Consider the following 139,438-nt stretch of genomic DNA (forward strand, 5'->3'; position numbering starts at 1 on the left):
CACAACACCCACTGAGATCCACACCAATGCGCCCCTCCCACGAGAACCCAGGTCACTCCCACTTGGTGACTGCGGACGAACTTTCCGGGTGTCACATTGGTCCAGTCCCAGGTATAGCCCAGGCCCTGTGTCTGAGAGTCAGTGGGCTTCACAGGCACCCACCACGGGGTGCACACCCCAAACCGCCACAGCTTGTCACCAGTTGGGGGGACCCTGGGGTCTCCTCTCTCTCTCTTCCCCACTCCCCAGGCTGTCCTTCTCTCAACTAGGGGGCTTCCATCTGGATTCCAGCCCACCCCCATGCACCGGACACAGGAGCCCTGGGTGCCAGCCACTCCATGAAGGCGATCGTGGTGCTGTATTTGACCTTGTGACAGCAATTTAATGAAATCTGGAAATCTAGGCAGGCACCTGGTTCGGGACTCATCCCCTGTTGCTAGGAAACCAGGTCCTGTAGATCCCACCCTGCTCCACCTGGAGACAGTGGGACAGACCCTCTTGCAGCTGAAGCCAGGGCTGGGGACGGCTGGAGACTGATGGGGACAGCAGTGGCCTTTGCACTGGCTGACTTCACAGTAGAGTTCCCACGGGTGCCGGGAAACAGCGTGGGTGGGGGGGCGCTGCCCTCCCTACGAGGCCTCCCAGGCGCTGCAGGTCCACCCCCAGCCCTCCCTCCAACTCCCCCTCCACTTCTCATACCCCGTCTACCCACCCTTTCCCTCCCCCTCCTCCACCAACTTCCACAGACTCCAGTCTGTCTCTCCTGCTCCAGGTCACTTAGAAGCTTATGGCACATCCCTCGGTACCTCTCTCTGCCTGCGCACCGTAAGCTCCCAGACTGCAGGGCCATACCTGTCCCCTCCTGGTCTCCCCAGCACCCTGCAGATTAGTGGCCCTTCAGACACCTTGCACCCCAGTGGAGGGTGCGGAGGTTGGTGGAAAGTGCGCCCTGTGGTTCCCGGAGAAATGGCAAGCATCGGGCAGTGTTTCACAAGGGTCCCCCCACCCAGCTGATCTCGCCAAGCCATTAATGCAAGAATGTGGGGCCAATGGGTTTCTGCCAGGCGTGCCAGGGCTGAGAGCACCCCTGGGTCCTCACAGCCCCCACTGTCCAGGGACAACAGAGTCCTCCTACCCTTTGCCATTTCCATGTTTCTCATTTCAATAATTCTTGCAGCCCATGTTGTGTAAAAAAATTATTCTTCCCAAAAAAATCATTAGCAGGGCCCGACATTAATTCCCCTGCAATCTGTGTAATTAATTGCATGTAACATAGGGCATTGAAGGACCGGTTTGCTAATCACCACTCCTCCGCTCCACGCACCTAATTAAATCTCCTTCCTGTTTATCCACTTACAGGATCCTCTGCAAAGATACCAGGCACCGGGAACACTGCTGTAATAAATCTTTGTGTAATTTTAGAGGGTGCAGTCCCACTCCGTGTGTTTGCGTTTCATTCCCACTGCTGAGCCGCTCCTCCCTGCAGCCACGTCTCCCCGTGAGTCGGCTGAGCCGTGGCTCTGTGGAAAGCACTCTGTGGCCCCCTCTGGGGTGGGAGGGCGGGATGCTGTAGCACTGGGCGAGGTGGGCTCGGGAAGGGGCGATCACAGGAGCCCAGCTCTAGCACCCTGCGGCAGCACAGCCCTCTTGGGTTCCGGCACCTTCCCCACTGCAACCACTTATACTAAAGCCTTTCACACTGTCCCATTCCCACGCCTGCCTTCATGAGCGGGGCTGGGTCCCTGGGCCATTCCTCAGACTCCTGGCTGTCCAGTCCCATTACACGGGGGCCGGCGAGGACACAGGGAATGATGGTGCCCTGCCACTAACGGGCCGGCCGGGAGCCCCATATGCCATTACAGGTGTCCTTAGAAGAGGGGAAGCGGGAGCTTTGACACGAAAGAGACCATGTGGAGACAGAGCAGAGCCTGAAGGGGCACCTGCAGCTGCCAGGAGCCGGAAAAGGCAGGAAAGATCCTCCCACAGAGTCCTCGAGGGGGAGGGTGTCCCGCCACACCTTGATTTGGGACTTCTGGCTGGCAGAATGGGGAGAGCATGGATTTCTGCTATTTTGAGCCTCCAGTCTGTGGCATTTTGTAACTGCAGCCCCAGGACACAAATATAGCTATTAAATCAGAATCTGAATTGGGACGAGACCCCCAGATAATGCGACGCGTGACGTTTGGGAAGCTCTGGACTCAGTGCTGTCTGGAGTCTGAGTCATCTCTTGGCCCAGCAAGACCTGACTCTGAACTGAATACTAATGAGCACGCAGACCCCTTCATGTTAAACTGGCCGTGTGGTTGATCCTCTCCCTGCATCGGTCCTTTCAATCCTCCCACCCCACGGGAGCGGTCATACCATCACCCAGGATGGGAAACTGAGGCTGAAAATGAAGTTACTTGTCCAAGAGCACCTCTTTAGCCAGTAGCTGAGTTGGGATTAGAGCCTGGGGACTCTGGTTTATGGAATCTCTTAGCTGTTGGGCCAAGCCTGCTCTCCCATCTGGGGCCTCTTGTTCACGGCTTTGAGGATGATGATGCCACCCATCTCTGCACCGTGCTGTCTGCTCCAAGCATGCAGGTGGGGTGGGGAAGCTGAACTTGGACGGCCAGGCTGAACTTGCTAGAAGAGACTGGGGTTCACTGTGAGAGCACGGGTGGACCTGGGTGGACCAGAGGCCATCTTTGCACCATGATCATTGGATGGGATGCAGGTGGCCTGAGCACCAGAGGTGGCCAAGGGGAGGCAGCAGCATCACAGATACCCATGGCCTGGACCTGTTTGGGGCCCTGGGAACATGTGGTCTGAGCTGGCGCTGGGGTCCTCAGCTCTCCCCACCTCTGCTTCCCTCAGCTGCCTCCTGCAGCACTGCCCAGACACCTGCCCACCTGAGGCCCAGGAGGGCTTGATTCCCGTGCTGAGGGTCAGTTCCCCTGAAGCCATGCCAGAGACAGAAACAGTTGTGCAGGGGGTCTCCCAGGAGCCCTCTCAAATAGACCCATGTGAAAGAGCACAGGAAGCTGGGCTGGACGGGGGAGAAGCTGAGCTCTGGTGCAGTCGAGAGTCCTCGGCTCATCTCCCAAGTGCGCAGAGCTACCCTGCGTCAGGGTGAGGGGCCCAAGACTTCCCAAGCCACACATCCTCCAGTCATGAGTCAACTTGGGCCAGGCTATTCTCTCCAGCCAAGGGCAGGTCTGGAGAGGGTTGGCCTGAGAGCCACTGTTGGCTGCCAGCACTCCCAGCACCGGGAAAACGCGTGCTTCGGTACTGCATGGGGAATCTGGGCACTGTGGCCCCAGGCCCACCCCACACCCAGCCCTGCTGCCGGCCCCACTGGGATACCCCCACCCCACACTCCCTCCTTCGTCTCTGAGCCCCTCTCCCCAGCCTCCTCCCTTCTAGCTGCTGCTGATCTGCCCACGTGCTGGGAGATCCCGGTTCCTGGTCAGCAGAGAGGGCCTCGAATCCCCAGGTCAGAGTCTCAGGGTCACAGCTACTTCTCTGCCTGGATTTGGGGGTCACTTAATCACCACCGGCCCCCAAGGCCCTCCACATGCGTGTCTAACTGGGCGTCTTTCCAAGCCTGTCTCTGGCAATTTCCTCCTGTTAATAACACTTCCATTCACCCCGTGCAGCAAATCTGTCACCACCAGCCCCCTTCTGGCCCATATTTTTTACTTTTAATTATGATCACATGTGGAATATTGAGTAGTTTGATGCATTTTAGATGTCTACAGAGATTTCTTTTTAATATGCAATTGCAGGGCTCTGATGGCTCGTAGCTGGAGTCATTACTTAAATATGTGTGCAGCCGGGGCTCCCGAGTTGGACGCTTACCCCCAGCAAGGGGTGCTGCGTGGGGATGGAGGGGTTGGAGGTGGCACGGGAGTAATTACAAAGTGGAAAGTGTTCTCAGATCCCAGGGGTGAGCTCTGTCCTCCACTAGCATGAGAAGACTGGAGGTGGGCACTTTCTGGCACATTGCACCTGGATATGAAGCGACCCGCAGAGGCCACTGTGCATCCCCACCCTCACCAGAGGGTCTCTTCCCAGGAAGCAGTGACTGGCAGCACACAGCTCCATAAACTCACCTTCTCTGACCAGGACACAGCCAGGGCGGAGGGCACTCAGGGTCAGGTGCGGGTCTGAGCCTCACCCTGTCCTCCCTGAGATGAGGCGTCCTGTGGTCGGTGAGAGGTTGAACTGCATAGGCCCCACATTGGCGGCAGTCTTCAGCCCGCCGGCTGCAGGTGCACTGTTCTGATGACCAGGACAAGGGGGTTTGTCCAGAACATGGACTGGGATGGTTAATCTGGGGTTGGGGGTCTTTCTAGCTCTGGAGGAGACTCTTGGGGGATACAGAAGTCAGAAGGTAATGTGGGGGTGTGAGGGGGCGAGGGTGTGACCTGTGAGAGCGTCACCTCTGCTGAGATGACCCAGCCTCAGTAGGTCCCTTGTTCAGTCCATGGACGTGGCGCGGCCATGGGAGAGGCGGGTTCCTGCAGCTGAGGGGAATCCTGATGGACTGGGAGCCCTCGTCCTCCCTCAAGGGGGTCTCCAAGCTTCCCACGGACCACCCGTCACTCACTGGGATCCAGTCCAAGAGCAGCACTCCAGGATCCCCAAGGGCCTCCTCTGGGAAGCTTACGAGGATGCTGGGGGCCTCCATGGCCCCTGCCCACATCTGCCCTTAGGGTCTCCCCGTCCACCCTCCAGGCTCCATTCCCCCACCCCTCTGCTGATGGGTGGCTCAGACCCTCATCCCTGAGGGACCTTCTGGGTGGGGGTTACTGTCCCTATCCAGTTATGGTCACAGTCAGGCAAGGGAGCTGCAGGAGGTGCCCAAGGGGGTCAACTGGCTCTGCATGCAAGTCCCGCCCCCATGTGTGCCAGCAGCACCCTCCGATGGCTAGCGTCGATCTCCCCAGCAGATGCCAGCCCCTTTCTTGCCTGCTGGTGTCCAGAAAAAGGAGCCCAAAGGGTCCCAGCGACAACCATGGCTCAAAGCTGAGCAGGTCACTGGCTGTGTCCCTGTGAGAGCTCAGCCGATCTGGAGACCAGGATTCAACTCTGTCGAACCCGAGCCGTGGGGGATGGAAGCACAGGCCCCACAGCGGGTCACTGGGAGTGAAGGGAGGTGCAGCCAGCCATTCCTGACTCCATCCATTGAATCCAAGCCCACGTGTCCTTCCCACTGGGGACACGGCACCACATCAAAGTCTTTGTGGGGAGGCACCACCTCTCACGGGGCATTGGCGTGCCCACCACTCTCCCAGGCAGTGAGCTCCAATAGGCCATGTGTGATGGGAGCATTGGCCCTGGGCAAGTGGTACCCAGTCCAGGTCTGACGTGGCATTACACGGGGTCCCACGCCAAGCGAGCCAGCCACTCTGCATGGCCCCAGATGGCACTGCTGGCAGAGGCCCAGCAGCAGGAAAGGCAAACCCAGGCGTGGGATCTGCACCTGTCCCGGGAGAACACACCTCTGTCCTTCCAGGAGGAGAGCCCAATGTAGTCATACAGGAGCCAAGCAGCAGCGAGGCTTTGCCTGGCAGGCTTCCCAGAGGCGGCCTCCTACGGACCTGTGGCTGCATCTCTGGACAGAGCTGCAGAGTTTCACAGACTCGGGGACTGGCCAGCCAAGACTTCACGCAGTCCACACATCCTTAGCCCAGGAGCCCCCACTCAGAGGCCTCTTTACCTCCTTTGGGGGAGGCAGAGGGAGGGGAGCTGAGGACACTCAGCACCCAGGGCTTTTGCACCGCTAGCCCTTGTCCCTCTCTGTCCCCCATCCCAAGTTCATACAGTGGCAGGAGCCTTTAGCTTGTGGCTCCCTTGGAAGCGAGGCAACCCCCACATCTGTGCTGATCCTCTGAATGTGGGCTATTCCAGGTAGGAAAGTGGAATGGGGGAGGAGAGGTCCAGGCTTTCTTTGCTGTGGCCTCTTGCTTATCCAATCACAGTCAAAGAGTGCTATGGGCTAAACTGTGTTCTCTTAAATTCATAGGTTGATGCACCGCCCCATATGACTATTTGGGGATAAGACCTTTAGAGGGGTACTTAAGGTGAAACAAAGTCCTAAGGGTGGGCCCTAATCCAATAGGACTGGGGTCCCCATGCAAAGAGGGTTAGACATCTCAGATACACAGGAGAAAGGCCATGTGACGACACAGCAAGAAGGCAGCTGTCTGCAAGCCAGACAGAGAGCCCTCACCAGAAACCACATCAGCGGACGCCTTGACCTTGGACTTCCAGCCTTGAGAACTGTGAGAAAGTAAATGTCTGTTGCTTATACCACCAGCCTGTGGTCTTGTGTCACCGCAGCCCCAGCTTACACCTGCAGTGATTAAAGCCTGGGCCATGACTTTCACCAGGGCCTGGTGCCTTCATTATCTACTCCAGTGAGCTGGCCCTCTCCAGTTCAGCCCAGCTTCTGGCAGTTCACTTGCCACCAAGTGGGCAGTTGTTCCCCCAAGGAATGGAGCCATTTCCCGGGCTCAGTGTGGTCTTTTTTGCTGGCAGGTTGGACACCTGCTGGCCACAGAAGCTGGGTCAGCCTGGCAGGTGGGAGCCCTCCTGTGGGGACGTGTGTAGACTCCAACTCAGCCACCATGGCCCCTCCATCCTCATGCTCACGTGTCAGTGCTGGGTGGCAGGTGACCGAAGCTGATGACGTCAACCAGCTGAGTCAGTTTGTCTCTGGCCGTTCAGTGGCCCCCTGTGGCTTCAACATGTGATAAAGGATCTTCACTGCCTACGTCTGCCCACGCGTCTCTGTGCCAGACTCCTAAACTCCTCAGGGTGCTCCAGAGAAACACAATGAATAGGCAGTATAGACAGAGAGAGATTTATTATGAGGAATTGGCTCACGCGATTATGGAGACTGAGAAGCGCAGCCATCAGCCATCGGCAAACTGGAGGCCTGGAAGAGCCCACGGTGCAGTCCCAGCCCCAGTGCAAAGGTCAAGAACCAGGGAAGTGGATGCTGTGGGCTCCCGTCAGAGTCAGAGTCCAAAGGCAGGAGAAGACCAGAGTCCCAGCTGGAAGGCGTCAGGCCCCGGCCCTCCCTGGTGCTGCCTTTTGTTCTATTCCAGCTCTCCATGGTCTCGGTGAGGCCACCCACGTTGGGGAGGTGTCTTCATCTGTTTGGAACGCTATGACAAAAACACCACAAACTGGATGGCTTCTAGAAAACAAACAATTGTCACTGATAGTCCTGCAGGCTGGGGAGCCAAGCCCCAAAGCCCCCGTAGCCCCCAGGCCCTGGCCTCTCCCCACTGAGCTTTTGCCCTCCGTGCTGTCTTCCAAGGTGTCTGTGTCTCCTAGAGCCTGCTGGCATAGTAGGAGTTCTTTTCAGAGGCATTTATTTCCCTGCAGTTGTAGAATGAGAACCCACATGTTCTCCCCCCAGGCCTGGCTGTAAACTCCACCCTGCATCCTTTCCCACTGCTGACACCTCCAACTCCACAGCGTCCGAGTGATCCCAGGGTCTCAGCAGCAGCGCTCCTGGCACTACAGAGTTTGACATGGTTTGGCCATATCCCCACCCAAATCTCATCTCGAATTACACAAATCTCATCTCAAATTATAGCCCCCATAATTCCCACATGTCGTGGGAGGGACCCGGTGGGAGGTAACTGAATCATGGGGGCGGATCTTTCCCATGCTGTTCTCGTGATAGTGAATAAATCTCATGAGATCTGATGGTTTGATAATGGGGAGTTCCCCTGCACACGCTCTCTCTTGCCTGCCACCGTGGAAGATGTGACTTTGCTTCTCCTTGCCTTCTGCTATGATTGTGGGGTCTCCCCAGCCATGTGGAGCTGTGAGTCCATTAAACCTCTTTCCCTTATAAATTACCCAGTCTTGGGAATGTCTTTATTAGCAACATGAGAACGGACTAACACAGAGCCATTTCCTGCCCCGTTCAAATCTGACAGCGTCTGTGTCGTCCCCTCCATGGACGGAAGCTCCGTCCCTGCCCGTTGAATTTGCTGCTTCCAGAACCTGAAAATGCCCACCACACACTGTGCTTCTTTTGCGGCAGGAGGTGCCGATGCAATCATTTATCTGTGACTTTGGAGGACAAATCCCAGCACACATTTGACCACCAGACCCCTAAACATTTTCTAGAGGTGGTGGGTTCCCCTTTCTAGAAAGGGGCATCTCCCACCCTTGGGGGTGCGACCAGACCCCTAAACATTGTCTAGTTGTGGCAGGTTCCCGACCTGCAAAGGGGCGTCCTCCACCCTTGGGAGCCCATATGTCACACCAGGGCCTCCACCACGCATGCTGCCTCCTGCTCGTCTGACCCAATTGACATGATGTCAGCCGTGTTCCGGATCAATATGACACTCTGTAGGATGTGTATTATGTCAGAGGGCAGGAGAGTTAACAGAGCCCTAGGAGAAAATGTAAATCTATACTGTTGTCTGCTCCTGTGGAAGTGAACTTGCATCTGAGAGTGCCTCAGCTGGGGGTGCTGGCGTGCAGGCTCTGCTGGGCACCTGTCCTCCTCCATTTGCCACAGGGGCCTCTCTCCATGGTCCCTACAGCAGTGCAGTTAGGCTTCTTGCAGGACTTCAAGAGCAAGAATTCCAAGAGGCCCAGGCAGAAGCACCGGGTTCCAGTAGACCTGGCCTCAGAAGCCAGGTAGCCACACTTCCACCATATTGTACTCATATGCTCATGGCAAGGAAGCCATGAGCGTGAAGCCGAGGAAGGCAGGTGGGGCTGAGTCCACCTCTCCATGGGAAGACAGAGAATGTGCAGCCCTCACTAGATGACCGCAGGTAGCACAGTCAGGCCAGGGTCAGTGCATCTGTCCAGGTCATTGCTGAATTAGGAAACCCCTCCCCAATCACAAGAGGCAGCCTGGCCGGTGGGCCTCCAGGCTGAGCCCCCTCTCCACCCTGGCTGCCTCGACGAGGGCTTGTGGCCCTCTCTTCCTGCAGGTTCATCAGTGTCTACACATGGCTGGGTGCCTCAGGGGTCTAAAGAGCAGTCAGTCTGTGTGGAGGGTCTCAGGGTGGGTCAGAGGGTGGCTCTGTGGACATCTCTGGGTCTGAGCTCCATGAAGAGGCAGGAGGCCCCCCAGCCACTCTGCAGCAACTGTGCGGAGTTCCTTCTTTCCTTTAAGGCTTGTGCTCAGGGCTACACACATTCCTGCTGGCGTCAGCAGCGCCATGGCCCGGCCTCAGCTCTCAGCACCCACATGTCTACTAGCACAGCAAGTTACGCACTAACAGCCCTAAACTACGCCTCTGATTGATGGCTCTTTCCTTGCACAAAATCTGCCAGGTTCCCTGAAGACTCCTAACTTCCCTCTGCAGATCCAGCCGTCACCCCCTGCTAAGCACAGCATGGGGGGGTGAGGGGGGTGCCAAGCCCACTTCTTGATCAGGGCTGGCAGCAGAAGGTCCCAAGCCCCTCCCACTCTTGAGTGCCCCCCGCTGTCCGACAACTTTAAAAAATAGGCTACTGACACCACATGCAGAGCCCCAGGCAGGGTCCTCGTGGCCACAGCCACGGGCGATTCGTGGACCCTGGAGAGGTCGGGCCTTTGCTGTCCCTGAAATGTTCACCATGGTTCACCTTCCTCTTCTGGCAGATTGCTCTCCGGCCCTCACTGTCTCCTAAACTTGGCGGTCCCCTGACCCCCAGGAGAGCTGCCCATTCTTTGGTCTCATGTCCCTTTTTTTTTTTTTTTTTTTTTTTTTTGAGACAGTCTCACTCTGTCGCCCAGGCTGGAGTGCAGTGGCGCCATCTTGGCTCACTGCAACCTCCGCCTCCCAATTTCAAGCAATTCTCCAGCCTCAGCCTCCCAAGTAGCTGGGATAACAGGTGCCCGCCACCACACCCAGCTAATTTTTGTATTTTTAGTAGAGACAGAGTTTCGCCATGTTGGCCAGGCTGGTCTCGAACTCTTGACCTCAAGTCATCTGCTTGCCTCAGCCTCCCAAAGTGCTGGAATTGCAGGCATGAACCACCGTGCCCAGGCCCATGTCCTTCGTCTGCACCAGACATGACCTCTTTGAGGCCAGTGGCTCCATGTGCCCCTGGAGATGGGAATCTCCATTTCAGTGTTTCCTCTGAGACCCACCAAGGGTACTTTCCACGTGACCTGCACATCTAGAGCCAGGATAGCCCACCCGATGGCCCACCTGTGTGGGGCTGCCTGGGGCAGGGATACTGGCCCTACCCACACCTGCCCCCTGCACCTCCACACCTTGGCAGAGGACTTGTAGAGTCTGCTGGGAGTTTGGGAAAGCAGCATGAGTTTTCCCTGAAGAAAAAGTCGCCCCCACCGCCAAGAGCAAGGAAGCAGTGCACCTCCTGCCGCTGCAGGCCAAGTGAGGGGACCTCAGGGCTGGGGGCTCCCACCAGAGAGAGGGCAACCCAAGGCAAGGGGCTGAGGCGGGAAGGTTTAGGACAGGGACACAAGCCAGCTCCTCCAGAGGGGGGCTGGGCTCTGGTCATCTTGAAAGAGATGCCTCCCATGAGGTCCACTTGGAGTGACCAGGTGATCCATGAGAAGGGATCAGCCAGGAGGCTTCCCCCCATCCAGGAAGCCACAGGGTGAGAGAGCCTCAAGACGGGGTCTCCCACACCTGCATGAGGAGCCTGCCTCAGTCCTTCTGTGCGGCTCTAACACAATGCCTGAGGCCGGGTAATTTACAAAGCAGAGGCGTGTTTCTCCCAGTTCTGGGGGCTGGGAAGCCAAAGTCCAGCCACCAGGAGGCTCGGCATGCAGGGAGGGTGCTATCCCTCTGCACACTTGCCCTGGGGATGATGTTTCCAGCACACGGATGTAGGGGGACACACTTGGGCATAGCAACCCCCCCAGGAGCCGGCCATGCCCAGCAGCACCCGCACAGATGCCTAGTCTCCCTCCCCGGGGCCCCTTCTGCCCCTGCCTCTCCCTGAATCTACTGGGGTGGGGGCAGGGTGGACATGGTGAGGGGGACTGGAGAACAAGCTGACCAGGCCCACCAGCCCCTCTTCACCTGAAGGGGCCTCCTGCGGAAAGGCAGGACTTGACCTGGGCGAGTATGTGCAGATGGCCCCAGGGTTGGGAGGAGGACAGGGAGTGTGTGTTGAATGGGAACAGAGCATCCGTTTGGGAAGGTGGAGAAGTTCTGGAGAAGGAGGGCGGTCGTGGCTGCAGAGCCATGTGAATGTGCTTCTGAGCCATGCACTTAGAAATGGTTAGGTATGCCTGTGGTCCCAGCTGCTCAGGAGGCCAAGGCAGGGGGATCACGTGAGCCCAGGAGGTCAAGGCCGCAGTGAGCCGAGATCCTGCCACTGCACTCCAGCCTGGGGGGCAGAGTGAGACCTTGCCTCAAAAAAAAAAAGAAATGGTTAGGATGCTGAATTACGTTGTGCCTTTTGCCACAGTAACGTGTTTATTTTTATCAAAACTTCTCTGCAGAGTGTACAGTCAGTGAGAGCAGTGTTCCTCTGCACACGCCAGCGCTGGCCACCGTGCACCCTCGTTCCATTTGTTTGCTCCCACGGTTTCCACATGAACTGGAGCCACAGGCGTTATAAACCAACAGAGGCACGTTGGCCAGGGCATTTCATGGAACGGGAAGGGGTACAGGTGACCGGATGGCTCGATGGACTCAGAGCTGGACATTGGGAGCGGGGTGGGGGCTGACCCCACTCTGGCTCACAGGTCAGCATCAGGCCGGGGTCAAGTCTACCGTATGCGACCCAGTGTGTGACTAAGCACTTGGAGAAGAAGCCGAAAAGATGATTACTGGGGTCAGAGGGGATGGCAAGGGGCAATGAACAGGCAGAGTCCCAAGCTCTGCGTGTGGCCCTCCACCCTCACCGTGCCCACCCTGCGCCTGTGGGCTGAGCTGCAGTTCGGTGCAGCAGAACCAGCAAATCACTCCTGATTGGTTGAGCCAGTGGGCTCCCAGGCCATTCATAAATGATGAGTGGTTGCCACAGCAACAGCCCCGGCCCATATTTCATTTCCTGGTAAGCTCTAGCAACTCTGCAGAAAACCAGGCTGAAAAGGAAGGGGCCTCAGCCTCCCCACTCCACGGTGGCAAGACCCACAGGGCTCTGAGTGTGGGGCCCACATGGCCCCAGTGAGACCAGGGTTTGGTGGGAAGAGAGAGCTGGTTTGGGACAAGAAGAGTGGCTGCCAGCACAGTTTGGGGACTGAAGGTGGCCAAATTCCACTCTGGGCTTTGACCTCGTACATGGGTTCCATTGTCCGTGTCCTGTGACCCCCTCCAAGTCTCAGTTTCTTCATCTATAAAATGGACAGAGAATTGTACCTGCCCCAATGGGCTTTTTGAAAATGGAAAGTGATTAAGGCTGGACACGGTGGTTCATGCCTGTAATCCCAGCACTTTGGGGGGCTGAGGCGGGCAGATCACGGGGTCAGGAGATTGAGACCTCCCGGGCCAACACGGTAAAACCCTGTCTCTACTAAAAATACAAAAAATTAGCTGGGTGTGGTGGCGGGCGCCTGTAGTCCCAGCTACTCAGGAGGCTGAGGCAGGAGGATGGTGTGAACCCGGGAGGCAAAGCTTGCAGTGAGCCGAGATCACGCCACCGCACTCCAGCCTGGGTGATAGAGCAAGACTCCATCTCAAAAAAAGGAAGGGAGGGAGGGAGGGAGGGAGGGAGGGAGGGAGGGAGGGAGGCAGGCAGGCAGGCAGGCAGGCAGGCAGGCAGGCAGGCAGGCAGGAAGGAAGGAAGGAAGGAAGGAAGGAAGGAAGGAAGGAAGGAAGGAAGGAAGGAAGGAAAAGAGAAAGAGATGGAATAACAGGTGTGAGGCCACTGCGCTCAGCCAAGAATAGGGCTTAAATATAAGAATACAAGAATATTTTCCACCTTCTTGAACAACATCATTTAATATTTCTTGCCATTCGTGTGGCTGGCGATTAATAGTTTCAGCTTCGAATGTCTGAGAAGTCTATTTCTCCTTCAGTTTTGAAAGGTGTTTGGGGCCAGGTGCGGTGGCTCACGCCTGTAATGCCAGCTTTTTGGGAGGCAAAGGCGGGTGAATCACCTGAGGTCAGGAGTTCTAGACCAGCCTGGCCAACATGGTGAAACCCTATCTCTACTAAAAATACAAAAGTTAGCTGGGAGTGGTGGTGCGCACCTGTAATCCCAGCTGCTCGGGAGGATGAGACAGGAGAATCGCTTGAACACGAGAGGCAGAGGTTGCAGTGAGTCAAGATCGGCCTCTGCACTCCAGCCTGGGCAACAGAGTGAGACTCCACCTCAAACAATAATAATAATAATAATTTTTAAAAGAAAGGCGTCTTGATGGGGCATGGACTCTAGATTGGCAGTTCTGTTTTGTGTGTCTTTTTGTGTGTTGAAGATCTTGTCCCTCGGTCCCCTCGCTTGTCTTGGCTGGGAAACTGCTGCTGTCCTTGTTCCTCGGAATGTCATGTGTCCTTTTTCTCTGACTCTTCTTAAAGCTTTCTCTGTATCATTGGTTTTGGCAATTTGATGATCACATCTTTTTGCAGATTTTTTTCATGCTTCTTGTGCTTGGGGTTTGCTGAGCTTCCCAGATCCCTGGATCTGTGGTTTTTATCAAACTGGAAATTCATCAGCCATTGTTTCTGCAGATGTTTTATGTGCTCCTCTCTTCCCTCACAGGGAACGCAGTGGAGCAGATCTTCAGCTGCTCCAACTCTGACGCACCATTCAAATGTTTGAGGGTTTCTTTTCTCTCCACGTTTCATTTGTAAGCCAAAAATAAAATTATAAGGCCCCCCAACCGTCTGAATGGACTGCCTCCTCGGCCAGGACACTCTGAAATTCAACCTGAAAGACTGGTTCAGGCCTTGACCCTGGACAGGAAGTAGTGGTCGGGCTTGCCTCATTACAACCTCCAGCACAATCAACACAGACATTAAGTCTGATAAAAAGCATTTAGGAGGCCAGGTGAGGTGGCTCACACCTGTTATCCCAGCACTTTGGGAGGCCGAGGCGTGTGGATCACCTGAGGTCAGGAGTTCAAGTCCAGCCTGGGCAACATGGTGAAACCCCATCTCTACTAAAAAAAAATACAAAAATTAGCTGGGCATGGTGGTGCGCCCCTGTAATCCCAGCTACTTGGGAGGCTGAGGCAGGAGAATCACTTGAACGCAGGAGGCAGAGGTTGTAGTGAGCCAAGATCATACCATTGCACTCCAGCCTGGGCAACAAGAGTGAAACTCAATCTCAAAAAAAAAAAAAAAAAGCCTTTCTTTTTTAGGATCTATTCCCTCTGAAGCCTGCTGCCTGGAGACCTCATCTGCAAGATCAAACTTTGGTCCCTGCAACCTCTTATCATAGCCCAGATAGCCCAGATATTCCTCTCTATAGACAATAACTCTTCCAGCCAATTGCCAGTCAGAAAATGTTTTAATCTACCTATCACTTGTAAGCGCCGCCCTTTGAGTTGTCCCACCTTTCTGGACCGAACCAATGTGTTACCTCAGGACCTCCTGAGGCCTGTGTCATGGGACATGGTCACTCACATTTGGCTCAGAATAAATATCTTCAAATATTTTTCAGAGTTTGACTCTATTCATCAACACATTTCAGGTGTCTTTTTGACACAGGGATATTTTCTCGGTCACTTTGCAAGCTGGGGACCTCCGGTTGGTGATGCCCCACCCAGGCGTCACTCAGCCACACTACCTGCTATAGGAGGTAGCCCACTCACTCAGTCCACCCAGGCCAGGTTTGGCTTGAGCGCCAGTTCCCAGGTTCTTGTCCCACACCCAAGAAGAATGAGGATGCGCTGACAGTTGAAGGGTGAGCAAGGCAGGGAGTTTCACTGAGAGATGAAACAGCTTTCAGCAGAAAGGGGACGCAGGGGTGGTCTCCCTACCTGAAGGCGGGAAAGTCCTCCGTGTGTCTGGGTCCAGGGCCGTTTACGGATTCAGAATGGGGAGTGCATGCAGATTGGTTTGTGAGTATGCAAAAAGGGTTAAAGCAAGGACACCACTCAAAGGTGGGCACAATAGCGTAGAAAACCAATTGGGAAAGAGTAAGTATATGTAAAATAAGAGAAGGGTGGGGACCAATCAGAAGAAAGCACATCAAATGGGAAAACAAGCTCTTAATCCAGTCCGAGGGTTTAATTCGTACATAGCTTGGCTTTCAGGCTCTAAACTGTCTTTGACTTGGAGGTGGGGCTTCACCAGGACCCGCCCCATCTGCCTGGGCAATTAGCTGCCTCCTGTCATTATCACTTTTTGCTATCTTCAAGTTCACTCATCTTTTCTTCTGCAACATTTAATATCACCCATTGTGTTTTTCATCTCTGACACTGTAATTCTCATCTCAGACACTGTAATTCTCATCTCAGACACTGTAGTTCTCATCTCAGACACTGTAGTTCTCATCTCTAGAAGCTTGATTTTGGTGTCTTTTATACTTTCCATACCTCTACTTAATGTGTTTGGCCCTTCCTCCAGCTCTCCAGACAAACAGAATACAGTTCTAACAACTGTTTCAATATCTTTGCTGATTTTAACGTCTGTGTTAGTTCTGAACTGGTTGATTTCTCTTCTCCTTGTGTGTTACATTTTCCTGGTTTTTTGTTGAAGTTTTTAATCAAATGCCCAACACTGTAAAGTCCAGGAGTGCTGAATATGTTTGTATTCATGTAAATATACTTGAGATCAGAGATGAGTTTATTTTGAAAGAGTTTAATCCTCTCAGGTCTTGCTTTTAAGCTTTATCACGAGGGACCAGAATCATGTTTAATCTAGGTTTCACGACTCCTTGGCACTGAGGCAAGATCCTCCTGAGAACTCCAGAGATTCATGAGTCATAGGGTTTTCCCATCTGGCCAGAGGGAATAAGCACTGCTCCCAGCTTGATCAGCCCTGAGCACGTGAGCACAGCTTCACCTACCACCCTCAGAGGATCCCTTCCTCCCTCCCTAAGCCTCCCCCGTGTAGATGTCTCCTCTTGCCTGCAGCCCTCTCCCCTCCAGCACTCTGCCTTATGAACTCCCGATGTCCTGACCTCCCCAGACCTCAGGTCCACTTACTTGTTGACGAAAAGAGTCAAGCTTTGTAAGATATTTTAAGAGATTGATTCTGGCCATGGCCCATGACATAGCCCTCAGGAGGTCCTGAGAAGGTGTGCCCAAGGTGGTCGGGGCACAGCGTTTGTTTTCATACATTTTAGGGAGACACAAGACATCAATCAAATACATTTAAGATATACATTGGTTGGGTCCAGAAAGGTGGGACAACTCAAAGGGGGAACATGGGGGTTCGGGGGGCGCTTTCAGGTAACAGGTAGATTTCAAATTTTTCTAATTGGCAATTGGTTGAAAAACTTATCAATAAAAAGGAATGTCTGGGTTGCGATAAGTGGCTGTGGAGACCAGGCCTCCAGGCAGCAGGCTTGGGAGAGAATAGATTGTAAATGCTTCTTATCAGACTAGAGGTCTGCATTGATGTAATGATGTGGAATGAGGCGTGTCGGACTCCCGCTTCCCATCATGGCCTGAGCCAGTCTTTCAGGTTAAACTATAGAGCACCCTGGCCGAGGAGGAAGTCCATGCAGATGCTCGGGGGACGCCTTCGCATTTCATTTTCGGTTGACATCCTCAACTCAGGGCATCTGCAGGCCCTTCCTCGGTTTCCCCTCTCTGTGCCACTGCCTGGAAACTCCCCCCGAAGCAGCCCTCCGGAGTCCCTGTCCTCTGTGGCCCAGTGTCGGTGTCTTTAAGAGCTGTGTCTCATATATTGAGTCTGGATTTGGGAGACGAGGGGGTCACGGAGACTTTGGGGCAGGTTCCCACCGAGACCATCACGGCTCTGAGTTCGACCTATGGGAACACGTAGCCACCAGAGCCAGCCCAAGCCCACGTGACCCCAGCAGCATCCCCGTCTCCATTCTAAGGGGAGATGAGGACAACATGAAAACAGGATGCGTCTCATGTCTCACACCCACCGGGTCTCGCTTTTCAGCCTCGGTCTTGTTGCTCACCGCAGGACGGGCTGGTCTTCGCCTCCTGGTGCTCCTCAGAGTGTGGTGCTGCAGGCCTGCAGAGGCTCTTTGTGAGCTGGGGAAGGAGCAGTGGCCAGGCAAGCCCAGAGCTTGGGGGTTCCGGACCCATCAGAAGGATGGAGCCCCACAGGGGAGCTGGAAGCACCTCCTGAGCTCCAGCCGCCCTGCCAATCAGGGGCCAGGAGGCAGGTGTGGAAGCCCCAGAAAGAAGGAAGGAGAAAGTCTCCCCAGGCCCCGGGGCTTTGCAATTTGACCTACTTCCTTCTCACTGTCATTACTGTGTGCAGACAGGGACTGGAGACCTGGAAGGATTAGGCCCAGCCTGGACTCTCCCCGGGTCCCAGCTGGCTCTACCTTCCTGCTAGGCCCGTGGCACTGGGCACCATGGTGCCATTTCTGGACAAGGGGCCTGGCAGCCTCTCCCCAGTTCTGACCCTGTCTTGTCTCCTAGGCTTCCCTGAGACCCAGGAGAGACAAACCAAGCCACCGATCCACGCCAATGGGCCTCTGTAATAAAAAAGGTACCAAGAGTCCATGAAATGTTTAACACCGCGTTTTACTGCTAACGAGTGAGGCAGAAGCCAGCACCTTCTGAGAAAGGATTTTCCAGGCATTTTACAGATCAAAGTCATAGAATAAAATAAATATGACCAGAGAGGGTTGTGAGGAGCAAGGAGTTCTGTCAAAGAAAGAGCTCATACGAAGAAGGAGGGGGGAAGTACTGAAGGGGCTGCTGGGAGCACGGCCCTCCCTGTGCCATTTGCAGACTCTCCCCATAGCCCATGCAATTTTGAAGGGCGGAGAGGCCTCTGGAGGCCTCTTCTCCCCCACAGCTGGTCATAACCGTGTCCCGCTACTGACAGACAGGTCTGTTCACGTCTTCAATGCCCAAATAAAAACACTGAGGCCCTGAGAGCTGCAATGATGTGTCCGAGGTCCCACAGGGTGGTGGAGATAGGCCTGAGCCTGTGTGACTCCCAGCCCTGCTCCCCGCTCAACCCTGGAGGTCTCCAGGGCAGTGGCCTCATCCTCCCTCAGTGGGTTCAGCCAAACACTGTCACCTCCGTCGGTCCAAATTCGTGGCCCCTGGGTTTCTAGAAAAGCAGAGCACACAGTCAGTCTGACGCTGACCCCCTTCTCCAGGAAGAAGCCCCAGAGGTGAGCTACAGACAGCCATTCCCTGGAATCATGGCTCCCAGGCAGGGCTAGTGTCCTGGCTGCTGCCTCCAGCCCTGGCAGCCACACGGCCTGCTGTCACCTTCCTGAAGTTCTTAGCCTTTGGATAACGGGCCCACCCCACACCCAACGAGGTGTCTCGTGGAAGGTTTTTTGCATCCTATTCTCACCACAAAGGCAGGACAAGAAATGAGGGAGGAGGTGGGCAGAGAGGTGGTGGCCCATGGAGGGATTCGGTCGGGGAGAAATGAGGCAGTGCCTTGCTCTAGGGAAGGAGGGGGAGCCACCAGTCTGGGGGGCAGGAGATACAGAAGATGGGTCCAGACCACAGCTTCTGCAGGGGGTCCTCTCCACTCCCACCCCTGGGACCCCTAAGGTCCTCCCAGCTTCTACCCTGGACAGCTCAACCTCCAGACTGGGACTGGAGTCACGTCCCCAGCCCAGAGGGCAGGGGTCTCCCAGGACTGCCCCCTGCTTTGGGGATGGTCCCAGGCCTGCTCGGGAGGCCTGCCTGCTCTCTGCAGAGGCTCTGACCAACCCGGATAGCACTAGGGCCTCTGGGACTGAGCTCAGTGGTAGGGACCAGAGGACAGCATGCAGGTGCCCCTAACTAAGCTAGCGTGCACCAGATGTGGTGCTGGGTGCTGAGTGCAGGAGATGTGGAGAGGAGCCAAAGGAGGGGGCAGCCATGGGGACAGGGTGGGGGTTCTCCAGGCAGGTGGACCCGGCTGTGCCCTAAAGGAAGGCAGGTGAGGGCACTAGGGCACAGCATGGCCAGAGGCGGCCGCACCCAGCGTGCTCCATGGATGGTGTAGCCGGAGCAGGTGTGTTGGGGGCTGGGGGTCCCAAGAGGCAAGATCAAAAGCCCAGGGTCTCAAATACCAGCCTGAGCCATGGGGAATGTTCCAGCTTTGTGGCCACCATCGGTAGCTTTAGGCTAGAGAGGATGAAGGCGGGGTGCTAGGGGCTTCAGTGAGGCAGTTAGGAGGGTGGGAATGTGGGGATAGAGCCAGGGGTCCTGCAGAGTGTCAGGATCTCATGCAGAGGGTGAAGGAGAAGGTGGCAGCCCCAGGGGCACATCGGACTCACCCACTCTCCAGCACTGTAGCGTGAACAAGTAACTTCCTCCTGGATGCCATGAAGCGCTCTGCCCAGTGTGGTGTGATCCAGAGGTAAGGGGACCCCTGCCCCTCAAAGAACCCTGTCAAAGTGGCTCAACCTCGATTCTGAGTTCCCAGGAAGCCTCAAGCCTTGTGGGTGTCTGAGCCCCACTTCTGTATGTGCCACGGGCGCTGTACACAACATCGCACCCCAAGAGACAGACATCCACGAGACGCCCACTCCACACCACGAAGAGCATCGCCATGGACACCTGCGCCAGCTCCTCTCCTCCGGGCAGCTGCACCGAGGCTTCCAAAGCAGGCACGCCTGCCTCGGGGCGCCGGGGCAGATCGTGGGATGCCCATGCTCTCCTTTCCCCAAGACTTCTATCCCAGGGTCTGCCAAGGTCCAGTTCAAAGACCCACAGTCCAACCACCGAAATGCACTAATAAAAAAATTCTGGTCTTTATTTAGGCTTCTTTAAAAAGATAGAATCCACTTGATTCATGGAGCACAGAGACTCCACAGAGTCCTTGGATTTTGTTTCTTCTGTCACACCCCACATATGTTCCAGAGCCCCCTGCCCTCTGAAGCCCCCAAAATCTCCTTCCCCGAGCCCGAGTCCCTGCCACCTGCTCTCTCAGCCCCTTGGGCATTCAGCCTTGTGTGGTTTCATGGCCTCTGTGCCCACACCCAGGTGCTTCGTGACACCAGGAGTCCGGGAGACCAGCCCCACGCCAGCCTCTGGCCTCCTGCCTCCTCCCCACCTCTCCTGCCCTCTCCCCATACCCCCTCACCCACCAGCAGCCAGACTGCCAAGCTCCAAACTCCCCACAGAGGGCAGAGCCCATGGGCCATCCTGGGAGAGAAGGCTGTCTGTGCATGTGTTAGGAAATCTTGTCTCCAACACACTGGAGGGTGTTGATTTTCTGTTGTCCCCCAGGGTCCCACTGTTAATGGCCAGTTCTCCGGCCCTGCCCTATCTCCTCTCAGGCAGCCCCTAGAAATGGGATGATTCCATCCTGGAACAGCAGGACCGCATGGGCCAGGAGTTCCAGCCTGGAAACAACAGGAGAAAGCGGAGGGGCCAGGAAGTGTCCCTCAGGGAGGACCTGCAGCCAACACAGCCTCCCTCCAGGTCCCTCCACAAGGAAGGGGAGAGCAGGACGCCGCCTCCACTCCACGAGCTCTTCAGTAGGAAGGAGGGTGGCGTCAATGTGTTGGTGAGGCCTGGCTGGCCCCACTGCCCCAGCCCCAGTGGGGTGAGCCTGCCCCACCGCCAGCCCACAGAGGCAGCATCCACAAGTTGGAGCCAGATGACACAGCCAGGTCCTTGCCCAGGTCAACCAGACCCGGCCAGGGCAGTCAGGCCGGTGACTAATGGCCTTCCCTGCTGAGGCCCTTTGGGCTTCCTAGCTTTTCTAATGCAGCTGTGAGCCTGAGCCTCTAATTATCGCCTTCAGGGATCTGCCAGGTCAGGCTGCCCTCCACGGAAGCTCCCGACTGCTCTGCTCTCGTCCTGCCAGAGGCCAGAGCAGGTGCTTCCAAGAGCACAGACCTCAAGCGGTCAGGGGAAGTGAGGAAAAGAAGTGAGATAGCTGAGTCAGGGGTCACCAGGTGCCCTGGACATGGCCTGCCTTGCCTGACACCCTAGCTCCCCAGCTGGGCAAAGGACCCTTCTCCTCCCACATGCCCGAGACCCTGTCTCCTGGCCCCCCTTCCCACCCAGTCCCTCATCAGCCAGAACAGGGGCCAGACCACAAAGGGGCCTCCCATGGCCCCTCCTGCCCACTGCTCTGGGAATGGTTGGGCCCCCTCCCGGCCCCCACACCCAACCCGGCCCCCGGCTGGTGCCTACCTCGCCTGCCTCTAGGCCTTGGGATGCCTGCTCCCCTGTCTCTTCATCTGAATGTCTCCTGTGGAGCCTCTGATTTCAGCTGAGAAGCCGCCTCCCCCCATAACTCGCCTGTACCCCAAGGGTACCCCACAGCCTCCAGGGCTCCCCCGTCTTTGAAGGGATCACCCAGGAGTGCAACTGTCCCATTTCTTCTCTGTCCCCCACCCGCTGTGAGCACCAGGAGGGCAGCAGAGGGTCTGCTATGTTCATGGCTATAGAGGGGCCCCTCTACAGCCCCCAATACCTGGGACACTTGGGTTGCCACAGCTGACGGGGAGCTGCTGCATCGAGTGGGCAGAGGGTGGGGATGCTGCTCAACCCCCAACAACGCACAGGCCGGCCCCTCGCAACCAAGGATAGCCCAGCCCCAAAAGGCAAGAGTGCCTCCAAGGACAGCCCCGAGACTGACTCCCCACAGGCACAGGGCCCGGCCCACGGTGGGAGCTCAAGGGTGTGTACAGTGACCAACTGAGCCTCCAGCTCATTAGCAGGTGCTCGGCTCAATGCCTTCCCAAGGCCTGGAGGGATGATATGTATTTTAAGAACACACACACATACACACACACACACACACACACACACACACACAAAAGCACTGTTTGCCAAAGTAAACAGCCTGGCAGGAGACACCATCGCTGCGTCCAGGGCACTGACCTCCACCATTCTGCCCATGCCCACACCCCATGTGCTTAACCTGGCCCACTGTGGGTGAAAACCACACCCATGGGACACCAGTGCTTTCAACTCTGGAGCCCTGTGCCCTCCCACTGCACCGTCCCTGCTCCCCCGCCTGTGCCCTCCCACTGCACCACCCCTGCTCCTTCGGAGGAGGAGTTGAAGCACACAGAACTCGAGGCCCCGTCCCAGCCCTGCCCCTGAAGGCTCTGCCATGCACGCTCACTGACACCTGGACCCCAGTCTTCACTTCTAGGAGGCAGCAAGGGGCCCTGCCTTGCCCCTCCCAGGATGGACAGTCACAGGAACTGAACAAAACACTGAAGACAGAAGCACCTCCCGAACTGTAAGGTGCTGTGCCCCCGGGAGGAGCATCCCAGGTCTCACTGACCTCACCAGGCTGCCCCTTCATAAGGATTCCAGCCCGCTGGGCACCTTGTGGGGCAGGAGCCCAAGGCCCACATGTGCATCTGCCCACTATGCAGGGAGCAAGGCAGCCCACAGGCTCCAGCGTGCTCAGGGAAGCGAAGGAACCAGGCAGATGGCTCGTGGGCAGGTTGGCAGCACCACCCCCATGTGGGCGGTCAACACGGACACTTGTGCTGTCTCCTCCTCATCATATCAAAAGACACCATGGGCAGAGTTAGTTTTGCCCAGGAGACGAGGCCTCCAGTATCTTGGCTTTGTTCTCCAGGAAGCCCCACCCCTCCACATGACACAACCTCCCTGACCCTCTTAGCACTCAGTGCTGCTGGCAGCCAACCCTTCTCCACCTGGACGGGTGCAGCCACTTTGCTTGTCTGTCACCCCAGCAGACTGTGGCTCTGTGAGGGCAGAGACTGGACCTGGCTCTTTCCCTTGAGTCTTTTCCTCCCAACCCCCAGCTCTAGACTGGCGTGTTTGAGTTATTCAAGGAAAACTTGTAGAATGAGGGGATGCAAGTGTGGATGGGTGGGTGGATGGATGGATGGATGGAAGGGTGGATGGATGACTGGGTAGATGGGTGGTGGATGGGTGGATGGAAGGGTGGATGGGTGGTGGATGGAAGGGTGGATGGATGGATGGGTGGGTGGATGGATGGATGAGTGGATGGGTGGATGGATGGATGGATGGATGGAAGGGTGGATGGATGAGTGGGTAGATGAGTGGTAGATGGGTGGATGGAAGGGTGGATGGATGAGTGGGTAGATGGGTGGTGGATGGGTGGATGGAAGGGTGGATGGGTGGTGGATGGAAGGGTGGATGGATGGATGGGTGGGTGGATGGATGGATGAGTGGATGGGTGGATGGATGGATGGATGGATGGAAGGGTGGATGGATGAGTGGGTAGATGGGTGGTGGATGGGTGGATGGAAGGGTGGATGGGTGGTGGATGGAAGGGTGGATGGATGGATGGGTGGGTGGATGGATGGATGAGTGGATGAGTGGATGGATGGATGGATGGATGGAAGGGTGGATGGATGAGTGGGTAGATGGGTGGTGGATGGGTGGATGGAAGGGTGGATGGGTGGTGGATGGAAGGGTGGATGGATGGATGGGTGGGTGGATGGATGGATGAGTGGATGAGTGGATGGATGGATGGATGGATGGAAGGGTGGATGGATGAGTGGGTAGATGGGTGGTGGATGGGTGGATGGAAGGGTGGATGGGTGGTGGATGGAAGGGTGGATGGATGGATGGGTGGGTGGATGGATGGATGAGTGGATGGGTGGATGGATGGATGGATGGATGGAAGGGTGGATGGATGACTGGGTAGATGGGTGGTGGATGGGTGGATGGAAGGGTGGATGGGTGGTGGATGGAAGGGTGGATGGATGGATGGGTGGGTGGATGGATGGATGAGTGGATGAGTGGATGGATGGATGGATGGATGGAAGGGTGGATGGATGAGTGGGTAGATGGGTGGTGGATGGGTGGATGGAAGGGTGGATGGGTGGTGGATGGAAGGGTGGATGGATGGATGGGTGGGTGGATGGATGGATGAGTGGATGGGTGGATGGATGGATGGATGGATGGAAGGGTGGATGGATGACTGGGTAGATGGGTGGTGGATGGGTGGATGGAAGGGTGGATGGGTGGTGGATGGAAGGGTGGATGGATGGATGGGTGGGTGGATGGATGGATGAGTGGATGAGTGGATGGATGGATGGATGGATGGAAGGGTGGATGGATGAGTGGGTAGATGGGTGGTGGATGGGTGGATGGAAGGGTGGATGGGTGGTGGATGGAAGGGTGGATGGATGGATGGGTGGGTGGATGGATGGATGAGTGGATGAGTGGATGGATGGATGGATGGATGGAAGGGTGGATGGATGAGTGGGTAGATGGGTGGTGGATGGGTGGATGGAAGGGTGGATGGGTGGTGGATGGAAGGGTGGATGGATGAGTGGTGGATGGATGGATAGAAAGGTGGGTGGATGCGTGTATGCATGCACAAGTGAATGGATGGATGCAAGGACAGGTGTGTGGATGGATGGAGGCATGCATGCATGGATGGATGGATGGATGGATGGCATGGAGAAAGAGTGAATGGACAGGCGGATGGTTTCTCAGCACATAAGCAGAGGGACTGTGTACTATGCAGAGGAGCAGGAGGTACACAGAGGCAAGACCTGGGCCTGGAGCCAAGACAGGAGGCCTAAGGACAACGAGCCCAGACAAGCAAACATGTGCCAAGCAGAGCCAAGAGCCAGGAGTAATTAAGCCTGCATGCACAGCCCTGGAGCCCCAGCAGCCCTGTGTTCATTAAGGTGCTGACCAGGGAAATCTCATCAGAGATAGAAATTCTGGCTTGGGCTGCTTCCAGCCCTGACCCTGTCACCTTCCCCATAGAGTGTCTCCTAATTTGGCCAGAGCCCTGGGGCAACCCTGCCTGCAGAAAATCTCCAGGGTTGAAAAAACCCCTGAGCCCAGAGCAGGGTGGTATCCCTGCCTGGGGTGACTCACTTGACCCTCTGAGGCCTCCACTTGTCCTCTCCCTTCACCAAGTAAAATTCAAGGACCCAAATGCCATTAATTCCAAAAACGTCCATCTCAGGGCTGCTCAGAGCCGCCCTTGGCAGGCTTGGCCATCACCATAGCCCTGGCCTCCTGGAGTTGGCAGGTTCCGGGACGCTTCACGTGCCCCCACAAACCCCACTCACTGAGCCCCACACAGGGCTGTTTGTTAGGCCTCCATCTCCTCAGCTAAATGGATGGAGAAACTGAGACTCAATGAGATAAAGGAAACCGCCTTGGCCAAGAGTGCACGGCCCAGAGTGGCTGAGCCGACCCCAGACTCGGGCCTGCTGCAGGCAGCTGGGCAAGGTCCCTTTCACAAACGCAGTGACCTTGGGGTTACCTGCAGAGGCTTGACACGCTGACCTGGGGGGACTTGAGTGTCCACCTATTGCAACTGGACATTCCCAGTCTTGAACCCTGAGTGCACCTGGGATCTGGGAGGTGGGAGAGAATCTGGGAGGTGGGAGAGAGTCTGGGAGGTGGGAGAAAATCTGGGAGGTGGGAGAGAACACTGAGGACCTGCCAGCACTCTGAGCCCACCCCCAGAAGCCTGTGGACACCTGGGACACATAGACTCCCCTAACACAGGGGTCCCTAAACTCCAGGCCACAGACAGGTACTGCTCCACGGCCTGTTAGGAACCGGGCCACACAGCAGGAGGTGAGCGGCGGCCGAACGAGCGTGACTGCCTGAGCTCCACCTCCTGTCAGATCAGTGGCGGCATTAGATTCTTGTAGGAGCAAGAACCCTATTGCGAACTGCACATACGAGGGATCTAGGCTGCACGCTCCTGATGAGAATCTCATGCCTGATGATCTGAGGTAAAACAGGTTCATCCCGACACCACCCTCACCCTCTCTATGGAAAAATTGTCTTCCACGAAACCCGTCCCTGGTGCCATAAAGGTTGGGGGCAGCCGCCTTAACAGGCACACACCTGGAAAGCAGGTGTGATCATCACATTTTACAGGAAGGGTGCCACCAGAGACGTGTCAGCAGCTGGCAGAGAGTGAGACGGAGACAGTGTCCGCAGGACTGAGGCTGGGGCACGAGCCACCCCTTCCAACGCTCACCGCACTAGGAGTCCGAGGGGCTTCACACCTGTCTCAGCTTGGACGCACTGTGTGACCCTAGGCAAGTCCCTTCCCTTCTCTGGACCACATCCTCACCTTCTCAAAGCAGGTGGAGTGGAGATCAGCCTCCCCAAGGCCCCTCAGAGCTCCAAGGGTGCAGAATTCTGTTCCTGGGCTGCCCTGTATCTCCCCAAGGCCCATCCACTTCTGGAACCCTGAGCATCGGCCTGGGGTCCACAGGGACCTCCGCCAGGGCCCCGGTGTGGTCAGGAAGAACCAGGGCCTGTTGAGGGGAAAGGACTGAGAGGTGCAGCCAGCTGATGATTTCTGTGCTTGGTGACCCAGTTTCTCCAGGGGGATTTCTGTGACAAGTTGGAACAAATTAAAATTCATTTGTCTTCCTTTCAGGAGGAGTACAGCCCAGCAGGGAAGCGCGGCACGACCTCTCCCAGTGCGCCCGGTGCCAAGGCAGTCCGCAGGAAGTGGCACACTGCTGGCGCAGGGACAGGGCAGACGCACAGGGTGGAGGCCATGCCCATCCCAAGCCTGTGCCCTGAGCCAGATCCCTGGTCCCAGCCCCTCCCAGGGAGGATCGTCCTCACTCAGTCCACGGCAATGATGCCCCTGCATGAAAGAAGCTCCCTGTTCCCTCAGAGTGCCTCACCTGGGAGCCTCCTCTGGGCCTGGTGGAGGCCACAACCCAGCAAGGACCTGGCACAGTTGGCAATGTGAGTGGTAGCCCATGACGCACCTTGTGGTTGTGGTTGTGGTGGAATAACAACTCCAGGCCCACACCCGCCTGTTGAATCCTGCAGGCCAGGCACTGGGTTACACTCTTCACCTGGATTATCTCATGTGATTCTCACAGCAAATACACTATCATCCACATTCAGATGGGATACTGAGGCACGGCACAGCAGACCACACCAGGAGCTGTAGAGGCGTTTTCATTCATTTGTTCAACAAATATTTTTGTGCACCTGCTACAAACCGTGTCCTGGGCTGGGGGCTGTAGTCGGTTGGACAAGGCAGATGGTCCCCTGGGACCAGGCTGCGTTGGGGGGACGGGCAACTCAGGGTGTGTACAAATAGCTCCATGACTACAGTGGGGCCACAGGGGGAAATCCCGGGCGCTGGCAAAGCAGACAAGCCAGGGTCAAAGACAAGATCCCTGCCCCCCATTCTGGACAGGCCAGGCTGTCCCATCACCCTCCATCATGGATAGTGCCCCCCCAGAGGGTGGGGTTCTGGAGCTAGTCCTCAAAGGCAGGAGGGTGGACGTCGAGAGAAGGGAAGTCCACGGAGGGCAAGTGCAGCTGCAGGCCGGGGGAGGAGCTGGAGGTGGGAGGCGCCTGCACGGAGGGACAGACCCAAAGGCTCCCATCTACAGCAGCTATGACTCTCACAGCTTAGGACCAGGGGCACCCAGGGTCATCTTTACGAACTTACTCAGCTCACATTTCACAGAGGCCAACCTTGTGCCAGGCATCCCACCAGGCAGGAAGGAGCTGCAGGACATTGCTCAGAGCCCGCGGCGGCCACCCAGGCAGAGGAATGCATGGGGATCTTAGGGAACCCCGAGGAAGGGTGAGTCCTGCCCACACCAAGGCCATAGGGTGGGGCTGGGAAGGGAAGCCACACTGGGCAGCTCTGGGGATGCAGGAGCCAGCCAGGCCAGGTGAGCAGGGACCACACTGGGGCACCCGGGCCCAGGGAGCTGTGGGCTCTGGTGGAGACAGATGTGGTAAGAGTGAGGAATTAGGGAGAGGACCTGCTGCCTGAGGGAGCCAGAAGGGGGCCATTCCAGGGTCCAGGCTAGAGTTGGGGGCAACACTGAGCACTGAGGGTGGGAAGAGGAGGTGGGGCATACAGAGGGAGCAGCCAGGCCACCAGCTGTGGACGTGAGGGGCACCGGGGCCCCCAGGCCAGGGTAGGGCCTCTGGGAGGAGAGATTTCCAGAGGAAGATGGGAGTTGAGTTTCGGCCCCGATGTGTGTGGAAGTCACTCGGTGGCTCTGCAGGGGCAGGGCAAGATGCTGGGGTCTGAGGGTGGGTCTGGGAGAACAGTGGGCCTGGCAGACCCATGGGCGACAAGGAGGGGCCTGTACAGCCTCGAAGTGCCAGCACCTGAAGCCCAAGGCAATGGCCAGGGGGAACTGAGGTTGGCCTTGGGCCTGTGTGGGCCCCGTGCCTTGCCCAGCCCCCAGCTCAGCCATGCAGCGAATGCTAGCAGTGCATGTGTCCAGGCTTGGTGTGCAGGTGTCCAGGGCACCCTGAGGGGGGCCCCAAGGTGCAGCAGGAGGCATAGATAGCACACGGCCATGCATGCGGGGTAGAGACGGTACGGGCATGTCCCCCCCCCACAGACCAGGAAGCCACTAGGAGCAGGGCACAGGTCTATGCAGGCACAATGTGTGTCCTCGTCCCCAGCAGCATAGAGCTGGGCTCTGGCACAGAGCTGGGCACATTGGCCTGCTCAGGAGCATATGGCCAGTGGGGGCCTTGCCAGAGCTGAGTCCAGACAATGGGGCTGGAAGGACTTGCAGCCAGCAGGCTGGGGCCCCAAAGCAAGGATGGCCTGTGCCCCTGTGGGCTGGGAACGGGGCACTCCGGAAGCTCAGGGAGGGAATGGTGGGGGGTTCAGAGGAGGGGTGGGATCTTCCCTGTCATTGCCTGGACGTGACAGAGCAGGAGGTTGAGCAGCTGAGGAAGGGAACAGGATGGGGTGGGTGGGGTCTGAGAGGGAGGAGGAGGCCCCAGGTGCCTGCAGACAGGGATGGAAGAGAGGGCGGGATGAGACAAGCTCAGCTCCCCAGGGCATCAAGCTGGTGCAGGAGAAAGACCCCCAGGAAAGAGCCCTCAATGCCAGCTCCCCAGGCCCCGGTCCTCCAGCCTCCCCTCGTCCACCCATCCACCCACTCACGACTCCCACTTTCATGGTGATGCCTCAGGATGCTCCCCTGAGTCCAGAAGAACCTCCTCCCCACAGCCCTCTGGCTCATTCCCTCCTTCCTGCAGGAACGTCACCCGGCAGAGAGGCTCCGTCACCGTGTAAAATGGCAACAGCCCCCACCCCAGCCTGGCACGCCAGCCCCAGCCGGCCTCAGTTTCCCTCCCAATCCTGCTCCTGCCCTTCTCGCTTTTGTCGTTCTCTCCCGGTGTGGACGTGAACGAAGCCTCCGAGGGGTGGGAACTCTTTCTCTCACGTCCTCTGCTGCCTGCCTGGACCTGCCACCCAACACTCGACAGGCACTTTTGGAAGGAAAGAATGAGTTACAGAAAGTGCCTCTCATGAGGTCCAGGGCGGGGCAGTGGATAGATAAGCTTTCTCATAAAAATACTGCTGTGGGCCGGGCGCGGTGGCTCAAGCCTGTAATCCCAGCACTTTGGGAGGCCGAGACGGGTGGATCACGAGGTCAGGAGATCGAGACCATCCTGGTTAACATGGTGAAACCCCGTCTCTACTAAAAAAAAAAAAAAAATACAAAAAACTAGCCGGGCGAGGTGGCGGCGCCTGTAGTCCCAGCTACTCGGGAGGCTGAGGCAGGAGAATGGCGTGAACCCGGGAGGCAGAGCTTGCAGTGAGCCGAGATCTGGTCACTGCACTCCAGCCTGGGCGACAGAGCGAGACTCCGTCTCAAAAAAAAAAAAAAAAAAAAATACTGCTGTGAATCCTGCTTGGTGAGAGGCAGCCCACAGATGAACAGGCAGCCCACAGACGCCTGCCTTGTGAGTGCGAGGGGAAGCAGTTTTGCTGAGAAATGTTAAGAAAAGACCCAACTGCTCCACCAGCAACTGAGGCAGGCCCAGGGAAGACTGAGGACGTGGATGTGGGTCTGATCACAGGCGACTAGTGGGATCGCTCAGCGGATGCCAATGGCAGGGGTGGCTCCGCTGGACTTCACTGTCTCATTTCCTTTGATTTTTGAGACAGAGTCTCTCTCTGTCTCCCAGGCTGGAGAGCAAGGGTGCGATCTCAGCTCACTGCAACCTCCATCTCCCAGGTTCAAGCGATTCTCCTGCCTCAGCCTCCCGAGTAGCTGGGACTACAGGCGCCCACCCCCACGTCCAGCTAATTTTTGTATTTTTAGTAGAGATGGGATTTCGCCATGTTGGCCAGGCTGGTCTCGAACTCCTGACCTCAAGTGATCCTCCCGCCTCGGCCTCCCAAAGTGCTGGGATGACAGGTGTGAGCCACCGCACCCGACCTTAATTTCCTTATTTTCCACAGTAAAGGAGACACACAATTCTGCCTTTCTGTGCATCAGAGGATCACAGGGTCACTTTTGACTCACTGAAGGATGGAAACTGGAAGGGGGTGAGTCGGAGCTGAGACACAGGTTCCAGAAGAAATGTCCCTCTCTGCAGAAAGAGTGGGACCCTCGGGCTGTGTCGGGAAGACAGAGAGAGAGGAAAGCAAGCAGCCATGTAGCCCAGGGCGGCAGCAGCAGAGAGCGGCTCAGCTGCCCTTGGACACAAGATGTTTTGCGGGTTTTGTAAACGGACACTGATGCCACTGATCCCGGGCCCGGCGCTACACTAAGCTCTTCCAGTGCCAATGTGCTTCATCCCTTGTGATGACCCTGTGAGGTGGGAACGGCTGCTACCCCATTCTACAGACAAGGAAACAGAGAGTGGAGAAACTTGTCCCAGGTCACACAGCCTGTAAGTGGCAGAGCCAGGATTTGAGCCCAGAGAGTTCGGTCCCAGGGTTCACACCCTGAGCCATCGCACTCCACTTGGGTGTCCACCTGGTCTTGGCCCCAGGTGGAGAAGGAGAAGGAGGAAGGAGAAGACCCCAGACAGTAACTTGAGAGGGTCCATTAATAAAAGTGATGAGGCCAGGTGCGGTGGCTCACGCCTGTAATCCCAGCACTTTGGGAGGCCGAGGCGGACGGATCATCTGAGGTCAGGAGTTCAAGACCAGCCTGGCCAACATGGTGAAACCCTGTCTCTACTGAAAATTCAAAAACTTACCCAAGCGTGGTGGTGCATGCCTATAATCCCAGCTACTCAGGAGGCTGAGGCAGGAGAATTGCTTGAACCCGGAAAGTGGAGGCTGCAGTGAGCCGAGATGGTGCCCCTGCCCTCCAGCCTGGGTAACAAGAGTAAAACCCCGTCTTATAAAATGTTGCAACTGCTCCACACTGAGCCCAAGGGTGCAAAGCCCCCTCCGACGACCCCTAACCATGATCCGCCTTACCCCTCCCCCGCCTGGTCTCACCCCAGGACCTTTGCACTGCCATGGCCTCGGCCTGGGCCGCTGGGCCCAGATCTTCACATGGCTGATCCCTGTGGCCATGACAGTGCCCTCCCGGGGGACATGTGCCCAGCTGGCATGGCCAGCTCCCCCTGCCCTCCTGGAATACTCTGCCTGATATCTTCTCGGGGTTGCCGTAAGTTCCCTTTGCCCACCCTGGCTGCAGTTAGACGGTAAACTGTGTGGCAGGGCTCATGTCTGTCATGTTCTCCACGGTCCCCAGAGCCTAGAATGGGGTTGAATAAATGAGCCATTGATCAGTCCATCTGTCAACTTCAGTGCCTCTGGAAACAGGTACTGGAGGCTGACCCCAGCACGTGGGCTGGGGATGGGAGAATATAGTGAATTCTGGGAGAGGGGGCCGCACAGTCAAGAAAACAGAGGAGGTTAGATCCTGGAGAGGCCGTGTGTCCACCCAGGGGGCCTCCCAGAATGTTAGATCCTGAAGAGGCCGTGTGTCCTCCCTTCGGGTCTACCCAGGGGCCCTCGGGCCACATCTACAGCCTGTCAAGTGCTATCCATGGCAGGGCCACGCCTTTCCCGTCTCCTCCTGTGGCTGGTGCACCTGCCGCTGTTCCACCCCCTGCACCTCCGTCTTTTCCCACCTTCGTACTTAAACCGAAATGTTGGCTCCTCCTGGATCTCGAGCCTGCTGGCCTTCAGATTCAGGCTGAAAATACACATCAGCTCTCCTGGGCCTCCTGCCTGCCGTCTGCAAACATTAGGACTGGCCAGCCGCTGTCGTCGCAGGAGCCAGCTCCCTCTCGGAAGCCTCCGTATCTGTGTGTCCACATCCTTCTGGTTGTGTTTGTCTGGGGAGCCTGACGCACGCGATAAGGAAATCTCGCTATTCCCCCAGAGGGGTCTGACTCTGCCCTGGGCTCAGGCCACAGGCCACTCCTGACCACAAGTCCTGCCACCTCCAAAGGCCACCATCCCAGAGGCTGCTGGGCTGTGTCCTGACCCATGGGCAGCTGGATGGGTTCCAGGGGCTGACCCAGAAGCCCAGAGGCCACCAGCCCTTGCCAGGATTCACACAGGTAGCCAAGGTTGGCGTTTGCCCAGGATGGGCCAATGTCCAGGTTCCAGTTCCCTGGTAGCCAGTAAAACCACGTCCAGCTGTCAGCTCCAGCTGCTCCATGCAGCCCCCAGGGAGCCCCCACTCCATGTCCAACTGCCTTGCTGGCTGATAAAGGCAGAAACGAATCCAATTCCATGCTTGGCCAAATGCCAGGTGTGTCTGTCCAAGCTCCAGGAGCCCCAGACCACAGGGCTCTCCAACGTGGCAGCCTCAAAGCCAGTGCCAGGCCCCACCTGCCCAGATGCTCATGGTCTGTAGCAGGGAGTGGGCTGGGGAGATCCTGAGATGCTCCAGAGTCAAGAGACGGCGCTGGGCACAGAGGCAGCTTGCACCTCGTCCTCTGGGCTAAGAGCAGGTGGCTCAGGAGAAGTTCACATAGAGCAAGGTGTCCAATGCCCCAGCAGGAGAACAGTGTCAGGGAGAAGCCCTTCCTATGCATTGTGAAAATCCCCACTCATTGCAAAAAAGCCACTGAAAGCAAAAGGATCCTTTGCTTCTGAGAATCACGAAAGGCCCCAGTCGGTGCAATCGGCTGCCTGGCCACTTCCACCTCAGTCCTCCTGGCCATTCTGGGGTTCAGGCTGATGCTCCTCAAGGCTACAAAACAACTACCACAGCCCCAGGAATCCCACGCAGATCCAGCAATGCCCAGCAAAAGAAGGGCAGTCTCCAGGCTGGGAACGTAAGATTCCAAGGTGTGCTGGATTCACCCTGTTGGGGGCCACTAACCCTGGGAATGAAGATCCACTCACACCCAAGTTTGTTACCAAGGAAGTGGGGCGGTGGTGACTGAGTGTAGGTGCCACCCATGTGTGCCACCAGAAGCTGAGCTGAGTGAATGCCTGGGTCTGGTGGCTTCCTCCACCACCACTGCTGAGTCCCATATGTCCTGTGCAACACAGGGAAGAGGAAGGATAATAGTTCACAGGCACCTGCACTTTTACACGTGTTCATTCATTTCACCATTCCCCATCTGAGGAAACTGCGGCCCAGAGAGGTTGAGCAACTTAGTCAAAGTCACACAGCTGATAAGTCGTAGAACTGATATTGAAGACCCAGCTCTGCAGCCCCAGCCATTGTGCTATGCCCCCTAAACCAGCCAGAAAAGCATCCTGGGAAAGGTGCAAAGGAAGCTGGGGGTGGGCCAGCAGGTGGGAAGGGGCCCTGGGCTGGGAGGAAGATGGAGACACAAAGTGACCTGAGTGGGGCTGCTGCCCCGGGGCCCTCCGCCTTCTCCAGCATATGGGGCGAGGGATAAGTAACATCTCAGCAGAGGCCCTGAGGACTGAGGACTGACCTGCCCCTCTGTCAAGACCTGAAGTCACCAGAAGCCCCCAGGAGCTGCCCACTTTAGGAGAAGGGGGAAGGGAGACAGGGGAAGAATCCATGTCTCCCAAAAGTGGGCCAAGAAACGTCCTAAAGTGACTGAATCATCATGAATGGGCGAGATGACATTTTCCACCATCCATGGACATGGCGGCTTGAGAGTCTGGACCATTGACAGGGAAATGAAAGGGCCTCCCTTGCCCCCTTGACGTCCACACCTGCTCCCTGCATGGGGCCCAGTGCCTGCCGAGGGCTCTCGTGCTCCCACGGGGATTCCAGCTGCCATGGCCATTGCTCCTGGGGCTGCAGGTGGAACGGGCGGGTTGGTGGAGACACCTGGGAAGGGCTTCGCAGGGTTTGGAGTGTGTGAGCTCCTCACCACTGAGCCCGAGGGGCAGGCGTCCGGCTCTGGCTCCCTCCCGGGCCCACTTCCCCACCTGTGGCAGGAAGGGCCCTGACAGAGGGGTGCCGACGGTCTATGTCTCCCACATATGGTGGGAGCAGAACATGCTGGCACAGGCCAGGGCTGACAGACAGAGCCAGAGTCGCATGGTTCTGAGCAGGGCAGGAGGCCTAGGACTGAGCCAAGCACAGACACCCACCCTTAGACCCCATGGCCGTCCAGTCCTGCCCTCGCTGTGTAGGTTGCGTGGCCACCCGTAGGCCCACCACCCACAAGGAAGTCTCTGCCCTTTCCGGACTGACCGACCGAGTCCCACACTGCGAGGCACGAGGCCTGGCTTCCCGGGGAGCCGCCAAAGCAGGGAGTCAATTCCCGTGGGGTGAGTTCTGACCCCCAGGACACAGGACCGAGCAGAGGGCAGACTGCCCCACCTCTCTGGGATGGATGGTTCCAGGGGCTCCAGGCCGTGTGGGGACGCCTGCTGAGCCATCACCTCTATGCCCCACACACACGGGCCTCCCCGCCCCGCTGCTTCACTCCCTTCCCCCTCACTCTCACTCTCCTGGAACCACACTTCTGGTTCTGGGCTGAATCTGGGTCGGCACCCTGTCCCCCAGCAGCTCAGAATGTGGCTGCATTTGGAGACAAGATTTTTACAGAGGGCATTAAGGTACAATAAGGTGATCGGGTGGGCCCTAATCCCACAGGACTGGGGTCCTCATAACAAGAGGCGATGAAGACACAGACACTCAGAGGAATGATCTTGTGAGGACACAGGAGGAGGACGGCCTCTGCAAGCCAAGGAGAGGAGCCTCCAGAGAAGCCAGTCCTGCCCACCAGCACCTCGATTCGGGACTTCCAGCCTCTAGAACTGCAAGAATAAATGTGTGTTGTTTCAACCCCAGCCTGGGGTATTTTGGCGCAGCTGCCCGAGCTGACTCACACCTCCCAGTTAGGCCCCAACTCCAGCTGTTCCCTAAGAAACCCGGGTTCCCCGAGTGGCACCCACAAAGCCCCAGGCATTACCCTCCTCGCTGCAACAGCTCTGGAAAAGCCCTGTGGATCCAGGAAGACGCAGGCCCTTCAGAGCCCCGTGTCTCCCTTCCCTTCCCTGGAGAGCAGCAGGTCCCCAGGGTCCCGAAATCCAGCTTCTGAGGTGACAGAGGACTGAAAGGGATGATGTGGTGAAGGCTGAGTCCGGGTCTGGTGCATCTTACGTGGGCAATAGATTCTAGCTAAAATGATTCTATTATTCTCATTATTAATATCTCTCTGTTCCTCACCTGGGTCTTCTGCTAGACTGAGAGCCTACCCAGGGCAGGGCTGAGCCTTGGGCACCTTGTAAGTCCAGAGCCCAGTGCTGGTCTGTCCAGAGCCAAGCTCACTGGGTGCACCACAGCCTGGGCTACAGCTCCAGCAGGCCCCGCCTGCAGCCGTCTGTGGCCTCTACCGACAGACGGCCCTCGTGACCCCCACCTGCAAAACAGACTCAAACCTGGAGGAGGGGCTGCCCGGGGCACTGAGTTCAAGGAGCAGTTCCGGAGTCCGCCTCTGGGGCCGCCCGGGGCTCCAAGTTCGAGGAGCGGTTCCGGCGTCAGCTACTGGTCACCAGGGGTTGGTGCGTTCCTTCCTTCCCTGAGGCACCCATGTGGGAGGTCAGGGTGGTAGTCAGGGAATCAGGGAAATATTGTGGGACCCCAAGCCAGCTAAGCCCTGGGAGCACCAGCGAGAAATGCCAAGGAGTGCTGAGCGCTCCCGGCACCATCCAGGAAACCCTCCCAGCTCCACCAGGCAATGAAACACCAGCTCTGCAAATCTGTGTTCCGGGGCCTGGGGCTGTCCAACGGAAACACAGCTCGGCGACATTTAAGGAGGAAAAAAAAAAAAGAAAAACAGCAGGGGAAATTCATCCTGGTAATATATTTTTTTAAAACCAAATATACCCAAATATAAAGAATGTTATTAATGAGACTTTTTTTGCATTTTTTTTTTTACTAAGTCTTCAAAATAGGACCTGGACTTTACACCAGAATAGCACATCCCAGTGCAGACCAACCCCATTTCCAGGGCTCACGGGTGGCAATACCACTCCCCCACACGGCAGATCGATACAAATAAGAAAACTGTGAAAGCACTGTTTTTTTTTTTTTTTTTGAGACAGGGTCTCATTCTGTCACCCAGGCTGGGGTGCAGAGGCACCATCACGGCTCACCGCAGCCTCCACTTCCCAGGCTCGGGCGATCTTCCCACGACAGCCTCCCAAGTAGCTGGGACTGCAGGCCTTTGCCATCATGCCCGGCTGACTGATTGATTCATTGATTGATTTATAGAGATGGGGTCCCACTATGTTGCCCAGGCTGGTCTCAAACTCCTGGACGCAAGCAACCCTCCCTCCTCGGCCTCCCAAGTAGCTGGGATTACAGGTGTGAGCAACCACGCCTGGCCTGAAAGAATGTTTATTTCTTTTTTTGTTTGTTTTTTTGTGTTTTTTTTTTTTGAGATGGAATAGGCTAGAGTGCATGGCACAATCTCAGCTCACTGCAACCTCTGCCTCCCGAGTTCAGGCGATTCTCCTGCCTCAGCCTCTCCAGTAGCTGGGATTACAGGTGCCCGCCACCACGCCCAACTAATTTTTGTATTTTTAGTAGAGACAGGGTTTCACCATGTTGGCCAGGCTGGTCTCGAACTCCTGACCTCAAGTGATCCACACGCCTCGGCCTCCCAAAGTGCTGGGATTAGAGGCGTGAGGCACCGCGCCTGGCCTCTGAATGCACTTTTTTCAAAAGAGAAGCCGTAGGTCAGCGCAGGGAATGGACGTGACAGGGGAAGCTTCCAGGCCGTCGCGAGCCCAGCGCGGCCTCCCCCGGCGAGGGGTTTGCGGCTGATTCTCAGCGCGTCTCGGCCTGACCCGCGGGCTCCGCGCCGCTCCGGGAAGCGCGCGCTTGCCCCCTGCTGGACGTTTGCGGCCCTGCGCCCAGCCCGTTCGGTGGAGGGACCCTGGCACCCAGCGGGCAGAGCTGGCATTTCTACAAGAAGGAGCCAGGTGGACGCCGGAAAACCCAGGCACCAATATGAGAACGCGTAATACAGCTGGCATTCGGATCCGAAGTAATGCAGAAATATCCACGGGGGACAAAATGTCAGATGCTAAAAGCAGGTCTGTATGGTGGGGTGGGGTCCTTCTCGGCTGTGGGGAAACTGAGGTAATTTGGCCAAATCTCTCAGCTGCCCGAGGTTCTTTCTGGAAGATTCTTTCTCAGTCAGCGCAGGCTGCCACAACAAAACGCCACAGACCAGGGCCTTAAACATTCAGTTCTCACCGTTCTGGAGGCCGGGAGGTCCAAGAGGAAGGGGCCAGCTGGTTCCAGGTCTGGTGAGACCCAGAATTGCAGACCCACGGCTGCCCCGCTGCATCCTCATGCAGCCTTTCCTGGGCTGCGCAGGGGGAGAGCTCTGGCCTCCCCTCCTCTTCTGAGAAGGTCATTAATGCTGTCAGATCGGGGCCCACTCTTACGGCCTCATTGACCTGTGTCACCTCCAAAGGCCCTGTCTCCAAATAGCTACACGGGGGGCTGAGAGCCAACGTCTGAACCTGGGGACACAATTCACTCCACAGCACAGAGACCTAAATACGTGAAGCCACTGGTGCAGACCTGGTGGTGCGGTCACTGGAGATGCAGCTGGTTCCCCAGAGCCCGCCTGAGAGCTGCCCAGCAGCCTCCAACGCTGCACAGGTCGGGAGGTCTGCGGCCCGGCTCCCACACTGCACTGGGACTGCCTGCGTGATCTGAGAGGCCCCCGCGGCACACACCAGGGTTCGCTGCCTCTCTTAGGGGACAGGCCACAGGCCACCCAGCATGGCCACCTCCAGCCCATAGGGTCCAGCCGGATTCAGGGATGACAGTGACCCCTCCCCACAGAGGAGCTTCTGCTTCCAGAAGAAGGGTGCTTGCAGGGACTTTAAGCTCACGGATGCTTCAACCCCACAGATCCCCATGGAGGGGCCTGTGGTCACCCAGGGGCCAACATGAGGCATGGGCAGCCTCTGACCACACCTGGCTGAGGCCCTGCCGCATGGGTTGGAAGACGGATGGGAATCATTGGTTCCTCCTGGCACCTCCAGCCAAACAGAACTGATTCCTGTGGAGATTTTGCAAAAGGTTCTCGTCTCCTTTCCTCAAAAAGGTGCACTGGGGGGTGTGGGGAGGATTCTGTTTCTCTTTCTCTTTTAAACAAGGCAGAGACGTCCCCCTTCATAGCCATCCCCTACCCTGACCAGTGATTTCTCATTAAAAAATAAAAAGCGCTTTCCCCAAAGAATTGAAAACAGGCATTCCAACAAAAACCTGTACACACATGTTCACAGCAGCATCGTTCACAGTGCCAAGACGTGGCAACCCCCCAATGTCCATCCACAGAGCAATGTGGTCACAACGTGTGGTCCATCCATACAGTGGGATATTACCCAGCCATAAAGGAAAGGAAATTCTGGGCCATGAGAACATTACTTTAAGCGGAAGAGGCTGGTTACAAGAGGACACGTGTGGTGTGATTCCTTTTCCGTAACATGTCGGGAGTGAACAAATCCACGAAGACAGAGCGAGCAGAGCTTCCCAGGGCTGTGGGGGCGAGGAGCGGGGAGCCACTGCCTCCCAGGGACGGGGATTCCACCTGGAGGCTGAAAACGTCCTAAAACTAGATGGAGGTGGTGGTTACGCAACGTCGTGAATGTCTAGACGCCCCCAAGCTGTGCATCTGACAATGATTCATCCAATCATCCACATTAACTACGTGGGGTTCTTAGACATCTATTCTACCTCAGTAAAGCAGTTTGTAAAAACGGTTAATTTTATGTTATGTGAACTTTACCCCAATGTTTTAAAATAGTGCTTCCATCCCTTGCAGGACTGTCTAGCAAGGACCCTGCTGTGAAGCTTGTGGTGGCTTTTAGGGGAGCTCCAGTTTACTTGGGGGTCTTTGAATCCCGACACCCATCCTAGTGTCCACAGCTGGTCCCTCTCGCTCCCCAGACACAAAGGAAAGAGGTGTGCGAAGCCAGGTGTGGTGGCTCATGCCCGTAATCCTGACTACTCAGGAGGCTGAGGCAGGAGGATCGCTTGAGCCCAGGCATTCAAATTCAGCCTGGAAAGGCCAGGTGCAGCGGCTCACTCCTATAATCCTAGCACTGTGAGAAGAAGCCGAGGCAGGCAGATCACCTGAGGTCAGGAGTTTGAGACTAGCCTGGCCAACATGGCGAAACCCCATCTCTACTAAAAATACAAAAAAAAAAAAAAAAAAAAGCTGGGTGTAGTGGCACGCACCTGTAATCTCAGCTACTCGGGAGGCTGAGGCAGGAGAATGGCTTGAACCCGGGAGGCAGATGTTGCAGTGAGCTGACATCATGCCACTGCACTCCAGCCTGGGCGACAGAGTGAGACTCCGTCTCAAAACAAACAAAAACAAATTCAGCCTCTGGACAACATAGCGAGAACTCATCTCTTTAAAAACAACTGCATGGCCACAAGTCCCTACCCCCACTGCCCCTCTTCCCATCCAGAGGCGGGGTCTCTACCCCCTACCTCCACTGCCCCTCTTCCCATCCAGAGGCGGGGTCTCTACCCCCACCCCCACTGCCCCTCTTCCCATCAAGAGGCGGGGTCTCTACCCCCCACCCCCACTGCCCCTCTTCCCATCCAGAGGCGGGGTCTCTACTCCCCACCCCGACTAACCCTCTTCCCATCGAGAGGCGGGGTCTCTACCCCCCACCCCCACTAACCCTCTTCCCATCGAGAGGCGGGGTCTCTACCCCCACCCCCACTGCCCCTCTTCCCATCAAGAGGCGGGGTCTCTACCCCCACCCCCACTGCCCCTCTTCCCATCGAGAGGCGGGGTCTCTACCCCCCACCCCCACTAACCCTCTTCCCATCGAGAGGCGGGGTCTCTACCCCCCACCCCCACTGCCCCTCTTCCCATCGAGAGGCGGGGTCTCTACCCCCCACCCCCACTGCCCCTCTTCCCATCGAGAGGCGGGGTCTCTACCCCCCACCCCCACTGCCCCTCTTCCCATCGAGAGGCGGGGTCTCTACCCCCTACCCCCACTGCCCCTCTTCCCATCGAGAAGTGGGGTCTCTACCCCCTACCCCCACTGACCCTCTTCCCATTGAGACATGAGGTCTCTACCCCCTACCCCCACTGCCAAACTTGGACCAGCTGCAACTGCTTCCAATGGCGGACAATGGCAGTGAGGCCAGGTGTGTTTGGAGGCTGGACAGCACAGGCCAGTGGCCTCACCTGACAGTCCTAGAACACCATTCCCTGGACACTCCAACTCGAGAAGCTCCCTCTCGGAGCCTGGTCATCATGCTGAGATAAACCCAAGCCACACGGGAGGCCAAGAGCTCGTGCTTTAGTCAACAATCATCACTGGGCCCGGTTCAGCCCACATATGTGATGGTCTGGCTTCAAGTCCCCTTAGTGTTGGCACCGTCCCATTTGACCCCAGACAACATGGAACAGAATCAAAGCCACTCCATTGCGTTCTGCGTGAATTCCTGACCTCCAGCTCCACGAGCACAATAAAATAGTAGCTGCTTCATCTTACCCAGTTCAGCTTGGGCGGTTTGTTACACAGAAGCCAATAACCAGATCGACAGATTTCTTTATTTGACTGATGGCTGTCCAAAAGCTTACAATTTGAACAGCCTGATATGCATGCTGTTTTCTGCCTAAAAACTCATATTTTGCAAACTACTGAGTGCGAGTTAACTTTAAAGACCTGTGAGCTTGACCGTGTAAAGACCTGCTGAAAGCCAGCCGTATTATCAGAAAGTATGGAGCCAGTTTTCAATCTCTTGTATTGTTCAGAACTCTTTCAGTGGTAAGGGGCAGAGATGGGACCCGCGCTAGCTACCAGTACAAAGGAAGTTACTGGCAGGGTGGTATCTCGGGCTGGCTCCAAAGACACATGCACACACGCACACACGCGCACACACACAGTGCACACACGTGTGCACACACATGCACACGCACACACACACGTGCACATATGCACACACGTGCGCATGCATGCACACATACATGTACACACGTGCACGCGCATACGTGCACACGCACACACATATACACATACACACATGAACACGTACACACACGCACACACATGCACACACAAATGTGCACACGCACATGCATACACACGCAGGCATGCACATACACAGACATGCACACACACATGGGAAGCACTCCATCTCTAAACAGCGAAACTCGTGGCCATTTTATTTCTTCATGAGCTGCAATCATAAGCGAGTTTATCAGATGTTTCTGCCACTTTACTTCTCTCTCTCTCTCTCCCTCTGCTATCATTTGAATAAGCGTATCGCTCCAGAATTCATATATTGAAATATAATGGATAACGTGATAGTATTCAGAGATGGGGCCTTGGGCAGGTGATTGTGTTATGAGGGCCTCCCTCATGGATGGGATTAGTGCCCTTAAAAAAGGGCTGCAGGAAACTAGCTAGGCCACTTTTCCCTTCCCCCACTTCCACCAAGTGAGGACAGAACGTAGCAACCAGGCACCATCTTGGAAGCAGAGAGCATCCTCATCGGTCGCCAAACCTGCTGGTGCTGTGATCTTGAACTTCCAGCCTCCAGAACCGAAAGCAATGTATTTGTGCCTGTTAGTAAATTACCCAGTCTAAGGGATTTTGTTAGCATCATGAACGGACCAACACACTCTCTCTTTTTTTCTTGACCCTCTTTCTGTTGGCCTCATTTTCTCCTGCAAATGAACCTCGTCCATGTGGCCAACAAGAGGGAGGATGTGGCTCCAGGCACCAGGCTAACAGCCCCTCAGGTCAACAACCCCCCCGCCATGGAACCTCTTCCTCTCTTCACTGTGTGTCTTACATGTGCACGCATGCACACACGTGCGCACACACACATACATAAACAGACATGCACACACATACAGGCACACACATACATGCACACATATGCATGCACACACATGCACACACACACACGAAGCACTCTATATATAGTGAAGCTTGTGGTGATCATTTTATTTCCTCATGAGCTGCAATGGTAAGAATTCCCTGCACATCTCCCCACTGGCAGGCCACAGCATGCTTAAACAACATCAAATCCAACGCATCTCACTCTATCACTGAACTGTACTTAGAGGTTTTGTTTTGAAAATTAGTTGACACCTTCAGTGCTTTTGTCGTTTTTATGTTGACCAACACAAAGATGAGCTTTTCGGCGCTCAGGAAGGGCAGGCCAGGTGACCGTCTTCCATGCAGCAGGGACTCTATTTAAATTCAGTGTTTCTCCAAAACCCCTTTCCACCCAGAAGCACACATCTTATAATCAATGTGCCCGGCGAACTCCGTTTCTCTCCCTGCACGACCAAGGTAAGCAACAGCAGAGGCTGCATCAGTCAGCTTTGTTGCAGTAACAAACATGCCCAGAACATGCCCCAACGCTGGCATCTCAGGTGGGCTGTGGATCAGCCACTCGCCTGCTCATTCCTGGAGCAGCAGGAATTCCTGGACCATTCCAGTCCCTAGTAGAGACATCCTGGTGTCGAAGTCTTCCTTACCAAGCTTTAACAAGTGTCATGACGTCTTTTTTCTTTAACACTGGCCTCTGGTGGCCTCTGCTCAGACGGGCTTTCGTCCTGGCCTCCCCTTGACATTGGCCAAAGCTCGTCTCTGACCAAGCCCAGCAATGGGGTCTCGGCGTGTGCCTCCAGAAAGAACTGCAAACTGAATGTCGATGATTCGAATGCATAACCCCTGTGGGGCTACAGGACGCACTGTGGGGAAAAGAAAGAGAGATCAGCCTGTTACTGTGTCTATATAGAAAGAAGTAGACATAAGAGACTCCATTTTGTTCTGTATTTGAGATGCTGTTAATCTGTGACCGTACCCCCAACCTTGTCCTTGCAAGAGACATGTGCTGTGGCGACTCAAGGTTTAATGGATTTTGGGCTGTGCAGGATGTGTCTTTGTTAAACAAGTGCCTGAAGGCAGCTTGCTGGTTAAAAGTCATCACATTCTCTTAATTTCAACTACCCAGGGACACATACACGGCCAAAGGTCGCAGGGACCTCTGCCTAGGAAAGCTAGGTATTGTCCAAGGTTTCTCCCCACGTGATAGGCTGAAACAATGCTGCTAAAAGGTTTATGGAGATGTTTGCATATGCATCTCAAGGCACAGCATTTTCCTTTAAACTTATTCATGTCACAGAGATTTTTGTTCATATGTCTTACTGCCGATTTCCTCCCTACAATGATCCTATTGTCCAGCCACTCCCTTATCTTTAAGATGGTAAAGATAATTCTCAATAAATACTAAGGGAACCCAGAGACCGGTGCTGGTTGGGTCCTCTGTAAGCTGAGCGCCGGTCCCCTGGGCCCACTTTTTCTTTCTGTATACTTTGTCTCTGTGTCTCATTTCTTTTCTCAAGTCTCTCGTTCCACCTAACGAGAAACGCCCACAGGTGTTGAGGGGCAGGCCACCCCTTCAACGCACAGATGCACACAGTCCACCGCAGACCTCAGGGGCCACCTGGACCAGCCGTATTGGGAAGGACGCTGTTGGAAAAGCTCCTTCCTGGGCTGTAGTCTGAGCCTCTCTGAGGTGTCTCCCGCTCTCTCCAGAATGGAATGGAAGGGAGGTGGCTCTCAGATTTCTGAAGAGCAGCTGCCTAAGCCTGGAGTTTCAGGTTGATTGTGAGTGTGTTGGGGGGTGGGGGGTAGTGAGGAAAGTAAAGGAAAGAAACGAGCTCTCTTGGCTTGGACTTGAAGGGCTGCCTGGTGCTCTCCTGCTTCGTGGCTGAGGGGAAGAGCTGAGGCAGGTGAAGGCCGCGGTGGCCCCGGACCCACTAGAACCCAACAGCTCTCCGTGGCATCACCCACCTCAGCCAGACCACAAGCCTTGGCTGAGACCTGGCTTCTGGGAACGGGGTCAGGCCCTGCTATTCAGGGAGGCCCCCCAAGGCTGCTCCTGCCTCCCGCCTAATTCAGCCCTATTTCTTAGAGGGCTCACCATAACTTGAACACCCCAGCAAGCAAGACACACACGTTCCCTCCTTCCTCAACCTGCACTGCCGGCCTCTCTCAAGAGAAATGGCTGCCAGTGGATACAGGGTCCCCAAAGTGTTTGTTTCTGGAAACTTCCGTGGTGGCGAGGCTTCTAAACATGACGTCAAGATGCTACCTGTCCTGACCTTGTCTCTGATTGCATTTCCCTGTGTATGAAGCAACCTCCTTTTGATTCAGAGCACAGAAATGCATGGAATATTCCACAAGGACCACAGGGAGACTTTTAGTTTCCAAATGTCAGCTGGAAAATAATAATTTGTGAGGTAGGACGAAAAATCCATTGTCGGCGGGACGTGGCAGCTCACGTTTGTAATGCCAGCATTTTGGGAGGCTGAGGCGGGCGAATCACTGGAGGTCAGGGGTTTGAGACCAGCCTGGCCAACATAAAAAAATTAGCCAGGGCCGGGCGCGGTGGCTCAAGCCTGTAATCCCAGCACTGTGGGAGGCCGAGACGGGCGGATCACGAGGTCAGGAGATCGAGACCATCCTGGCTAACACGGTGAAACCTCGTCTCTATTAAGAAATACAAAAAACTAGCTGGGCGAGGTGGCGGGCGCCTGTAGTCCCAGCTACTCGGGAGGCTGAGGCAGGAGAATGGCGTGAACCCGGGAGGTGGAGCTTGCAGTGAGCTGAGATCGCGCCACTGCACTCCAGCCTGGGTGACAGAGGGAGTCTCCGTCTCAAAAAAAAAAAAAAAAAAAAAAAAATTAGCCAGATGTGGTGGTGCGAGCCTGTAGTCCCAGCTACTCGGGAGGCTGGAGCAGGAGAATCTCTTGAACCCAGGAGGCAGAGATTGCAGTGAGCCAAGATTGGGCCATTGCACTCCAGCCTGGGTGACAGGAGCAAAACTCCATCTCAAAAAAAAAAAAAAAAAAGAAAAGAAAAAGAAAGAAAGAAAATCCATTGCCCAGACAGGGCATCAGATTGCTGGCGAAGCAAGATCATCAGACAGCCGGGGGCACCACACCTTCCGTTCCTTCCTCCCTAAGATGAACGAGCCTTCAGAGCTGCTCCCCACCAGGGGCCTGGTCCTAGCCAGCCACTCCTGGGAGGGGTCACACACCACCACCGTGGGCTGAAAACACGGCAAGGACCACCCACCACTGCCCTCTCCCTCCTTCTGAGCTCATCATGCTCTCCTGGAGACTCGGGTGCTCTCAGGGTCACTCCAAGCCAAGGTGTTGAGGAGCAGGTTATAGAACCCCCCAGCCCTCACCACCCTCCACTGCACAGCGTAGCAAGACCAAACCCAGCCTGGGGAGGAGCCACGCTCTCCTTACCTCCCTTCCCCAGCAGGGAGCACAACTCGAATCTAACTCAGACGAGGAGGGGCTGTCCAGGGCAAGAACATGCTTCCAGAGGAAACTTCCCTGGTGCACAGAGACACACACCAGTGCACACACATGCACACGCCCACACGCACACACATGCACACCCCACACACACATGGCTTGTGACCTTTCACACTACCTGCCTGGCTGCCTTCCTCTCTCCTCTCCCCACCTCAGCCCTGGCTCCCTGCTGGCCGTCAAGAAGTTTGACAACCCAGGCAGACAGACTGACAACTCCTCCGTCGCCTTCTAAGACGCTTTCTGTGAGGAAGGCAGGCGGCTTTCTTTTTCGTTTGCTTGTTTTTTTTGTTTTGTTTTGTTTTGTTTTTTGTTTGTTTGTTTATTTGTTTGAGATGGAGTCTCACTCTGTCACCAGGCTGGAGTGCAGTGGCGCGATCTCTGCTCACTGCAACCTCCGCCTCCTGGGTTCAAGTGATTCTCCTACCTCAGCCTCCCAAGTAGCTGGGACTACAGGTGCCCGCCACCATGCCTGGTTAATTTTTTGTATTTTTAGTAGAGACAGGGTTTCACCATGTTGGCCAGGATGGTCTCGATCTCTTGGCCTCGTGATCCACCTGCCTTGGCCTCCCACAGTGCTGGGATGACAGGCGTGAGCCACCGCGCCTGGCTAGCAGGTTGGTTTCTTAAAAAGATGTCGAATAAGGGAAAATATTTGCAGTGAAATGTAAAAACTGCTACTCCAAAGAGCATTTGTAATTATTGCTTTGAAGCTGCGAAGTGTCTTGGGAGGATGTGAAATTTGGAAGATTCGTTTCCTTTATTTCTTGGCGCGGTTATGGGGCACCCCCTCATCCTCGGCTTGCTCTGGCTGGATCCCCCAGGCTGATCCTCGGGCTTTCTGGGGCACCCCGGCTGAAAACAACATAAACCCTCAAGCGCCAAGTCGTCTCCAGCTGGGAAAAGAAAAAGATGCCGTAGCTCAGCTGGGACACTGCTGCTAAGCTCCCCACTCTCTCCCCGAAGCCAGCGTTCCTTCCTGTATTTATTCCACAAATGTTTATTGAGCGTCTTCTATGTGCCAGACACACACATCCACCAACTGAGACTCACCTTCAGGTCGGAACGTTTAAACCAATTAATTCTCTGGCTGTCTCCAATCAATCACCACAGAAAAGGCCTCAGTTACAGGCTGTACTAATCTCAGTGGGTCTCGGCGGGAGGTCTTCCCTTGATAATAAACATATTTTTACATAACATACAAAACCTCTTTTTTTTCCCCCTCCCAAAACTCAGATTCCCATTTCCCTGGTCCTGAAAGATTAATCTGAAGCAGGGTCGCCCACCGGCAGCACTGCTGATGCTGGTGCTGGGTAATTCGTGGTGGAGGCTGTCTGGGCCCTGCAGAACTGTCAGAGGTGTTTGAACCACAGTGACTCCATCTTGAACACGGGGTGGGTAAAATAAGGCTGAGACCTGCTGGGCTGCACTCCCAAGAGGCTAGGCATTCTTTTCTTTTTCTTTTTCTTTTTTTTTTTTTTGGAGATGGAGTCTTGCTCTGTCGCCCGGGCTGCAGTGCAGTGACACAATCTCGGTTCACTGCAACCTCTGCCTCCCGGGTTCACGCCATTCTCCTGCCTCAGCCTCCTGAGTAGCTGGGACTACAGGCACCTGCCACCATGCCCAGCTAATTTTTTTTTTTTTGTACTTTTAGTAGAGACGGAGTTTCACTGGGTTAGCCAGGATGGTCTCAAGCTCCTGACCTCATGATCCGCCCGCCTCAGCCTCCCAAAGTGCTGGAATTACAGGCGTGAGCCACCGTGCCCGGCCCAAAGAGGCTAGGCATTCTTAGTCACGGGATGAGATAGGGGATCGGCCACAAGATATGGATCAGAAAGACCCTGCTGATAAAGCAGGATGCGGTAAAGAAGCCGGCTAACACCCACTAAAACCAAGATAGTGATGAAAGTGCCCTCTGGTCGTCCTCACTGCTCATTATACACTAATTATAATACATTAGCATGGTAGAAGATACTCTCACCCAGGCCATGACAGTTTACAAATGCCACAGTAATGTCAGGAAGTTACCCTACATGGTCTGATAAGGGGAGGAACCCTCAGTTCAGGGAAATCTCCACCCCCTTCCTGGAAAACTCATGAATAATCCACCCCTCATTTAGCTTAGAACCAAGAAATACCATAAAATAGCCAACGAGTATTCCGTGCCACTGCCCCACTACGGAGTGGTCATTCTTTTATTCCTTTACTTTCTCTTTTTTTTTTTTTTTTTTATGGAGTCTCGCTCTGTCGCCCAGGCTCAAATACAGTGGTGCAATCTCAGCTCACTGCAACCTCCAACTCCTGGGTTCAAGTGATTCTCCTGCCTCAGCCTCCCAAGTAGCTAGGATTACAGGTGTGCACCACGACGCCGAGCTAATTTTGCATTTTTAATAGAGACAGGGTTTCACCATGTTTGCTAGGCTGGTCTCGAACTCCTGACCTCAGGTGATCCACCCGCCTCGGCCTCCCAAAGTGCTGGGATTACAGGCGTGAGCCACCGCACCCGGCCTATTCCTTTACTTTCTTAATAAACTTGCTTTCACTTTACTCTGTGGACTCTCCCCGAATTCTTTCTTGTATGAGGTCCAAGAACCCTTTCTTGGGGTCTGGATCAGGACCCCTTTCCAGTAATAAGACATGTATCCACATCGCCGGCACCGACCCACCAGATACCAACAGCCCCTCAGGGCGACAACCACAGATGTCCCCAGCCATTGCCACCTGTGCCCTGGGGGCAAGGTCACCTCCAGTCGAGAGCCACTGATTTAGAGGGACTCATTTTCCTAGAGTTTGGCTGTCTCCTGAGCCTGCTTAGAGAAAAAAAGGGTCTCATGTACAGGCTGTGGGAGAGGTCTTTGCAAATCCCTTGACCAGGACTATTTTCTTCAGGGAAAAGCCCCGTGGAAGATGACAGTTTTACCGGGAAATTTTCTGATGGTAAATCTTGACAGTCCTTCCTCCCTCCCCAATCATGCCTCGCGCTCTCCACAGTTATTAGAAATGCTATTGCAGCTTTCTGTCTTGGACTAGGCTTTGTCATTCCTGACACGTTCGCAGCAGCCTCTTCCACTAAACATGGTTGGAGTGAATTTTCTGAGGGAAATTGTAAGGGAGCCTTTCATCTGGGATCTCACAGGGAAGGGACGTTCCCACCGCAGAGAGTCGTAGAAATGACAAACAGCTTCCCTAATTGATTCAAAAAGAGAAGGCCCTGGAGGCTGCCTGGGAGCGGGGCTTCCTCTCTGAAACGCTGCCCGGCTTGGCATTTCTTATTTCTGCGAGTTCTTCGTGTCCCTAAGGGCTGGTGCCCAGTTCTGGCCTGGAGGAGTCGGCTCACACCCACCCAGGCCACAGCCAGGACCCAGGCTTCTCACACAGTAAATGACCCTCGCAGCCTGTCCTCCTGTGAAGAAACAGAAGGGGAAAATGATTATTTTCCATGCAAGGCTTTTATACAGATAAGTATCACACCAAGCCACAGACAATGAAAGAGTAAAGTGCCCGGTTTTTTTTCTTTCAAAGGAAAATCTGGTGAAATTCACCCTATTAGAACCACTTTTGCAGGCCGGGCACAGTGGGTTTGGGAGGCCGAGGCAGGTGGATCACTTGAGGTCAGGAGTTCAAGACCAGCCTAACCAACATGGCGAAATCCCATCTCTATTAAAAATACAAAAAAATAAGCTGGGCATGATGGCACACACCTGTAGTCCCAGCTACGTGGAAGGCTGAGGCACGAGAATCCCTTGAACTGGGGAAGCGGAAGTTGCAGTGAGCCGAGATCACACTACTGCACTCCAGCCTGGGTGAAAGAGCCAGACTCTGTCTCAAAAGAAACCCACACACCTTTGCAAAGATTGTAACAGTATAACCTCCAAACTGCCCTTAGTCATTCCTGGGCTTGGTCATGCTAACTTTGGGAGACATTTAGCTTACAGTGTAAATGATAATAGCCCCTCCCGCAAACTCAACCGCCTTTGTAAAGCTAATGAAAGACCACCAGGTTGGAGGATGAAAGGGGTCTGAATTCTGCTAAGGTGTAGACATAAATGATTATCAGCCACCGTCCCGGAGCTCATAAGATTTGCGACTTCCTCAATGACTCCTGCAGGTAACATCATTCCTGGGGAACTTAAGACTGGCCTTTCGAGATGTCTTTTCATGCTTTCCCATCTCTGACTTTGAGTCAAGAGTCCCAACTCTTCACTCAGCTGGTCCTGTGTCCCCCCACCCGGAAGTGAACTCAGCACAAAACACTAGCCTCCAAATTTTCAGGGAGGCTGATTTGAGTAATAATAAAACTCCGGTCTCCCATTTGGCTGGCTCTACATGCACTAAACTCTTTCCCTATTGCAATCTCCCTGTTGTGATAAATCAGCTGTATCTGGGCAGCAGGCAAAATGAACCTGTTGAGTGATTACACTCAGTCTATTCCACCAAAGAACTTGTTTAAATTATTTGAACTTAATAAATCATCATTATATGCACTTGTTTTTCCCTCCAGCTTTATTGAGAGATAGTTGACAAGTAAAACATGTATATATTCGGCTGGGCATCATCACTTAATCCTGTAATCCTAGCACTTTGGGAGGCCAAAGTGAGCTGATCACCTGAGGTCAGGAGTTTGCAACCAGCTTGGCCAACACGGTGAAACCCCGTCTCTACTAAAAACACAAAAATTAGCCAGGTGTGGTGGTGGGAGTCTGTAATCCCAGTTACTCGGGAGGCTGAGACAGGAGAATCACTTGAACCTAGGAGACGGAGGTTGCAGCGAGCCGAGATCGCACCATTGCATTCCAGCCTGGGCAACAGAGCAAGACTCTGTCTCAAAAAAAAAAAAAAACAAAGAGTACATATTCAAGGTGTGCAATGTGATGATTTGATCCAGTATACACTGTGAAATGACAACCACAATCAAATGAATACATCCATCACTACACCTAGTTACCACTCATGTGTGTGGAGGGGCGGGGGGGATCAGGACGGTTGAGGGTATTTAAGAACTACTCTCTTAGCACATTTCAAGTGTAAACCAAAAATAAAATTCTAACCCTAACCTCAACCATCTGAATGAATTCCTCCGCTCTGCCAAGGGCATTCCAGAGCCAACCTGAAAAACTCGCTCCAGCCATGATGGAAGGGTCGAACACACCCCCTGCTACCCTCCAGCATCAACATCAGCACAGACCTTAAGTCTGATAAGAAGCACTTACAATCTATTCTTGCTGAAGCTACTTGGAGACTTCATCTGCATAATAAAACCTTGTTCTCTACAACCCTTTATCATAACCCGGACATTTTCATTTTCTATTGCCAATCAGAACATTTTTAAATCTTCCTATGACCTGGAAGCCATTGCCCACCCCCCATGCCCTGCCCCCCGGCCTCCCACTTCAAGTTGTCCCACCCTTCTGGATGAAACCAAGGTACATCTTACATGTATTGACCCCTAAAGTGTATGAAAGCTGGCTGGTTCCCCCACCACCTTGAGCACTTGTCTTCAGGACCTCCTGAGGCTGGGTCACAAGTGTGTCCCTTAACCTTGGCGAAACACATGTTCTAAACTGATTGACATCTGTCCCAGATACTCTTGGGTTCACACAAGTATACAGCACAGTGCCAGTAACCGCGGCCCCATTGGTTAGCTCCCTGGCACATGCTCATCTTAGAACTGAAACTTGGTACCTTTGGCCAACATCTCCCCACTTCTCCCACGCAAAATATGTACTTTTTTACAAAGTTAAAATGCAGCAACAGACAATCCTAAAGATGACCCCTAAAATTTCTTTCAGGAGAAATGACTGTTGGTTTTAGCTGAAAAATAAACATAAAAAAATAAACCTGGGTCGGGTAATCCCAGCACTTTTGGAGGCCGAGGTGGGAAGATCACTTGAGGTCAGTAGTTCGAGACCAGCCTGGCCAATATGGAGAAATCCTGTCTCTACTAAAAATACAAAAATTTGCTGGGCATGGTGGCAGGCACTTGTGATCCCAGCTACTCAGGAGGCTGAGGCAGGAGAATCACTTGAATCCCAGAGGCGAAGGTTGCAGTGGGCCGAGATCACACCATTGCACTCCAACCTGGGTGACAAAAGTGAGACTCCATCTCAAAAAAACCTGAACGATCACCTAAGGGATCATTGTGTTTTTTAAAAACCTTTAATATTTACCAGAAAAGCATGAGTGAGGGCCTTCTGCTATGAACATGGCTTTGTAAATCAGAATTTGTATCACCTAGAAATCAGATATTAATCAAACAATAAAGGGAAAATTTTAACTCTATTTATTGTGGATACGTGTCAGAGGTGTTTGAACCCGAGCAGCTCCATCTTGAATAGCGGCTGGGTAAAACAGAGCTGAGACCTACTGGGCTGCATTCCCAGAAAGTCAGGTGTTCTTAGTCACAGGATGGGATAGGAGGTCAGCACAAGATACAGGTCACAAACACCTTACTGATAAAATGAGATGCTGTAAAGAAGCCGGCCAAAACCCACCAAAACCAAGATGGCGACAAGAGTGGCCTCTGTTCATCCTCATTACTCATTATATGCTAATTATAATGCATTAGCATGCTGAAAGAAACGCCCACCCACACCACGACAGTTTACAAACGCCATGGCAACATTAGGAAGTTACTCTATGTGGTCTAAAATGGGGAGGAACCCTCAGTTCCAGGAATTGACCACCCCTTTCCAGAAAACTCCTGAATAATCCACCCCTTGTTTAGCACAGGATGGAGAAATTTTTGTTTGTTTGTTTGTTTGAGACGGAGTCTCGCTCTGGCGCCCAGGCTGGAGTGCAGTGGCACAATCTTGGGTCACTGCATGCTCTGCCTCCTGAGTTCATGCCATTCTCCTGCTTCAGCCTCCCAAGTAGCTGGGACTACAGGTGCCCGCCACCACGCCCGGCTAATTTTTTAATTTTTAATAGAGACAGGGTTTCACCATGTTAGCCAGGATGGTCTCGATCTTCTGACCTCATGATCCACCCGCTTTAGCCTCCCAAAGCGCTGGGATTACAGGCGTAAGCCACCGTGCCTGGCCATGACCTGATATTTTAAAGTGTGAAAATCTAGCTGGGCGTGGTAGCGGGCACCTGTAGTCCCAGCTACTCGGGAGGCTGAGGCAGGAGAATCACTTGAACCTGGGAGGCAGAGGTTGCAGTGAGCCAAGATCATGCCACTGCCCACCAGCTTAGGTGACACAGTGAGACTACATCTCAAAAAATAAAAATTTTTTAAAAAGTGTGAAAAAGCATTTTTAAAGTGTAGAAAAAGCATTTAACTCTATGATAAAGACCATAAAACAGAAATGCAAAACCTCAAGGGAAAGATGGCAAGAAGAGAGAAAATGTGAGCTGGCAAAATTCAGGGAAAAATCGAAAAATAAATGAATATCACAGAAATAAAGATGAAAAACAAGAGCTGGAATCCTGAAGAAAATATAGACAGGCTTATGTGAGGACATAAATTAGGGAAAAAATTAAATAAGATTAATGATAGCTACTAAAAGGATAAAAAAAAGTAAGATATAGACATGTGAGACAAAGAAGGTCCAATGCATGCATGACAGAAGTCTGTAAGGAAGAAAAACAAGACAATGGAGCAGACACACTTTAAATATCTGATTAAAGAACGATTTGAAAAAAGAATCTTTGGAGACAATCAGGCAAAATTATGGAGTCCTTTTTTTTTTTTTTTTTAAATTAAGTCTCAGCTCACTACAACCTCCGCCTCCCAGATTCAAGCAATTCTCCTGCCTCAGCCTCCTGAGTAGCTGGGATTACGGGCATGTGCCACCATGCCAGGCTAATTTTTGTATTTTTAGTAGAGACAGGGTTTTGCCATGTTGGCCAGGCTGGTCTCAAACTCCTGACCTCAGGTGATCCACCCGCCTCAGCCTCCCAAAGTGCCGGCATTACAGGCATAAACCACCGTGCCCGGCCCAAGTCTCTTAATATAAAAAAGAAAAAATAGGTTAGCCTTAGATTCCTGCACAGCTACCAACAGAGAGAAGCAGCCTCAGGAGAGAACTGTGGCTCTGTGATACACATGCAGTCCATTTTCTTAAACTCTAAAAGCTGGAAATAAACCGTTTTGAGCATGAATTTAGAGACAAAATAGTTTTGAGAACTCCAGGAATGTGGCTTCCATGGGCCCTTCTTGAAGAAACAACTGAAAGATAAATTGCAACCTACTGAGAGATGCCTGGGAAACATGAAAAAATATTGATGATGAGCATTGAATATATTAATTGCAGAACTCACTGGCAAAAATGAAGTAAATGTTATAGGCCATGAGAGTGTGGAAATCTGGAGGAAAATAAGGAAAAATAAGGGGAGGTAGAGTAAGTTGCTGCCTCATCATAGAAACTTGGAATCAATGCATGTTCTTCCAAAATATCTGATAATAACAGTATAAGACAATTTAACAGTTGAAATACTAAGAAAGTTGATGTTGTTGACTAAAGTCAGTGGTAAAAGAAAAGAGGAGGAGGCCGGGTGCGGTGGATCACACCTGTAATCCCTGCACTTTGGGGGACAAGGTGGGGCAGATCATGAGGTCAGGAGATCGAGACCATCCTGGCTAACACGGTGAAACCCCGTCCCTGTCTCTACTAAAAATACAAAAAATTAGCCAGGTGTGGTGGCGGGTGCCTGTAATCCCAGCTGCTTGGGAGTCTGAGGCAGGAGAACGGCGTGAACCCGGGAGGCAGAGCTTGCAGTGAGCTGAGATCGTACCACTGCACTCCAGCCTGGGTGACAGAGCGAAACTCTGTCTCAAAAAAAAGAAAAGAGAAGGAAATATGCTAACTTTATTCTTGATCCCAGTAAGCTACTAATACTGTCTCAATAAATAGAAGGCATAAAAATATAGGTGTATTTAAATTTTTTATATTTTATTCTAATAAAGGTATTATGTTAGGTTGTATTAATAAAGTTGAACACTAGTACAAAATCATAAACCCTCCTAAACATGAGAAGAATTGAACATTTTTTTTAAAAAGGCAAAACAAAGACATCACACTGTGGAAGACTTTTGTTTTTGTTTTTGTTTTTGTTTTTTGAGATGGAGTTTCATTCTTGTTGCCCAGTCTGGATTGCAATGGTGTGATCTCAGCTCACTGCAACCTCCACCTCCCGGTTTCAAGCGATTCTCCTGCCTCAGCCTCTTGAGTAGCTGGGATTACAGGCGTGTACCACCACACCCAGCTAATTTTGTATTTTTAGTAGTGACAGGGTTTCTCCATGTTGAGGCTGGTCTTGAACTCCTGACCTCAGGTGATCCGCCTGCCTCGGCCTCCCAAAGTGCTGGGATTACAGGTATGAGGCGCTGCACCTGGCCTGTGGAAGACATTTTTAAACAACTAAGAGAAAACAAAATATAAAAGAATATGAAGCCGGGCGCGGTGGCTCAAGCCTGTAATCCCAGCACTTTGGGAGGCCGAGACGGGCGGATCACGAGGTCAGGAGATTGAGACCACCCTGGCTAACACAGTGAAACCCCGTCTCTACTAAAAAATACAAAAAATTAGCCGGGCGAGGTGGCGGACGCCTGTAGTCCCAGCTACTCAGGAGGCTGAGGCAGGAGAATGGCCTAAACCTGGGAGGCGGAGCTTGCAGTGAGCTGCACTCCACTTGCACTCCAGCCTGGGGACAGAGCGAGACTCCGTCTCAAAAAAAAAAAAAAAAAAAGAATATGAAAGAACCTAGAAAAAATCCGTCATGTCTCTAAATGTAAATGAGCTTCCTGAAAAACATTATGCTAAGTGAGATAAGTCAGACACAGAAAGGCAAATACTGTGTGATTACCGCTTGTACATGAAATCTCAGAAAGTCAAACTCATAGAAACTGAGAGTAGAACAGTGATTGTGGGACCTGGGGGGTTGGAGGAACTAGGGAAGTATTCATGAAGGGGTCCAAACTTTCAGATATAAAAGAACACATTCTGGGGAAATCTAATTAGAGCTTGGGTGGTGATGGAAGTATTAATTAACTTCATTATGATAATCATTACACACATGTCAGATCATGTTGTACACCTTAAATAGATACATTTTTGTCAATTACATTTTTTTTTTTTTGAGACGGAGTCTCGCGCTGTCGCCCAGGCTGGAGTGCAGTGGCTCGATCTTGGCTCACTGCAAGCTCCGCCTCCCGGGTTCACGCCATTCTCCTGCCTCAGCCTCCTGAGTAGCTGGGACTACAGGCGCCCGTCACCACGCCCGGCTAATTTTTTGTATTTTTAGTAGAGACGGGGTTTCACCGTGGTCTCGATCTCCTGACCTTGTGATCCGCCCGTCTCGGCCTCCCAAAGTGCTCGGATTACAGGCGTGAGCCACTGCGCCCGGCCACATATTTTAAAATAAAAAAGAAAGCTAAAAACTGTAATATGTGCTTAACCCGTCTATTAAAAGAAACTGATTTTCAGATTATATCAAAAAGCAAAATCTGACTCTGCTGTACACAAGAACTACACCTAAGAAAGTTACTTGAAAAGGTTGAAAATGGTCACTGTTCTATCAGGACACGGGAGAAAAAAGGAACTAAAATTAGATGTTAAAGGAGAGGAAGAGCAAATATGCTAATTTTATCATTGCTCACGGTTTCCTAGTAGTACATATCCTGTAAAGAAAAGAAGGACTAAATGTAATTTACAATAACAGCAACACTAACACAAAAATCCTAACCGCCGCTGCAACGGCTCTGGAATGCGCAGATTGAGCGGTGGAATCGCAGCTTGTGTCTTGATGGCCATGGCCCATGTGTACTTCACTCCTCCGCTGTAACAGGTCTTTTATTCTTATTTTTATTTATTTTTGTTGTTGTTGTTTCTTTTTGCTATTGTTTTTGTTTTTGAGAGGGAGTCTCCCTCTGTCACCTAGGCTGGAGTGCGGTGGCGCGATCTTGGTTCACGGCAACCTCAGCCTCCTGTAACAGATCATTTAGAACATGATCAAAATCCCAGTTCTTGCATGTTTTTGTTTGTTTGTTCATTTGTGACAGAGTGAGACTCTGTTACTCAGGCTGGAGTGCAATAGCGTGATCTCTGCTCACTGCAACCTCCACCTCCCAGGTTCAAGCGATTCTCCCGCCTCAGCCTCCCAACTAGCTGGGACTACAGGCGTGTGCTATCACGCCCAGTTACTTTTTTTTTTTTAGTAGAAACTGGTTTCACCATGTTGTCCAGGCTAGTCTCGAGCTCCTGACCTCAGGCGATCCGCCCGCCTCAGCCTCTCAAAGTGCTGGGATGACAGGCGTGAGCAACTGCGTCCCGTTTCACTCATGTTTTTTGAACCACTGCTTACTGTATCTCTAAATAGGACCCTTCCTTTCAGCCTGCGGCATCTGCCTGCAGGAGTCTGCAGGTGCACTGCCTATGTGCAATCGATGGGCTCCCTTCATCATCAACGTGGCAGAATTTTTTAAAGGACTATCATTATAGGGCAGGTGCGGTGGCTCACGCCTGTAATCCCAGCACTTTGGGAGGCCAAGGCAGGCAGACCACAAGGTCAGGAGTTCAAGACCCGTCTGACTAACATGGTGAAATCCTGTCTCTACTAAAAATACAAAAAATTAGCTGGGCATGGTGGCACGCACCTGTAATCCCAGCTACTCAGGAGACTGAGGCAGGAGAATTGCTTGAACCTTGGAGGCAGAGGTTGCAGGGAGCTGAGATCACACCACTGCACTCCAGCCTGGGTCACAGAGCACAGAGTAAGACTCCATCTTGAGAAAAAAGAAAAAAAAAAAGGATATCATTATAAACAAAAAGTTGGGATTTGCTAATTAGAAAGAGAACCAGTCAGGGCAAAGCAAACTCGTTAACTCAGTTCGCTTTTGTGTGCATCAGACAGTGTCCCAGAACAAGCACACACATCACTGCTCGGTTTTTTCGTGCCATCTTCAACCTTAGTGCTGGTATCTGTTAGATGCGACCTGCTGTTATTTATCCAGATGAACCTGGTGCCCGGTGGAGCAACAGGAGGCACCGCTCCAGGTGTTCAGTAAGCCGACAAAAACATGTGACCAATGTAGCTAACAGTTTGGTTTGTAATGGCTGTAGTCATTGAGTGAGGCAGCTCAGGTGCATCTGCTCTGAAGAATTCAATGTCTCACTGAAGAACAAATAATTAATATTGGATGAGTATTGCAGCCATGTGACTAATGTCTAAAATTATTTTTTCGAAGAGGTTTTCTATCATCTTCCAAAAGTAGTGATGTTTGAAGTTACTCTAAGTCAAGCTTTAGAAGTCAAAAAAAAGAAAGATTGCCTTCCTTTTAGGAAAAGAAATGCAATTTTCTGGCCACAAGGGCATAGTGCAGTTCACTTAAGTGTTGATGTATTTTATAGTCAGATTATTTTTCTCTTCTCCAAAAGGTACTGTTAGGTAAACCAGGTTTTCTAAATAGTCATTCTTAAAATTTCAGACTTACAAAGTTAGTAGTAGAATTTCATCTAAAGGCCCTAGGTATTAATATTTTTAATGATTTAATGTTTTAACTTAAAACAGGTATGTGGAATTGCTTCTGCGATATAGTCTTTTTTCTTCTTTCTTTTTTTTTCTTTTTTTTTTTTTTGAGATGGAATCTCGTTCTGTCACCCAGGCTGGAGTGCAGTAGCATGATCTCAGCTCACTGCAAACTTCACCTTCCAGGTTCAAGCAATCTTCGTGCCTCAGCCTCCCAAGTAGCTGGGATTACAGGCGCCTGCTACCACACTGGGCTAATTTTTGTCCTTTTAGTAGAAATGGGGTTTCACCCTGTTGGCCAGGGGGGTCTCGAACCCCTGACCTCACGTGACTCAGCCTCCCAAAGTGCTGGGATTACAAGCATGAGCCACTGTGCCCGGCCTCTGCAATATAGTCTGGCATGTAATTTTTTAAAGTTCATGTGCAGTCTAATCATTGTTTCTTGAAAGTTGGATCTTCCCCTATGCCCATGAACCACGGTTCTTCATGAACCATGAAGAACATGAGTCTAGAAGATGCCCCATCAAGTCAGACAATAATAATTGCAATGGTTGCTGATGTTGAGTTTATGGTTAAACTGTAATTAATAGGTTGGATAACAGTAGTTACCTCTTTGTTGTAAACTCTCGTAGCTGAACTGCTTAAGTATAATGTAGAGAATTTCGGGGCAGTTCATCCTTAACGGAAAATCTGAAACCTAAACTGCAAATTGAAAAGGTGCTGTACAACCATTGTATCTGTAAGTGACTTAGCAACTTTCTGTCACTTGGAATACTGTGTAATAGGACTTTATTTAGCAACTTTTTGTCACTTGGGATACTATGTAATACTATTTCAGGGGGCTCTTTTGGAACTTACATCAGGTTCTAGTGTCTACTTCTTAGAATCTGAACTGAAGGTCGGGCGCGGTGGCTCACGCCTGTAATCCCAGCACTTTGGGAGGCCGAGGTGGGTGGATCACGAGGTCAGGAGATCGAGACCATCCTGGCAAACACAGTGAAACCCCGTCTCTACTAAAAATACAAAAATTTAGCCGGGCATGGTGGCAGGCGCCTGTAGTCCCAGCTTCTCGGGAGGCTGAGGCAGGAGAATGGCGTGAATCTGGGAGGCGACGAGCTTGCAGTGAGTGGAGATCGCGCCACTGCACTCCAGCCTGAGAGACTGGAGCCAGAGTGAGACTCCATCTCAAAAAAAAAAGAATCTGAACTGAATGTACAGTTCTGTCCTAGACATTTTGCACTAAAGCAGCCCAATCCGTCCTTGTATCTTTTTGTTAACATGCTCTGTGCCACTGCAGACTGCTTCCTGGTTTCCTTCTGTGCTTCTGCAAAATGTTATTTTACACCCCCATGGCTATCACCAAGGCTATAGGGAAGAAAAGATCTATATACACACATATACACACACACACACACATATATGCATATATGTGTGTGTACATATATATTTGAGATGGAGTCTCGCTCTGTCACCCAGGCTGGAATGCAGTGGTGTGATCTCGGCTCACTGCAACCTTCACCTCTTGGGTTCAAGCAATTCCCCTGCCTCAGCCTCCTGAGTTGCTGGGATTATAGGCACACGTCACCACGCCCAGCTAAGTTTTGTGTTTTTAGTAGAGACAGGGTTTCACCATGTCGGTCAGGCTGGTCTCGAACTCCTGACCTTGTGATCCACCTGCCTCGGCCTCCCAAAGTGCTGGGATTACAGGCGTGAGCCACTGGGCCCGGCCAGAAAAGCTATATTTGTATGCAGCACTAACCCTTGGAGTGCGAATGTATGTTTCTTCTTGCTGTGCCTTGTTACAGCTGCTTTTTTGTGTTAATAAAGTATGTTTCGTGTTCTCTTCGTTTTTGTTGTTGTTGTTCGTTTGTTTTTTTAAGAATATATTTAAATGAGAAACAACCACATTAAAAAATGCTTAAATTCTTTGGTAATCGCAGAAGTGAAAATTAAAGCTATAATGAAATAACACCTCACATTCATCAGACCAGCTGAAAATAAAAAGACTGACAATAATAAGCCTTGGCAACAACATAGGACAGCTTGGACTCCCATGCCCAGCTGGAGGGGCGTGAATGGCACAATCTCTGGAAAACTGGCAGCGTCTTCTAACAACAGTGAAGAAATGCCCACTCTATGACCCCATAATTCTACTCCTATATATACTCCTATATATAATATATACTCCTGTGTATATACCCAAAAGACATGTGTGCACATGTTTACTGGGAGACAGGCATGAGAATGTTCACAGCTGCCTTATTCATAATTGTCAATCAAGAACAGACAAGTTGTGATGTTCAGAAAATGGGATTTGACAAAATTCAACAACCAATCCTTCAAAGCAGAACAAAACAAAAACCTGGATAAAAAGAAGAGTTGGATACTTTATGTCTATCTCTGTCCAAACTCCGGCATCATGTTTAATGGAAAACACTAGATAATTTTCCACTAAAGGCAGGGACAATTGTAATCCTAGCGCTTTGGGAGGCCAAGGTGGATGGATCACTTAAGGTCAGGAGTTTGAGACGAGCCTGGCCAATACTGTGAAACCCTGTTTCTACTAACAATACAAAAATTAGATGGAAATTGCTTGAACCCAGGAGGCGGAGGTTGCAGTGAGCGGAGATCATGCCACTGCACTCCAGTCTGGGCAACAGAGCAAGACTCTGTCTCAAATAAATAATAAATAGTCAGAGACAAAATGGGTTGCCTAGAGTCATAGGTTGGTTTTTCCAAAATTAGACCCTAAGATGAGGCCTGGAATGGGAGAAATGTATTTGAGGATGATCCCAGGAAGCACAAGTGAGAGAATGGAGAAGAGGAGACAAGGGAATGGGAAAAACAAGACACGTGATTTATAAGTAGGACAGGGCTGCAGTCCACTGTTCTCTGAGCTCTGCTCTCACAGGAGTCCTTTATTTCCATAAGGAAGGGCCCCCATGGGCAACTGATTTGCTTTTCTCACTCTGGTTCTTCCACAACAAAAGTTTGGCACCCAGAAGCCGGTGTGCAACTTGAACTATCTCAGTTTGCACTGTGGGGCTTTCACCAATACAATTCCCTTTAAAACTCTGTGAATTACTTATGAATGTGAGGCAAGTCCTCTTCACCCAACAGCGTCATGCCCACAGATCTTTTCTAGACAGTCCTCTCTTTGACTTGGGCAGAATATGAGGGTGCTATGGGACAATACCCTTAAGATTCTTAGAAGTTTGTTTATTTCCCTGGGAGGCTCTTCTGGCCACTGCCTGAAGTCTTTCTGAGGTTTTAACAAAGGACTTAAGCTACACATTTGATTTGATCTTTACCCCATGACCACTTCTTGAAAACAGTTTTATTCCAGTCCAGCAACCCAGCCTCCTCTCTGCTTCCTCTAGATTCCTCTTGCAAACTGGGTGGTTCTCATTTCAGCTCACCTCTCTCTCTCTTTCTCTCTGGATCTCACACAGTGAAATGAAACTACCTGTCAGTTTCAACATTCTACTGAGAAATCTTCTTGACCAGATCCCTCAAGTTTGTCAGGTGCATTTTCTGTCTTATAAGTTACAGCAGATAACATTTTCCAGATGTTGGGCTACCATGTAACACCATTTTTCCAGAAGCTACAGCATTTTTTATGCCTTTCCAGACTCCACGAACAGTTTTCCACTTTCTCAGCCCTTGCTAATAGTTTCCTTGCCACTTTTCCATTTTCTGTCCACTGTTTGGTCCCAAACCTACAGCACACAGTTTAGGTTTTTGTACAACAGCACCCCAGTTCTGGATTCCAATTTCTGTTTCAGTCAGCTTTTGCTGCATAACAAACATCCCCAAAACTAGTGGCTTAAAGCAACAGCCATTGCATTTGTCATCATTCTCTTGGTCAAGAGCTCTGGCTGTACTCAGCTGGGCCATTCTTCTGCTGGTCTCAGCTGCTCTCCTGCATCTGTGGTCAGCTGGCAAGTTAGCTAGCAGCTGGGTGATCAAGGTGAGGACCTCTACTAGGACAGCTCACTGCCATCCTGGAGGTTTCATTCTCAATCCATCCCACACCCCTGAGCATAGCCGATTACAGCAGATACCTGAACCAAGGACACAAATGCACAAGTTGGTGTGTCAGCTGTGACTTGGGAGCCCAGCTCAGAAAGGTGACCCCAACCAGACTCCTTGGAACTGAGCTCGAGCATTAGACACAGAGCTGCTGTTGTGGAGGTCCCTGGAGTCAAGCATCTGCGGTGCAGCAAAGGCTGGTAGCTGTGTTCTGTCATGCTGGCCGTGGGCCCTCGAGAGAAGCTGGTCACCTGGAGCAGAGACTTGGGAGGCTGCCCAGAGAGGCAGAAAGATCCACCTTAGGATAAAAGCTCCTGCCAGTCTCTGCTCCTTGTGCTGCACGGCCAGCCCCCGGGTTCCCTCAAGCAGCAAACTCCTCGTCATTTGAGTCTGGGTGGATGGCTTCTCCTTCATGCTCCCAGACCATCAAGCACCCCTGGTCCACTTCCTTCTTCTCTCTCCTGCCTGCCCACCCTCTCCGTACCCAACTGGGACACCCCCACTTCTCCCAAATGACCATATTCCCCAGCCTCCCAACTGTCTTATAGTTGTTCCTGTCACCACAAACTTAAAGTCCACAGCAGCCAGCTGGCCTTTTTAGACACAAACAAGAACATGTTGCTCCCGACCAAAATACTCCCCAGTCACTACCCTCTGAAGCAGCTCCTCTCCTGCTGGAGGTCCTGGCTCGGACCGGGAGTCCACGTCCCTCCTCCCCCACTCTGCATCCTCCCAGCTCCCAAGCCTCTGACCTCTAGTTGCAATCCACGCATGGGGGCCCTGGCAGGAGATCAGAGGGTGGGAAGGAGGAAGCTGTTGGTTCCTCCCCATCCCTGCAGGGCCTGGTGCACATTCCCTCCCCTCGCCCCTCAGAGGAGATGCTTCCAGCTCCCATTCTCAACCCGACCCCATTGCTTGGTAAATTGTCCCTCATTAAATCAACTTATAAACACACACCTGAGAATTTAAAGCTGTTATTAGCTGTTATTTTGTATCAAAGGAATAAAAGTGGAGTTTTTTAGGAATAAAAATGCGATTCTGAGAAAATCAAATGTAAGGCATAAAAATGTGATGTGGGGAAAACACGTCTTATGTATCTTTGTCCTCCCTCCTCCTCCTCCCCACATCGCCAAGATGACTTCAGGTCTACTTATCTGTTAGCACTGGAACCCCCGGGGGCCTCGGGGCTGGGAGAATGAGGACCAAGAAGGTGGGACCAAGAGGCCTGGCTGTGCAGATGGCCAACTGGCTGCAGGATGGAGACAGAGGTAAAAGCAGGGATGAAGGAGATGGGAGGAATGGAGGTGAGGGGAGGGATGGAGGGGGAATGGAGGTGAGCGGAGTGATGGAGGGAGGGGAGGGATGGAGGGGAGTGGAGGGATGGAGGTGGGGGGGGATGGAGGTAAAGGGAGAGATGTGGGGAGGGGAGGGATGGAGGGGGATGCAGGTGAGTGGAGGGATGGAGGTGAGGGTGGGGATGGAGGGGAGGGGAGGGATGCAGGTGAGGTTAGGGATGGAGGGGAGGGGGAATGGAGGGGGGGATGTAGGTGAGGGGAGGGATGGAGGGGAGGGCAGGGGTGGAGGTGAGGGGAGGGATGGAGATGAGGGTTGGGATGGAGATGAGGGTGGGGATGGAGGAGAGGGGAGGGATGAAGGTGAGGGGAGGGATGAAGGAAAGGTGGGGATGAAGGGGAGGGGAGGGATGGAGGGGAGGGGAGGGATGGAGGGGAGGGTGGGGATGGAGAAGAGGGTGGGGATGGAGGTGAGGGGAGGGATGGAGGTGAGGGGAGGGATGGAGGAAAGTGGGGAATGGAGGTGAAGTGGGGGATGGAGGTGAGAGGAGGGATGGAGGTGAGGGGAAAGATGGAGGTAATAGGGGATGGAGGTGAGGGCAGGGATGGAGGTGAGGGGAGAGATGGAGGTAAGGGGGAATGGAGGTGAGGGCAGGGATGGTGGTGAGGGGAGAGATGGAGGTAAGGGGGGATGGAGGTGAAGGCAGGGATGGAGGTGAGGGGAGGGATGGAGGTGGGGAAGATGGAGGGGAGGGTGGGGATGGAGGGGAAGGGAAGGGATGGGGGTGAGGAGAGGGAGGGAGGTGAAGGGAGGGAGGGAGGTGAGGGTGGGAATGGAGGTGAGGGTGAGGATGGAGGGGAATGGGGGATGGAGGTGAGGGTGGAGATGGAAGTAAGGGTGGGGATGGAGGTGAGGGGAGGGATAGAGGTGAGGGAAGGGATGGAGGTGGGAGGATGGAGGTGAGGGGAGGGATGGAGGTGGGGGGATGTAGATGAGGGTGGGGATGGAGGGGAGGGGGAGGGATGGAGATGAGGGGAGGGATGGAGGTGAGGGGAGGGATAGAGGTGGGGAAGATGGAGGGGAGGGTGGGGATGGAGGGGAGGGGAGGGATGGGGTGAGAGGAGGGAGGGAGGTGAGGGTGGAAATTGAGGTGACAACGGGGATGGAGGGGAGGGGAAGGATGGAGCTGAGGGGAGGGATGGAGGTTGGCAAGGGATGGAGGGGAGGGGAGAGAGGAGGGTAGAGACAGAGTTATGGGGTGGGGGATTGGGCCACCTCCACCAGGAGAAGGTGTTTCAGAATGGCCAAGCCACCCTCCCCAGGATCATCCATGAAAATCCCAACAGAGGTATTGAAGCCTGCAGTAGTCCTCAGAATGTTCACAGCTTCCTCCAGGATGTGAGAAAAGTCGGTGCACTTACCACTCCACCATGTCTACCAGAGAAGAGAGGACATGGTCACCCACTGTGCCGCTCCCACGGCACCTTTCCTGCGGGCTTCTCCTGCAATGGTAGAGAAATGGGTGGAGAGAAGGTCGTGGTTTGGGGTTTTCAGAGCAGTTTAAAGAAAACGGTCTGTTGGCCGGGCGCGGTGGCTCAAGCCTGTAATCCCAGCACTTTGGGAGGCCGAGACGGGCGGATCACGAGGTCAGGAGTTCGAGACCATCCTGGCTAACAAGGTGAAACCCCGTCTCTACTAAAAAATACAAAAAACTAGCCGGGCGAGGTGGCGGGCGCCTGTAGTCCCGGCTACTCGGGAGGCTGAGGCAGGAGAATGGCGTAAAAACCCGGGAGGCAGAGCTTGCAGTGAGCTGAGATCCGGCCACTGCACTCCAGCCTGGGCGACAGAGCGAGACTCCGTCTCAAAAAAAAAAAAGAAAAAAAAAAGAAAACGGTCTGTCAGCTGAAGCTGAAAAGCCAGTGCAGTAATATCTGATGGTCACTGGGTATTGTCTGGCCTAGGAATGAAAGCGACTGGTCTGAAAAGGCCTTTTTAGCGCGTGTGTCTCCTGGAGTCCTGGTAGCTCACTGTGCTTTACCAAAGAAAAAAAAAAAAAACAATTAATTAGTTTATAGGCTGGCGAGGAGGAGTCTCCTCTGGTTTGGGGCCAAGAAGCCGCCTGCCCTGCTGGGCTCTGTCTTTTTCCTGGAGCTCTTCTTGCTTCTTTGTTCAGCCCCCCACGGGACAGCGAACTTCAGTGGCAGCGCTGGTCTTGCTGACCCACCCTCCCCGACGTGGGCAGGGCCCGCCTGGCATGGCAGGTGTGCGAAGGAAGCCGTAGGACGGAAACCCTGATGCCCTGCAGACAGAAACAGCTGCCGGGCGTGGGGACCTGGCTGGATCTCTTCCCCCTGTGCCTCTGTTTCTCCATCTGTACAGTGGGATGGCTGGCAGGGCCCAGGCCCCTCCCACATCCATTCCAGGGCTACTGCTCTCTGAAAACACATCCAAGAGCACAGGTACCTGGACCTGGTATTCCTGGATGGTTCTCTGCCCGCATCCCAGCAGGGCAAGAAGGGCCCAATCTCAGGGATTGCAGCAGCCCTAGAAAGTCAGTGTTTACAGTGGATAAGGACCACAAAAGAACACGAAGGAACGTCCCTCCAGATGGGCTGGTCTACCAGGCTTCTTGGAGAAGGGTCTCAGAGGTCCTGTTTGAGGCAACCTGGGCTGGGGGCAGGGGGAGGTACACTGGGGGCAAGGAAAGGAAGAAGCTATGGGGAAGGTTCTTCTGATGGGTTTGGTGACTAGGGATGAAGGGTGGGTGGCCGGGAGAGGAGCCAGGGGCCCTGGCAGGCAGGACGGGAGGTGCCCAGTAACAACTTTGGGGACCATGGGGCTCAAGGAAGAGGAGGCAAAGAAGCAGTTGGGGAGGGAAGAAGCTCAGCAGAGGCCCAGAGGGGTGCAGAGGCTCCGGGAGAGCCAGCCCTCTGACAGCGGGCCCTGCTGCAGCAAGAGCCATACGAGCACCACTAAGACTGGGAAGGGTGGAGTGCGAAGGATGCCACTGATAGAAGGTCTACTGTCCATGAGGTCCCCATAACCTCGGTGGTGGGGACATGGCCTCCGCTGTGCCTGTGGGGAACCTGAGGCAAGTTCCCAGGGTTCCTCAGCTACTGTAAGGCATGGCCAGGACTTTTCTTCTTTTTTTTTTTTTTGAGACGGAGTCTCGCTCTGTCACCCAGGCTGGAGTGCAGTGGCGCGATCTCAGCTCACTGCAACTCCGCCTCCCGGGTTCAAGCGATTCTCCTGCCTCAGTCTTCTGAGTAGCTGGGATTACAGGTGCCCGCCACCGTGCCCAGCTAATTTTTTGTAATTTTAGTAGAGACGGGGTTTCACCATGTTAGCCAGGATGTTCTCGAACTCCTGACCTTGTGATCCGCCCACCTCAGCCTCCCAAAATGCTGGGATTACAGGCCACCGCGTCCGGCCATTCAGGGTTTGTTTTTTTTTAACGTCACTTTTAAGTTTGGGGTACACGTGCAGGTTTATTACACAGGTAAACTTGTGTCATGGGGGATTGGTTGTAGATTATTTCATCACACAGGTATTAAGCCTAGTACCCATTCGTTATTTTTCCTGATCCTCTCCTTCCTCCCACCCTCTACCCTCTGATGGGCCCTAGTGTGTGTATCTTCCTTTCTATGCGTCCATGTGTTCTCATCATTCAGGTTCCACTTATAAGTGAGAACATGCAGTATTTGGTTTCTGTTCCTGCATTAGTTTGCTAAGGATAATGTCCTCCAGCTCCAGTCATGTTCCTGCAGAGGACACGGTCTCATTATTTTTTATGGCTGCATAGTATTCCATGGTGTATATGTATCACATTTTCTTTATCCAGTCTGTCACTGATGGGCATTTAGGTTGATTCCATGTCTTTGCTATTGTGAATAGTGCTGCAATGAACATTCACGTGCGTGTGTCTTCATGTTACAACAATTTCTGTTCCTTCGGGGAGATAGCCAGTAACGGGATTGCTGGGTTCAATGGTATTTCTGTCTTTAGGTCTTTGAGGAATCACCACACTGTCTTCCACAATGGTTAAACTAATTTACACTCCCACAGACACTGTATAAGTGTCCCTTTTTCTCTTTTTTTTTTTGGAGACGGAGTCTCGCTCTGTCGCCCAGGCTGGAGTGCAGTGGCCGGATCTCAGCTCACTGCAAGCTCCACCTCCCGGGTTTACGCCATTCTCCTGCCTCAGCCTCCCGAGTAGCTGGGACTACAGGCGCCCGCCACCTCGCCCAGCTAGTTTTTTGTATTTTTTAGTAGAGACGGGGTTTCACCATGTTAGCCAGGATGGTCTCGATCTCCTGACCTTGTGATCCTCCCATCTGGGCCTCCCAAAGTGCTGGGATTACAGGCTTGAGCCACTGCGCCCGGCCAAGTGTCTCTTTTTTCTCCACAACCTCACTAGCATCTGTTATTTTCTAACTTTTTTTTTTTTTTTTTGGAGACTGAATCTTGCTCTGTCACCCAGGCTGGAGTACAGTAGACCATCTCGGCTCACTGCAACCTCCGCCTCCCAGGTTCAAGCGATTCTCCTGCCTCAGCCTCTTGAGTAGCTGGGATTACACGTGCATGCAACCACACCCAGCTAATTTTTATATCGTTAGCAGAGACACAGTTTCGCCATGTTGGCCAGGCTGGTCTTAAACTCCTGACCTCCAGTAATCTGTCTGTCTCAGCTGCCCAAAGTGGTGGGATTACAGGCATGAGCCACCACACCCAGCCCATTTTCTGATTTTTGTAATAAGAGCCATTCTGACTGGTGTGAAATGGTATCTCATTATGGTTTTGCCTGGCATTTCTTTTCTTTTTTTTTTTTTTGAGACGGAGTTTTGCTCCTGTTGCCCAGGCTGGAGTACAATGGCATGATCTCAGCTCACCGCAACCTTTGCCTCCCAGGTTCAAGCGGTTCTCCTGCCTCAGCCTCCCGAGTAGCTGGGACTATAGGCACCCGCCACCACGCCTGGCTAATTTTGTATTTTTAGTAGAGACGGGGTTTCTCCATGTTGGTCAGGCTGGTCTCGAACTCCTGACCTCAGGTGATCCACCCACCTCGGCCTCCCAAAGTGCTAGAATTACAGGCATAAACCACCATGCCCGGCTGACTGGCATTTCTTTAATGATCAATGATGTTGAACTCTTTTTCATATGCTTGTTGACTGAATGTCTTAAGACATAGATGTACGAATGCATGTATGCCAGCCAACAAGCATAAAAACAAGCAATGTCTCCCATTGCTTGCTTTTGTTAGCTTTGTCAAAGATCAGATAGTTGTAGGTATGCAGCATGGCGAGGATTCGAACTCAGACCTGGCTGGCTGGGGAGCCCAGGCCAGTCCCAGGAACATCCTTGCACTGCATCCCTGCAACCGAGCTCTGTCCTGGGTGTCTTCCCCTCCCTCCTTAGAGGCCAAAATGCAGGACCTCCCAGCTCCAAAGGAGCTCCTGAGAAGGAGGGACCCCAACATCTTTCTCCAGGGGTCCATTCAAGGCTCCACGCCCAAATGAGACCCCTAGGCCTGCCCCAGCACCAAGGGCGGAAGGCTTGGTGCTGCCCCTGGGGCAGGGAGCCTTGAAGACCTCCCTGGCAATCAGCTTAGGACACTCACTGCCTGCCATTTCCAGGTGTTGTCCAGGTGCAGGGAGATAGGTGGGGTGATGTCCCCCGCACCCCCCTGGATGTGGCAATAAAGAGCCCACCTCCTTCTCCACTAGTGGGACCATCACCTACCCTGAGCCAGATCCAGACCCCAGGGGTCCCCTTCACCCTTCTTTTCCCACCCCGCATCGAACCACTCAACAAGTCTGGTCAACTCTCCACCGAAATAATCCCAACTCTGACCCCACGCTGTCGACCTGTTTCCGCTCTGCCCTGTGGTCTGCGATCCCCACAAGAACCCGAGAAATGGCTTATGCTTTCTTCGAGTCAGGTTAGGAAGGTCTAATTACACACGGAGTACCACTGACCAGTTCAGAAGTAAAGCTCCACGCACTGTGCGTTATGCGCTGTGTGTGGCCACCCCACAGTCGTGATTAGAGCATTTGCGTCACCTCAAAACTTTCAACCTGCTGCTTTTTAATCAATCTCCTCCTTACCTTCCCAGCCCCAGTTCCGAACACCCACTGATCTGCTTTCTGTTCTTAGAGTTTTGCAGGTTATAGGATTTTGTATAAATAGAATCACACAGTTCATTCTCTGCTCCTTTCAGCGAGGGTCATGTTTCTGAGATTCTCCCATGCTGTGTGTGTCTGCAGTTAATTCCTCTTCAGGGTTGAGGCTGTTTCATTGAATGGAAATATTATCATTTTTTGGACCCATTCTGCAGTTTATAGATATTGGGGCTGCTTTCTGTCTGGGGCTATAATGAATAAATCCCGTCTATGTATCAGTGTGGAAGCTTTTGTGACGATGTGTTATTTTAACTGCTCTCAGGTAAATATGTAGGAGTAGAATCCCTGGGTCACATGATGAGTGTATATTTAACTTTATAAGAAACTGCTACACTGTTCTCGGGATTGGCTGCCCCAATATTGTCCATTTCCACCAGCAGCGTACGAGCGTTGCCACGGCTCCACATCTTCCTCGACGCTCAGCATGGCCGACGTTTTCAATTTCAATGACTCTGGTACGTGAGTAGTGGCACTCACTGTGGTTTATGAGGATCCTCTCAAAACCTAAATCTGTGACACTCCTGTCTGCAAACTCTCCCACATCAGGGACAATCTGAACAACACACTAAAGAATGATAGTGGCCGGGCGCGGTGGCTCAAGCCTGTAATCCCAGCACTTTGGGAGGCTGAGGCGGGTGGATCACGAGGTCAGGAGATCGAGACCGTCCTGGCTAACACGGTGAAACTCCGTCTCTACTAAAAATACAGAAAACTAGCCGGGCAAGGTGGCGGGCGCCTATAGTCCCAGCTACTAGGAGGCTGAGGCAGGAGAATGGCGTGAACTCGGGAGGCGGAGCTTGCAGTGAGCCGAGATCGCGCCACTGCACTCCAGCCTGGGCGACAGAGCAAGACTCCGTCTCAAAAAAAAAAAAAAAAAAAAAAAAAAAAAAAAAAAAAAGAATGATAGTAACTAAATTATAATCCACAAATAATAGTCCACGAGTCTACACTGACATACACACACACAAGTAAGAAGGGTTGGCCAGGTGCAGTGGCTCACGCCTATAATCCCAGCACTTTGGGAGGCTGAGGTGGGTGGATCACCTGAGGTCGGGAGTTAGATACCAGCATGACCAACACCGACGGAGAAACCCCGTCCCTACTAAAAATGCAAAATCAGCCAGGCGAGGTGGCAGGCGCCTGTAAACACAGCTACTCAGGAGGCTGAGGCAGGAGAATTGCTTCAACCCGGGAGGCAGAGGTTGCAGTGAGCTGAGGTCATACCATTGCACTCCAGCCGGGGCAACAAGAGCAAAACTCCATCTCAAAAAAAAAAAAAAAAAAAAAAGAGAGAGAGAGAGAGGAAAGTCCTGTTTACATAGAATGCCAACTGATAACTGTAGAAGAAAAGATGGTGTCAGAAAAACCATTTGGCAAGTACCATAGTAATAATTTTTTCAGGAAAGACTCATCATTGGATCTAAAACTAGTGAAAAAAATAAGAGAGAATGGCCGGGCGCGGTGGCTCAAGCCTGTAATCCCAGCACTTAGGGAGGCCGAGACGGGTGGATCACGAGGTCAGGAGATCGAGACCATCCTGGCTAACCTGGTGAAACCCTGTCTCTACTAAAACTACAAAACAAAAAACAAAAAACTAGCCGGGCGAGGTGGTGGGCGCCTGTTGTCCCAGCTACTCGGGAGGCTGAGGCAGGAGAATGGCGTAAACCCGGGAGGCGGAGCTTGCAGTGAGCTGAGATCCGGCCACTGCACTCCAGCCTGGGCGACAGAGCGAGACTCCGTCTCAAAAAAAAAAAAAAAAGAGAGAGAGAGAGAATGAAAATAACAGATATAAATGTGATTGAATGTGAACATTTGGGTAATCTGGGTTAAGGAGAGAAGGGAAATATTTGTACTATGTTTGCACCTTTTCTTGGTTTTTTTTGGGTTTTCTTTTTTGTTTTTTTGTTTTTTTTTGAGACGGAGTCTCGCTCTGTTGCCCAGGCTGGAGTGCAGTGGCCGGATCTCAGCTCACTGCAAGCTCCGCCTCCCGGGTTCACGCCATTCTCCTGCCTCAGCCTCCGGAGTAGCTGGGACTACAGGCGCCCACAACCGCGCCCGGCTAGTTTTTTGTATTTTTAGTAGAGATGGGGTTTCACCGTGTTAGCCAGGATGGTCTCGATTTCCTGACCTCGTGATCCGCCCGTCTCGGCCTCCCAAAGTGCTGGGATTACAGGCGTGAGCCACCGCGCCCGGCTTTTGCACCTTTTCTGTGTGCCTGAAATTATTTTGAAATAACGGGTTTGTAAAATCCCCCAGCCCCGCCTCGCCTCACTGGAGAACCTGCCCGTGCTGCAGCGGCATATTCCCACCGCACTGATTCCCTGTTCACCTGCAGCTCAGGGAGGGCAGGGCTGAGCCTTCACTTTGTCTGCATTCAAAAGGCTGGCACCTAGAAGGCCCCAAACCGTTTCCAGGGTTCACCTTTGTTTTCTGTTGGCATCTGCTGTGGTCTGACTCTAAGTCTCTACCAGGTGCTGGGCCAACCCTACGCTCAGGAGCCTCCACTCAGGTGAACATCAGGTGAGCACGCAGAGTTCTATGGCTGTCATTTCCACACGAGCCACGAAGGAAGAGTCCCAGCCAGGTGGAGACTGGCGGGTCAGAGAAGGCTTCTCCCAGACAGGACCTCGCAGATACCCAAGCCCACAGTGAAGCCATATTTCTGCAGCCCCAGCCCCCTTCTCTGCTCCTCAGAGACCCAGGTGCCTTATCTGCAGGTACTCCACACTGTCACAGACTGCTAGAGAAAGGCTGTGGAGACCTTGGCTGACCCCACGTGTTCCAGATTGGAGAAACTGAGGGCCAGGGTGCAGAAAGGTCTTGCCCAGGGCCTCACAGCAGGTGCAGGTAGAGTGAACAACTGCATCCCCCTGGCTCCAGCCCAGGGACTTCACTTATTTCCTTATCTATTGTTTAAATAACAGCTTTCACACACCATACCATTCCCACATTTAAAGTGTACAGTTCAATCACTTTTATATATCCACCGAGTTGCACAACTATTACCACAGTCCATTTTAAGACAATTTCATCACCACAAAGAAAAATCTTTTAACCATCACCTCCCCAGGCCCCTCACCTTCCCATTCCCAGCCTCCAGCAGCCAGTAATCTCCTGTCTCTACCAAGTTCCCTGTTCTGGACATTTCACAGAGATGACTGGCTTCTTTTGCTAATTTTTATTTGGCTTTTAAAAGAGGGCTCCTGTTCTGCCATGGTCCCTCTGGGGTCTCCTGGGTGGAGGTGGAGAGGGTCCCCTCTGAGCTTCCCCTCCCAGGGGCCCCACTCAGAGCATCAGGTCTTAATTTCAGTTGAGGGCAGGGGGGAGCTGGTGCCTCTGGGATGTCTCCTCCAATGACTCATAACTATTGCTCATCAGCTCAACCTCGGAAGCACCTGCAGGGGACAGGACGGCTTAAAGAAATGGGAGTTTACTCCATGTTGGGAGCAAGCCCCCCAAAATCTGGCCATAAACTGACCCCAAAACTGGCCATAAACAAAATCTCTGCAGCACTGTGACATGTCCATAAAGGCCCTAACGCCCAAGCTGGAAGGTTGTGGCGTTACAGGAATGAGGGCAAGGAACACCTGGCCCACCCAGGGCGGAAAACCGCTTAAAGGCATTCTTTTTTTTTTTTTTTGAGACGGAGTCTCACGCTGTTGCCCAGGCTGGAGTGCAGTGGCGCGATCTCGGCTCACTGCAAGCTCCGCCTCCCGGGTTCCCGCCATTCTCCTGCCTCAGCCTCCTGAGTAGCTGGGACTACAGGCGCCCGCCACCGCGCCCGGCTAATTTTTTGTATTTTTAGTAGAGACGGGGTTTCACTGTGGTCTCGATCTCCTGACCTTGTGATCCGCCCGCCTCGGCCTCCCAAAGTGCTGGGATTACAGGCTTGAGCCACCGCGCCCGGCCTAAAGGCATTCTTAAGCCACAAACAATAGCATGAGCGAACTGTATCTTAAGGACGTGTTCCTGCTGCAGTTAACTAGCCCAACCTATGCATTTAATTCAGCCCGTCCCTTCATTTCCCATAAGGGATACTTTTCGTTAATTTAATATCTATAGAAACCATGCTGATGACTGGTTTGCTGTTAATAAATATGTGGGTAAATCTCTGTTTGGGGCTTTCAGCTCTGAAGGCTGTGAGACCCCTGATTCCCCACTTCACACCTCTGTATTTCTGTGTGTGTGTCTTTAATTCCTCCAGCGCCGCTGGGTTAGGGTCTCCCCGACTGAGCTGGTCTTGGCAACTCCAGCCTGGATCCAGAGGACAGAATGGTCATGACTTAGGAACTTTGTAAGGACACTGAGGACATCTGCAATTCACGTGAAAATGGTGCAGATTTTGCCTGAAGAGTCAGCTGATCAGACGCAGGGCACCATGCGCCAATGCACAGCTGCCGTTGGGTTCCGGGGAGCTCAAGGCTCAGGTGGGATCAGCCGGATTGCTGCTGATCTAAAGTAAGGAAATTTCACCCTCTCAGATGTCAGACCTTTTTGACTTTTTCTTCTTTACTTTTACTACTTTTAAAGAAAACCCAATTATTTCCCAACTTAGTCAACATGTAAATATGTCCCAATTTTGTTAACTGTAAGTCACAATTTTGTGGCTGGTGGCCATGACTCTGAATGTCAAGGGCACCATGGTTGTGGGTATAGGCTTGGAGTGAGCACAGCTGTTCACTTTGACTTTATGTCCTTTTGAAGAGGAGGGGCCTTCCCAGATGGTTGTGATGACATTTCCAATATTTAAGACTCCTCTTGAGTCCACCAGCCTGCCCCAAACTGACTCTGGTGGGCACTCCCAGCTGGCTTCCTTTTGCACACTTTTCCACTGGCTGCGAGTGTGGGATGGGACGGGCAGGTGCATACACTGGACTCCATGTATGCAGCCAAATTATCCATCAGGTCTCAGCATAGAATAGAAACATTTTGGGCACGAGACTGTAGTCAAGTATCTCAGCCTTGAGAAGGATTTTAAAATTCTTCTTCCTTTCCCTCCTAGTCTCAGAATGAAGCCTTGAAACATACTTTAAACCCGTTTCCCTCCCTTTCTGCCAGCCACAGTGCTCACTTCTGTGCCTGCTTAGAAATGCCAGGGGCTCGTTTTTAAATAAACCAGGCATAGGACCCAGCTGTGGAATCCTCCTGTCTAGGGGCATTACAAACAACGCGTCCACCACCACCGGACCAAGGTCAAGGTGATGCCAACCGTACCTCCGGATGGGCAATTACTTAAGACACCTGCACCACTACCTCACTCCCACATGTCTCCCACACCGAGTTCTCCTTCCTAAAGCCCTTCACTCAGCCTGGAAAGCTGAGATGGTTCCTTTGAGGCTTCAGTCCGGCCATTCTCCCACCTGCTAGCATGTGAATAAAAGTTGCTTTCCTTTCACCACACCTCGCTTCTCCTGCAGCGAGCAGCCAAACTTGAGTCGGTTACAAGACATCTCTACCTCCCCTGATCCCTCTGCAGGCAGCTAAAGGAGGACGCACACCAGAAGGGAAATGTGGTCGAGCGCGGTGGCTCATGCCTGTAATTCCAGCACTTTGGGAGGCCAAGGCGGGCAGATCTCAAGGTCAGGAGTTCGAGACCAACTTGACCAACATGGTAAAACCTCATCTCTACTAAAAATACAAAAATTAGCCAGGCGTGGTGGCGCACACCTGTAATCCTAGCTACTCAGGAGGCTGAGGCACGAGAATCACTTGAACCCGGGAGGTGGACGATGCAGTGAGCTGTGGTCGTGCCACTCCACTCCAGCCTGGGCAACAGAGTGGGCCTCTGTCTAAAAAAAAAGAAAAATGTAAACCAAGAAATGAGAAGGCAGGGGGGTGAGAAACTGGGGAACCCACTCAGGGGAGGGACAAGAGGGCCTTGTGGGGGCAGCGGGCTCCTCTCCCACATCTCTTCACTGCCTCGCACTCTACAGGTCTCTGTGGGCCTCACCCCACACGTTTCCAGCTCCAGGTTGGTTTAACTGGTTTACCTCTTTCTCCTCTGTGCTTCCATTTGAATCATTTCTCTTGGCCAATCTCAGCATCCCCTGAGCCTTTCCTTGGCTGTATCCAGGGGCTTTTATGTGAAGTGCACCCCAGTGAATCCGCGATTCCCACGCGGCCTGTCCAGCCGCTCCTTTCCCAAGGGCTCCATTGCTCTGTCAAAGGCTCCATCTTCTCATTCGTTTTATCCATCTTTTCCACTACCCTCGGTGCTTCGCCCAAAGCAAACAGGAAACAGGTCACTGCAGCGACCACTGTCTGGCCGGGGGAAGGTCACTGGGGTCGAAGCCTCAGCCAGGACATTGGACACCCCAGCCAGCAAATGACCCAGACCAGCAGGAGCGTGGGGTGAGGGGCTCTAGAATGAGCGTCAGCCGTGGCGCTGAGGCCACGGTGGTGGTGGGAACTGGCATCTGTGCCATCAGCCCTCCCAGAAATCGTCACTTGAAGAAGCAGCGACAGGACAGGATGGACTCCGCGAGGGGCAGGAGGGAAAGAAAGATGCTGCCGTCCCCCAGAGGTGACCTCAGACAGTTCTGTCTCTACCCCCAGCTTCCCGTGTCTTCCGCCGTGTCTTCCGCAGGAGGACATTCACCTGCTGCTGGAGCTGCCAGACTTGGCAGGAGCTCACAGCCCAGGGGTGGAGCGCAGCTACTGAGGAATGGGAGTTGGTGGGTGATCCCGGCTCTCTCAGCCCTCAGAGGGACGTTCTGAGGCACGTTCCCCGCGGCCTCCAGGAGCCTGAGCCCAGCTGCCCATGGCCATCACCCTTCCACTGGCTTTCCTCCCCCGATGTCTCACACCCTTCCCTCACTGGGCCTCCTGGGGTCTCTGGTCCCCAGGTCCTCGTCTCAGGGTCTGGGGGGATCCCAGCAGTAAGTGCTAAATAACCCACGGCAGGGAATATGACTGGTTCTCTCTAGGAGAAAGAAGATGGAGGCGGGTCTCCTGCAAATGTGGGTGTAACGCTTCCTTTAGAAGGTCGAATCTGTGCAAAGCGCCTGCAGTGGGGAAAGCAGTGGATGCACCCACCCCCCCCCCGGGGAGGCAGAAGAGGGAGAACGTGAGGGATGAACTCTTGAAGGTAGGTGGGTGGGCTATGGGGGCTTCCGGCTCCATTATTCAAACCATACTAGGAAATCATCAGAGACTTTTTTTTTTAGCTTAATGAATTCTTTTTTTTTTTTTTGAAACAGAGTCTTTTTTTTTTTTTTTTTTTTTTTTGAGACGGAGTCTCGCTCTGTCGCCCAGGCTGGAGTGCAGTGGCCGGATCTCGGCTCACTGCAAGCTCCGCCTCCTGGGTTCACGCCATTCTCCTGCCTCAGCCTCCGGAGTAGCTGGGACTACAGGCGCCCGCCACCTCGCCCGGCTAGTTTTTTGTATTTTTAGTAGAGACGGGGTTTCACGGTGTTAGCCAGGATGGTCTCGATTTCCTGACCTCGTGATCCGCCCGTCTCGGCCTCCCAAAGTGCTGGGATTACAGGCTTGAGCCACCGCGCCCGGCCTTTTTTTTTTTTTTTTGAGACAGAGTCTCGCTCTGTCACCCAGGCTGGAGTGCAGTGGCCGGATCTCAGCTCACTGCAAGCTCCGCCTCCCGGGTTTACGCCATTCTCCTGCCTCAGCCTCCCGAGTAGCTGGGACTACAGGTGCCCGCCACCTCACCCGGCTAGTTTTTTTTATTTTTTAGTAGAGACAGGGTTTCACCAGGTTAGCCAGGATGGTCTTGATCTCCTGACCTTGTGATCTGCCTGTCTCGGCCTCCCAAAGTGCTGGGATTACAGGCTTGAGCCAGAGACAGAGTCTTACTTCGTCTTCAGGCTAGAGTGCAGTGGCACCATCTCCGTTCAGTGCAACCTCTGCCTCCATGGTTCAAGCGATTCTCCTGCCTCGGCCTCCCGAGTAGCTGGGATTACAGGCACGCGCCACCACACCCAGCTAATTTTTGTATTCTTAGTAGAGACAGGGTTTCACCATGCTGGCCAGGATGGTCTCGAACTCCTGACCTCATGATCTGCCCGCCTCAGTCTCCCTAAGTGCTGGGATTACAGGCATGAGCCACTGCACCTGGCCTTTTTTTTTTTTTTTTTTTTTTAAGACAGTGGGGGAGTGCAGTGGAACAATCACAGCTCACTGCAGCCTTGACCTCCTGGGCTCAAGCGATCCTCCTGTCTCAGCCTCCAGAGTAGCTAAGGCTACAGGTGCACATCACCATGCCCTGCTGATTTTTAAATCTTTTGTAGAGATGAGGTCTCACTATGTTGCTCAGGCTGGTCTCAAACTCCTGGGCTCAAGCGATGCTCCCACCTTAGCCTCCCAAAGCCTGGTATTACAGGCATGAGCTGTGAGCCCAAGCCAACCATCGCATCCCCTGTGACTTGCACGTATAGGCCCAGATGGCCTGAAGTAACTGAAGAATCACAAAAGAAGTGAAAATGCCCTGCCCCTGCCTTAACTGATGACATTCCACCACAAAAGAAGTGAAAATGGCCGGTCCTTGCCTTAAGCGATGACATTATCTTGTGAAATTCCTTCTCCTGGCTCATCCTGGCTCAAAAAGCTCCCCCACTGAGCACCTTCTGACCCCCACTCCTGCCCACCAGAGAACAACCCCCTTTGACTGTAATTTTCCTTTACGTACCCAAATCCTATAAAACGGCCCCACCCTCATCTCCCTTCGCTGACTCTCTTTTCGGACTCAGCCCGCCTGCACCCAGGTGATTAAAAAGCTTTAGTGTAGCCGGGCGAGGTGGCGGGCGCCTGTAGTCCCAGCTACTCGGGAGGCTGAGGCAGGAGAATGGCCTGAACCCGGGAGGCGGAGCTTGCAGTGAGCTGAGATCCGGCCACTGCACTCCAGCCTGGGCGACAGAGCAAGACTTCGTCTCAAAAAAAAAAAAAAAAAAAAAGCTTTACTGCTCACACAAGCCTGTTTGGTGGTCTCTTCACACGGACGTGCTTCATGGCCAAGCTTCATGGACTTCAACAGGGCAGACACTTTTTATCACCACCACGAAAGCCAAGAGCTTTGCCAGCCACTCCAGACCCCCTCCACGGCACCCCCATGGCCACAGCCCTCTGCCAGCCCCCAAAGTCACCACCGTCCTGACAGGATCTTGTCTCCCTTGTGCTTCTCTACACTTTCATTTAGGTCAAATTATTTAATATCTCCATCTTTAAACATGACAGGTTAGTCAGGGCCACTTTTGTATCTGATGCGTCTTTTAAATCTCTTTTCCCCTACAGGTTCCACGCCATCCCTTTCTTTTCCTTACAGCTGATCTGGGGAAGCCCTGGGGCCACCCCCTGCCAAGTTCCCCACAGTGACAGTGTTGTTGGCTGCCCACCGCCCCCCCCCCCCAGCTCACAGATCAACACCCCATCCCTTGTCCAGTGCGTTTCCTGCAAGGAGGCAGCTGGAGCTAGTGGCTGGGGTCAGGGGCTCCATCGCACTCAGGCCCTGTGGCTCTTTATCGGGGCACAGAAGCCTGATGCTCCCCTTTTTCGAGGGTCAGTGGCTACATTACCTACACTCATTCATTCTATTCTTTTTTTTTTGAGACAGAGTCTCGCTCTGTCACCCAGGCTGGAGTGCAGTGGCACAATCATGGCTCACTGCAACCTCCACCTCCCGGGTTTGAGCAATTCTCCTGCCTCAGCCTCCCGAGTAGCTGGGATTACAGGCATGTGCCACCACGCCCAGCTAATTTTTGTATTTTTAGTAGAGATGGGGCTTCACCATGTTGGTCAGGCTGGTCTCGAACTCCTGACCTCGTGATCCGCCCGCCTTGGCCTCCCAATCTTTTTTCATTTATTAGTTGGACTGCTTAAAAAAAAAAAAAAAACTCCCTGATATGGGCAGGAACAATGCTAAATTTTTACTCACCTGTCTCTAAGATAATGAATTGATTGTTAGCCTCCAAAGATGATCAATTTGTTTTCTTTCTCTTTTTTTTATCATTTTTTTAAGATTACAGTGAACTCATGGACTTAAACTTCTTGATGGGTTTTGAGTCACTGCAATTATCCTCACCAAATCTCAAGCTGTCCCATCTCTGGCACGTGGGGCCTCTTCAAGTTTTCCTCTCATATTTGTTTGTCCGTTTGTTTGTTTTTGGATGGCCAGCAGGAGAGCATCCACAGTCCGTCTCTCCAGCCACGGAGGAAGATGACAGGACCTCCATCAAGGTGCGATCCAGGTCGGCAGCCTCTGGTTCCCCTGCAGTTAGGCTGGAAGGTAAGCCCTCTGAGTCGGCCCCTGGGGTGGGAGCACCAACTCCAGAATACACTTTAAACCTATCCCCGCAAATCAGGGTCTCAGGTTCCATGTTACCCTATCCGTCTGAGGTTTTTAATTAAGTCTTGACACCAGTGGGTAAGAAAACTAGAAGGCATTGTCAGGGTAGAGATGAAACCGCCATTGCAAAATTATGAGCCAGTGAAAGAGACGAACCAACTCCACTTGCTTCTAAGCTCCAAGCTGTCCTTGTTCATTCCTGGGTGTCAGGCTGAACTCACTTTGGGAGGAATTTAGTTTACATTAATAGTTTACAGTTTGATATAAAGAGAGTAACAGCCCTTTCCCAAAACAAACCCCCTTCTTGCCTGGGGACTAGACTGCCTTTGTAGGACTAACAAATTAGCCACAAGATTAGAAATTATGGTTTCGGCATCATATAGCGGGAGGCTGCAAGATTCTGACTCTCCCCAAACTGCTCCTGGAGATAAAATCACGACTGTAAAACCTAAGACCAGTGCTTGAGGTATTTTGCAGACCCTGCAGTCGATGGATCAGCTGGCACCACCCAGATCGACAAACTGGCTCATCTGATCTTGTGGGCCCCACCCAGGAACTGACTCAGTGGAAGAAGACAGCTCCGACTCCCCATTTCATTTCCGACCAGTCAGCACTCCCGGCTCGCTGGCTTCCCCCACCCACCAACGTTGTCCTTAAAAACTCTCATCCCTGAAAGCTCCGGGAAACTGATTTGAGTAATGATAAGACTCTGGTCTCCTACACAGCCGGCTCTGCATGAATTATTCTTTCTCCACTGCAATTCCTCTGTCTTGATCAAACGGCTCTGTCTACACAGCAGGCAAGGTGAGCTCCTTGGGCGGTTACAGAGGTTGTAATGTATTCATCACATTTTTACAAGTTTGACTAAGACAGGGTAAGAGTCCTGGGTTTGGAGCAGGACATTTTGAATGGAGCTTTCTTTGCCATCAGTCCGGCCATATGACCCAGGGTCTCTGGACTCCCAGGGACACAGGCAGCCCAAAAGGCAGTTCTGTCTTACCTCAAGCCCAGGAAGACAAGATAATATGCTGGGATAATCCCTGAGAAGTTTCCTTCTCCTCCACCTTAAAGAAGTAAAAGGAAAATAAAAATCTCAGGACCCCAAACTCACTATGCCAAAAGGAAGAGTTAAGATTGGGAACTGGGTCACCCAAAACTACCTCCCAGTTTCTTCCTAAATAGACAGATGCAAAGACAGAAGGCCACTCCCCTCCCCAGGGGGCCTCCCCCACTGTTTGCTCACAAGGAAATACCTTGTCCTCCCCAAGATCTTTTTTTTTTTTTTTTTGAGATGAAGTTTTGCTCATTGCCCAGGCCGGAGTGCAGTGGCATGGTCTGGGCTCACTGCAGCCTCCAACTCCTGGGTTCAAGTGATTCTCCTGCCTCAGCCTCCCGAGTAGCTGGGACTACAGGCGCGTGCCACCACGCCTGGCTAATTTTTGTATTTCTAGTAGAGATGGGGTTTCACCATGTTGGCCACGCTGGTCTCAAACTCCTGACCTCAGGTGATCTGCCTGCCTCGGCCTCCCACAGTGCTGGGATTACAGGCCACACATTTTTTTTTTCTTTTCCTAGAACTTTGTCCTAAAACAGAGTTCTATTGAATTTCACTCTGACAGTGTAAATTAACAGCTTATCTGCACAGGTAAAGGACAAAGACCGGACTAGAAGTCTTCCCTCCGCTCACTGGAGACAAACTCATCTTTGACTCCCTCCTCTACTGTTCTTCCTAGGTAAAGATGCAGGTTCGCAGAGCACAGGATGAACGCACAGTTTACTGTTCCTCTTCCCCCTTTCACATGTAAAACGGGGATTCAGGGAAGGCTCATCAACACCTCAAAAGAATGCAACTGCTGGCCTCTTTTATCTATCCTCCCATTTTTTTCTTTCCATTTTTCCCTACTGCCTGCTCTTTTCTTTTTTTTTTTTTTTTGAGACGGAGTCTTGCTCTGTAGCCCGGGCTGGAGTGCAGTGGCCGGATCTCAGCTCACTGCAAGCTCCGCCTCCCGGGGTCACGCCATTCTCCTGCCTCAGCCTCCCGAGTAGCTGGGACTACAGGCGCCCGACACCTCGCCCGGCTAGTTTTTTGTATTTTTAGTAGAGACGGGGTTTCACCGTGTTAGCCAGGATGGTCTCGATCTCCTGACCTCGTGATCCGCCCGTCTCGGCCTCCCAAAGTGCTGGGATTACAGGCTTGAGCCACCGTGCCCGGCCCTGCCTGCTCTTTTCTCTTTGAATACTGAAGTATTCACACCTTCTTTGGAAATCGTGCAGGCCACAGCTCCTCCTGTGCTCCTTTGGACCCACCCAGCCCGCGGAGCCTATCCTTTTCCTGAAGTTGGGGATCCAGTTTACCGACACTTTCTCCTGGGCACATCCTCAACCCCGGCAAAATAAACCTCTCAATTGACGGAAGCTCCTCAGCCATTTTATTTGGTGTACAAAGCACAGGCTCATCTTCCTGTGTCTATCCCGGGGTTTGGGGGCAGCAGAGCTCCGCCTCCATAGTCTTCAGGATCTGTTCAGCCGGTTCAGCCTCAGGGCCAGGCTGGGTCCTCTGCACCCCACGCTGTGTCCTCTGTCTATCACAATGACCCAGACAGGGCTGCTTCTCAGATGGCTCTGAAAAAATGTTTCGGGGTGTCTGGGGACCGTGCAATACCTTCCTCCACGCTCAGATTCCAGGGTTCTCCCTTGACCATGGACCACTTCCTGGACACGGCTGCAGAAATTAGCCAGGCATGGTGGCACGCGCCTGTAGTCCCAGCTACTCGGCTTCCTAGACACGGCTGCAGAGAGCTGTCACCTCCCTAAGCTGAGCCTTAAAGACCAAGGACCCACTTTCCCAGTCTGCTCTTGATTCTTCAGAATTTTCACAAAGCTGGGCCAGGCGCAGTGGCTTACGCCTGTAATCCCAGCACTTTCGGAGGCCAAGGCGGGAGGATCGTCTGAGGTCAGGAGACCGGCCTGGCCAACACAGGGAAACCCCGCCTCTACTAAAAATACAAAAATTAGCTTGGCGTGGTGGCCAGCACCTGTAATCCCAGCTACTCGGGAGGCTGACATAGGAGAATCGCTTGAATCCTGGAGGTAGGGGCTGCAGTGAGCCGAGATCGCACCACTGCACTCTAGCCTGGGGACAGAGCAAGACTCCATCTCAAAAAATAATAATAATAATAATAATTCTGTGCTGGTTTCCTTTTCTTCCTCCACGCCAGAGCCCAGAGGCTGTGGTCTACAGCTGCCGGCCATGCCCCTGCCTCCGTGGAGACTTGGGATTGTGTCAGATGTCCTGCTCCATCCTTTAAGAGCAAGAGTGGCATTTTCACCAAGGGTATGCACGGCTTTTCCATCCCCTTTCATCCTGGGTGACAGAGGCTGCAGATAATCACAGCCTGGGATTCGAGGGAGCCTGACTAGTTGTCACCTCTCTCTCCCGACTCAGATGGTCTGCTTCTGAGCCCGTCTTCTGTTGTAAAACTTACTCCTGAACACCTTCACTTGATTCCGAGCAAAACGTCACAGTTCATACTGTGTTGATGTGCACAAGCTGTAGGTAGACGGCACAGAGCACAAAAATAGCTCGCCTCTGCCCAACTGTTAACCAGGCAGCTGGTCACCCAGCTCAGCTACCTGCATAAAAGCCTCAGTGATCCCCATGGCCCACACTGGAAGTTCTCCAGCGACTTCCACGCTAAGAACTACGTCTAGGGTTTACATCTTTCTTACTGGCCAACCTCCTTTTGCCTTCAGGAGCGTGACTGAACAACCTCTTAGATTGTAACCAGAGACGCCGGTTTCAGAACGCAGGTGGAAAGGTCCGCAGCTGCTGCCACAGAAACAAGAAGAGGTCTCCGGGCAACAGGCTTGGTCTGGGAGTGCTTTCGCCTCTGTCCCCCAGCTCTCCCCTCTGGGCAATGGGCTTGGAATGGGAGTGTTCACCTCCGCACCCACAGCTGTCTCCATGCATGCGCCACCTCCGCAGGGGCCTGGCAGGGCAGCTCACCTGTGCTTTGCTCCCATCCTGGTCATTGAGGTGAGTCAGATGTGGGGGCGACCACACAGTAGCACCCCGCTCATCGGTCCCACTTGTGAAACAAAACACTGCTGATCAAAAACTTAAAAAGGAAAACAGAACAATCAAAAGCCCAGACTCCCAGGGAAATGCTACATCTGAACTTCTGATTCAAGGGACGAAAAGAAACCAAAGCAGCCGCCCTCCCCAGGATCTGCCGGCCCCAATCTGTGCGCACCCTTGGTTCCCAGCCATCTCTGCAAGGAAGACCCTTGGAAAGGGGTCTCCCTCCTCACTGAACCCACCATCACAGATGGGACCTTCTGAAGCCCACAGGTGGCAAAGGGAGCCCACCCTAAGGTCCAGCTTTGTGTGCGGCCACAAGTAGATTCCATGCCATCTCGCTTCCCTTTCTAACATGAGCTCGGGGTGTCATGATCCATCAAAGTAGACCTTACCATCTCCTTTCCTGACTAGCAGGCTGAGAGAAAAGTGGGCAGATGTTTCTCCCCGGGAAATACTGCTGCATTGTGGCAGGAGTGGTTTTGAAGGTTACCTTAGGTTGAAGCTAGGCAGTGTCTTCTGGGTCATAGAGGGGTTTGGGACACCTGCCTCTTCCGGATGCTCAGCCCTCAATGCCTTCTGGCCTTGGATGGTCCTAGGCTGGTGCAAGGTACAGCTTCCAGGCAGTCCTACTTTTCTCTACAGCGCCAAACTAACTGCTACATACAAAAAACATCTATAGATTTATATTTCAGACAGGGTCTTGCTCTGTTGCCCAGGCTGCAGTGCAGTGGCACGATCAGAGCTCACTGCAGCCTCAATTTCCTGGGCTCAAGCGATCCTCCCACGTCAGTCTCCTGAGTAGCTGGGTCCACAGATGTAGGTAGAAATATATATATGCATTTTTTTTTCCTTTTTTTTAGAGACAGAGTCTTGCTATGTTGCCCAGGCTGGTCTCAAACTTCTGGGCTCAAGCGATCCGCCTGCCTCAGCCTTCCAAAGTGCTGAGATTACACGCGTGAGCCACTCACTGTGCCCAGCCAGAAACTACAAATCTGTATCAAGACTTGCAGAGGCTCCTTACCCTCCCCTACCTCAGAATAAAGTGATTCAGGACATCATGAGTAGGTTTGCATACAAAAACATCAAATGTTCTGTATTGCCTTTCCAAAACTACAAGAACGTGCAGTAGAGACCCTCTTCTTTCTGCCAAAGGGAAACTGAAATAGAATCATTTCCATGGATCTAGGGGAAATTTTTGAGACTCAAGAAAACTGTGACCTTTCTCATTTTTACTCTGCACCACCTTCATATAACAAGAGTGTGGAAACGTGAGAGGAAGAAACTGTTTCCCTCATCACATTGGCCATCACTTTAACCTTGACTGCTAACATCCTATTTCAGAGTTGTAAAGCTAAGTCTTATCAGCTTATCATTCCTGATACAGCTTCACCAGCCTCTTCCACTGAACATGGTTGAGATAACATTTCTTAGAGAGCCTTAACAAGTGAACTACCTCTCTGCCTAAGAGATGAAGAAAATGAGCTTCTAGCAGAGTTTCTGAAGTAAGAGATTCCAATGGCTGCTTCCCAAGGAAGGAGGGTCCTGGGGAAGTTGGGGTGACACAGGGCAGCTGCCTCGGCCCCCTTCAGGGCAGGAGCACTCCATGGTCCCCGGCTGCCCAGCCCAAATGACACGCCCAGGCTGAGGTCCCCCAGGGGCAGCTGAAGCCTCCATTGTGGCCATGTGACCTCTCGGCTACCCCCTGCCCCATCCTGTCCTGGGGGTGCCCCGGCCAAACCCTCACACATGACCTTCTCAAGTCCATGCAGCTCCCCTGCCCTGGGCAGGCTCCTGTCCAAGAGGTCGTCTGGGTCAGAGATGCTCACTTCCTTTGGCCTTTGTCACCTTTGCCTTTTCTCTGCAAGGTTTTCCTGCCTTTGAGGAGGGGGCCACCTGTCCCACCACACTCCTGCTGACCCCTCCAGGCCCTCCTGTTTGAGGAGAGGAGCAAACATAGCAACAGTGTCTAGTAAGAATAAGGGCCCTCGCCCAATGTATTTTCTGCAAGGAATCAGAGCAAGAAAGTCATTTTTCTCCCAGATCCTGAATTGGAGGCATCCTGCTCTTGAATAAATCCAAGGTGACGTGTCCTCGTTTCCCAATGACGATGCACGCGGGGCCTCCTGAATAATTCTGTCTTGGGGGGCCTATTTTCCGCTTCAGTTTAAAATGCTCCCTCATAAACAGATCATCATCAAATCACGTTGTCTCCTGACATTATAAGTAATAAATTGGGTAAAATTCACGCCAGGAAAATTCTAAGAACATAACGATCAAGAAATGAATCCACATAAAGCCATTGAGAGTCATTTCTGGGGTAAATGGTTTCGAAAATTCTTTCGCAGAAATAGAATTTCTAAAGACTGAATCAAGTGGGCTCCTTGGACCCGGGTGGGAAGGGACTGGCCCCCTTTCTGCGGACTCTGGGTCAGGATGGAGAGCGTCAGCTGCCTCACCTGGTGGCAGGTCTCCATGGACAGGTAAGCGTTTGCAGGGCTGTGCTCATGGTCATGAATATTCATGTCCTTCTGTTAAACAGCCTATATGTGTCGGTTTATGTACAAAGGAGAGGAGAGCTCACCGTTCTATTTTTTATTTTATTTATTATTTATTTATTTTGAGACAGAGTTTTGCTCTTGCTACCCAGGCTGGAGTGCAATGGTGCAACCTCAGCTCACCGCAACCTCCACCTATGGGGCCCAAGCAATTCTCCTGCCTCAGCCTCCAGAGTAGCTGGGATTACAGGCACCCACCACCACGCCTGGCTAATTTTTTTTTTTTTTTTTTTGTATTTTTAGTAGAGACGGGTTTTCACCACGTTGGCCAGGCTAGTCTCAAACTCCTGACCTCAAGTGATCCACCCACCTCCACCTCCAACTCCCGAAGTGCTGGGATTACAGGCGTGAGACCGGTATGCTCACTGTTTTGAAATTTTAAATGGTATAAAAGAAGACAACACCAAAAGACAACACCAAAACGTCCCCTCCCCCTTGCTGGCCTTCCACTCAGGCCGCTCACCTGGGTCCCAACATCTTCGTGCGTGTTCTGTCAGGTGGCGCGCCAGCCCACTCTGCTTCTGAAAGTGTACTGGGGTGACACTTCACATCATTCTGCTGCAAGCTTTTTCCATTTTCTTTTTTTTTTTTTTTTTTGAGACGGAGTCTCACGCTGTTGCCCAGGCTGGAGTGCAGTGGCGCGATCTCGGCTCACTGCAAGCTCCGCCTCCCGGGTTCCCGCCATTCTCCTGCCTCAGCCTCCTGAGTAGCTGGGACTACAGGCGCCCGCCACCGCGCCCGGCTAATTTTTTGTATTTTTAGTAGAGACGGGGTTTCACTGTGGTCTCGATCTCCTGACCTTGTGATCCGCCCGCCTCGGCCTCCCAAAGTGCTGGGATTACAGGCTTGAGCCACCGCGCCCGGCCGCTTTTTCCATTTTCTTACGCTCCCTGGACTCCTTCCACACTGGGGCACATGGACCTACCTCCCTTCCAGCAGAGGCCCAGCGGTGCAGGAGGTACCAAGGTTCATTTCGCTGTCTCCATCTGGTCACTTAGGGGGCTCCGCTTTGACAAGGTTGGAGCAGTCCTCGTCAGCGCATGCCTGGACAAACTGTGTGCACGTAACTTCAGGACGAAGGGCTAAGCAACACTCAAATGTGACTTGTACTTTATAGTTAACAGACACAGCAAGATGACCTCCCAACAGACACTGTGTCCTCGTGCCAGCAGGGTCTCGGGTGCCTTCATCCTTGCGTCCTCCCGGGGGACTGTGGAAGCTTCCTTGTGTGGTGGGGAAATGCTGCCTTCTTTCATTTGAGTTTCTTTGTTTTTGTTTTTGTTTTGAGACAGTCTCCCATGCTTGGTTCAAGCGATTCTCCTGCCTCAGCCTCCTGAGAGCTGGGACTACAGGCGTGCACCACCAGACCCAGCTAATTTTTTTTTTTTTTTTTTTTTTTGAGACGGAGTCTCACTCTGTCTCCCAGGCTGGAGTGCAGTGGCCGGATCTCAGCTCACTGCAAGCTCCGCCTCCCGGGTTTATGCCATTCTGCCGCCTCAGCCTCCCAAGTAGCTGGGACTACAGGCGCCCGCCACCTCACCCGGCTAGTTTTTTGTATTTTTTAATAGAGACGGGGTTTCACCGGGTTAGCCAGGATGGTCTCCATCTCCTGACCTTGTGATCCACCCGTCTTGGCCTCCCAAAGTGTTGGGATTACAGGCTTGAGCCACCGTGCCCGGCCTTTTTTTTTTTTTTTTAAGTAGAGACAGGGTTTCAACATGCTGGCCAGGCTGGTCTCCAACTCCTGGTATCAGGCGATCCGCCCTCCTCGGCCTCCCAAAGTGCTGGGTTTACAGGCGTGAGCCACCGAGCCCAGCCCTTGAGTTTTCTTTAATTATGACAATGTCACTAATTCTGTAAAGGAAAATAGCCACAGAGGGACTGACTGCTGGCTTTTCTCATGAGCTCAGACTTTGGTCCCCAGCAGGCCCTCAGCCATCTCTCCCAGGTGGTCTCTCCACTCCACATGGAGAGTGACCTTGATGTGGTCCCACTGGACTCTTTGTGCCCTTCACAGAAGGCCAAGCGGAGGCCCAGAGGGGAGCAACAGCCACACAGGGGCCCAAGAGCCCACCAGAGCTCCTCAGGTGAGACGTGAAGCCCTCTGCCCCTGTCCCTGCTGCCACTGCCCATCCACCATGGACAGCAGAGCCCTGGGCTAGGTGGAAAGATGCCAGGAGTCCTCACTTCCTCCATGGCAGATAATGAAGGTGACCCTGTGTGTGACCCCCGGAGGCACCGACTGCACAGCGAGGAGCCTGACTAGGGAGTCCCAAGGCCAAGGCCAGCGCCTCTCACAACAGGAGAGTCTGACAATGACAGACGCCCCCTCCTTGTTCCTCCAATGAAGGCCTCACAACGCACTGTTGAGGCCTCCTAAGAATTTGATAAAAAAATAAAAAGCACCAAACAACCAATCTCTGAACGTCGGTAGCTTCAAAAAGGAGTACAAGTGCTTGCTGTTTTGAGAAACTGTTTATTACGTGCCATACACTCTGGCCCAGGAATCTCCCGAAAGCCCTAGGTCACACTCCTCCATGCCCTACGCTGCTCTCTTACTTTGGAATGCAGGGATTAAATTGGTGAATGATTACGAAATCTTAGAGTGGTAAAAGCTATCCCAGGCCTTACCCCAAAGCCAGAAACCACAAAAGAAAACTTGATAGATTTAGCTACAGAAGAACTTTAAACCTCTACGTAGTAAAAAAAATAAAAAGGCCAGACACAGTAGCCCACATCTGTAATCCCAGCACTTTGGGAAGCCAAGGAGGGTGGATCACTCAAGCCCAGGAGTTCAAGGCCAGCCTGGGGAACATGGCAAAACCCTATCTCTACAAAAACAAAAACAAAAAAAACTAGCCAGGTGTGGTGGCGTGCACCTGTAGTCCCAGCTACTGGGGAGGCTGAGGTGGGAGGATCACCTGAGCCTGGGGAGGTTGAGGCTGCAGTGAGCTGTGATCACGCCAGTACACTCCAGCCTAAGTATACACAGAGTAAGCCCTGTCTCAAAAAACAAAAAAAGTTAAAAAAAACAAAATCCAAAGTCAAAAGAAAAATGACAGAAAACTAAACGCAATGTACAAGAGTACACTGTACTACTGCATAATACTCTGTGTTATTGTACTGTTGTACAAAACAGTTTGTTGTTGTTGTTGTTTTTTGAGACAGAGTCTCGCTCTGTCGCCCAGGCTGGACTGTAGTGGCACGATGTCGGCTCACTGAAACCTCCACCTCCTGGGTTCAAGCAATTCTCCTGCCTCAGCCTCCTGAGTATCTGGGATTACAGGCACCCGCCACCACACCCAGTTAATTTTTGTATTTTTAGTAGAGACGAGGTTTCATCATGTTAGCCAGGCTGGTCTCAAACTCCTGACTTCAGGTGATCTGCCCACCTTGGCCTCCCAAAGTGCTGGGATTACAGGCGTGAGCCACCGCGCCCGTCCACACATTGCATTTACACTCTTGTACAGAGTAGCATATGGAACAGAGAAGGGCTAAATTCCTTACAGTAACAAGCTCTTGGAATCCCTAAGAAAAAGACACACAGCCCAACAGAAAAACAAAAAATGGGCAAAGAACATAGACAGGCAATTTTCCAAATGGCCAATAATTAAAATGAAAAGATGTTCAACATCACCAGCAGTCAAAGAAATTAGGATTCCAGTGATGAAAAGGGCTGTTTCGCCTATCAGACTGCCAAAGACATAATGCAATGACAGCATCTCAGGGCTGGCAAAAGGACAGGCAAGCGGGCATGCCCGCTCACCAGTGAGTGGACGGCAGGCTGGTCCCGCGTTTCTGGAGGGCATTTTGGCAAAACGCAGCATAGTCTTTGGTCCGCCGGCCTCTTCTAGGGATTTGCCCGCAGGAAACGCTCAGAGCTGCTCTAAGGACGCATCAGGAAAACTGTTCACCACAGCACTGTTTTAAAACCTGTGAAGCAGCACGCCAAAACCTTAACAGTCCCTGTCTCTGGAAAGTCATCTTATTCATTAGATCATCTCCCCCAAAGTTTGGTAATGAAAGAGTATTATTTTATGAGAAAAAAAAAATTGTTTTTTGAAAAAATTCACGAAAGCATTAAAACAATGCTTTAATGGATTTCCTGACCCCAAAATTGGCCCTCCAGCTTCCCAGGCTGGCATGACTAGAAGCACCTCTCCAAGGCAAGTCTCTGATTTTGATCCTATCAAATTTCTGACACTTTCTAGACAGGAACCGAACCCACAAATTCATCTCCCAGACACGTGTGGATCAGGGCCCAGGGGGCTTAGAGAAGCAGCGCGGTGCCCTGCGCACCATCTGCCCCTTCCACGAGTGGGCGCTGAGGGAGGATCCAGTCGGGTCTGCCCGTTCCCCGCCGCCTGGGGATGCTGAGCACACCCGGGCCACCGGCCACCGCCAACCTCGGGCACACACCCTGGACCTTTTATAAAACAAACCGGGAAAGACTCAAGGTCACATGGTCAGTGCGCAGCAGAAGCAGAAACAGCAGCGGCCTCAAGGTCCAGGGCAGTTCCTAGAAACTGTTCCCTCCCCCGAACCTGGCGGCAGGTGTGCTCCAGGAGCCGCCGCCCCGGGCAGGCCGTGCATCCACTCCCCGCCGCAAGCTCGGGTGGGGCAGCCACGGGGACACGCGGAGGCCGCCCCCGACCCCAGCCCAAGGCCGTGGGGCTGGAGGGGCGGGCAGGCCCGGCTCAGCCCGGAGCCCCCCCTGAACTTCGGGGAGGAACTCGGCTGGCGGCCGGGGCCCCGCACGCTCCCTCCCCGCGGCCCCGAGCGCTTTCCCACGGCCACGCCCCCCGCGCCCAGAACTTCCCGGCGACCCCGCGCCCCCTGCGCGCCCCCCGGAGGCAGCCGCGGCACTGGAGCCGGGCAGCACGGAGCTCGGTCCGACCCAAGCGGCTTCGCCCCGCACCCCCGCGGAGGGGGCCGCGTCCGAACCCGGCAGGGCGGGGCGGGGGCGTCCCCGGGGCGCCGGCGCTGCGGCAGGTGGGCGCGCTCTCGCGGGCGGGGGTCCGGCCGGGCCGCGCGCCTCCCCCGGAACTCGGCCGTGCCATTCCCATGATGCCCAGCCACGGGCACGGCTTCCGGAGCGCGGCCGCCGCCGCCACCGCCCGGTAGGTCGCGGGGAGGGGGCGGCCTGGGGGGGTCGCCCCGCCCCCCGCCCCGCCCCTCCCCTCCCGCGCTTCCCACGGCGCGGCCCGGGCGCGGGGCGGCGGCAGCGGCGGCGCGCGGGGAGGCGGGGAGGCGGGGGGCTCGGCCGGACGCCCCTGCGCCCCCTCCCCGCGCCCGGGCCGAGGGCGGAGCGCGCCGGCCCCGCAGCCTCCGGCCCGCCCCCGGCCCGCCGCCTCCCCCGGGACGTGGGACGCGGGCGCAGGCGGGGTCCGCGCGGCGGGCGGCGGGGAACTGGCCGAGGTGAGCGGGTGCAGCGCTGGGCCGGCGGTTTCGGGGGCTGGGAAGCTGGGGGCCGGGGACAGGAGGGCCGGCCAGGCCGGGGCCGGCGCGCCGTGCAGGCCGCGGCGGGCGGGCAGCGGGGGCTCCCCGGGGCAGGCAGACGGGGATCGGCGCCGGGGCTGCTCCGTACCCCGGACTGGGGTCCTGGCTCTGGCCTCCGTGCGACTGTCGGTCCGCGCGCCCCGCGCTCCTGGAGCCCCAGGTGAGGCGCAGGTGAGGGCCCGCGGTGGGGAGCCTGGGCCCGGCCCGGGGCGCCCGCTGCCCTCCGAGAATGGCCGCGGCCCGGCCGGCCTGGAGACTGAGGTTCACGCCCTGCGCCAGGCGGAGCTTCCGGGAGGGTGGCCGCTCTCCCGGGCCCCAAGCTCGCGAGTCCTCGGATCCCAGAAACATAACTCCGGGGGTGCAGACCTGCTTGGAGGCCCGGCCTCTTCCCTGGGAGGCGTTCGCTCCCGCCGGGCCAAGGACTAGGTCGCCGATCCAAGCGGCTGGGGTGAGCGCGCTCTCGGGGAGGGGAGCTCCCGTGGGGGACACTGCCCAGCCCGCAGGCCGTGAGTAGCCCGAGCTCGGGAGTCGGGGGAGGTCGGGAGGGGCTCACCTTGCCTCCAGTTCCCAAGCACAGGAAATGGCGGTGCAGCTTTGCTAGGGGACGCTTGTTGTGAGGTTGTAAAATTGCAGCTTCTGGAAGGCTGGGAACGGAATTCTAGCCCACGCCCACTTCTGGGTGGCTGGAGCGGGCCCTCCTGCTGCCCCGCCCGCTCCTGCACCGGGGCTCCTCTCCCTGGCCTGCAGACCCTGGCCTCCTTACCCTGGGGGAAAACCCCACCTGGGAGGTAAGACTGCTCGCTGAGCTGCTTTTCGGCCAACCAAGAAATGTAGAGTATTTGGGGGCGTTTCTCACAGGTGGGCAGACTGTTAGGATGGCGAGGGCCCAGTGTGGGTGCTTTGGTTCTCTCCGGAATATTGATGTCTGGACTGAGAAGGTACCGAGTGTTCTCCACCGCTTCCTAAAATCTGACACCGTATGGCTTTGGGGTGCAGGTGCTGGGTGTCCCCACAGCCACCCTCAAGACCGTATCCTGGGGCAGCAGTTTGACAAAGCCTGCCCCACTGCAACCTCGGCCTCCCAGGTTCAAGCGATTCTCATGCCTCAGCCCCCGGAGTAGCTGGAACTACAGACGTGGGCTACCACACCCAGCTAATTTATGTATTTTTAGTAGAGATGGGGTTTCACCATGTTAGCCAGGCTGGTCTCGAACTCCTGGCCTCAAGTGATCCACCCACCTCCACCTCCCAAAGTGCTGGGATTACAGGCGTGAGTCACCATCCCGGAACCAGGGGGCTTTTCAAGAATGATTCATCTTGCATAATGTTTTAAAGCCACAAGCTGTCCCGGGGAGACCCCCCCTCGATTTTGTTTTTGTTCTGTTTTTGTTTTTGTTTTCATTTTTGTTTTTGTTTTGAGATGGAGTCTTGCTCTGTCGCCCAGGCTGGAGTGCAGTGGCGCCATCTCAGCTCACTGCAACCTGTGCCTCCCGGGTTCAAGCAATTCTCCTGTCTCAGCCTCCCCAGTAGTTGGGAGGCACACACCACCACGCCTAGCTAATTTTTGTATTTTTAGCAGAGGAGGGGTTTCACCATATTGGCCAGGCCGGTCTCAAACTCCTGACCTCAGGTGATCCACCTGCCTCAGCCTCCCAAAGTGCTGGGATTACAGGCATCAGCCACTGCACCTGGCCAGATTTTTTTTTTTTTTTTTGAGACGGAGTCTTGCTTTGTCGCCCAGGCTGGAGTGCAGTGGCCGGATCTCAGCTCACTGCAAGCTCTGCCTCCCGGGTTCAAGCCATTCTCCTGCCTCAGCTTCCCGAGTAGCTGGGACTACAGGCGCCCGCCACCTCGCCCGGCTAGTTTTTTGTATTTTTTTTTTAGTAGAGACGGGGTTTCACCGTGTTAGGCAGGATGGTCTCGATCTCCTGACGTTGTGATCCACCCATCTCGGCCTCCCAAAGTGCTGGGATTACAGGCTTGAGCCACCGCGCCCGACCAGATTTTTTAACACCATTCTTGGACTAGGTGATTTGACAACTTAGAAAACTGTTCACTAGGTGTCCAGGCCCTCTCTGCAATCAGTCAGAAGCTGTAAACGTGGCTGCTGGAGAACAGAGTATTTCTCCAGGAAAACTCCCCTCCCCCACCTCGTCATCTAGTGGAAAGACACTGACTTGGGCCCGTTTTCTTAAGGTAGTAGTACTGTTTAAGGAGCTAATAGTCTTAATTTAGACTCTCCTCAGCCCAAGGCTAATGCAAATGTTTTATCATTGATGTCATTTTGCAGAGGCAGTTTGAATAACACCTACAGTAAGGCAGGCATGGGTCTGCTAGCCAGTGAGAGAGCTCCTACCGCATTGTTGGTCCTCAGTGCTCTGTGTCAGTGGGGAATCTCTCCAGAAGGGGACTTTACGGGAGATGTCATGGGCCGCAGTGGGTGGCCAGAATTTGAGAACTAGTGGATAATGTCACATATGTGTCCCATCACCGTCACTTCAGCTAGCATCAGATCTGTTGTCCAGGATAGCTAGACATTACTTGTGGTTAAATGTATTTGTCTTAATACGTTAAGTTAAATGTATTTGTACTTGTGGTTAAATATCTTAGAGTAAGTTCCTTCAAAAGTTAATTTTGAGCCCTTAAGTTAATGGTATTTCTTTCCCCCCCAAAAAAAAACTGATGAACTGTAGCTTCAGCCTGTAACTAGATGCCTCTGATTCTCTTTGATTCTGGTAGTCAAACGTCTATTGAAAAAGCAGAGAGAGGATGCCTCGGCGTGTAAGGGGAGTGATGAGGACCTGATCCCTGGGCCGTTTGGGAACACTGACTGCAGTTGGATCACAGTCAACCTGGACTCAGAGAATTTCAAGTAATTTCAAGTAATTCTTGTATTTTAGTTTCCCTTTTAGAGCACAAATTGGTACTAGCAAATGACTTACTTCTGAATCTGTCTCACCCCCTGGTTAATGGCTAGTTACCCCTTTTGGGCTCATCTGTGTGTAGGTGGCCAGCTTCACCTTTTTTTTCTTTCTCTTTTCTTTTTTCTTTTTGAAATGGAGTCTCACTCTGTCGCCCAGGCTGGAGTGCAGTGGCGCTATCTCAGCTCACTGCAAACTCTGCCTCCCGGGTTCAAGCAGTTCTGCCTCAGCCTCCCAAGTAGCTAGGATTACAGGCATGCACCACCACGCCCGGCTAATTTTTGTATTTTTTTAGTAGAGGTGGAGTTTCACTATATTGGTCAGGGTGATCTCGAACTCCTGACCTCAGGTGATCCACCCACCTTGGCCTTCCAAAGTGCTGGATTGCAGGGGTGAGCCACCGCACCTGGCCGCAGCCTCGTGTTTTTGAGAAAAGATGGTGGCATGTAAATACCCGATTATGTGCTTGTCAGGAAGAAAGTGCCTGGTTAAACAGAGAAAGCTCCTGGTAGAGAAGAATCCACACAGAGGCAAAACATACGGGCTGGTTTTCACCCACTGCTGAGGTCCTGAGGGCAGCCACCGCCTCTGAGCCAAGGGGAGTTCAGTGTCCATAAGCCTTGGGGGCTTGCTTGCATAGGAACCGCTTTGCCCTCCAATTTTGGTGTAGGCAGGCGGGGATCAGAGCAACATGTTAAGAATGAATAGCTGTGCAGTATCCCTGGTATTGTTCTAAGTGACTGCCATCCATCTGGGCTTCCTCCCTACAGTGGCAATCCCCAGGCCTTTCGTGAGCAGGTCTTCAGAGTGTCCCAAGCTCAGCCCAGCACTTGTGCTGAGGCAGCCACCTTTGGTCTGAAATCTGGAAGCACAGGATGAGAAGGGGGACATCACTGTGTTCAGGGTGACTTCTGTGCTAGTTAGCTAAGAATAACAGTCCCATGAGACCACCTGGCAAATTTACATTTGACATTTAACACAGAGAGGGTTTAGTAAAAGCAGCCCTTCAAGATGTTTGGGGAAATAATTTTTGAGTGGCTAACATCATACAACTTTCCATTCCAGGAGCTTGTTGGTTGGGTCAAGATAAACCTACGCATGACGTCGTGCTGATCCTGGGTTTATAGTCGTCCTTTTTAACCTTCAAAGAAGCATTTGAAGACATTGTCTCATGGGTACCGCTTGCCAACCTTTGGAGGTAAATAAAACCTCTCCCCTCTTACAGAGAAGGTGGAAGCCCGGAGTGAGAAGGGAAGAGTGGGGAGGTGATGTGCGTGCGTGCCCCGTGTGGCACCGTAGAGGGTGGCTGGAAACATTTTCTTACTGAATCTTCCCAGCGGCCCTGGGCTGGAGCAGATAAACTGTTCCTTTCCCAGCCGAGGAATCCGAGGCCCCAGGAGCGTGAGTAAGTCACACAAGGACACTCAGCCAGCTGGACGTTGGGTGGACATCGGGCTCCACCCGACTCTCTCAACTCTGTGAGCCCAACATGCTGTTCCTCTGGGGCCTCACTTGGTACTGGCTGCTATCGCTGTTCTTAGCTACATCACGCCCGTGTGCTTTCTTTCTGCCCAGGATGTGAAGCCGGCAGAGAAATAAAGCGCCGCCCCTCTGCGCGTCCCTCCCTGTCTGCTAGAATGTTTCTCATGAACGCTCCTCCAGTGGTTGCTCTCCAGTCCAAATGGGAGGCCTTTGGCCCGCCAGGGAGCTGTAGGTTCCCCGGGTGCTTCTCGGAGGCTGACGAGGGCGTGGAGAGCGCGTCGGTGAGCGCCCGGGTGCAGATGCTCATCAGCACGCTGCAGCGTGACGGGGCTGCTCGGGGCACCGGCGATGAGCGTGCTGTGCAGAGGGGTCACAGGGCGGAGGGATGCCACGACGCCAGGCCGGCCGCCAAGCCCACCGTGCACAAGGAGCCGCCCACACTGGCTGCCTGTGGTCTCGTTGCTGACTTTGACCCCATGGGGGAGGAGGAAACTGCAGACTTTGGCCCGTTGGTGCTAGATTCAGACAGTGATGATTCCGTGGACCGGGACATTGAGGAGGCCATCCAGGAGTACCTGAAGGCAAAGAGTGGAGCCACACAGCCCGGGGCCGGTGGGGCTCAGCCAGGCACAGCCCAGCCTTCCAGGGCCGCAGGCGGAGGCAGTAGATGTAAGCCGGAACCGGCTCACGGCAGTGCTCCGACTGCCCTGTGTCCACCAAAACTTGTACCTGGATCAGGTGGTGGCCCCGGCAACCAGGCGGGATCCAGCGAGGACCAGGGCTCCGCGTCCCCCGTCAGTGTAAGCAGCGATGATTCCTTTGAGCAGAGCATCAGGGCGGAAATAGAACAGTTTCTGAATGAGAAGAGACAGCACGAGACCCAGAAATGCGATGGGTCCGTGGAGAAGAAACCAGACGCAAATGAACATTCGGCCAAGTCACTCTCAAAATCCCACCAAGAGCCGGCTACAAAGGCGGTGCCTCGGCAGGGCCCCATGGGCGTCCAGAAGGAGTTTGCCTTCCGCAAACCTCCCCGGTTAGCGAAGACGAACGTGCAGCCCAGAAGCCTCAGGTCCAAGGTCACGACCACGCCGGAGAACGAGGGCAGCATGAAGCCAGCAACCTCCTGCCGCCCTTCAGAAGCAGCACAGAATAAAAGTGGGACCAAAAGGGGCACCAGCGCAGCAAGGAGGGGAAAGCGAGTCACGAGCCTGGCACAGGCACCCGAGGCGTCTGACTCCAGCAGCGACGACGGCATCGAGGAGGCCATCCAGCTGTACCAGCTGCAGAAAATACGAAAGGAGACCGAAGGGGACCCGCCCCAGACGGCCCAGCTCCGAGAGGAGAGAGCACCTGATCCTTCCACACACAACACAAGTGGCGCCCCAAAAAGTGCCTTGCCCGAGACCCACAGGAAAACACTCAGCAAGAAGAAGCCAGTGGCCACCAAGACCACGGACCCTGGTCCGGGGGACGCTGACCATTCCCCCAAGCTCCTGAAGGAAACCAAAGCTCCACCTCCAGCGAGCCCGGCCTCCAGGAGCGAGTTTGTGGAACGGTCCTCATGCCGGGCAGACACATCTGCTGAGCTGATGTGCGCAGAAGCAATCCTGGACATTTCCAAGACGATCCTGCCGGCCCCTGTGGAGGGCAGTGACCGGTCCCTGTCTGCAAGCCCCGTCTTCTACTCCCCGAACGTGCCTTCCCGCTCTGACGGCGACAGTAGCTCTGTGGACAGTGATGACAGCATTGAGCAGGAAATCCGGACGTTTTTGGCCCTCAAGGCGCAGTCGGGGAGTTTGCTGGCCAGAGGTGAGAGCTGCCCTCAGGCTGCCCAGGTTCCACTTTTGCCGCCTGGCCTCAGCAGCCAGACCAGCGGCCCCAAGGCCCCTCTTTCTAAAACACGAGACCCACTGCTGGGCTGCAAAAGGAAGCGTAGAGGTGGTGGCCATGTGAGGCCATCCACGCCCAAGAAAACGCGGGAGGTGGTGAAAGACAGTGGCCAGGATGCCAACCATAGCCAGGGGAGAGCCGAGCCTGGCCATGAGGGGCGGGACCTGCCCGTCCAGGGCAAAGCCAGCGAGGCCCCGGGAGGGGAGGGCGCTGCCAGGGGACCGGGCGACACTCGCGTGTCACAGGGCCAGGGTAAGACAGACGAGGTGAGGCGCCTAGAAGAGAAGGAAAGCTCCGAAGACAAAAGCAGCTCCCTGGACAGTGACGAGGACCTGGACACAGCCATCAAGGACTTGTTAAGGTCCAAGCGAAAGCTCAAGAAGAGGTGCAGGGAGCCCAGGGCTGCGTGCAGGAAGAAGGTCAGGTTCAGCACCGCCCAGACGCACTTCCTGGAGCAGCTGGGCGGGCTCCGGAGAGACTGGAAAGACAGGGGCCCACCGGTGCTGAAGAGCTGCCTCTCCAAGTCCAAGAGAGACAGTGGCGAGGGCCCCTGGAAGAAACCCCCCAGTGTCTTTGGCAGCACGCCAGAGAGGACGAAGCAGGAGGGCTCCGGGAGCCAAGACACGGCCCTGGCCTTCCAGGTCAGGAGACCCGCCTCTGCCTCCACGTCCGCCTCCGAAGGGATTCCATTCCCCAGGGAGTCCCAGGACCCAGCTCCCAGCCCCAGCTCCCTGTCTGATGATAGCAGTTCAGTGGACAGCGACGATAGCATCGAACTGGAGATTAGAAAGTTTTTGGCGGAAAAGGCCAAAGAGTCAGTGAGCAGTTCAGAAGTTCAGGCAGAGGGCCCCACTGCTCTCGGGACAGGGGGCCCAGCCAGGCCAGAGGTGCTGTGCAGAAGGGAGCCGGCCCCACTGCCTGGCGTGTGCACACGGAGCCAGAGGGCCAGGGGGGTCCCACATCTGGCCGACGGGCTTCGAGGCACAGAGAGCGCAGGAGCACAGAGCGCAGCCGGTCTGTTCAGCCAGGGCGGGAAGGGGCTCCCTGCTGCTCCGGCCCGAGGGGATCCGGTGCCACCCAGGAGCACCAGTGGCAGTGTGTCCACCAAGGGGCTCTCCGTGAGCAGGAGAAACGTTTACGTTCACAAAGACCAGAGCCCACGAGGGGCCGAGCCTGCTGCCAAAAGTGCTTTTGGTCAGCTGCCCAGCTGTGCCACCGTGGGCACCGAGGCAGGAGGTGCCAGAGGAACCTTTCAGATGGGCTGCGGGAGCCCGAGCTTCCTGACCCCCAGCCCGGGAGCTGAGAGGGACACTGGAGCCCAAGCCGACCGTGCCCTGCCCTGGAGTGACTTCGCCCACCAGAGTCGGCTGCCCAGCCCGTGGGTGCTGCGCTCCGAAGGCAGAGATGCGGCATGGAGAGGGGGCATCGGGAGTGAGAGAGACAAGGGGTCTGAGGGACCCGGCCGGGGCCTGCCCAGCCTGCCCCTTGCGGGTTTCTCCCCGCTGCTGTCCACCCAGCTCTTCCACTTCGGAAAGGGTGTCTCCTGGGGGGGCAGGCAGGCCGGCCTCTTCAGCCCCCACCTGGGGCTGCCTCTGCAGGGCCCCTCCTTCTCGGCCTTCAGGGAGGCCCAGGCCGGACCCAGCCCTGTCTTTGGAAGCCCACACTTGCTGGCGAAGAAGGACAGCAGCCCCTGGCCAAGCAGGAAGGCACAGACAGGGCTGAGTTTGCACGACAGGAGGAGCTCGGGCTCGGAGGAAAGCATTTTAGACCTGAGGTATCGACGAAGAGTCATCAACAGAGATGACCAGGACCAGGACGCCTTGGGCAGTGACGCCAGTGACTTCAGCGACACCTCCGCGGAGGACAGTGGCGGCAGCTCAGTAGTGAAGGTCTAAGCCCTCGAGCTATGGGTTCGTGTCCCGGGTTCCGTGCATTCGTGGAAAGCGGCGTAGCTGTGTGTGTAGCCGTGCGTGCGTGTGATGGTTCTGTGGTTGCAGGGAGGGGAAACGGTCTGTTATACATAACCCTGTATATATGTACACCAACATGAAACTTTTATTTAACAGACGTGTCCTGGTAAATATGATTTTTGTAGCTTTTTGTAAATTATTTAAAGTGATGTAAAAAATATTTTTGGAAAACACTGTTGTTCGATTTTGTAGGGTGTTCCTAACTGCAGCCTCTGTGTTATGCATACAAGTCTTCGATTAGAAAACATTTGGTTCTTATCATCGCAGCCAGGTTCACAGAGACTCTGATGCTTTTTAGTTGGTTATTGGTGAGAATGCCGGCGGTGACTGCAGTGGTAGCCTGAGGAAGGCCGAGCTGCCCTCCCTGGGAATCGCTCAGATGCCCCCGAGATGTCCGTTGGGAAGCTCCCAGGACAGCACTTTTTATACAGAGGACACCCCCTCGGCCCCACAGTCCTTGGAGGCCAGAGCACACCTGAAAACTGCAATTACAGCCGTCCGTTGGAAAAACCTTTCGAAGCACAATGGCCAGCGAGCACGTGACTGCTCCCTGTTGCATGTCAAATCCACACGGATGTCAGCAGCAGCTGCTCTGCAGCCCAGCCCTGGGCCTGGGTGGGTTCATGTCCAATCTTGTTCAATCACTAGATGATTCTAACATCGAAATAAACCTCTTTTTATATGGAGTTACTGTTCTTTTTTAATCATGGTTCTTAAAGATAACACACATGCATTTAAAATTTCCTTTTCCTTGGCTGGGCGTGGTGGCTCACACCTGTAATCCCAGCACTTTGGGAGGCTGAGGTGGGTGGATCACCTGAGGTCAGGAGTTCGAGACCAGCCTGGCCAACATGATGAAACCCCATCTCTACCAAAAATACAAAAATTAACCAGGCGTGGTGGCGGATGCCTGTAATCCCAGCTACTCGGGAGGCTAAGGCAGGAGAATCGCTTGAACCCAGGAGGCGGAGGTGGCAGTGAGCTGTGATCGTGCCATTGCACTCCAGCCTGGGTGACGAGAGTGAAACTCTATCTCAAAAAACAAATTCTTTTCTTGCGCACACCAATAAGCACTGCTTAGAACTTTGGTCCCCAGACACCTAGGGCAGCGATGATGTGCAAAGCCCAGTCCTGGGGATAAGCGTTCTCCATACCTGCTCTCCAGAAACAGCCCCGTCAGAGGTGTGCCCGAACACCAAGGCCAGCCCTTTGGGTGGCTTTCTGTGGGCACCTCCCAGGGCAGGATGCACAGGACCCTCTTCACTGCGGTTAAAGGCAGCAGCCTCAGGTCCTCAGTGTTGGCGCCCTGTGATGCTGCCCTGGTATTCTGTGCCTTCTGCTCTGAGGCTGCCGCAGTGCCTGTGGCTACTACAGAGACGGAAGCAGTGCTGGGCACTGATGGGCCATGACATGTACATTGTAATTGTTCAGCAGACTTTCATGAGTCACTGGAGGTTCCCAGGTCAGCCTCGTGGCTCAGCTGCCGTGCAGGGTTTACTTTGGAGCTGAATCTTGTTGGTATTCTAACATGCAAGTGACTTGTCTACACACTGTGCACCCCTGGGTTTTAGCAAGAATTCACTCTTGTATCCAGATGCAGGCATGTGCCGCCTGCCATCCACAGTTATAACATCTGCTGGGTCAGAAGCTGGGACGGGGTCCCTGTGGTTGCCGTTCCTGTCCAGCCCTGTCTTTTGTGTTTGATATCTTCATTGTGGCATATTGCTTCACTTAAGTGCTTCCAGGAGAAACAGTTTCATGTAATCCGTGCTCTTCTATTTATATTGCTTTTTTTTTTTACCCCCCGAGACAGTGTCTCACTCTGTCGCCCAGGCTAGAGTGCAATGGCTCAGTCTTGGCTCATGCAACCTCCGCTTCCCAGGTTCAAGCGATTCTCGTGCTTCAGCCTCCCAAGTAGCTGGGACTACAGGCGTTTGTCACCTCACCCAGCTAAGTTTTGGATTTTTAGTAGAGATGAGTTTAACCATGTTGGCCAGGCTGGTCTCAAACTCCTGATCTCAGGTGATCCGCCTGCCTCGGCCTCCCAAAGTGCTGGGATGACAGGTCTGAGACACCCCGCCCTGCCTTATTTATATTTCTAGATAATGCCTGTGGGGGTGTTGGCTGGAAACCTCGTCCTGGGCCTGCTAGGGGAGGCGTTGCCAACCACAGTGCACATAGCGCTGAGCCTCTCCCACTCTTGCCCCCATGCCCACCCCTGCCCCCATGCCCACCCCAGGGTTGCTTGTCTCATGTCTTCCCCAAACCCCAGACCCTTTGCACCTTGCATGACGTTCCCATGTCCTCTGCCAACGCTCCACACAGCAGTGCAGGTCAGAGCTACTGCTGCCCCAGAGAGAAGACCTCCCAAGGTTCAGGGACATGGCGTTTGTAGCACACGGTCACCGGCCCTAGTTAGCGTGTTCTCCCCGCCCTTGTGGGTACGGCATCCGCTATCCACATGCAGAGCAGTTACCACTTGGTTGACAGTCACCGTGGGTTAATTACACACTAAGAATGTTCCGGGAACCTGCATTTCTTTATGGAACATTTTGGTCCATTTTCAGTTTTTGTAAAGAGGTGCCGTGTCATCGCTGGGGTCACCCCAGTGGGGTGGACTCAAAACTGCACAAGATGTCCCCAGTTCAGAGCTCCTTACCGAGGGCCTTGGGGTCAGGCTTTGCTGTGACAAACAGTGGCTTGCTCAAGCACTGACCAAACGGCCCTCCTGATGGGGTTAAAACAGGCGATCCATAGGAGTCTTCCCTGGGGCTTCTTCGGGGCTTCCTCCGACCTTTGTTCTGCTGATCATGGCTGTCTTTGGAGCTCCTCTTGTCCTGCTTTCAGGAGTCACTGGTGCCTTAAGACTCAGCTGGAGATGAGTCCGTTGGTGCCTACTTTCTTTTCACAAACTGGAATTCCCTGGTATTGTCCGTGGGCCATGTGACCTGAAAGTGTTGCTTCTTCACCCCTACACTGCCCTGTGTGTTCTAGAGAAGAGGCCAAGATCCAAGGTTCGTCCACACCTGCCAGTGGGTTTTCCTGTATGGGAGGGGGCTGCAGTTGGGGCAGCCAGGAGCTGTCCAGGACAGATGCCCGCCCCTGTGTTGGCAGTCTGTCTCCCAGCACCTCTGTAGATTCGGGTGTGACAACGCGGCCTCATCCCATAAATACAGGCCCGGAGCCGCTTTGGGAATAAGTGGATGTGTGCCCGCCCTGTAGGAGTCTCCGGTGGACGGGGTGTCAGTAAGTCAAGCTCTTTGCAAGTCTGTAATTATTAAGACCTAGATGTGAGTCACGTCCCAAGAGCCTCTCTCTGCCCAGGTAGTAGAGCCAGCGTCCATTTCATCCAATACAAAGAAACGGGAGAGGTCAGGTTTTAAGGTTTCTCGTCCTCTGGGGTGGGTCAGCCTGATGTCGGGGAACGGGGATGGGAAAGGGAAAAAGTTCTGGTGGACCTTGTCTGATATTCTCCACGCACGTCCCCATATAGGGGGAGAAGCTTCCTTTAGGGAAGAGTCCCCCTTATTTTATCTGTTGCTCAGACTCTGAAGGGTCAGACAGCAGGTTCTCCCAGCTTGAGATACATTTGCTTCGGAAAATCAAGCAGTACATTTAATTATTAGCACCTTGTGTGCTCAGATAAACCTGAAAACGCATTGTCCCCTGGATCCCCCCTCCCTCAAAATGAATGAAAGGGACTGTTTAAAGGGGTGTGGGGAACAACACAAAACCCACAGTCCACATCTGCAAATCACAACCAGGTTTATTCCCAGGCGTGGCTGCTGGGGACGGTGGGGGACAGATCACATTATTTGCAAAATCTTTGAGGCTTCTGGTATTTTGTGTACTAAATGTAAGATTTTTTTTTCAATGTCAAGATATTTTACTATGTAGTAGAAACCATTCTAATATTGACTATAATGAAAAGATAAAGGTTACTGATGGAAAATACAGAAATATAAATGAAAATGTATGTTGAAGAAGTGGCTGGTTTTGGCCGGGTGCGGTGGCGCACACCTGTAATCCCAGCACTTTGGGAGGCTGAGGCAAGCGGATCACCTGAGGTCAGGAGTTCGAGATCAGCCTGGGCAACACGGTGAAACCCCGTTTCTACTAAAAATACAAAAATTAGCCGGGCGTGGTGGCACATGCCTGTAATCCCAGCTACCTGGGAGGCTGAGGCAGGAGAATCGCTTGAACCTGGGAGGCAGAGGATGCGGTGAGCCGAGATTGCGCCATTGCACTCCAGCCTGGGCAACAAGAGTAAATCTTGGTCTCACCAAAAAAATAAATAAATAAAGAGGAGTGGCTGGTTTTAAACCAACTCAGCAGCAAAATTCAGTGATTAGTAAGCGACATGAAACTTATTTTTCTTACTATTTTTTTTTTTTTTGGAGGCAGGGTCTCACTCTGTCGCCCAGGCTGGAGTGCAGTGGTGCAATCTTGGCTCACTGCAGCCTCCGCCTCCTGGGTTCAAGCAATTCTCCTGCCTCAACCTCCCAAGTAGCTGGGATTACAGGTGTGCACCACCATTCCTGGCTAATTTTTGTATTTTTAGTAGACACAGGGTTTCACCATGTTGGCCAGACTGGTCTCAAACTTCTAATCTCAGGTGATCCGCCCGTCTCAGCCTCTAAAAGTTCTGGGATTACGGGCATGAGCCATCGCGCCCAGCCTTAGTTTTAATTTCTGAGTGGAATAAAAAGGCTAAACAAAGCAAAGCCTGCTCTGTGGAGTGAAGAGAGAGGGTTTCAGAAATGGCTGTGTCCTTTTTTTTTTTTTTTCAAATATCTCTGCAAACTGATGTTACCCTGTGTTTCCATCGCCTTTCCTGTAATTCCAAGATTTTGGAAGAATGCAATACAGATGGGTGCCATTTTCTTTTCATTTTGCAACCCTCCGTTCTGAACACTTTAATCCCAAACAGAAAACACACCCATTTAGCATTCAGTTAGATCAGTGGACTTGATTTTTCTCAGCGTGTCAAGATTTCAGTTTGGAAATCTGTTCCAAAGATGAAGGTCCACATTTGTGAGCCCTGGAGTTCCGTCTCCACGTTTGTGATCCCTGGAGTTCCGTATGACTCGCAAATGCGTAGTAGGTTAGGACTGAATCTGCAGATCTGGTGCCGATGGCCTCGCGCCTCCAGGACGTCCCCAAGGCGGGCTCCGGCGAGGCCTGCTCACAGCACTTCCTTGAGGCTCTTTCTCATCTGAGAGGGAGGCACAGCGATGAGACCTGCCCTAGGTGTGAGGCTCAGGCCAGGTGACAATGTGAAAGCCCTTACAATACTACGAGATGCTGAGAAACGGATTGGTGGGCACACGCCCGCGCCTGGGCATGGGAGATGGGCACGCTCACAATTCAGAGGTATTGGAGTTTTTCATCTTTCCAGATGCTTACTCTATTTAGAATAAACGAATGGAGTCCAACTTTCCATCAGCTCATTAGCGGCTGTACAGAAATAACGTTTTATTAGACACAACCCACTAAAGCACTCGGTGCCCAACTGAGATGCCGGAATCGAGCCCGTGAAGCCCGTGGGAGGGAGGCACCTGTTGCTGTTGGTTGATACTCCCAGCCTGGGCCCCTATAGCGCCTCAGCTAGAATTGGAGGTGTTATCCAAGTGAAGTGGTTTCATCAGGTGTGACTTTGCCTGCAGGTGTGACTTTGCCTGCAGATGTGACTTTGCCTGCAGGTGTGACTTTGCCTGCAGGTGTGACTTTGCCTACAGGTGTGACTTTGCCTGCAGATGTGACTTTGCCTGCAGGTGTGACTTTGCCTGCAGGTGTGACTTTGCCTGCAGGTGTGACTTCGCCTGCAGGTTTTGCCTGCATGAAGCGGTATTGCTGCAACAGTGCAGGTGTTCAACAGTTCTAGGCTGGCGGGGAAAGAACCTCAGTCATTTGGACTGATGGCTTCATCTTACCCTGGGGTTGCTAACCTGCTTTTCAAAATCATCTGTGGAGGAAGGAATACATTTTTTTTTTTTTTTTTTTTTTTTGAGACAGAATCTTGCTCTGTCGCCTAAGCTGGAGTGCAGTGGCGTGATCTCGGCTCACTGCAACCTCCGCCTCCCAGGTTCAAGCAATTATCCTGCCTCAGCCTCCCGAATAGCTGGAATTACAGGCACGCACCACAACACCCCTGGCTAATTTTTGTATTTTTAGTAGAAATGGGGTTTTACCATGTTGGTCAGGATGGTCTCGAACTCCTGACCTCAAGTGATCTGCCTGCCTCAGCCTCCCAAAGTGCTGGGATTACAGGCATGAACCACCCACCACGCTCGGCCAGGAATGCATTCTTTTCAGCATGTTGAGAAACCTGATTGATAAGGCATGTTATTATTTTTTTTTTATTTCAAGAGACGCTAAACACAGAGGGATTACTGGTATTCTGGTATTTTTAAGGAATGACTGCAAAAACATTTTCAATTTGATGCCTGGAGTCTCTGCTGGTTTTATAGCTCAGAAGAAAGGTATTACATAGATCCTGGCTTCAGGGCCAATTTTGTTTTTTTTGTTTTTTTTTTTTTTGAGACGGAGTCTCGCTCTGTCGCCCGGGCTGGAGTGCAGTGGCTGGATCTCAGCTCACTGCAAGCTCCGCCTCCCGGGTTGACGCCATTCTCCTGCCTCAGCCTCCCGAGTAGCTGGGACTACAGGCGCCTGCCACCTCGCCCAGCTAGTTTTTTGTATTTTTTTAGTAGAGAAGGGGTTTCACCGTGTTAGCCAGGATGGTCTCGATCTCCTGACCTCGTGATCCGCCCGTCTCAGCCTCCCAAAGTGCTGGGATTCCAGGCTTGAGCCACTGTGCCTGGCCTATTTTTTTAAATTAAATATATTAATTTTCTCCGGGAAGCATTTCCATCCCAAATTGGACATTAAGACTGTTGCCAAAATGTTTACTTTTGTGTATTAATAATAGTATATATGAAGAAATAACCCATCGTGATGTTTAACTTCTTCCCTGATTCGTGAGTAGAATCCCTGCAGATAAGAATCTATACACAAGATATTATTGATGGTATATAAGAGAAGCTTATTTTTTCCAGTTTCAGCACTTTCTAAATTTCCTATAATGAACACATCTTGTTCTCATAGAGGGAAAAAAAATCCATGTCATAGACAGAATTTTTTTTTTTAATCGAAGATCCTGTAACTCATAGTAAACATGGATTTATGACTACAGAGATAAAAATCCACTTAATGTAGTTATTACCCCACCTTAGCAAAATACAAGTAATCCCCTGCCTGCTTTTTTTACTTTTTATTGAAATTTTAAAACAAACATAGAGAATGCCCATGTCTGCATCACCCCCTTCCACAATGAAGGGCATTCACCAGTCTCGTCTCTGCCCCTGCCCCTTGCTGGAGCATGAAGCACACAAACATGGTGGAGGAGGTTCACCTGCAATCCCTTGCTCCTCGAGTAATCTCAGACAGTAATGACCCTCCTGCCTGTTCAGCCTCGACTTGGCTGACGCAGCGTCTGCTCCTCCTCCTGGCCCTCGCTCACACCCCAGTGGGGCATCCCATGCCCTTGTGGGAACCCTGCAGTGTTGGTGCAGAACTCAACCAGGGTGCTGGGTGCTTTAGGACGGGAGATCTGCTCCCTAACTCCCTAACTGGTCTTGTGGGTAACATGGCTCCCAAATAAAGACACGAGCGGAGTTAGCCGCCGGCACTCCTGATGCTCAGGTCAGGAGGCCCCGGGAGCCACAGCCCCACTGCACCATGACAAATGTCAGACGAGACGGAAGCTCAGGATGTGACAACGTTTTTAATGCAAAATCAACCATGAGCATCTTTTCCCATGTACTTATTAGACGTTAAATAGCAGGACTTCACAGCCCTGTTTGCACATTTTGCTACTCCGCAGACGGAATGATATTTTCAGGGAAGGCGGCACAGTGTGTACCGTCGCTATCGGGCGACTGTGGGGGATGAGGGACAATGATTTTCCAGGAGGCCCCTGGGGTCAGAGGACTCCTAGAGGGGGTTTCCAGCCCCTCAATCGCAGATGGATGGCCTGTTGATGTTGTAACTGGGGTGGAAGTTGAGCCGGTCACAGGAGGTGATGTAGTTATCAGGGCCAGTCACGACGCTTTTCTCCAGGTAAACATTGAGAGTGTTGTTCCGGAACATGCCGCCCGCTGCAAGTTGTTGGGAAAATTTATTCGAATTTGGATAAAATACTTTCTAGAAGAGATGAAGGAACACGGATGAATGATGTATAATACTCTTGAGCAATCCGTTGAATATTTTTGAAAGAAAAATAAGAATTTGTAAGAAGATGCAGAGAAGCCAGAGGGGGTAGGATGGCCTGGCTCACCCCAGACCATCCTAACCCATGCCCGATGGCTGGCACTTGGTGTTAACACTGCCCCTTGCACTGTTCGAGGGATGGAAGGGTGGGCTGCGGGGCCACCTGTGTGCCATCTCTACCTTGGGATATGGCTGTGAGCATCGCCTTGGGGGTCAGGCCTGGAGTCACCCCCAGGTCTGCTTTTCCTCACTGTGCTACTCTGGGAAAGCTGCCAGCCCTCTCTGAACTTCATTTTCTCTTCTATGGAATAGAAATGATATTCACATCAGTGGGTTTCAATCTTAACTGGGGCCGGGCATGGTGGCTCACGCCTGTAATCCCAGCACTCTGGGAGGCCAAGGCAGGTGGATCATGAGGTCAGGAGTTTGAGACCAGCCTGGCCAACATAGTGAAACTCCATCTCTACTAAAAATACAAAAATATTAGCCAGGCGTGGTGGCAGGCACCTGTAATCCCAGCTACTCAGAAGGCCGAGGCAGGAGAATTACTTGAACCCGGGAGGCAGAGGCTGCAGTGAGCTGACATCGTGCCATTGCACTCCTGCCTGGGCAACAAGAGCAAAACTCCATCTAAAAAAAAAAAAAAAAAAAGATGATAACCTTCACTGGGAATTCGAATCATCTGTAGAGCTTTAATGACACCACCAATGCCCATACCTCACCAGCCCAGTGGTCTGGGCAGGGACTGCTCTATGGAGGTTGAGAAGGGGTGTGCTGAGCCCACTCGTGTGGGCGGGGCACCCAGTGGTAGGAGTTATTCTAGCAAGACAGCATCATTAGGTGACTGTGTCATTCCTGAAGCCTGAAGCTAGTGGCCTGAACCTCTGCCAAATCTTTTACCCTATGCGGGTGACCTGTCATCCTTAGAGGATCCTGTGTCATGCGTATCACCTGATGTTTCATCTCCTTGGCAAGAAACAAGTGCAAAGAGAAAACTTCTCCTTGTTTTTGAGAAGTTTTAGATCTATAGAAAAATTGAACAGAAAGTACAGAGAGTTCCCAAATTACCTCCCTCAGCACACAGTGTCCCCTGTCCTCAGCATGTTGCACTCGTGTGGCCCATTTGTTACGGTGAAGCCAGTGTTGATACTTTATTAGTAACTAAAGTCCACATTCTACAGGTGGGACAAATGTATCATGACAGGAACCCACCCTTGCAGTATCATGGAGAGGATTCCCTTCAGTGCACTTTCTTTTTTTTTTTTTTTTTTTTGAGATGGAGTTTTCGCTCTTGTCGCCCAAGCCAGAGTGCAATGGCGCCATCTCAGCTCACTGCAACCTCCGCCTCTGGGTTCAAGCCATTCTCCTGTCTCAGCCTCCCGAATAGCTGGAATTACAGGCGCCACCACTAAGCCCGGCTAATTTTTGTATTTTTAGTAGAGACGGGGTTTTGCCATGTTGGCCAGGCTGGTCACAAACTCCTGACCTCAGGTGATCTGCCCGCCTAGGCCTCCCAAAGTGCTGGGATTACAGGTGTGAGCCGCCGCACCCAGCCCTTCAGTGCACTTTTTAAGGCAAAGCATTTATCTCCTGTTCTCACATGGGAGGTAAACAGCTTCTCCGGCATCCACCCTTGGTCACGAAACTGGGAAAGAGACTCCAGATGGAGCAGGTGGATAAGAAGCAGGAAAACCTCCTTGGAAACTTGTCAAGAGTACCTCATGCCTCCTATCCCACTGCCTGCTCACATCAGTGACCTGAAGGCTCCTACCATTTACAATAGGAACATTTTTTCATGGCCTTTTATAAAACCTAAAACATCTGGACCCATGTTAGTGAGTTTGCTGGGTTTTTTGTTTGTTTGTTTTGGTGACAGGGTCTGGCTCTGTCATCCAGGGTGGAGTGCAATGGCACGATCATGGCTCACTGCTGCCTCAACCTCCTGGGTTCAAGCAATCCTCCTACCTCAGCCTCCTGAATAGCTGGGACTACAGGTGCATGCCACCACACCCAGCTAATTATTTTATTTTATTTTTGTAGGGATGGGGTCTTACTACGTTGCCCTGGCTAGTTTTGAACTCCTAGCCTCAAGTGATCCTCTCACCTCAGCCTCCCAAAGTGCTGGGATTACAGGCGTGAGCCACCGCGCCCAGCTGTGTCTGGTCGTTGTCACAGAAATACCTGATCCCCAGGGAAAACTCAGGGTCGTTTGATTATGGGAGAGTGCTCCAGCATTTTCAGGTAAGTAATCTTCTCACCAGAGCTCAGTCACTCACACAACACAACTAAATAAGCACTCAGCAGACCTTTTCAATGATGAATGCTTTGACAAAGAAAAAACACCCACAACATTCTCACCCCAAAATGGCTGGCCCAGTGTCCCAGGTGTGCAGGAGACACCGCACTAGCCCCTCTGTCCATTCACCTGGACCTTCATGGGGTTTGGTGTGAGGATGTTCTAGGAGGGCCATCCTGGAGTCCGAGGTCAACTTCAAAAAGGGTTTGGCTTCCCCAATGGCCCACAGGCTCCTGTGCCCACAATACACCTTGCCCACCCACAAGCTGTGCTGTCAGCCAGTACTGCCCTCTTAAGGTCACACGTTAACATCTCATAAAGTGTAATTCCAGAAAAAAAGTAGCCCTTCATTTATTTGCCTCAGAACTGAGCACTGTAAGTTGCAGGAGATGGTTGCGTGTGTGTGTGTGACTGCTGTGCGTGTGCTTGGGGGTGTGGGGACAGGGTGAAGCCAGCAAGTCTATATCCTCCTCTTTTAAAACACTCCACTCCCAAATTCATTCACTCATTTAGTTCCATCCTACCCTCTCCCAAAACGATTTGGGGAACCTCCCTCCTCCCCATTTGTGATGTTGGAACTTTGGCCTCTTCTCTGGGTGCACCCCTCCCCGTCTCATTGTTGACTTATTGAGAACCCCAGGTTTTTAGCCTCTTCTTTGAGGCTGCCCACCCCCTGCCCCCCCATGCCCGGTCTTGCATCCCACTTACGGGCATCTCGTGCACGGTGGGGGCTCTGCTCCCATAAGCCTGGTTACTGGTCGTGTACACCGAGATAGCCTTCTGGGTCCTGGTAGATGAGAAACACTCTCTTTTCGTTCATTTAATCTAATTCTGCACAAGCCACAGCCTTGCATTTGGTTGACAGCACTCCACTGGAAATGCCCCCAAAGAAAGAGCAATGTGCCTGGGCTGGTGATGCAGCCTCAAAGGCAGCCTCTGGGAGTACCTGGCTGATGACCGTTCTGAATGGCCCGGCCTCCCCTGCCCCCTCTGCTCACCACGGTCCCTGCTCTTCCAAGGCAGGCCAAAGCCCTAAAGAGCAGGCAGCCAGCAAGTGCTGACCCCCAGCCCTGGCAGGACCTTGGCACATGCTGCAATTTCTGGGTAACTTAGCCTGTCAGGAGCGGAGGCTTGGCCTCCAGACTCTGCCACCCAGAGGGTCCCTCTGCCTTTAGCCCCCACCCTCGCTGAGGTGATGCTTCTCTCAGTACCACTGCCCCTACCTGTCAGTAGGACAGGCTACTGAGAGGCTGCAGGCCCACACCTTAGCTCTACTTTATACTCCTAGATCTTGGCCAAGTTGTTCTTTCTACATTCCAGTCGTCTCAATGGAAGAACGAGGATACTAGCAGACCCTGCCCTAGAGGACTGTTGAGGGACCACATGTGTGAGCACGGCAAGATGCTTGCACCTGCCTACAGAAATTTTCTTACTGCTTCTTAGCCTGCAATGCCCTGTGGCAGCTCACAGCTGGCTGAGTAGACTTGCTGCAGGTGCTGCTGTGCTCACGCCCCGCAGCGGGGTTTCAGGGTAGAGAGGCGAGGAGACTCACCCGACACAAAAGAGTGGAGCTGAGACCACAACTGGGTTTTCTCCCCGCTACGGCCCTGCCCCTCACTGACCCTATTCCCACTTCCTTGTATGAGGCTCTGGGGAGCACTTTCGTTGCTCACTAGTGGGCGATGACAGCGCGGGCCCCGGATGACCCCTCGATCCTCTTGATTTCTGCAGCTAGGACCTTGGGGGTCTTGCGGGGTCTCTCACACACGGGGCTATCGAGCAGTGGACGCCAGGACCAGGCGCGCCCCAGCTTCCTCACCTGTAGCCCCGGAACCACCCTGGGTTGTTGAACCTGCCCGGCAGGTCCGCGCTTACGCGGTAGTAGTCGCTGGTCCTCTCAGGCGGGGCCGTGGCCTTGGGCTCCACAGGCTCCGCGCACGCTCTGGGGCTTTCCTCCGCCATTGCGCCTCGAAAAGCAGGACTCGGCGGCGTCCTGTTGCCAAGCGACGGCCAGGTCACGTGACTGGGGCGGAGCGGAGGGGCCTTAAAGGCGCCGCGCGTGGGCGGTGCTCCTCCGCGGGCGGGTAGGGAACCTGCCGAGCGAGTCCCCAACGACTGGGAAGGTCGGGACGGCGAGAGATTCCCTGCTGGGACCGTTGTATGGGGCAGCCCCTGGCCCCCAGCCACCCGCGAGGGGACCGGGTCACCCCAGCATGAGGGTGTGGACTCCCGGGCGAAAGGAACCCCAGGGCCTGGGACCCCGCCAGCCGGGTGATGGGGTTTAAGCACTGCAGGTCCACTCGGCAGACAACGATTGGACGCTTGCTGTCCAATGTACTCCAGGGATGATATGCCCCTCAGCACCCCGAGTCTAAATTGAGACCCGAGATCTTGCTAACTTTATGAAATTCTCCTAAGTCAAATATCGTTTAAATATTAAAAACATGGCCGGGCGCGGTGGCTCAAGCCTGTAATCCCAGCACTTTGGGAGGCCGAGACGGGCGGATCACGAGGTCAGGAGATCGAGACCATCCTGGCTAACACGGTGAAACCCCGTCTCTACTAAAAAAAATACAAAAAAACTAGCCGGGCGAGGTGGCGGGCGCCTGTAGTCCCAGCTACTCGGGAGGCTGAGGCAGGAGAATGGCGTGAACCCAGGAGGCGGAGCTTGCAGTGAGCTGAGATCCGGCCACTGCACTCCAGCCTGGGCGACAGAGCGAGACTCCGTCTCAAAAACAAACAAACAAAATAAATAAAAAATAATAAATAAATAAATAAATAAATAAATAAATAAATAAATAAATAAATAAATATTAAAAACAGTTTTGGAGCGCGAGAGGCTGCGCGGGACGTGGTTCACAGCTCACGTGGCGGGAGGCGAGGGTCCCCATCGCCCAGCGGGCTCCCCCAAAGGTCAGGGGCCTCCCGGGCTGGTGGGGCCCATTAGCGAGGCGGGGCGAGCTGCAAGGCGAGGACGGTGGCCCCACTCCCGGCCCGAGACTCTCAAGCCCGGGACCCCGGGCCCTGCCCCCTCGTCTGCCCCGCCCCCGCAGGGAGGTCCCAGCCGCCCGCGGACGGCGCTGTGGCTCCTCCGGGCCTGTAGGTGGCACTGCGGCCCCGCGCGGACGGCGGCGGGAGGGGAGGCCGCTCGGCCCGGCTCGGAGGGAGGCCTCGCTCCGCCCCGCGTCCCGGCCATGGCGACCGTCCCGGCCGCGCTGCCCCGAATGCTCGGCGCGGGTGAGCGCGCGCTTGCGGGTCCCTGGGGAGGAGGATGCAGAGGGGGCGCGGGGACCCGAGGGAGCAGCGGGGACGCGGAGGGGACCCGGTGCGAGCGCGGAGGGGACTCGAGGAGGGCGCGGGGACGCAGAGGGGATCCGTTGGGGCTGCGGTGGGGGCGGGCGTGGTGCACCCGGGACGCGGCGCCAGGACGTCTGTCTGCTTCCCCCCAGGTGCCCGGGCGCCGTCGCGCTGGCTGGGGTTCCTCGGGAAGGCGACCTCCGGACCTGCTCGGTCGAGCCGCAGGACGCTTGGAAGCGCTGCGACCCCTGTGATCCGCGAGTCCGAGGACGGCACCGGTGACACTGGGCGCGCAGCCGAGTCAGGTAGGAACTAGGAGAGGCCGGCAGCCGCGGGAGATGCGAACCCTGCAGGGGCCTGGGCGCTGCACGTGGTCGAAACTGCGCGCCCGGCCGGGCTCCTCCCACTCCCGTGCTGGCCACCTGAGACCACAAGGTGGGGAGGTGCCAGAAAGACCTGAGAAACCCGCTGGGCCCCTTTCTTTTTCTCTTCTGTCTTCCAAGTAAGACCAAGGGACGGGGTTGACCAGGTTCGACCAGGCTCACCCAGGAGCAAGGTCGGGATCAGAATCTGGCTCCAGCCCTCTGTTTCCTGAAAAGGTCCCTGTGCTTCCAGGTCTTTCCTGGGGCTGGGGGGCTCCCGGCTCCCCACCGCGGTGTCACAGGAGGCACTTGGGAGCAAGGGTGGGCGGGAACTGTGCTCTGCCTGTCCCTGCTGCCACCGGTGGGAGACACAGCGTCGCTCCTCCTCCCTGCCGTAGATTTCAACGACAAGATTCTGAATGAGCCCCTCAAGCACTCTGACTTCTTCAATGTCAAGGAACTGTTTTCCGTGAGAAGCCTCTTTGATGCCCGAGTGCATCTGGGACACAAAGCCGGCTGTCGGCACAGGTAGGTGACACCCCCATCTGAGCTGTAGCGGTTCCCAGGAGGGCTTGGGACCTGGGACCTGCCCTGGTTCTAGGGCCACTTTTGAACTGGCCCGTGTCAGTTTTAGGTGATTACAGCCCTTCCTCCTCCACATGGGAACACGGAGCCCCACACAGAAGCAGCAGTTCACTCCCCAGCTTGGCGGGGGCTCTTGTGTGCCTTGGGGTGGTGCTCACAGCCCTTAGTAGGGCAGGCCTGCTGGGGGATGCAGAACTCCACAGGTTCAGAAATGGAAGGGCTGAGGGCAGAGCCTGTGAGGCTGGCCCCCCCTGGATTGGGCGGGGCTTTCTGGGCTGTGGGGAGGAGGAGTGACCGGTCCTGTATTCTCACATGGTCATTTTGACTGTTGCAGGGAGAGGGGATGGGAGGGGCAGGTGGGAGGCCAGGGAGGAAGTTGGTGTGGGTGTCCAGGGCGAGGGTGGTGGGGCTTAAATCGCAGTAGCAGAAGAACTAGAGCAGCAGGTGGACATGAGGCAGCGGGGTAGAGCCAGTGGGCCTTGGGCTGGGGTCGGAGGTGGCTGGGGCCAAAGGGATCAAACACCTGCTCTTTGCCTGGAGCCTGGTGCTGGTTACTGATGGCAAAAACCAGGGGGGACCTGGGGGCCATCACAAGCTTGGTTCCTATGAGGTGTGAACTCTTAGCTGCCCCAGTGGAGAGGTCACACGGGTACCAGGAGGGATGGGCTCCCAGGAAGGCATCAGCATCGGGGACTTGTGTTTCCAGAGCATCGGAAAAGGAGGTCGGAGGTGGAGCCCTGGGCACTTCAGTGTTTGGAGTCAGTGAAGAGGGACGGCCGGTGGTGGAGGGATGTGGTTGTCTGTTGATGCTGCTGAGAAGTGAATTCAAGGGTGTGACCTTGGCAAGATGGAGGTCGCCAGTGTCTTGATGGGCAGGGTTGCTTGAGAGGAAGGGACAGTCCCCAGTGGGAGTAGACTGGAGGTGAGGACCTGGGAACCACAAACGTGGATGACCTGCCTGCCATGCACCGAGAGGCAGGGGTGCCTCCCATGCCCCGCTCTTCCTCAGCCCAGGCCGGCAGCAGTCCAGTGCCCTGGATCAGGGTTCTCCTCCCAGGCTTGGCCACTCCTGCCCTGATTCCTTAATGCTTTTGGCCCAGAGCACCCCCTAAGTCCAACCCCAGCGGGGCCTTGTCCTCAAAGCCTCGGGAAGAGGAGAGTGATGGAGGGGGCTGCCCCGTGAGCCGCACGGGGCTGAATGTCCTTTTGGTGTCATGTTGGATGTCCACACATCCATATGGAGTCAGTTCTATTAGGATTCCCTCGGGAAGAGGTAGAGGGTCAGAGGGATTAAGCCATGAGATGAGGCGTGCAGAGGGGTGGCCTGGACAGGTCTGCACTGCCGTCTGTCCACACGGGGAGCGTTGCAAACTGTGCTTCCCAGCCCATAGTACCCTTGAAGAGGAGTTCGGGAGTCCCTGGTGGGCGTCTGTGTCCTGCAAGGGGCCAGTGGAGTTGGCCCGGTGAACTCTCATCCCCCTTGCCCTGGTGGGTTCTCTGGCAGGTTTATGGAGCCATACATCTTTGGGAACCGCCTGGACCAGGACATCATCGACCTGGAACAGACAGCCGCGCACCTCCAGCTGGCCTTGAACTTCACCGCCCACGTGGCCTACCGCAAGGGCATCATCTTGTTTATAAGCCGCAACCGGCAGTTCTCGTACCTGATTGAGAACACGGCGCGCCACTGTGGCGAGTACGCCCACACTCGCTACTTCAAGGGCGGCCTGCTGACCAACGCGCCCCTCCTCTTTGGCCCTGCAGTCCGCCTGCCGGACCTCATCATCTTCCTGCACACGCTCAACACCATCTTTGAGCCGCACGTGGCCGTGAGAGACGCAGCCAAGATGAACATCCCCACGGTGGGTATCGTGGACACCAACTGCAACCCCTGCCTCATCACCTACCCCATACCCGGCAACGACGACTCCCCGCCAGCCGTGCACCTCTACTGCAGGCTCTTCCAGACGACCATCACCCGGGCCAAGGAGAAGCGGCGGCAGGTTGAGGCTCTGTATCGCCTGCAGGCCCAGAAGGAGCCCGGGGCCCAGGGGCCAGCCCACCCTCCTGGGGCCGACGTGAGCCGTTCCCTGTGATGTTCACTCAACTCCTCCCAAAGCAAACCACAGCCAAGCCTGTCTGAGCTGGGAGTCCCCTTCCCCAGCCCTGGGTCAGCGGCATCCTCAGTCCTTGTTACTTACTTAGCTGACGTCACAGTGCAGACATCCGCTGTTCCGCCTCAGAACCAGTGGCTGAGCAGACCGACGTTGCCTCTGCATTTGCTCTGTGGGAAACAGAGCGCAGAGGGTGAGCGATGTGCGCAGGACGGCCCCTTGGCTGCAGTTAGGACCTCAATGGCTGGTGTGGCCGAGCTGCTGGAAGACGCTGCTGTCCCTGTGATCCGAGCAGCCCTCCCTTCACCCTGACCCCTGACCTTTGTCAGGAAGGTGCAGTTTTTCTTCTCAATCTAAATGCCTTTCAGGTGGGCTGCTTCCTTGACTGCCTGGTTCCAGGGGGCTGTTTTGTAATGAGATGCTGCAGGCAAGCTGCTCGGAGGCTCCCAGCTGGGTTGGTGGGACAGCCAGGCCAGAGGACCTGATTCCAGCAAAAATAAAACTCAGATTTGGGCAAAATGAGACTTGGAGTTTGGGGTTCTACCTCGAGTGCGTTTGCTTTCGTCCACGTGGTGTGGCCTTTTTTTCCTCAGGCACGCACTGGGGCCCCAGTGATGGGAGATGGGACAGGCACTGTGTGAGGGGCATGAATGAGGTCAGCAGAGGTGCCAGCTCCATCTGCCACTAGAGGGCACTGTCTTCAGCAGTGGAGCTCCTGACAAGCCCACAGCCCTGCCAGCCTCATTCATCAGAACAGGCTTGGTGTGTTCCCAGTTTCAGGAAAGATGGGCACGTGCTGACAGGGACGCTTAACACCCCTCACCTGTGGGAACACAGCCGTGTTCCTGGGACAAGCTGCAACCTCCTCTCTGCCCCATCCCGAGCTGCTTAGGACCTAGGTCCCCCTCCCCCATGCACCTGACCACCCAAGGAGCCATCTCGGCAGTCTGGGCAGCAAGGCTGTATGGAGTCTGGTGCCCCGGGTAGGGCAAGGCCTACCCTGCAAGAGCAGCACAGGGCGATGGGAGGCCGGAGTCCAGCGTCCATCCCTGTCCCTTCAGGGTTAGGCTGGCGAGGGGTTCATGGTAGGGGTCCCCGGGGGTGTCACGGGTTTGTGATGTGGGCAGGACAGGGAGCTGAGCTTCAGATTGGTCTCTGGCCAGCATGGCTTTCATTTGCAAAGTCGAAGTCTGAAGATGCAGGTGTATAAAGGCAGGTGAAGTGAGGGCCCCTCCAGGGCTCCCCCCAGAATCCCTCTCAGGGTGTGCAGGTGAGATACCCTGAGCTGGGTCTCCTGTCCCACCGTGCTGGGGAGGCCAGCTGTGGGGAGCCAGGACCCCGGCGATGAGGCAGCAGTATCAAACACTGGGCACTGATTGGGGCTTCCAGGAGGTGCCCCTCTAGCTGCGACTGGGCCTCCTCCGGAAGAGGCCTTTGTAGCTTGGGTCCAGGCCAGGCCCATCCCTGCTAAGCCACTGGCTGTGGGGGAGGGCATTGCAGGCAGCCCCAGGGGTTGGAACGGCAGAAGATACACTGGGGTACAAACAGGAGGGATGGGGCAGTCTCTTCTGGCCATTAATTTTGAGGCCAGGAGGAGCGAGCAGCCCAGGCAGTGCTGTGGCTAACCCAAGAAACCTTGTAAGAATGATGGGGGCTGGCAGGCCCCGGGCAGGCTCCCTGGGTCCCGACCGGTCCCCCTTACCTTGTGCTGATGACCTGCCTGGCTCCTGCTGTCCTCCTCCCATTGGCCCCTGCACCTGGCACAGGCTGGCGAGGACCCACTAAAGAGCCACGAGTGGGCGCTTGCTGGGCTTCCAGGGCGGGAGGGGCCCTGGCCGAAGGGATGACCCAGTGGATAAGCAGGCACCGGTGACCATGAGGAGCAGGGAGGGACGGGAAGGGTGCAGCGCAGAGGCCATGGGGGCCATGCTGGGACAACCAGGGTGGGCCTAAGGGCCCCTTCCGGAAGTGGAAAGAGCCACCTCCCTGGATTCTGAGGGACTCTGGGTGAAACGAGGGTTGAGGGCTAAGGGGATGTGGTCTCACTGACCCCATCCTTGACTCCGCCCGGAGGGGCCCTCCAAGTTTTCCACCCTGGAGATGAACCCCAAGAGCCCTCAGAAGAGGCCAAAGGAGACGGTGAGAGTGCCTGAGGCTGGGGAAGGGCAAGGGAGTTGCCTCAGTACTGGGGAGAGGGGTCCCCCAGCCGATTGCTCCCTTGGCCATGATGCCTGCAGGCCCCATTAGAGGTGGCCTTCTCTGGACTGTGGCAGGACTGTGCCTGGACCAGCTGGTGTTCCAGACGGTGGGGAAGACCAGAGGCAGCCACCAGAGGACAGGCCTGGCAGAGCTGGCTCAGGGCAGGGTGGGGTGGGTAGGGCCAAGGAACCTTTCCCTCCCTGCCGAGGCTGGGCCACTCCCACCCCTGAGGCCCAGAGGATCCCCATTTGCCTGGTGGAGCTCAGGGCAGCCCCCTCTGTCAGCACAGGCCAGGCTTCCACTGTGATCCTCTGCACCCCTCCCTGGGTGTGTGGGGGGAGGGGATAGGAGGGGAGGGCCTGCCCTGGGCAAGAGCAGGGTTCTGGGGCAGGAGCCTAGGGGCCCATGAGGATCGAGGCCAATTGGGCCAGCCGATGCCTTCTGCTGATGTGGGCCCCAGCCCTTGAGATGGATCTCACGTCATCCTGGCTGGAGGTCTGCGTGGACACGGCTCTGTGGCTGATTCGGGGAGTGGAAGGTCAGGTGGGCAGAAGTGACAAGGGCGGGGCCCGGCTCTGATGTTCCTAGGTCGCTGTCTCTGCATAGCTCCACGGAGGACACTGGCCAAGGGGGCGACCCCCACTCTCTCTCCCCAAGTGAGGGACAGGGGCTCCTCGACACCAACAAGGGCCAGCGCTGGCTGGGGGTGCAAGTGTCCTGGGGACGTCTCCACAGCCTGGGCCCCTGAGTGGCTGGGAAGGCCTCCTGCCCAGATGCCCCCAGGTGGCTCCCAGGGTTCTCCCAGGACTCTGCCTCTCCAGCGGCCCACAGTCCCAATCCCAGCACCCTAGGCCTCCTCCTGCCCTCACCTCACCACCATCTGGTCCCAACTTGACCAGGTGCAAAGTGACTTTTCATATTTCTATAGGAATAGCCAAGAAATTCTTCCTAGATTTCTCCAATTCATATTATAGCGATGAGCGACTGCGTTTTGTTCTTGTTCATGTTTGGGCCATCCTCCCTTTGGCCCACTCCAGAATGAAAATGAGTCAGCCCTGTTCCTGGATGAGACCTGCAGGGTGGGAGTCCCCACGCAAGCTCCACGGAGAAGCTAGAGCGTCACCTGGGGGCAGAGCAGCAACCGTTCCTCGTTCCTGCTTTCCTGGGCACGTGTGGAAGGTTTGCCCCCACCCCACAGACACTGGACCTGCTGTTCCACAGGCGAGCATGTCCCACTCCACTGCACAGGGGCTCCTTGCTTGCATACCCACCGACTGTGGGTCTTGGCAATGCCACTTCACCCCTCTGAGCCTCGGTTGGTCTGTGTGAGAACTGGGAGCTAAGAGGACCTGGTGAGGCTGCTGTCAAGCCTGGGTGGGACGGGCCATGGAAAGCACTCTGCTCACGCCTGGCTCTGGGGAACAGGCTGCCCGGGCTGTGGTGTTCTTATTTATGATTTTCCTCTCCCCTCCATGAGGAAACTCTCTGCCCCAGGCCTCACTTGTAAGTGCAAAGCAGTTTTCCCACCTGTAGAGAACATTCCAGGTTCCATGTGGGAGGTTCCCATCCTGGGTATAGCAGAGCAGGACCCTCTGGGGAGGGCTGAAGAGCCCAAGGGCCACTCAGATACCTGAGAAGGAGCTGGTTGGGCCTTATTCATTCAACAAACATGAAGCTGCCCTCCCGGACCTCCCTGAACCCATGACTGTGTGTACGCACCGATTTAACAGTGTGGAAATCAGGAACAGAATGTGGAGAGGCACAGAGGCAAATGTTCAGGATGGCTTTTGTTCTATTGAAGGTGTTTAAAGCCATGATTTTCTTGAATATTTCCATGATTTAGCACAACGAAAAATCTTACAGATGAGGACACTCGTGTCCAGAAGGTGGAGACACCTGCTCTGGTCAAAGCTAGTGTGGAACCTTGGCAGAGTTTGGGTCTCTGAAAGCAGACAGGGATTTGGGGACACGTTGTTTGCTGCAGATGATCCCAGGAAGCCTGAGGGATCACCGGGGAAGGTGGACCTGGAGGTGAGAAGCTGGCGAGTGACCTTGAGCAAATCCTGCAGTGGGGACCCCACTCAGCCTCACAGGAAGTCCAGGTCCCACCTGGATGGGCTCTGTCCCCATGGGCGGAGGGTTAGCCCTGGAATATTAATGCCTTTGCTCTGCTGGCTGGTGCAGTGTGTAGGAGAGGAAGCCCCTGTGGTGCCTAAGAGAGCCCTCAGGAAGGACACATGCAGGTGTTTCAGGGGATGCCATGGCCTGATGGAGACCAGCTGCCCCAGCTGCAGGTGGACCCAGGTGGGCTGAGGAGACATGGGTGGGTCAGCAGCAGCACAGCCACCCCAGGTCTCCCAGATCCAAGGCACACCAGCCAGAATCTTGAGTGAGAATCAGGAAACAACAAGACAGACACATGAACCTTGATCAGCTGCCACATGCCTCTGGTGATCTAGAAGATTCTGCTCATGTGCAGGGCTGTTTCCACTCATGAAAGACCAGAGAGGGCCTTGATAAGCTGCCACATGCCTCTTGTGGTCTAGAAGATTCTGCACATGTGCAGGGCTGTGTCCACTCAGGAAAGACCAGAGAGGGTCCTAGCTATCTATTCATTCTTGACTAAATATGAGGACTTACACATGTGCAGAGGAGACAGGAGAAGGCTTAGAAGAAAAGAATATCCAGGGCAGACTGGTAAACTGCTAGAACCTCAGATGCATTCCCCACCCCACATACAGACCCACTGGCTCAAGGCATTTGGGCACCACCTCTGACCAGGTAATAGCTGATCAGTAAGATATGGTGACCCAGGAACAACACTTAGGAAGCCAGAATTCAAAATAAAAAGTATTAAAGTAAGCCATGTTAAGAATTAAAGTATGATGAAAATGACTCATTAGAGAAAATACATAAGGAGATACTCATTAATTAAAAAACTGAATAGATATTCTGGAGCTGAAAAGTTTAATAATCGAAATGAAAATTCACTAGAAGGGATTGACAGCAGATCTGAGGAAAGAATCAGGGAACTTTGAAGGTAGATCAGTAAAAATGATCCAGTTTGAAGACTAACAGCAAAAGTTAGTAATAAAGGAAGAGAAATGAACAGTGCCTTGAACCTGTGGGAAACAATCAACATATTAATATTCACATAATCAGAGTTCAAGGAGAGGAGAAAGAGAAGGGACAGAAAAATTATTCAAAGAAGTATCTACTTGATAGAAAAGGAAGCAGGAAAGGAGAAAAGACCTGAGACATACCGGAAGCAGATAGCCAAATGGCAGAGATAAATCTAACCATTGCGATAATCAAATTAAATGTAAATGGATTAAATACTTCAATCAAAAGGCAGACATTGACACTGTGGATGAGAAACAAGATCCAACTTTATGCTATCTAGAGCCTAGAGAAGAAACATTTCATATTCATAACACAAATAGGTTGAAAGTAAAATGATAGGACACCATGCAAACCATAACCATGAGATCTGGATAAGTTTTATACATATATCAATATTTTTTGTTTGTTTTGTTTTGAGACGGAGTTTTGCTTGTGGTGCCCAGGCTGGAGTGCAATGGCACAATCTCGGCTCACTGCAACCTCTGCCTCCTGAGTTCAAGCGATTCTCCTGCCTCAGCCTCCCAAGTAGCTGGGATTACAGGCGTGTGCCACCAGGCCCAGCTAATTTTTGTATTTTTTTAGTAGAGACAACGTTTCACCATGTTGACCAGGTTGGTCTCAAACTCCTGACCTCAGGTGATCCGCCTGCCTCAGCCTCCTAAAGTGCTGGAATTACAGGCATGAGCCACCAGGCCCGGCCAGGAGGAGTTATATTAATATCAGACAAAATAGACTTTAAGACTAGTGTTAACTAGAGATAAAGTGTTAACTAGAGATAAAGAGGGGAATTTCATAATGAAGAGACCATTAATTATTCAGGAAGATAAAATAATTATAAATGTCTATGTATTTAACAGCACAGCCCTCTGAGTATATGAAAGTTATAGCCAGTATGATATGGCAAAAAAACAAAAACAAACAAGCAACAGCACCAAAACCAGAAACAAACAAATAAAAAAAGAATTAAAGAAGAGATTAAAGTTCAAAATTAGAAAAGAAGAAGTAAAATGACCTTTATTAACAGAAAAAAATCCCGTGTGTCAAAAATCCTAAGGAATCACCAACGAACTGTAATAAATAAGTACTGCAGGGTCACAAGATTCCAGATCAATATGCAAATATCAACTGTGTTTCTCTATCCTAGTAGTAAGCAATCCATAAATTAAACCAAGAAAACAATTCCAATCACAACATCCCTGAAAAGAACAACATACTTTTTTTTTTAAGAAAGAACAAATTTAGCAAAAGAAGAAGGCTTGCATACTGAAAACTATAGAATATAAAACACTGCTGAGAGAAATTAAGGATATTGTAAATGAATGGAGAGATATTCTATGGTATTAGAAGACTTGGTATTGTCAAGGTGGCAGATATCCCCAAACTGATGTACAGATTCAACTCGATCACTAAGAAAATCCCAGTTGGATTTGCTTGTTTCCAAACATTGACAAGTTGATCTTAAAATGTATATGAGACACTAAAACATTATTTCAAAAGAAGAATAAAGTTGGAAGACTTACATTTCTCTCTTCAAAGCTTCCTAGAGTGACATCAGTCAGAACAGTGTCATCCTGGCATAAAGATGGGCACAAAGATCAATGGACTAAAGTTGGAGTCCAGTAATAAACGCTGACATTTATAGTTTGTTGATTTTGAAAAGGTGCCAAGGCAGTTCTATAGGGAAACAGTAGAATTTCAACCAATGATGCTGGGATAATTGGATATCCTCATGAAAGAGATTTATTTAGGCCTGTACCTCATACTAAAAAATTAACTCAAAATGGATCATAAATCTGGATGTTAGAGCCAAAAGTATAAAACATCTAGAAGAAAACATAGAACATCTTCAGGACTTCAGCCAGAATTTTTAGATATATCATCAAAATCATAATCCATAAAAAATGTATTTCATCAAAGTTTAAAACTTTTGTGATTCAAGAAATACCCATTATGAAAGAGAAGGCATAGACTGGAAGAAAATATTTGTAAATTATATGTCTGATAGAACTCTTACAACTAATAACAGGAAGACGAACAACTCAAACTAAAAAAAAAAAGTAAAATGTAATTGAATATGCTTTTCACCCAAGAAGTATATTCACCCTGAATTTGCTTTTCACTTAGGAAGAAGGATGAGTGACCAGTAAGCACATGAAGTCACTCAGCATCATGAGTCATTCAGGAAACGCAGATCAAAACCACAATGAGACACCACTTCACACCGCGTAGAATGGCATTAGTCCAAAAAAAAGGACAATAACAAGTATTGTCATCCATATGGAGAAACTGACACCCTCGCACATTGCTGGTGGGAGGTGTGAAATGGTGCAGCCATCGTGGGAAACAATCCAGCATTTCTCTAAATGGTTAAGCATAGCGTGGCTGATGACCCCCAGTTCAACGACTAGTCATATACCCAAGATAATGGAGAACATATGTCCTGTATCTGAATGCTCATAGCAGCATTCCTCATAATAACCAAAAAGTAGAAAAAGCCAAAATGTCTATCAACTGGTGAATGGATAAACAAAATGTGTTGCATCCATACAATGGAACACTGTTCACCCATGAAAAGGAATGAAGGTCTGACACACGCTGCAACACAGATGAACCTGAAGACAGTATACTCAGCCTGGCATGATGGCTCATGTCTGTAATCCCAGCACTTTGAGAGGCCAAGGCGGGGGGGGGGATCACCTGAGGTCAAGAGTTCGAGACCAACCCAGCCAACATGGCAAAACACTGTCTCTATGAAAAATACAAAAATTAGTCAGGTGTGGTGGTGCATGCCTGTAGTCCCAGCTACTTGGGAAGCTGGGGCAGGAAAATCACTTGCACTGGGAGGTGGAGGTTGTAGTAAGCTGAGATCGCGCCATTGCACTCCAGCCTAGGCGACAAAGTGACACTCTGTCTCAGACTAACAAACAAAAAAAAGACAGTATACTCAGGGAAAAAAACCAAAAACAGACACAAAAGGTCACATATGTATGATCCCACTTCCATGAAACGTTCAGAATAGAGAAGTCTCTAGAGATAGCAAGTGGATTCGTGTGTCCAGGGTCTGGAGAAGGGATTGGAAATTGATTTCTCAGGGGCATGGGAGACCTTTCTGGGGTAGTGGGAACATTCTAAAGCCAGATGGTGCTGGTGGCTGCTCAGGCCTGTAGATGTACTAAGAGTGGTTGAATCGTACAGTGGATGAGCATTACGACGTGTACGCTATATGTCAACAAAGCTGTTAAAAGGAAGTGATCAGAGGTGATCCAGAAGTGATGCTGCCTCCAACTGAGGCAAAGGAAGAAGAAAGAACTTAAAAGTGTTCCCAGAGCAAAAACGCCTGTTTTCTAAAGAACGGCTCCACAATCGGTTCAAGTCGATCGAAGAGCCTCCAGCAGAAGTAACAGCTTTGTCACCCGTCTAGTTCGGGGCTTGTTTCTATAGTAACCTGTGACATGGCCCCCTTCCCAAAACACAGAACAAAACAAAAAAACAGAAACAAAGACAATGAATCCCTGAGAACAGTGAGAAAGAGAGAAAGCTCCTGCTTCCTTTGGCCTACGGAAGGGTGTGGCTGTTGAGCTGAGCCTTGGAGTTCCTGGGTTTGCCAGGTTCCCCGTCCGGCAGTGCTGGGGGCTTCGAGCCAGCGACCTCAAAGAACGGCCACACCAGGGAGGCCAGTGTGCATGCAGGTATTGACGTTGGCTTTGCAGGGGTGCAGTGAGCTGCATGACTGAGACCCATTTCCCCATAAAACAGCCAAGCCAGGGAGACCAGCATGCACGCTGGTATTGATGTTGGCTTTCCACGGGTGCAATGAGCCGCATAATGGTTTGAGGAGAGGATTTAAACGTTTTGAGACAGGCATGACTTGCCACTGTTTTAAAGGTCAGTTGCTGCCGTTTCAAAGATACGTACTGTTGCTTTGCCAAGAGGCCTCATTCCGTGTTGCTGGGAATCAGCAGCCATGCTGCTCTGACGTGGCCGGTGGCCGTCCCAAGCCCCCACGCCTCCCTGACCTCTCGCTGTCCATCACCCCCCTCTCCAGAGGCGCTCACACCAGTCATCACTCCCTCTCCCGGTGCCCACATCCCCTGCCTGTCCGCTATGCCCTGTCCACAGTGCCCTGTCCACAGCACAGCTAGCTCAACACACGTGGCATCCACGCCAGGCACCATGCTTCGCTTCACATTGCTGAGCCCGCCTGGCCCTGCATGGCCCAGGTGGCTGGGGTACAGGCGTGGGGCAGGCTTCTGTGATGGCGTCAAGAACTGGGTGCTTCCTGCCTGTCTCCTCAAGGTCCCCAGGGATGGCTCATCCCAACTGGGGCGCCTGCTGTGGTTCTCAGATGCCCTTTGCGTGTTTCTTCTCTGGGCTCCCTGGCCTATTTCAGAGCAATCACAGACCAGAGGGACTGGGCCCCATTAGATCCATCAGATGCGCCCTGGAGCGGGGAGCGTGGTCACCATCCATGAGGATGCCGGTGTGTTGGGGGAATGCAGGGAGGGGAATGGATACTGGGTGGGCCACCAACAGGCCCGATGGGGCCCTGACTTCCTGCACTAACATCGTCCCAGTGCACACATCTGCCCAGGACCACTGGGGTCATTCTTACCTATGGGTCTACCAGATGCCCAGGAAACGCCCCCAAAATATATGATGCTCACAAGGCAAAGGCCACCTGCCCTGAAGGACACGGGAGCCACAGAGTAGTGGAAAGCAAAGGGATGGAGGAATTATCCCCAAATCAGTTACACACCTGATGGCAGCCCAGTCACAATCTCTAGGGAGGTTTCTTTTCTTTTTATGGAGGGGGTCACTGTAGACAAATTGCATTTTATCTTACAAATGTATAATTATCTGAAATGCACATATACCGTGTTCAGTTTAGGGCAAGTAGCCGCTTCTGATGTTGAGTCTACAAATAATCAGAAAGCACTGAAAATTCAAAAGCCGGAGTTAAAGTCCTCAGCAGCGCTTGGGTATGCGGTGGGGTCTGTGACAGATGCTGAAACCGTGGGCTCCAAAGGCCAACACAGGAAGGAAGGAGAGAGCCTCAGAGGAGGTGGCAGGTAGGACCCGGTCCATCCCCGGCGTGGTGCCCTCAGCCCTTCTCACCTCCCAGTGCCTCTTAACATTGCTGGCGGGTGTGAGCCAGGGTCGTGCAGCCTCTGAGCGAGCTCGGCCCCTTACTCACCATTTCCAGCCTCACCTTCCTCTCCTGCGAAAGGGGCACGAGGGTAACACTTGCCTCGTGGAAGTGCAAGGCTGGTACAGGCTTTAGCTGCATCTCTGAGCCCTTTCACCAAAAAGGACTCACTGAACCAAAGAGCTGCACAGAACATTAGCATCCACCCCCACCCCGGAGACGGCTTCCTGGAGCTCACCTGGGGGAGGGTGTGTGTGCAGGTGGGAGGACGGGGAACGTGGCCTCCCTCCACGTGGCTCGTGATCTGAAGGCCCCACCTCAGACATCTCCAGCGTCCTAGGTGGCAGCTGCCTGAGTGGCAGGTGGTATCTGGGGCCAGGAGACCTGATTCTGCCTGGCTGGGCCTCAGTTTCCCAGGAAATGACTTGGACAGAGTAATGCCGCCCCCTCTCTATGGCACCTGGCTTGGGACTCCCTCCCTCCCTCCCCAGCTGCTCTTCCTTCTCCTTATTCCTGGGGTCTTCCAGGAAAGTGCCGATCCCAGAGTAAGATTTGAGGGGGCAGTTCCTGTGCTGGCCTCAAGCCCCCTGCACACTCCTTCTCCAGCTGCAGAGCAAGGGCGTCCGGTCCTCCAGGAGAAGAGCTGGGCTAGGAGCTTAGTGTGTTCCCCGTGTCACGGGGCCTCTTCCGCCTCCGGCTCATGGACCCCATGCCGGCCGCACTGCCTGCCACTCCCCTCCAGGGACCAGCCTTCTGGAAGGGGGGTGTTGAGCCCGTGAGGAGCTCCATGAGTGGGGAAGCAGGTAGGGACAGCCGTGTCCACAGCATCACCTTGGCAGCTGATGGGCAGGAGGACAGGTCCAGGCGGCCTCCAGGCACGTTCCTGTTTGTGTGACATTCACCGTGACATGGTGCATGCTGTGGCACACAGGGTCCTGTGTTCAGATAAGACAGGGCCTCGGAGGAACTCAGGCAGAAGAAAGAGCCGGAACACAAACACAGCACGACCTTTCCCGGGAAGGAGCCCCTCCACGAATGCGTCCTGGGCCCCCTGCCACGCCCCGGGCCCCCATGGCCAAGTGCCCCTCTCTTCCACCACCCGCGACTCCGCTCAGCCCAGTTGAGCCCCAAGAGCCTCTGCTGAGTCCCAAGAGCCTCTGCTGAGCCCAGCCCGGAAGGGCGAGGGAGCCCGGGTGGCCAGAGAGGGCCGAGGCCTGTCGGGATGACTGGGCTCCTTCAGGACAGGCACCCACCTGGGACGGGGACGTGCAGGGACCGCTGCGGCTGCCTTGGCCCAAGACACACTGGAGGCCACACAGGCAGGGCCCCTTCTTCCCGGAGGAGGCAGGACTGGGCTGGGTTTTGAAGGATGGCAGCGGCCAGGTGGATGCAGGGCACGGACAGGGAAGGCCACGCAGGCCTAAAACACACAGACTCAGGCAGGCGGGAACTTCGAGGTCAAATCCCGGAGCCCTTGGAGGGGGACTCAGGAAATCGGATGCTCAGTGGGGGGCAGAGTTTGGAGCCTCGGCCTTGGGGCAGGAGGCGGCATGTCCAGCAGAGGGGCTGCTGCCCATCACGGCTGGCCTTGCCCTTGGTTTTGGTCGTGGGGAAGTGCAGGGTGCAGGGGAGATGCCACAAGGCCCTTGGATGTCCTTCCTGTGGCTTCCTTCGGTCCCAGGTGGGTGTAAGGAAGGAGACCACTACTACTCCTGCTGCCCTCCTCCCCCCCCCCACCTTGCCTAGTTCACAAGGCAGGAGGAAAGAGAGAAAGAAACAAAAGTAAGATAAATAGCCAGACAACCTTGGCACCACCACTCAGCCCTAGGAGTTAAAAAAAGTAATAATAATAACATCAACCCCTGGCCTAAACTACTTGCATCATCTGTAAATTCCAGACACTGTATGAAAAAAAAGCATTGCAAAACTTTTTGTTCTGTTAACTGATGCATGTAGCCCCCAGTCACGTTTCCCACGCTTGCTCAATTTATCACGACCCTTTCACATGGACCCCTTAAAGTTATAAGCCTTTAAAAAGGCCAAGAATTTCTTTTTCAGGGAGCTCGGCTCTTTAGACTCAAGTCTGCCGACACTCCTAGCCGAATAAAATGCCTCTTCCTTCTTTAATCCGGTGTCTGAGGAGTTTTGTCTGTGGCTCATCCTGCTACATGTGACACATCTGTCACCGCATCCACGCAAGACGCTCTGTTAGAAAAAAGACAGGAAGGAAACGGTTCCAACTTGCGAGTGAGTCACTGGGGAGGTGGGATTGGAAGTGATTTTCTCCCCTCTTCCAACTTTCTAAGATTTATAATGTGTGTGCGTCCTTTAAACGCGTGTCAGGAAGCGACCCCACGAGGGCCTTGTGTCTGGGCAGGAAGAATCCCAGGATTCCCTGGTTTTACTGGTTTGAGTGCCAGCCTCCAGGAGATGGGGCGAGGGGCTGCTCATCCTCCGTGACCAGGCGGCCACTCTGCCTTTGTCTCATGGGTGGTCAACGGGGTGGCTGAAAGGCTCCCGTGTTCCTCTAGCCCAGGGGATCCGATCAGCCTGACCGTCACCGTCTCTCCGTAGCCTAGTCAGTGGCCCAGCAGTGGATAGACGCCCTGCAGGCCACTGAGGAGGACAGAGCCCAGGGACGGAGGAGGAGCTGCGGTGCTGGGGGTTCAGGCCCTGCCCACAGCCCCACCCTTGGGACGCCACAACCCCTGCACCCTGTGTGCTTGCCTTGGGGCATTTGCTTTTCAAACTCCAGGAAAAAATATTGACAGTAACGTGGGAGTAGCAAGAATCCAAATAAAAGAACGTGCAATTCACGCTACCTCCCTTTCTCATGATTTGCAGGTACCAGCACATCGGGCACTTTCTCCGTGGTGCGCTGTCCTAATCCTGACTATTTCAGCGCCCAGAAACAAGCCGAGAATAAAAACACCCATCGCCCATGCCCGGCATTAGAAAATCTCCTTGGTGCCGGGCGCGGGGGCTCAAGCCTGTAATCCCAGCACTTTGGGAGGCCGAGACGGGTGGATCACGAGGTCAGGAGATCGAGACCATCCTGGCTAACACGGTGAAACTCCATCTCTACTAAAAATAATAATAATGATAATAATAATAATAATAATAATAATAATCTGAATATATACCAAGGAGATTTTCATTTTTTTTTTTTTTTTTTTTTGAGACGGAGTCTCGCTCTGCCGCCCAGGCTGACGTGCAGTGGCCGGATCTCAGCTCACTGCAAGCTCCGCCTCCCAGGTTTACGCCATTCTCCTGCCTCAGCCTCCCGAGTAGCTGGGACTACAGGCGCCCGCCACCTCGCCCGGCTAGTTTTTTGTATTTTTTAGTAGAGATGGAGTTTCACCGTGTCAGCCAGGATGGTCTCGATCTCCTGACCTCGTGATCCACCCGTCTCGGCCTCCCAAAGTGCTGGGATTACAGGCTTGAGCCACCGCACCCAGCCATATTCAGATTATTTTAAAAGGAAATTAAACTCACAGATATAGCCAGGAGTAGATGGATTTTGTGGGGCTTAAAATATATGTAAAATTTAGGGATTACTTTAAATAATAATAGCAGTATGAATCCAAATTAGATAGGAAAATAAAATATTTATTTGAAGTGATAAAAAATCACAAAGCTCACACATGAAAAAGCTGATAGGTGCAATAAACATCATCAAATGGAAGAAACAAACAAGATTTGATTAGTGACTCCCTGGCATCCCTCTATCAAACTTATTTTTTCTGTATCTCTTGGCTGCTACCCCTTGATTATTGCTTCCTATGAAAATGATTTCCTGGCCGGGCGCAGTGGCTCACGCCTGTAATCCCAGCACTTTGGGAGGCCGAGGCAGGTGGATCACGAGGTCAGGAGATCGAGACCATCCTGGCTAACACGGTGCAACCCCGTCTCTACTAAAAATACAAAAAAATTAGCCGGGCATGGTGGCGGGCGCCTGTAGTCCCAGCTACTCAGGAGGTTGAGGCAGGACAATGGCGTGAACTTGGGAGGTGGAGCTTGCAGTGAGCCGAGATCGCACCACTGCACTCCAGCCTGGGCGACAGAGTGAGACTCTGACTCAAAAAAAAAAAAAAAAAAAAAGATTTCCTATAAATAGAATAGAAAGATAACTCAGCCTTCCCTTTGATGTGAGGTTCAGATTCGTTTCTCATCATTGGTTGGGGGCTGCATGACACATGTGGCCACCGTCATGGATGTGTGTGCGGTGATGCTGCCACAGGTGTCTGCCCCGTAAGCAGCGGCTCCGATAATTCTCCTTTGCAAGGTGGCCACCAAAGGAGCACAGAGCTGGCTGGGGCATTCGTGCGTGTTCATGACCGAGAACTTTTCACGCAGAGAGAAATTCTGTCCTGGCGTCTTTATTGTATAATAGATGCGTTTAACGCTGTAGACTTGAAGTTTATATTTCTCTTTATGTAACACTCTGTTCATTGTTGATTCTAGTTTATTGCCTTGTAGCTACAAAGGGCAGGCTCTACTGTGTTGGTTCTGTGAAATTCCCCATGTTGCCTGGTATGTGGCCTACTTTAAAACTACTCTCGGTGGCTCAAGCCTGTAATCCCAGCACTTTGGGAGGCCGAGACGGGCGGATCATGAGGTCAGGAGATCGAGACCATCCTGGCTAACACGGTGAAACCCCGTCTCTAAAAAATACAAAAAAAAAAAAGCTAGCCAGGCGAGGTGGCGGGCGCCTGTAGTCCCAGCTACTCAGGAGGCTGAGGCAGGAGAATGGCATAAACCCAGGAGGCGGAGCTTGCGGCGAGCTGAGATCCAGCCACTGCACTCCAGCCCGGGCGACAGAGAGAGACTCCGTCTCAAAAAACCAAAAACAAAAACAAACAAAACAAAACAAAACTATTCTATGTGTCCTTAAGAAGAATTAACAATTAAGAATTGTTCACTGTAACAATTATAACAATATAATTGTTTGGCTGTTGAGGCAGTGTCTTTGTATACTTTCCAATTTTGGTTCCAAATCTTCGACATTGGTGTGAACTTTTAAAACCCTCGGCCTCTGTTTCTAATGGAGAAGCGCTGGCGTCTCCCGTTCTGACTGGATTTGACCCCTTTGTTCTTCAGTCTGTTTTGGCTTCTTGCGTTTTGATGCAGTATGCCTTCAGATTCATGAATAGTCATCTTCTTGTGATTGTGCTTTTGTTTTCATGTTGGCCCCCTTTTCATCTATACTGAGAAAAAATAAATCATGCTTTTGTCTAACAAGCTTCTTTATGTATTTTGAAAATTTATTGTCCCTGCCCACCCCTTTCCACTTCCCTCTCTCCATACATCACTATTCTCCTGTGCTTAACATGCATCTTTTGGTTCGTATGAACCCATGCATGTGGGCACAAGTGTGTTGTGTGTGCATTTAGCTCTCTTTAAATATCCAGTAAAACAGAACCTTCCTCCCCCCATCAAAGTCTGCACCATTCATGTTTGTACAGCCAGTAGCTAGTTTTCTTTGCTGGCATCATTTAGCCCCCTGACCTTGGTCTGCTATAGACTTGCTAAAATTCTCCCTTTCAAACTTCCTTTGATGGAAGCCAGTGAGTGGTAGACACTCTCAGTTGCTGTTGTTGTTGTTGTTTAATTTTTATTATTGTTTTTTTCAAGATGGAGTCTTGCTCTGTTGCCCAGGCTGGAGCACAATGGCATGATCTCGGCTCACTGTAACCTCCGCCTCCCAGGGTCAAGTGATTCTCCTGCCTTAGCCTCCTGAGTAGCTGGGATTATGGGCGCATGCCCCCATGCCCGGCTAATTTTGTATTTTTAGTCAAGATGGAGTTTTACCATGTTGGTCAGCCTGGTCTCGAACTCCTGACCTCACCTTGGACTCCCAAAGTGTTGGTATTACAGGCATGAGCCACCACGCTGGGCCTCAGTTGCTTTTTAATGTCCAAGATGTCCTTATTTTGCCTTCAATATTTTATGAAAGTTGTGCTGAGAATAACATTCAAAGGTAAATGTGATTTCCCCTGGGTCTGTTAAAGACGTTACTCCACTGTCTTCTGGAAGGTAGCGTAGCTATTGAGAAGTCTGCTGTCAGCTGACATCTGCGTTTTTGGTAGGTACTGTGGCTCTTCTTTCTGGTCATTTTGACTTTTTTCTCCTCTCCTGGATGATCTGCACTTCACTGTAATATTCTAGGAGTGGATTTCTCTTGGTTTGTAATTTAGATCTGGGACCTCATGTCTTTTCAATTCTGAAGAAATGTGAGCTATTACATTGCTTTGTTGCCTTTTTAGAAAATGTTTTTCTTGGCCGGGCGCGGTGGCTCAAGCCTGTAATCCCAGCACTTTGGGAGGCCGAGACGGGCGGATCACGAGGTCAGGAGATCGAGACCATCCTGGCTAACACCGTGAAACCCCGTCTCTACTAAAAATACAAAAAACTAGCCGGGCGAGGTGGCGGGCGCCTGTAGTCCCAGCTACTCCGGAGGCTGAGGCAGGAGAATGGCCTAAACCCGGGAGGCGGAGCTTGCAGTGAGCTGAGATCCGGCCACTGCACTCCAGCCCGGGCTACAGAGCAAGACTCCGTCTCAAAAAAAAAAAAAAAAAAAAAAAAAAAAAAAAAAAAAAAAAGAAAATGTTTTTCTTTCAGAACTCCTATTCTGTTTATATTGAAGCCTCTTGATCTATTCTCCATGTGTGTTAACTTTGTGCATGTGTGGTCATGTGTGTATGTGTGTATGTGTGCATGCATGTATGCATGGTGTGTGCACATGTTTATGCCTGCACGTGTGTGCATGTATGTGTGCATATGTGTGGGTGTGGGTGTGCATTTGTATGTGCACACATATATGTGTGTGCATGTGTGGGAGTGCATGTGCATGCATATGTGTGTGTTTTGTGTGTGTGTGTACGTGTATGTGTGTATGCATGTGTGTGTATGTGTGTATATGTGTGTGTGTGTCTGTGTGTGTGTTGTGTTTTCAGAGCTGCTGCACTCTGATTGGTTTCCTCCACTCATTTTATTCCTAGCTCCAGGCTGGAGACTGAATCTATCTGTAACACCTCAATTTCTCCTTCAAATGTTTCTGTCTTCGTTGATATTGTTAGTACTATCTTCCATGACACTAAGTCTCTTTTCTATTATGTCAAGTCTGGAATTTAACCTGTCTATTGAGTTTTTTATTCACTTTATTATTCATCTTCAAGATTTGTAATTATTTCTATTTCGTCTCTCCTTGTTTCTTATATTCTGGCCAGTTCTAATTTTACACTTTATATTTTTTAAATCTCTAGGCGTCTTGATCATACTCCTGCAGTCTTAACGTGTGTGTCAGACTTTCCTTGGCTGGTGTAAGTTCCTGTACCAATTGCTCATTTTTAGCCTGCCTTGTTAGTGTGGGTTTCCTTGGGTAATTTGGAAACCTGGCCTTGCTCAGTTCAAGGTGAGGATATTATGTCTCTGCATTTCTGCCTTTCTCCACTATCTCGTTGTCATTGTCCTCTGTCTAGCAGTGTTTCGTAGCCTCTGCCCTGGGTCCCAGGCTTCTGCTCTGCAGTGATGCGGAGGATGTCACAGATAAAGTCACCCCTTCCAACGATGGCTTGTCTCAGCTTCTGCTCTCAAGGCTGTGTCGATGTCCTCTTGCCTTCCTATGCCCACAGTGCTCCACTAAGTTATAAGAAGTAACAGCCCTGGGATGTGTCAGGAAGGGTTTCTCAGCCTCCTTTCTGGAGTCAGGGAAGCTGCTCCCATCACTGCCAGGAGCTGGACCCAGGCCCTCTCTGCCTGCCTTGGGACTTGGAGCTGACAGGCCCCTGCCTCTGCCCCATCACCAGCCTGTGCTTCTCCTCCATTCCTGGTTTCATGTGAGTGAGTGAGTGTGTGTGTGTGCATGTATATATGTGCACACATGCACACACACACACACACACCTGCCTTGGTCTTGTCTGTCTGACCTATTGCTGCTGTGTGTGGGGGGCAGAGCGGTTCCTTATTGCACACCATGCTCAGCAGTGTGGACACGCTCTTTAAATGCACACGGTACCGTGTTCACACAGGAGGGTCCCACTTTTTCCACGATGAATCTGAGGCCAAGTAACCTGCCCAGAGATGCAGGAAGTTCAGCCGAGACCCAAGCCCATGGGCCTCAGACTCCAATCCACAATCCCTTTGGCAGTGTGCACGTCAGCGCGTGTGGGATGGCTGGAGGGTGCCTGTTACTGCCATACACGTGCCCCCACGGAGGCCTGCACGCCCTTCACTCCCTTCAGTTTCCTTCCAGGTGAAATCTGCAAACCCGCTCCTCTGGACCTGGTCCTGTCCGGATGATCCTCTGGGATTAACAAGCTGTTATTCAACAGCCTCCAACAACAACGGCACGTTATCTGCTCCATTGCAGAACTGGCCGTGGTTTACATCCAGGAAGGGATTGGATCGTCACCTGTGCCAGGTCCCCAGGGGACCCTGAGTCCAGTGGTATATAGGGCGGCTGTGGGAGGAGTGACACAGCCTCTCTCAGCCTCAGCAAACGACCTGTCAGGCGGCCGTGGACTCAGACCCCAGAGATGAAGGCCCTGCTCCTGGCCGTCAGCCTCAGCCTCATTGCTGCCCTGCAGGCGCACCACCTCCTGGCCTCAGACGACGAGATTCAGGATGTGAGGCCCGGATGGGAAGGGTGGGCTGGAGGGGACATGGGGTGAGGTTGAGACTGGATGGAGACCCCCTACCTCCCCCATCCAAGGAGACCCTCATTTTTGGGTTGGGCATTAAAGTCCTGCCCCGAGGGAATGATGAGATGGGGCAGCAGGGGTCTGGGCTGGCGGGGGAGGGAGTGCAGGGGCACAGAGGTGGCAGGACTGGGAGGGTGGGGGTCTGGCTGACTTCACTTCTCCCCTGGGGGTGAGGGCTCCTGTGGTCCTGGCTGACTTGTAGGGGCTGGAGCCACCTTCGGGTGGGCCTGGGGAGGGTGCTGGGTGTTTCCTGGGTGGGTTAGATTGGGGAATGCTCTCCGTCTCCAGCCCTCGGGGTGCGGTAGAGTGTGGGGGCTGCAGGCCAGGGAAGAGTAGGGGAGGCTCTGGAGCGGTCGGCCTGAGCCTGATAGACAGGAACTTTCTCCAGGTGTCAGGGACGTGGTACCTGAAGGCCATGACAGTGGACAGGGAGCTCCCTGAGATGAATCTGGAATCGGTGACACCCATGACTCTCACGATCCTGGAAGGGGGCAACCTGGAAGCCAAGGCCACCATGCTGTGAGTGTCTGCCAGCCGCCGGGCAGCCTGCAACCTGGTCTGGGGCCTTCCCTTTCCCCACCCAGGAGGGCTCTGGTGCTGGGGAGGTGGGCAGACCTGCTGGGAGGGCCCTCTCAGCCCCTCCTGCAATGTTTGAGGGCAAACTGTGCCACTGAGGTGCCTTGGCTGGAGGGGGCCTGAGGGGACAGAGGCCCCAGATCAGACCTTGTGGGCTACCAGTGGTACCACCCACCTCCTCCTCCGACTAGGGAATGTCTGGTGACGTGCAGGTCTCTTTGGGAAAAGGTGTTTACCCTTGACCAGAGTCAGAGACAGCAGGCAGGGCCCGTAGACTCGACTGACAGTCCTGGCAGTACACTTCTGTGGGAGGAGTGGCACAGCCTCTCCCAGCCCCAGCAAGCAACCTGTCAGGCAGCCGTGGACTCAGACCCCAGAGATGAAGGCAGGGATGGGGCTTGCAGAATGACCAAGAGGGGGCAGAGGACGCCATGGAGAAGACTCCTTTGAAGTCCCTGCATAGAGCTCACCTGTGCGGCTCTCACCTGTGCTGCTTCCACCCACATGGCTCACATCTTTGACTTCTCACCTGTGTGATTCACCCACGTGGCTCCCACCTGCACAACTGTGTGGTTTAACCCCTGTGGCTCCTTCCTAAGAGGCTCCCTCCTGAGTGGCTTCCTCCTGAGTGGCTTCCTCCTGAGTGGCTCCCTCCCGCGTGGCTCCCTCCTGCGTGGCTCCCTCCTGAGTGGCTCCCTCCTGAGTGACTCTCTCCCGCGTGGCTTCCTCCCGCGTGGCTCCCTCCTGACTGGCTCCCTCCTGAGTGGCTTCCTCCTGAGTGGCTCCCTCCTGCGTGGCTCCCTCCTGAGTGGCTCCCTCCCGAGTGACTCTCTCCTGCGTGGCTTCCTCCCCCGTGGCTCCCTCCTGACTGGCTCCCTCCTGAGTGGCTTCCTCCTGAGTGGCTCCCTCCTGCATGGCTCCCTCCTGCGTGGCTCCCTCCTGAGTGGTTCCCTCCTGAGTGGCATGCAGTGCCTGTGCTCCGGTCCTGGGGGCTGACCCTTAGGAAGTCACTGACCCTGGCAATGACCCTGATTTTTTTTTTTTCCCAAAAGCCCCTAACTGAACCTTTCCCTCTCTGGGCCAGATGATGATGGATGTGGGGCTTGTCCCTGAATGTCTCCAAAAGGAAGAATGCAGCTGGCAGGATGAGGCTCAGGCCCACGCCGCAGACACTGCCTACAAACCAGGCAGCCCGGGTCCCTCTGGCAGGAAATGTGTTGGGGGTGGAGGGGTTGGGAAGGCAGCCACCAGGAGGAGTGGTGCAGAGCTCCTGGCCACCTCGGGAGACCCCGGGAACTGCCACGTGTGACCCGAGGGGGCCGCTGGTGATTGGGTCTGAGATGCAGAGAAGCACCCTCCTCTATGGGCCTGTGGCAGACTCGGGGCCACCTTTGCAGGGCATTGCAGCGTGGCTGCTCCAGGGCCAGGGGAGGCACAGGCCAGGGCCACTTTGCCAGGGGGCTTCTGTTTTCCAGGATAAGTGGCCAGTGCCAGGAGGTGAAGGTCGTCCTGGAGAAAACTGACGAGCCGGGAAAATACACGGCCTGTGAGTCCTGGAGCCCGAGCCAGAGCCTGAACTCGAACACACGCTGGAACTGGGGGGGCAGCCAGTGCCTTTTTGGGGTGGCCTTTTGGCCTGCTGCCCCTGACTCCACTAAAAGCCCACTCTCCTCTCCCATTGGTCAATTTGCATTAGAGACTTGAACACCTGACCCCAAACACCAGGTGTGACGGGTTTATTCCGGGGCGGACCCTCAGAGCTTTCCCTGTAGCCCGGCTGTGGCTCTGGCAGGGCCAGGAGCAGAGTCGTATCTGGCTGCGGGGTACTGCACCCCAATTCCCACCTCCGCAGACCTCATACCCAGAGGAACCCCTGGTGACTCACTGGTTTGGGATGTGGCCGCCTCTCGGGTGCATCAGGTTCCTGGGAAGTGGGGGTCCCATGGCCTGGGGCTCAGGCCTGGTGGGGACCCTGGGTCGGAGAGCTCTGGGAGGCTGGGAGGGTGCAGGAGCTGCGGGGCTTGCTGGGCCTGGTGCCACAGGCTGTCCCGGGATCCTCTCTGAAGGCCCCGGTGGCTAATTCAGGACTGTGCTGCTGTCCTTCTGCAGACGGGGGCAAGCACGTGACATACATCATCAGGTCACACGTGAAGGACCACTACATCTTCTACTGTGAGGGCGAGCTGCACGGGAAGCCGATCCGAGGCGTGAAGCTCGTGGGTGAGTCCCGCACCCCCACCCTGCAACCCAAGAATCCACCCGCCCTCCCTCCTCCCGCAGCCTCCTGCACCCTCTTCCCCACGGGAGAAGCCACTGGGACCCAGGAACCCACTGCAGTTTCCTTAGGATGAGTTTTCCTGATAAAGGCCCCAATTCCCACCCCTGGAGTTCAGGATTTCGGATGCCCCGGCCTAGGTCTCTGCAGGGAAGGCAGGAAGGAGCCGCGGCTGTTGGCACAGGGGCTCAGAGGTCACACGTGTTCCAGGGCAGGCCAGGCCCTCCCCCCGGGGCAGCTCCCTGCAGCATCATCCTTGAACGCGTTCCTGCGGGGTGTCCAGCAGGGGAGAGGAACGGGGATGTGAGCAGGAGTCTGTGTGGAAAGAATGTTCCAGCTCCCAGGGTTGAATTCCGGATGTGGTGGCTCCCACAGACAGT

General features: G+C 53.4%; 4 protein-coding genes and 2 long non-coding RNA genes across 15 annotated transcripts in view; 3 read left to right on the top strand and 3 right to left on the bottom strand.

The window, feature by feature from the left end:
* Positions 1 to 40,699: 40,699 nt before the first annotated feature.
* Positions 40,700 to 92,642, bottom strand: LOC139358242 (uncharacterized). Of its 3 annotated transcripts, XR_011612912.1 has the most exons (5): positions 92,403 to 92,642; positions 64,663 to 64,743; positions 56,121 to 56,375; positions 48,792 to 48,851; positions 40,700 to 42,808 (listed from the first exon to the last, which is right to left on the bottom strand). It is a non-coding gene; the product is annotated as an uncharacterized lncRNA (long non-coding RNA). The 3 variants fall into 3 exon arrangements; XR_011612913.1 differs by lacking the exon at positions 56,121 to 56,375 and having other exon boundaries at positions 92,403 to 92,637; XR_011612914.1 differs by lacking the exons at positions 48,792 to 48,851; positions 56,121 to 56,375 and having other exon boundaries at positions 92,403 to 92,633.
* LOC105471899 (protein phosphatase 1 regulatory subunit 26) lies at positions 91,318 to 100,801 on the top strand. Of its 7 annotated transcripts, XM_011724706.2 has the most exons (4): positions 91,637 to 91,768; positions 94,589 to 94,721; positions 95,836 to 95,968; positions 96,346 to 100,801. In XM_011724706.2, exon 4 carries the CDS (start codon positions 96,408 to 96,410, stop codon positions 100,038 to 100,040), a length of 3,633 nt encoding a protein of 1,210 aa, XP_011723008.2. In that variant the 5' UTR covers positions 91,637 to 91,768; positions 94,589 to 94,721; positions 95,836 to 95,968; positions 96,346 to 96,407; the 3' UTR covers positions 100,041 to 100,801. The 7 variants fall into 7 exon arrangements, with proteins under 7 accessions (XP_070934684.1, XP_011723008.2, XP_011723009.2 ...); XM_071078583.1 differs by lacking the exon at positions 91,637 to 91,768 and adding an exon at positions 91,318 to 91,470 and having other exon boundaries at positions 95,836 to 100,801; XM_011724707.2 differs by having other exon boundaries at positions 91,639 to 91,768; positions 94,589 to 94,731; positions 95,836 to 100,801.
* Positions 100,802 to 107,879: 7,078 nt separating this feature from the next.
* Positions 107,880 to 112,690, bottom strand: PIERCE1 (piercer of microtubule wall 1). 2 transcript variants are annotated; one of them, XM_011724700.3, is made up of 3 exons: positions 112,499 to 112,690; positions 111,388 to 111,466; positions 107,880 to 108,271 (listed from the first exon to the last, which is right to left on the bottom strand). In XM_011724700.3, the coding sequence occupies exons 1-3, from the start codon at positions 112,639 to 112,641 to the stop codon at positions 108,215 to 108,217; spliced, it is 279 nt and encodes a 92-aa protein (XP_011723002.1). In that variant the 5' UTR covers positions 112,642 to 112,690; the 3' UTR covers positions 107,880 to 108,214. The 2 variants fall into 2 exon arrangements, with proteins under 2 accessions (XP_011723002.1, XP_011723001.1); XM_011724699.3 differs by having other exon boundaries at positions 107,880 to 108,317; positions 112,499 to 112,682.
* Positions 112,691 to 113,775: 1,085 nt separating this feature from the next.
* LOC105471897 (mitochondrial ribosomal protein S2) lies at positions 113,776 to 117,559 on the top strand. The gene is made up of 4 exons (XM_011724697.2): positions 113,776 to 113,916; positions 114,129 to 114,281; positions 114,737 to 114,866; positions 116,428 to 117,559. Exons 1-4 carry the CDS (start codon positions 113,874 to 113,876, stop codon positions 117,017 to 117,019), a joined length of 918 nt encoding a protein of 305 aa, XP_011722999.2. The 5' UTR covers positions 113,776 to 113,873; the 3' UTR covers positions 117,020 to 117,559.
* An 18,483-nt stretch (positions 117,560 to 136,042) lies between these two features.
* LOC105471900 (lipocalin 1) overlaps positions 136,043 to 139,438 on the top strand; it is a 5,236-nt gene continuing 1,840 nt past the window's right edge. Inside the window, exons 1-4 of the mRNA XM_011724712.3 lie at positions 136,043 to 136,132; positions 136,596 to 136,726; positions 138,259 to 138,329; positions 138,893 to 139,003. Coding sequence (XP_011723014.1) covers positions 136,043 to 136,132; positions 136,596 to 136,726; positions 138,259 to 138,329; positions 138,893 to 139,003 — 403 coding nt within the window. The remainder of the gene's footprint in view (positions 136,133 to 136,595; positions 136,727 to 138,258; positions 138,330 to 138,892; positions 139,004 to 139,438) is intronic.
* On the bottom strand, positions 136,045 to 138,913 carry LOC105471901 (uncharacterized). Its single transcript, XR_981394.3, has 3 exons — positions 138,669 to 138,913; positions 136,614 to 136,703; positions 136,045 to 136,157 (listed from the first exon to the last, which is right to left on the bottom strand). It is a non-coding gene; the product is annotated as an uncharacterized lncRNA (long non-coding RNA).

Source organism: Macaca nemestrina, chromosome 14 (genome assembly GCF_043159975.1).
Source record: "Macaca nemestrina isolate mMacNem1 chromosome 14, mMacNem.hap1, whole genome shotgun sequence".
Taxonomy (NCBI): Eukaryota; Metazoa; Chordata; class Mammalia; order Primates; family Cercopithecidae; genus Macaca; species Macaca nemestrina.

Excerpts from the sequence above, each read along its gene's own strand:
- PIERCE1 (XM_011724699.3), bottom strand. The coding sequence starts at position 112,641 with ATGGCGGAGGAAAGCCCCAGAGCGTGCGCGGAGCCTGTGGAGCCCAAG. Across the intron at positions 111,467-112,498 it reads GGGTGGTTCCGGGGCTACAG|GACCCAGAAGGCTATCTCGG; the intron begins GTGAGGAAGCTG and ends CTCATCTACCAG. Across the intron at positions 108,318-111,387 it reads CCACCGTGCACGAGATGCCC|AAAGTATTTTATCCAAATTC; the intron begins GTAAGTGGGATG and ends CATCTCTTCTAG.
- LOC105471899 (XM_071078583.1), top strand. The coding sequence starts at position 96,408 with ATGTTTCTCATGAACGCTCCTCCAGTGGTTGCTCTCCAGTCCAAATGG.
- LOC105471897 (XM_011724697.2), top strand. The coding sequence starts at position 113,874 with ATGGCGACCGTCCCGGCCGCGCTGCCCCGAATGCTCGGCGCGG. Across the intron at positions 113,917-114,128 it reads GCCCCGAATGCTCGGCGCGG|GTGCCCGGGCGCCGTCGCGC; the intron begins GTGAGCGCGCGC and ends GCTTCCCCCCAG. Across the intron at positions 114,867-116,427 it reads AAAGCCGGCTGTCGGCACAG|GTTTATGGAGCCATACATCT; the intron begins GTAGGTGACACC and ends GTTCTCTGGCAG.